The sequence below is a fragment of the Podarcis gaigeae genome, assembly GCF_964106915.1.
Source record: "Podarcis gaigeae genome assembly, chromosome: 2".
Classification (NCBI taxonomy): domain Eukaryota; kingdom Metazoa; phylum Chordata; class Lepidosauria; order Squamata; family Lacertidae; genus Podarcis; species Podarcis gaigeae.
This window is the reverse complement of record NC_139679.1, coordinates 53,675,949-53,820,127: the sequence shown is the minus strand read 5'-3', so window position 1 is coordinate 53,820,127 and position 144,179 is coordinate 53,675,949. Positions and strand designations below refer to the sequence as shown.

General features: G+C 42.2%; 2 long non-coding RNA genes across 3 annotated transcripts; one reads left to right on the top strand and one right to left on the bottom strand.

Moving 5' to 3' along the window:
• Positions 1–71,792: 71,792 nt before the first annotated feature.
• On the bottom strand, positions 71,793–78,833 carry LOC310839633. Its single transcript, XR_014561561.1, has 2 exons — positions 77,929–78,833; positions 71,793–73,360 (listed from the first exon to the last, which is right to left on the bottom strand). It is a non-coding gene; the product is annotated as an uncharacterized lncRNA (long non-coding RNA).
• Positions 78,834–78,883: 50 nt separating this feature from the next.
• LOC310839640 lies at positions 78,884–134,055 on the top strand. 2 transcript variants are annotated; one of them, XR_014561574.1, is made up of 3 exons: positions 78,884–79,194; positions 79,302–79,366; positions 133,539–134,055. It is a non-coding gene; the product is annotated as an uncharacterized lncRNA (long non-coding RNA). The 2 variants fall into 2 exon arrangements; XR_014561575.1 differs by lacking the exon at positions 133,539–134,055 and adding an exon at positions 109,632–109,872.
• The last annotated feature ends 10,124 nt before the right edge of the window (positions 134,056–144,179 follow it).

The window sequence follows — 144,179 nt, the reverse complement described above, 5'->3', positions numbered from 1 at the left end:
GGTATGCAGGTTTGTATTATTGAAACCTAGATGGATGAAAAGGGAATATCTCCCCTAGTTGTATCCTTCTGTGTTCTCCACGCAGTGCAAATAGGAAGCTTGAGGGATGGGGAAGGGTTTTAACTGTAGGCATAGGGATCTTGTCTACCTCTTAAGGAACCTTGTCTAGTCAAGATTGAGTTTCAGGTGTTTGTACCTGGTGTTGAACACTAGGAACGGGATAGTGATTTTGTTGGTGTGTCAACCAGACTACAGTGTCCCAGCCTGAGCTCACATAGGAGTTGGGCATCTCCAGACTTGTGGTCCTGGAAAATCACAACATTCATATGAAGGACACTTTGTTTGGCAAGCTTCAGGATTTCATTTGCATCATGGCAACCATGGGACTGTCCCAACATCAGTACATAGCAGGTCACCACTTCGACTTTGCATTCTGAAAGGGGTGGATGCATGGTGGCCGGAGGTGGTGAGTTTTATCAGCTCCCTTGTCAAGGTCATAGAATTATAGAACTGGAAGGATCCTCTGCCAAGCTGAACTCAGTACCCAGGCCTACAAAAATCTAGTGTTGGGTATGAACACTGGTTGACTATATTGAAAACTTGTCTGCTTTGTATTGCCTGTTCCCTTCCTTTGGTTGGTTGCTTCCCTCATTTTCTGGGCATAGGTATAGTGATCCAAGGATTCCCAAATAACAGCTGAAGATGAATCAGTAGATCTTACCAAGTGAAAGGCGCTTCCTTTAATGTGAACTAGATTTGAGTAAGATGTTGGACATAACATTATGATGGCTGACTGGGAACAGTTATGGACCACAGGTGTGAAGTTTACGGCATGTAATGCCTTAAGAGAGAATATAATGAAAATGATCTACAGGTGGTACATGACACCAGTCAAGCTTGCAAAAAATTATCATTTGCCCAATAATAAATGTTGGAAATGTAATGAGACTGAAGGTACATGCTTTCACATTTGGTGGACATGCCCAAGGATTAAGACTTTCTGGGAGATGATCTATAATGAAATGAAAAAGGTATTTAAATATACCTTTCTGAAGTAACCAGAGGCCTTTCTCCTGGGCATAGTTGGCCAATTGGTGCCAAAGAAGGATAGAACTTTCTTTATGTATGCTACAACAGCAGCAAGAATGCTTATTGCAAAGTACTGGAAGACACAAGATCTACCCACCCGGGAAGAATGGCAGATGAAGTTGATGGACTACATGGAATTGGCGGAATGACTGGCAGAATCCAAGACCAGGGAGAAGAGTCGGTGGAGGAAGATTGGAAGAAATTTAAAGATTATTTACAGAAACATTGTAAAATTAATGAATGTTAGAAGGATGTTGGAATGAAGTTATATGGCTTTAGCAGAAATGTTATAAAGGATTAAGTAAAAATAGATTGTTAATTAGCTAAAGGAGGAAAAGTAAAGTTAGATTATGTCAAGACAAACGATAGGGCAAAAACTGAGAAAGATGGAAAGGATTTGCTGAAAAAGCTAAGTGAACTAGAATACAAAAAAGGGAGGTGTGAGGAGGTCAATGAAACAAGCAAATGAAAGATAAGATGGGAATATTCGTTGTGTTTTTAATTGTTTCTGTTTCTGTTTTTGTTTTGTTAAGATAAGTAGTGTTTTCTGGTTTTTTTCTTTATTGTGATGTGTTGTTTTGTTTAATTTTGTGTTTTCTTTTTTTTCTTTCTGTAATCCTTAAATCTTTAATAAATATTACTTTTAAAAATAGATTTGAGTAAGTGAAGCAAGAGAGCATTATTGCTGTCGTTTCATTTTACCCTTTGTTATCAGCTTCCACTGGTGGAGGAGGGAAGCAAACCAGAGACAAAACCCATCTAAATTGTTGAAGCTAACTGGGCAAAACACTTATCTTTTTTCAACTGACTAGAGCTATGCATTGACAGGTCAGCACATCACTATGGAAAGCTACTGAGCAATCATCATACCATTGCACAGTACAAACTTGTAAATTGAAAAGATCATGTATCTTTGCAGTGTGTATTCTCTTGTCCTTTGCCACAGGCAAATAGTCTAGGACACAACTCAGCTTTGATACATGCTAGACAAGAAAAAAGAAAAAAACCTAACTGGGGGGAGGGGGAGAAGGAGCTTGAGCATAGTAATATTTGGGGGGGCACTTAAAGTCTTAGCAGGAGTTTCTGATTCCTTAATTTCATCTGATGAATAATATAGGGATTATAGTCAAAACAAAACAAAAATTCCTTCCAGTATTTTGCATGCACACGAAAGCTCATACCAAGAACTGACTTAGTTGGTCTTTAAGGTGCTACTGGAAGGAATTTTTTTTTTGTTTTGACTATGGCAGACCAACACGGCTACCTATCTGTAATAGGGATTATATATAGGGCGCGTGCGCGCGCACACACACACGGTAAAATCAGGTAAGATTCTCGATCCAGCTTATGATAAGTAATGATGTCGCCAAACACCATAATGTCCCAGTTTGGAATATGAACATGGGGTAAAGCTGACCAGTATTAAAAATAAAAAAATTCCTTCCAGTAGCACCTTAAAGACCAACTAAGTCAGTTCTTGGTATGAGCTTTCGTGTGCATGCACACTTCTTCAGATATCTTCAGGTATCTGAAGAAGTGTGCATGCACACGAAAGCTCATACCAAGAACTGACTTAGTTGGTCTTTAAGGTGCTACTGGAAGGAATTTTTTTGTTTTGACTATGGCAGACCAACACGGCTACCTATCTGTAACCAGTATTAAAAAGCAAGCCATCCCTAAAATAAAACTTCTACAGCTCAGATTGTGATCCAAAAGCTGAAGAAGATTCTTTACACATATCCACCTCATTTACTTGACTGTGGTGGCTCCTCCAGAGCAGGAGAAAACACATAAAAGAGGGCACAGGTTTGCAGAAAATCTGCATATGTTAATTTATACACATAGATGCAAGCTTAGAAATAATTACTATACTTTAAATAGAAATACAAGGCTTCTCAGCATGTTGGGGAAGACTGTGACCATGTGTGTGTCTGCTGTTCAGGTGCTAACTACCAGTGGGGGTAATTTCAAAGTCTCTGCTTTCCCTTCTTCTGGGTCTTTGTCATTATACCAAATTTGAACTGGACAAGCCCAAATCCTCTAACATTTCTCCGGTGAAAATAGGGACATCCATGATAATTTTACTATTTATACCCCACACATCTTATTGTGTTGCCCCAGCCACTCTGGGCATATATAAAAACGTAATTAAACATTTTTTTAAAAAAGATTCCCTATACAGGATTACCACTGTGGGTTAAACCATAGAGCCTAGGACTTGCCGATCAGAAGGTTGGCAGTTTGAATCCCAGCAACGGGGTGAGCGCCCATTGCTCAGTCCCTGCTCCTGCCCACCTAGCAGTTCAAAAGCACGTCAAAGTGCAAGTCGATAAATAGGTACTGCTCCGGTGGGAAGGTAAATGGTGTTTCCGTGCGCTGCTCTGGTTTGCCAGAAGTGGCTTAATCATGACCCGGAAACTGTACGCTGGCTGCCTCAGCCAATAAAGTGAGATGAGTGATGCAACCCCAGAGTCGGCCACGACTGGACCTAATGGTCAGGGGTCCCTTTACCCTTAAGGAAAAGTGGGACATTCCAGGATCAAATCAGAAACCAGGACAGCTTCTCTAAATCAGGGACGTCCCTGGAAAATAGGGGCACTTGGAGGGTCTGCAAGCATTCAGAGAGAGTAGTACTTTCCTCAGTAGAGGACTGTCCTTTGCAAAATAGGAAATGCGGCTGCACTAACAGAGTCATGGCAGGCTGGAACTGCCTCTCTCAGGATGCCAAGAGACTGAGGCATGCTTGGGGGCCTTTAGGCTCTGACTCCATGCTGGTGTCTGAATTAATTGCTAATCTGACTGGTAATTAATTTTAAATGAATTAATTATGAAATGGAACCAGCAGGTTCCGCCCACCGCTGAAAGGTCCAAACAATGCTTAGTAAAACAATATTATTCCTTTCTGAGTCATTTGCCCTCTGCAGCACAGCAGCGCACCGTGGCTGCTGTATCTATATCAGCATTAATAAGCGAGACAGCCTATGAGGAAATTGTAGGAATTTATGTAATGACAGGAATATAGGAAGCTGGTTTCTGCCAAGACTATCACTCCATCTAGCTCAGTGTTATGCGTGGGCAGTGGCTGTCCAAGGTTTCAGGCAGGGAAACTTTCCCACCCTGACCTGAGGACGCTGGAGATGGAAAGGAAGAGCAATGCATGTGTTCTTCCACTGATACGCAGCCTCTCCCTTCGTTAATGGCATGAGGATTCCCAGCTGCAGTGGGATTTGTGAAGAAAGGTAACAGGAGGGATCCAAACGTGTGTATAAAAAGGAATCGGTTGAGGCAGTAGAGCTTTAGGGTTGCAAACAGTTCATATGGTCAATGGCACTAGTTCCTGAGGTATTTGGGGAAAAGCTCTTGCTCTGTATTTCCGTTGGGGAATGTAAGGACCACAGTCGACACCTTCCCTTGTAGCCATGCTGAAATTCCATAAATGAAAGAGACAATAATATTTTAAAAGCTGAGTTAGGCTTACAGTGTCCCATGGCATGTTCCCGATTGTATATTCCGGTCAGCTCATTTGCGTGTAACACGCTGTCTAACAATTGGGATGAGTCACTTTATTGCTGTAGGACTGTTTACTCTGTTACCTTAAGTCTATTTGCCCCCACACCATTATATCATTTGTTTATCCTCCTGTGTTTAAGAGAGGCCCTGAAATCATTAATATGGCGGTCTATGATGCAATGATTGTGTAAACAGAGCAAAATCATCACTTAACTGACCTCAGCTAGGCTTGATGAGGTAGCCTATTCTGCTTATGGGGCTGGTTTTGGCTTTCATTTAAATGGAGAGCCTTCGACCTTGTTTTTAAATACATATATATATATTACTCGCTTGGCTTTAAATAGAATTCGGGATGGTTTCAAAATACTGCCCACAAATTCACAGCCATTTGATTGGGAGACTGGGTGTTTGATACAGTGTGGTTCTGTTTTTAGGTATTGCTATTTTGGAACCTTAGGAAAACAACATGAAAACAGAAAGCACTAATCCCGCTTCCTTCAGAAGCCTGGATGTCTGAAGAGTATCTCATTGTGTTCCATTTTGTTTGGACTTCCAATGTAACATTAGATGCCCACTTATGTTTTTGTTTTTTTTTATCATTGATGTTCTTTAATGTGTTTTTAATGCTGTACACCTTCCTGGGATCTTCTGATAAAGGGTAGTATATAAAATTAAATAATTGTTAGTATTATTATATTATATTATATTATATTATATTATATTATATTATATTATATTAACTATATTATAATTATATTAATAATTAATAACACATGAAATAAATGGGCAGTAGGAAATGCTGGTTTGAAACCTGACCCTGGAACCATGATTCAGCAAGGAATTTCCCCTTGATTCCTCCATTTGTTAGAATTCACTTATCAGTGATATTAGTCACTCACAGTGCAGACCACTGAAATGGCTCTAACTGTACCTTTTAGGGCCACACTACATGCTTCAAATAAATGCATGTAACTACACCAATGAAAATAAGCAAAATAAGCTGCCTTTTAAAATAAGCAAACGGGGGGGGGGGACCACTTTGGCATTGGGGAACTGGAAATTAAGAAGCAATAAAGGGGAGAGCATACCATTTCTCTGTTCAAAATCACCTCTTAGCACAGGGGTCAGCAAACTTTTTCAGCAGGGGCCAGTCCACTGTCCCTCAGACCTTGTGGGGGGCCGGACTTTATTTTGAAAATAAAAATAAAAATGAACAAAATCCTATGCCCCACAAATAACCCAGAGATGCATTTTAATAAAAGCACACATTCTACTCATGTAAAAACACTAGACAGCCCCCACCATTATCCAGAGATGCATTTTAAATAAAAGGACACATTCCACTCATGTAAAAACACGCTGATTCCTGGACCGTCCGTGGGCAGAATTGAGAAGGCGTTTGGGCCAGATCCGGCCCAAGGGCCTTAGGTTGCCTACCCATGTCTTAGCAGCTTTGCCTCCAGTGGCACTGCATAGCTGCTTTGGCTAATGGTACTTTGCAACATAGATGTTAAACTCCACGAACACTGCAGTGAGCATCGGTGAGCACCAAAATATATACAGTAGGGCATAAAGTATTTTGCCATACTTAACATTTGCTTGAGGCACTGAACATAACACACATTAAGCAAAAGGAAAGCAACAATTGCTGCATGTGTACATTCATGCTCAAATAATATGAAAAGCTAGCTCTTCAACTCCATTAATGTTCAGTGTTAATAACTGTTGAGAGGAAGACTGCTGATTGTGTAACCCAGAGTGGTTTGTTTTGGTTTGCCTGCAATCCTAGAAAGACAGCTTTGCACACATCCAAATTATATTATGCTCACTACCAGCATCATTAACTCCCAGTATCCAAAAAAACATTAGGGCATAATATCAGATAGATGAGATTAGCTTGACAGTAATAATACTTTTAGAATGTATATTTTGGCTACATTTCTTTACCTTCTAGGCACTTCAAATCCCATTGATGTCAATTGGGACCACTCAGGCTACAATTCTAAACACATTTACTTGGCAGTAAGTGGAACCGTGCTTTGGAATACTTTGGAACACTTTTGTTTAGGCTTGCTTCACCAAAGCTCTGCTTGAATTGGTGTCAGTGAAATCAGTTGGACTTAAAATCCTTAACTTTGGCAAGACAGTATACCTGCAAGTAGCTAAAACTGTGTGAGCAGAATTCTGCTCTTCCTTCTCCCTGCAGCACCCTCCCCCCTTTTTTTGAGCTACTCTCTGGAGCAGATCCAGGGAGCTACAAAGGGCTACAGGGCAGTGGAGCCTTGTTGCATAAATGGAAGATGGGTGCAAATAGATCTTACCCCTTGTGTCTAAAATAACAATGTTTTTTGAGTGCTCCCATCAGTTTAATACTGATAAAAGGCCATTAATAATTTCCTGTGTCCTTCCGGTCCTATTCTGAACATATGAACTATGTGTCTTATATTAAATCTATTATATATTATATTAAATGCAGCCATTTACTCACAATCCCCCGCTCCAGTATGAAATTCTCACATGACTATGCTGATTCCTCACATGGAGGGTTTTTCAGGAATGCTATAAGCCACATGGCCCCCTTTTCCCAGCTTGACTTTATTCCCTATCTCTTTCCTTGGCAGTTGCAAAGAACTGTGGTCTAAATATGGCCTACCAAAAACTGGAGAAGGAGGTTTAGGAATGGGAAACATATTGTCATATTGACCCTTTCCACATCTCTCATACAGCTTTCCATGTTGAGTTGCACACACTATAGCATGCTCCAGGAAAATAGGAAGATTTGCATACAGATATGCCTCTTGAAATCCTTATTTGCTACACTTCTGTGCTACCCAACAATGAGGAGCTGTCACATTGTGGTTATGACTCTACAGTATAGAGAATACATTCATGAGAAGCAGGCAAAATACCCCTCCTACTCATAGTTCCACATCCACAATTATAGAATGCCAAGAGGCTGTTGCACCAATTCAGAATCCTCAGATGCCTAATTGTAGTGTCTCAAGTCAATGATGGGCTGGATGAAGTTCAACAAGGTGCTACTGGTTAGGAGGCTTATTGGTCCAGGGTTGAAATGTCAGCCTGTACATAAAAATGTGTGTTTTAGGATGAAATACACTTAGAAATATTGAGATGAAATACATATAAGAAGAAGTACTTTTCAAATACGTGTTTTCATATGGATAACCATGGGAAGCCTGCAAGTATGTTCTGAGTACAGCAACTCTCTGCAGTTTCCAGCAACTGGTATTTAGAAGCATACTGTTTCTGACAGTGGAGACAGAACATATCCATCTGGGTTAGTAGCCCCTGATAGTTTTTCCCCTCCATGCATTTCTCTCATCTTTTAAATCCATCCAAGCTGGTGCCCACCACAGTCTCTTGCAGGAGAAATGTCCATAGTTTAACTATATATTATGTGAAGAAGTATACAGTGGTACCTCGGGTTACAGACGCCTCAGGTTACAGATGCTTCAGGTTACAAACTCCACTAACCCAGAAATAGTACCTCAGGTTAAGAACTTTGCTTCAGGATGAGAACAGAAATCGTGTGGCGGTGGCATGACGGCAGCAGGAGGCCCCATTAGCTAAAGTGGTGCTTCAGGTTAAGAGCAGTTTCAAGTTAAGCACGGACCTCCGGAATGAATTAAGTTCTTAACCAGAGGTACCACTGTATTTTGTAGTTTCCCGTCGCTGATCTGTTATCACATTTCCCCATACTGTAAGCTGCTGTTTATGCAGCATGATGACCATATGAAACAGCCATTTTCTTCTTTCTGTTCCCATTCCCTTTTGGGTGCCATCCTTGAGCTCTACAGGTGTCAAGATTAGTTTCTGCTGCTGCCATCTGATCATTAGGACTATATGTTGTTGCCTTGGGCTGTAACATCAGCAGCAAAGAGAAAGAAGGAAGACTTAAGAGAGGGGAAAAAACCCTCATCAGACGAATAATCTTTTCCCTTTCCCTGACAGCTGATCTTGTTTCACAAATTCCAACCACAGTAATTTCAAGCAGGAGTGGGGGAGCAAGCTGGTCCTGGGCACATGTGGATTTGTATTCATTCTGCTGTCTGGACTCCCAGGGTATTGGGATGGCGAGGGCAAATATCTGAAGGTAGGTTCACAGACGTTGTGTCTAGACCTTTAATTAACTGGAGGAGATCAACTGTATAACACGTGAATCAACAAAGACATACATCAGCATTAGGTATCTGACACAAACAAGAACATTTGCAATTAGGAGGCACAGAGAAAATTATGTCGGAAAACAAGAAGCGGCAAATATTCATTGTGGGGTTAATCAGAGCAGGCATTTCTCCTCCACTGGTCACCACATAAGCAAACATTCTGGTTTTTGAAAGAAATAGAAATTGAGCATATCTTGGTGCTGTGTTTACTCACCGGGTCACAGCAGAGGTTAAGCAAAAATTTGTTTTAAGAAACCAAAAGAACACACACCATATGATTCAGTAAGCCACACACCACATGTTGTTAAAAGTAGGAGAGAGAAAGCTCCTGGTGTTTCCATGCCTGTGTCATTTTTTTCGTTTGAAGTGGGACAGGGTGCAAATTTGACAGCTTTTGTGATGGCTATGGGCTTCTGGAATCGTTTTATTGCCCAGTGCTGATCTTTTGGCAAGGTTATTGTTTATATTTGGGCATGCCATTTTTAGTACATGTCCCAGGCTCTCAGTGGTGATCAATGCAACCTCTTTGGAATAGGCCTGATTTCCTTTCTTTTAGCTTCTGAACATTCCACTCAAAATGTTTATTTAGCGAAAATTACTATGTACAGTACTCTGCTGGAGACTGTATTTGGTTTTAGTGGACCACAGGATAAGAAAATTGTGGCTTGATTGGGGAGGAAGCCCAAGAGAGGAGCAAACATGATCATGGTTTCAGAATGCAAGACATATGTCAAGAGGCTGAAAGGATGAGTATGTTTATTCCAGTGAAAAGGAGATTAATGGGGTTATATAACTACTAGCAGCTTCATACGAGGCATTGCTTGGGAATTCTCAGAAATCTCCAAATCAGTGGAGTTTTGAAATCAGAGGTTAGATTCAGTGCAGTTTTGAAAGTTTCTGTCTACCCTCTTGATTCAAAATAGTGTCCAATTGTGTCCAAATGTAGATGAAAACTTGCTCTTGGGAACCATCAATCAAAATCTTTTAACCAAACTTTGAATGATGGTTCCCAAGAGAAAATTTTCATCTATGTTTGGACACAATGGGACACTATTTTGAATCAAGAGGGTGGACTGAAACTTTCAAAACTCCACTGATTTGGAGATTTCTGAGAATTTCCAGGATGAGGAGAGGTAGGGTAGGTGCAAGATGAGGCAAGTGCCACTTTGTGTTTCTAGATGAGGCAAGTGGCTCAGAACATCAGCACAGCAGGAAGGGCTTCAAAGGGCCTGGAGTCTCTTGATTGGGCTGCAAGGTCAGCTGACCACATTCAATTGGTGGTGTCTGCCGACAGAACTCAGGCTGGTACTGCAGCCTAGGGGATGCCCTTGTCCTACGGAGCCTGGTCTAGCTGACTCGTTGAATTCCCACATGGTACAGGAAGTGACATAGCAAAGTCTGGCCACTGGAGGCCCCAGCTCAAGACTGACATATAGGTTGACATATAGAAGGTGGAAAATAACTCTCCCATGCCATATAGAGGAAGGGACAAGAAACAAGACGTTAAAGGCAAATTACTAGGAACTGAGCAGTGAAATGAACTATTTTAGGATGGTTGAGGAGTTTGATATCACACTCCCTGGAAACAAAAAAGGATGTACAAGGTTCTTCAGACCTGAGAGAGATTAAGGCAGGGGTAGGGAATCTATTTTTGATGGGGGGCCACATTCCTATCTGGCCAATCTTCCAGTGGGCACATGCTAATGGTGGGTAGAGCCAAAGGCAAAAATGGGTGGAGCAACAAATGTAAATTTAGCCTTTGCACAGTAGGATAGTTTCTGTACATACATACCCCTCTCTATCCTCCACCCAGGTAAGTAAGAGTCATCAGCATTAAAGAAAACATTCCAGCCCTGCAAAAATACTCAAGGAGGAAGCAAAGTATGGTTGGCGAGGGAGTAGCTGAGGAGGAAATGCAGCCTAGGGAGAGTCCTGAAAGCTGGGTAGAGAGGTCTTGCGGGAGGTTCCCTATCCCTGAATAAGGAAGGCTACTGTTCAGGCAGCAGAAAGAATGATAGGTTGAAGAATGACATCTAGACAGAGGCACTGCCTTGGGCCCAACATTGAGGGGGCTCAGTGCCATGTAACAACTATGACATCACAAGCTGCACACCACAGGTGCATATCAAAACGGGAGGAGGCCAAGCTCCTAGCCCAGCCAATCAAACCTGGTGGCAGACCAGGCAAGATTCTTGCCAGCCAGGTTGTGGCCTGGCTGAGGCTGGCACAACTGGAGTGGGAGCCACTGCTTCGTCAGCCACAGCAGCAACGGTCAGTGGCAGTGGCGGGAGAAACGGCAGTGGCAACGCAGGGCTCTAGCAGGGCTCCCTGGCTGTAGGAGGGCTGGCTGCTTATGGAAGTGCCCAAGTTGTCAGCACCGCAGCCGCTTCTGCCAAGAGCCCTGCAGCAGTGGTGGGAAGAGGAAGAAGTGGAGGCAGTGGCATGGGCAGCAGGGGAGTGTGGGGAGTGCTAAGCTTAGCACTTGGCCTTCTTTGCACCTTCAATACGGGGTGTGTGTGAGGCCCCTGTTAAACAATTTAGAGGAGACTGAAGATATCTCAGGCCATAGGAGTTGATGCCCATGCATCTAGAGAAAAGTGGGTAGAAATTTGATAAGAGAATTCTATAAATAGCAGCGTGGAGGAAAACTTGTGTCTGTGGACATTTTAGAGTTAACCTCTCAATGCTTTTTCTTGGGCACTCAGACAGGATTGATTGCATTTTAAATGTCACTGTGGCAAAAGAAAGAAAGGAAAAAGTTAACTATACACAAGGTGCAGTACAATAGTATATTAGGATCCACAAATGATCCCAGATGTAAAAAAAAAACCCCAGTCAAGTGTACCCTGACTGTTGCCTATGGATATATTGTACAATTTATAAAGATTTTAATGTATGAGAAGTTTACCACAAAGTTCAGGAGGACATGGATCACTCCCATTTCTCTCTCCTCCCCCCCCCCATGTTACAGGAAGTGATTCTTCTCCTCTGTTTTTTAGAGACCTGGCATCAATCTCTCTTAACTCCACCCAGTTTCATTCCTTGTCAAACCTTGCAGCTCAAACATCCATTGCAGCTTAAACATTCTGTTAATTGACGATAATAACTGCATGGGTGATGTAACAACATAGCAAAAAGCGTGAGGCAATTTTCTTATCTGCGCTTGGCTTCTCACTCTTCACTGGGTGCAATGGTATGGGCTAATTAAGCAGGTACAAGAAGTACAATATGGAGCAGGCTCAGATCCCCAGGAGAGATAATTGGGCCTCTTATTTGTCTGCTTTTGTTCTTATGTGTAGGTAGATTAAGATGGCAGAGTGTGTCTTAACCTTTTCCAGGTAAAAGAAACATTAGAGAGCTGTTCTTTGTTAACAAGCTTGGTAAGGAACATCTAGAGAGCTTACTACTTACCTCTTTGCTTTCCAGCTCAATAACAAGAGATGCATAACGCCCCCCCCCCTCATAAAAAAATCCCTGAAGCAGATTTGATTTAATGTGATAAGTCAGGCAACACAAATAAGAAGCATGGATGTCTAGGGGAAACTAAGGTACTTGCGGACACCCGTTTATAAAGTTTGCCTGAGATATGGGTAAGCCTTCACTGGCCATAGTTCCACAGCAAGGCTTGGATTTTATTTAACAACATGCCATGCAGTTCTTTTAAGGATTTGGCTGCTAAACAGAAAATATGTCTTGTAACAATTTGACTTCATGGCAGTTGCCACAATTATGGATTTCATCTTAATTAGATCTGTTACTAGAAAGTGCATCTCATTCAGGATTCATCTCAGAACACAATCCACAAGCATTTATTAATTCATCAGGATTAGCATTTGGACCTCTGCCACTCCAAAATCTAAAGGGTGTTGTCAGATTTGTGAACCAGGCTTACTCATAATTTTTATTTCATCCTTTATTTGTTGGAAGCAGAGCTCTTTGAATCGCAATGGTGTGTTTTATTTATTTGATGTCAGTACAAATGACATAAAGTGCGCCAATTAGCTCTTGGGACAACTGGGAGAGAAAGGAATATAATTAGTTCAATTAGCAGATGTTTATACCGTGTTCTAAAGTGTGAACAAAAATGTATGTAAAGAACAGAATGAATATACCAACTATAACAACTTCCTCTTTTTGTACTCTCACAGTCTAGTCCATGTCACACATTACACAGAAGCAAACTTAGGTTTGCAACCATATATAAACTCAGCAGGGGTTACCTAAAAATGTAATGTGTAAAATGCCCCCAAAATTGGATAGTGAAATGGAAACTTAAGTGAGAGTATTTTTGGTTGAGTGCTTATGCTCCTTTGTTTCCTCAAACACATGCATAGGAAAAAGCTGTCCTACCAAAAATGAACTTTCTTTTTTTATTATAATATTTATTAAGTTTTCCATTTTAATAATCCAATAAGAACCACATTAAAACATTCCAAACTACAATACAATCAAAAAAAGCCAAATATAAATTCCAAATTATATATCTTTGGATGGCTTCCCATGCTCTGAATTTCGCGGAGTGCTCATCTAATACCACATTGCATTTCTTAATTAGTCAACAAACCATTCCGATGTTAATCCTTCACTTAATTTTCATTTATATTAAAAACCACTGGTGTGTTCAAACTTTGGTCTTCATAGTTCTGTGAGAAATATTTCCCCCTGTTATCCACCAAAAATGAACTTTCTAGGCTTGCTAGTTGCAGTGGCACGGTTAAAGCAGGAGCTCAACTCTGTGTCTCCCACTTACATCAATGGGATTTCTAAGTGCATTTGGTTAGACTGAGCCTTTACGTGGTAGCAGTGCTAGATACAGATTTGTCACTCATTTTGGTTGCTGTGCTCAGCAAACTCAGTCAATTTTTCTTAAAAAAAAAAACATGAAGTCCTCTAGACATATCTATTAACCACAGACTGAAAAAGACAAATGATGGTTGTTTTCAAGGCTCGAGAAATAGAAGTGTGAGGGGCGGGGGTAAGTCACATAGGAAGTGGGTGGGTTGCCAGCATTTCTGGCTTGTTGACTCTCTCAGCAGAGTGTTGCTACCAAGGCGATTTTATTCATGGGAGGTCTGTCGCTGGCAACGCTGCCTGCTTAGCTTCACAGGCACCACAAGTACTTCATTATTTCATCAAAGTCCATTATGATGTGGAGGGTGCACCCAATAAAACATTATTACTGGTGTCTCCAGTGAGTACTTAAAGCCAGCACCCTCAGTTTAATTTTGGCCACATCCACACTTGTGGTTTTATGCAAAGAGATATTTGCTGTTTCTCTAGATGGATAGCTATCTGATATAGCCTTACGGTAATTTTTGGCTTCCTGGGCTACATTTTTGAACTAAGAAAGCAATGCCATTTACTTCACAGAACGTTTTTTGATATGGGAGACTTTTTGATGGTGAGTGTTTGATGATCACTGCCTAATGATAGATGCTCAGATTTGGGTCGATCATGATAAACTGGCAGTGTAGATCAGCCACCAATAGCATGTGTCACTAGCACTAGCTAAATGAACCTATGTCGATTTTCTCAAGCAAATCATGTTGTGTACATTGGAGATTTGTTGGCATAAGGGCCAGTTCACCAATTCATCAGGTTGCCATGCACATACTCAGTTTATCCTGGCAGAAGGGGGGAACCCAGGTTTGAAATAGGTCCCAAAAGCAGTAGAGTAAATGGTCTCCATGCTTGAAAATATAAATATATATATTAAAATTCAGATTCTTACATCTGTGGGAGCCAAACTTCTGTCTCAGTCTTGATAAGTGGGGCCACTAATGGTTTGGCCAGACATCTTTGTCTGACTGAGGGAGAAGAACTTGCCTCGGGAAGGTTTTGAACTGCATCAGAAATAAACTAAGCTTCCTGGCTCAATCTGGTGAAGAGTTGGATCTAAACGAGGAAGAAATGCTGCCATAGACTCGTTGTTTGCTTTTCCAGTAAGGATGTAATCCACTAGCCATTAGAAACTGAGCCAAACCTTTCCCCTCTGAATTATACCATGACTTACAGTGCTCAACACCAACTCACAGTTTTGTCATTTTCCTTCCTCATACCTTTCTCGCTCATTCTTAACAAATTCTGAGGGGGCCTGAGGCTAAAGCTGAAACCTGGTTCTCATGTACCCCTGTATTCTAAGTTGCTTTTGAAGACATGAACTCTGGGAAGTGTTGGGTTTTGTCATTCCTCCTTACATATTAACCAGGAGGATTTTTGTCTATTAGAAGGCAATCCTACAGTTCCCAAAGTTAAAGTGAAAACTGCTCCTTCTCAGCTTCCTCCAAGTTATAGACATTTCCTGTTTTGTTTTGTTTTTAATATAAAATATTAAGTAAATCAACATTTAAAGGTGCATGGGACAAAAAAATACAACTTAGCCTATTTGCCTTATTTTTTGGCCAGCTATATACACTTCAGAGGGACTACTATGCCTGCAAATTTCACCTACTTTTGTCAAGATGGAAAAGTTATAGCTTTAAAACAAAACAAAACAAATCCAAATGCTGAATACGGATGGGTAGAAAGAGAACTGTTTTTTTCTGAAGTAGATTTGGTCTTGGACCCTGAGCTAACTTGGGCTGCCTCCAGAGCACTTTGGACTGAAGTTGGTCTAGGTGAAAATGTGGACCTTGATATGTGTACAATGGAGGTACCAGATACAGGACTGCTCCTGACAGACAATACAACACAATGGGCTTATCCCACTTCAGGCTGTAGCTATGGTGGCACAATTCTTACTCTGCATCTTCACAGATATTCTTACATAGAAAAGTATCAAGTGGTTAGCCTTCCTTGGCTGCCTAAGCAAGGAGACTTCAGGTCACACAAACCAGTAGAACTTCCTTCTATGGACCAACTTTTTAGTATAATAAGATGATGGCCTAGCTTTGTATTATTCTTTTCTATTGACCAACTTCTTAGTATAATAAGATGATGACCTAGCTTTGTATTATTCTTTATTAAGTTATTTCAAAACATACACACAAGCAAGGCAAGCAATATTTACTTTGCTTTCAACATAGACACACATATCAAAATACAATTCTGCCCAATTTAGCCAAAGTGAGAGCTCCATTTTCTATAATCTTTCTTGGCATTATAGCTCTGCTCATTATTATATTATCACTTTACTCAACTCAGATTATGTGAAACTATATGTTGCCAGACTATAATTATTACAGCCCAGCTTCTCCTTTTTCATTTTGATCCTTTGAAAACCTAGTCATTATCCTGCATCAGACTGGCTTCCCGAAATGTCAAGATTAAAATGGGCCATGAAAGCTTATGCAAGGGGTGAGTCACTGGAGCAATTTGAACCAATAAATATCAAAGCAGTTTCTAAGAAGCAAGCAATTCATTTGATACCACATCTTTCAACAAGTCTTTAGAGGATTTTCCTCTGTAGGGTTACGCCCTGATATTTACATCCTGATCTCTCCCACTGTGCTGAAGTAGTCGTTTACCTCATTAATATGATGCTTTGTCAAGCAGGCATTTCTTCCTGTACAACATGCCAAATTGCCTTCTCCTCCTAGTCCTCAGCAAATGATCTGAAATATCATCCACTATCAAAATATATATTCTAAAAGCTTTGACTTGTAAGCACTGCCTCAGCAATTAGTGATATTTTTATTAGCTGATGTGGGCTCTTGGCCAAAGAAAGGAAGCGAGGAACTTTTTTTCTTCTTCTTCTGTCATTTTAGGCAAGTGAATTATCAAAACAAAAGATTTAAGGCTATCAGTATGAATTACTTCTGGCCAGGCAGGTCAAATGTACAATAAACAGCAAGCACTTTGTTATTGGAATACACTGCTCTTTGAGATGTCTCATCATATGCTTGAGATGTCACCAGTATCTTAAACCATGTTGCCCTCTGGCTTCACCAGATTGTTTTGTCTTTTTATGCTATTTTGGTTCTGGATTGCATTTGTATTTGCTTGGGCTCTTTGTGGTGAATGATAAATGAAAAATAAGCTACTTAAGTTCCAAGCTAATGAAGATCTCCTTTAAACATTCCAAAAAGTTTTTTTTATGAATTTTACTCCATGGAACTCCTGTAACATTTAAAGGCCTAGAACTACAGGCCTGGTGATGCTAATTATGTGGCTTTCCCCCACCAAAATGGCACCCTAAGGTCCTGTTTGTAAGCTGCTTGGGGCATTGATATATCTCCTTTGTTTGTTTCATTTCATTTATAAATCACTTCCCATGAAACATGCCAAAGTGATTTAACCATAAAAATCATTAACAACAAACACATTTGAATACAATGTCTACACCAATACAGATAAAAGACTGGGACAAAGATCTCCACACAAAGGTGTGTTTAAAAAGAAAAGTATGCGGGGAGGGGCCTCTAGGGGTGCATTGGAAGATGGCCGACAATACCATCTCTCCAGCTCACACGAGGTAACTAAGAGGCTGATATGGGAGTATGCTGCCTCCCTTGTTACCCCAGGGAATGGGGAAACACTGCCTTCGCCTGCGGTTGCTGATAAATCACCCCCGAGTTTGAAAGATGCAGGGGGTGAGGGCACTAGGCGCACAGCCCTTGTGTGGGTTTTTGGCTCTCCCGGACACTGTCTCTGATAGCGCGCCTGGTTGCAGCAGCTCAAAATAAACAATTAGAGAGCAGCAAATGCACATGTTTCGAGTGAAGAACGGGAGTTTAGACTGCTAAGTGAAGTGACCTCTGTGAAGTTGAGTGACAGGCTGGATTCAACAGGAAAATATATCAAGAAGAAGACACATCAAAGGTGGTATGTCGGAACGGGACGGAAAGGGGGGGACTTTTCTTTTTTTCCCCTTATGTGATTACCTAACAATCCCCCCCCCCAAGAAGAACCGTTGCAACAATTGATTATAAGCGGGATCATTAAGAACTGTGTGGAAATGAATTACTAACCAAAGACATGGTTTGTGGAATATCTGGAAAGGAATGAAAGGCTTTTGGAATGATGCAGTTATAAAAAGAGACTCGCCGGCAGGCTTTGTTGCAGGATTTACGATCGAGGGGGAGGAGGCCATGGCTTTGTTATCATATTGGACTCTGAGTTTGACCTGGCAGAACCTCCTGAGAAGATCTTTTTTTTAAAAAAAAAAATAATATTTATTAAATTTTCCAATAAGAACATACAAATACAAAACAACTACAATAAAAACAAACACAAACAAAAAACATCTAGTATAATTTCAAAACTTATTTTCTCAACCTTATTTCCCCGACTTCCTCATACCTCACCGTTTTGTATTCTAGTTTCATTATCCTATCAGCAACTCCATTCCCTTATTTCCCAAAAGTTTCTTACTAATTCCATTCCTTTTCTTACTCTAATGTCTCTGAAAACCAATATTTTTAAGTCCATGTCAATCTAGCATTCTTTAATCTTATAATAATTGTTAAGATAGTCCTTAAATTTCTTCCAATCTTCTTCCACTGTCTCTTTCTCCTGGTCTCGGATTCTGCCCGTCATCTCTGCAAGTCCCATGTAGTCTGTCATCTTCATCTGCCATTCTTCCAGAGTGGGTAGATCTGATGTCTTCCAATACTTTGTGATAAGGATCCTTGCTGCTGTTGTGGCATACAAAAACAAAGTTCTATCCTTCTTTAGCACCACATGGCTGACCATACCCAGGAGAAAGGCCTCTGGTTTCTTCAGGAAAGTGTATTTAAACATCTTTTTCATTTCATTATATATCATTTCCCAGAAAGCCTCCTGAGAAGATCGAGGAGGGAGTGACAGGCCTGCGAGGATTAATGGGCAGACGTTAAGATTGTATTGTACAGAAGTGTTGAAATGGCATCTGTCTGTCTGAATATGGCTCTTGGAGGAATGAAAAATCCACACAGGACTATAATACGCTTGTTTTCAACTCGCTTGTGGAGACTATCAGAGGTCACAAAGAAAGGAAAAATATAGAATAACAACAAGAAGATGAGGAAAACAATAAAGAGAAGAATGGATAGAACTGTGAATATTATATGGACAGAACTGTGAACATCAAAGCAGCAGCAATAGAGATGATTAGATCCCTTTCTGAGCTCGAAGCATGGGTACCCCCAACAAAAAATTAAAAATTTGACTCTGTAATTTGGAATTAATGTAATTTGATTGGTTTGTTAATAAAAATTATATTAAAAAAGAAAGAAAGAAAGAAAGAAAGAAAAGTATGCAACAAGAACCAAAAAGAAAATAAAGATGACACCTGCTAGATATGTAATGAAAGGGAGTCCCATAGGTAGTGGGTTATTTCAGTTTCAACTGAGTGTTCACAGTCAATTACAGATTGATTTCCTTGTGTAGGCACACCAAAAGGCCAATTTCTACATTGTACAGAACAGATTTCCTTGTGATGAGATGGTATCTGAAGATGGTATATGACCTCTCCTGCAGAGAGCATGGATCAATTGGGTATATCTGGGTTGAGATTCTATTTTAGCTCCCTGGTCCCAAACTGTATATATAGCATTCTCTAAAGGCCCCACCAAGTGTCAAACCAAGTGTCTTTGCATGCTTTTTGTTGTCACACCAAGAAAATTAGGTGACAAATAGAGAAAACTGTGTTTCTCTATTTGTGTTGGCAGCCTGGAAATTAAGAGCCAACTTTGTGGCTCGGCTCTGAATGAATTTGTTATGATTTATGACCAAACATAAAAAATGCTGCTGCTACTACATCATATACAAAAACTATTTCAAATTCAATACAGATTCCAACTGAAATAACAATCTTCACTTTGAAGCCTTGTTGGAAAATGAAGATCTTCAATATTTGCCAAAAAGACAGTAGACATGGAACCAGTCTGATATGTAACAAGAGTTCCTAAGGTTAGATGCTGCCATGCTTAAAACCCTATTCTTAAATTGTACAGAACAGGCCTCCTGATGAGGTGGTGCAATGATCAAGGCCAGCCCCACATCAAGTGCATTACAGCGATCTAACCTTGAGATTAATAGCACATGGACGGCAATGGCCATGAGCATGGAACTTCCTCTGCCCTCTAACCGCTGCAAACCACTTTCTACCAAAGCAAGATTTCTAAGTACAAAATTCACATTGCTTCTACCCTCTGGGGATAGCTCCCATGTTTTTAAACCAGTCTTTCCCCAAGTAGCTATTTCCATGTATTTAGCTGAGAAAATTGGTGTTCTCTCTCTCTCTCTCTCTCTCTCTCTCTCTCTCTCTCTCTCTCTGTGTGTGTGTGTGTGTGTGTGTACACTATTCAACTAATGTAAGTCAGCACTATTTTGTGTTCAAAGATCTGTGTCTGAGAAAAGATGATGATGATGATGATGATGATGATGATGATGATGATGATGATTTCTCAGGGCGGTTTACAGAATAGATGGCATTAGGGTATGTGGGAAGCAGTCTTGAGGGGTTATTCCATTTTTACCGTTAGCTGCTTTGTTCAATCTTGGAAGTCTTCTTCTCATGTAAGCAATATACTTTTGAGCCAAAGATTAGTGAAACATAGCTGCAGCAGCTTTTGTGATGTCAAAAGTGACTTTGAAAAATAAAGCCAGCTGGAAGACCTTGGGTTTTGCATTAACACAGTACAATGTTTGTGTAAGCAGACATCGTCTATAATTGAAGGATTAAAAGAAAAAATAATAATTAATTGATCCTAAGTTGGTATAGAATTAGGAAGAGAGGTTGAGTTTTTGGATTGGCAACAAGATCCATAGCATCCCTCCTACCCTATCACCATGCAGGACTATACAGTGGTACCTCAGGTTAAGAACTGGAGGTCCGTTCTTAACCTGAAACTGTTCTTAACCTGAAGTACCACTTTAGCTAATGGGGCCCGCCGCTGCTGTGTGATTTCTGTTCTCATCCTGAAGCAAAGTTCTTAATCCGAGGTACTATTTCTGGGTTAGCGGAGTCTGTAACCTGAAGCGTATGTAACCTGAAGCGTCTGTAACCCGAGGTACCACTGTAAAAAGTAGTAAAAGTGTAACCTATCCTGATTTTTTAGCCAAAGTTCAACTTGTAGCTTCAGTAATTAATGTCTATGGTGAAAAGTGGGCCCCCAATAAAATATTCAAGAGGAGATTGAAATGTGATCACTGTTTCAGTGCAAAATGATATACTATAACTGCAGCATGTGTTTTACTTCATTGACAAATTATGTTTTGAGAATGCTATCATTGTACATATACAGTCATAGGGGGAAGAGAATGAGCACAAATAATTATAGAAAACTGAACATATATATGGTGAAGCTTAACAAACTTTGTGAAGACTAGTGACGGTTGACAGTTATATACTAAGCTGATAGAAAATGAGTTTTTGTGCAGCCATTTGCCTCACCCTGGCTACAGGGCTGAGTGTTCCCACTGAGAATTCTTTTCTTCAAAAGGCGGATTCCTCTCTAGCTTTAGGCAACTGATCACTACTTCTTTTTAGAACTTAAAAAGTTATTTGAGGTGTGTGTGGTGGCTGCATTTTATTGTAGCTGTTTCTCTCTAAGTAATGATGCATGCTATATTAGGGTGTTTTGTTTAAGATACCGTGATTCATTTTAATTTTGTTTCATGAGCTGTCTTGAAGGCCCCACTGAGATTACAAAGTAAGATATAAATGCTGAAAAAAATGAATTCATAAATAGGTTATTGTTCATTGACATGGCAACTGAAAGCAATGAACTGCTAATCACTCCCACTGTGCAAACTTCAAATTCTGGATGTGAAACTTTCTTTGAATCCAGTTTCTAGTTTTACATCAGCTCAGGTCTCATGAACCTCTCAGAAGGTCACAGGTACATTTTGCCTAGATTTTGCTTAGTTTTAAAATAATGGCCTGTGGCAGTCCTCCAGCAGAATCAGAATCAAATGTTTGGGAACCACTCCAAGATGGAGTTCCCGGGAGCGTGCCTTCAATTCATTTCTCATAACATCAGCCCTATTCTGAACGTAAAGATGATCAAAGTGCAGAAGGCCCAATCAATATTGTAAAATCATTTTAGACAAATATATTTAACAATTTTTAAAAAAATCACTGCCTTGTAATAATTTTAGGTTGCTTTCTGAAGTATGTTACATACCATGCATGCTGGATTGTGCTACTGCCAAAGGCTGACTCTGCTCTCAGAGTCTGGAGTAACAAAATCTGGTTCAAGGTCATGCAATTATGATGGTCTAGGGATATGTGCTTTCTCCCTGTGCAGTACCAAATATAGTTGTGGCAACTCACCAAATAATAATCATCTTCACCGTCCTCAAGACCGCTGATGTTTTGCCATGTCACTATGTAATCCTTTGAGAAAAACCTCAAGTAAGACCTGTTGTATCAGGCATGCAATTCCTGAGAAGATCAGTTGCACAATCCAAGGATTTCTGTTTAAGCACATAAGTAGGGAAATTATCATTACCTGGAATTGTTAAAAAAGAGTCATGACGTGGAAGAAATTAGGCATGCTGCTCAATAGTAACAGAAGCCTGCATGAGTTCCTATTTTAGACAAACTTTATGTCATTGTGGTCCAGGAATGCGTAATGCAATCCAGGGAATCTTAAATTTCCATATAAAGTTGGAACAATGCACATATCCCACGGAAGTCAGTGGTTCTGATACATCTGAGAAGGTATGTGTAGCATTGCACTGTAAGAAAACAAAAGTAGCCTTCTTGCCCTCATGGTCATAGAGGTAGTTTGAAAAAGTGTAAATCCAGAAGGGTGAGAAACAAACAAACAAAATCTCATTTTCAACTGTTGGCTCATTGAGACTGCAACCCTATACTTCAGGGGTGGGGAACCAACAGCCCAGGGTGTAGATGAGACCCTCCAGTCCTCTCTATCTGACCACTAGGACTCTCCTGAGATCACACAACTTCACCAGCCTTGGCTCACATCCTCTGTATTTTTGCATGGCTGGAATGTTCCATTGAAATCTGATCATGTCTCTTGGTTGCCTGAATGGAGGATACAGAGGGCTGTGTAGGAACTGTAGAAAGATAAATGTTATATTCATGGCTCCACCCACTTTGGCCTCTGGATCCACTTGTCACACGGCTGCCCAGAAGCTATGGCTGAAAAAGGTTCTCTATCCCAGCTGTACCCAATGCGTTCAAAGGAAATTGCATGTTTCTGTCGCCAAGGATGCAATCCTATGCATGTTGGGAGCAATGGCAGACCTACATTTTGGGGCCCTGAAGCTTGAACTGTCATGGGGCCCCCTTCCACATTCAGCAACAAGGTCTGGGTAACCACTGTTACCTTTTTCAGTTGGGGTGTTCCACTACCGATCGCCACACCTTTACAACATCTGTGCTACTGACTCTCAAACTTTGGGGTTGTTGAAAGATATACAGGGTAAGTCTTTTAAAAGAGGCCCCATGGAACATGTGTATTCTGTGTCCGTGGGGCCTCTTTTAAAGGACTCACCCTGTACAACAACAAACGATCAATTTGACTCAAATCAATGTGACTCAAATTGGGTCTACTAGACTAGACCCAATTGTTTTAAGCAATGTGGACTAAAGTTGCTTTTGGGGTCCCTCTGGGATTAGGGGCCTTGAAGTTTAAGCTTCATTAGTTTCATAGTAGATGAGTCCCTGGTTGGGAGTGAGCTCCATGGAGCACAATAAGGCTTACTTCTAATAAGCAGGTATAAGATTACTAAGGCACTCACCAATTGCTTGCTCAAGCATAAGCCTTATTGCATTCAGATGACTTACTCTTAAGTAAATGTGCATAGGATTGGACTACACAGTCAGAATAAACAAGATTAGAAGCAGCCTGTTAGTCTTGTAGAATGAAGAGGTGGCAAAAGCACAGCATGCAGGACAGATTGATAAAGAACCTAGCTGCCAAATTTCTCAGTGGTCTCAAATATGAGTGTTCTTAATCTCTCTGTCTCTCCCTTCTCCCCTCTCCCCTGTTTTTCCTGGAGTAAATACCCAATTACACATCTACTCAATAAGTGATGTTGTTTATCTGGAAATTTCCATTCAGGTTTCTTGAGTACAGTGAACCAGCTCTCCACATCTAGGAATCCTGTTGTCCACTTCCTCTGGAATAAACTTTTTGGCTGAATTCAATTTGTACATTGTGGAATTTCCTTTGAGGAAATGTCTGAATGTGTTGGGAGATTTCAGATTTAGCTTCTTAATAAACATTGTTTGCATTTGTTACCTTGACTGCCATTTCATTCTGTTGTGCAGTACATAGTATGACGGGGGAGAAATTTGATTCAGTTCCCATGTAAAACCAGCTGTACCAAATTTGCACTTGTTGAAATAATATGACAACCAAAACACAGCTGTCCTTTGAAAGTCACACTTTTCTGAATTTTGCAACACAGTTCTCCAATTAATGAATATTTCAAAAAAAATGAATAAATTAGGTAAAGGTGTGCATAAAAATGAATTTATTAGTGAAAAATACATTCAAAGTACATTGTATTAGGAGAATTGCAAAGATGTGTACATTAGTTAAAGCTGCATACAAAAATGGGTTCATTAGGAGAAATTTGCACTAAAATACTGAATAATTCCCATGGCAATCTGCAAGTTGCTGCAGAAATGCAAACCTTTTTGAGGATTTTTTTTTTTTACAATCAAGTAGTACATAAATTTTATGAAATAAAAAAATTGTGAAAAACTGTATTTAAGATTCAAAAAATGATAAAATGGACAGCAGCTGTTTCACATGCAGGAAATGATCAAAGAGTGTGCATGCAAGCATGTCTGAATGCACAAGAACATACAGAGAAACCATTTTGACTTAGCTGTATTTGCACAACACTTGTACTCCCAAGAACTGGGGAGAGTAGAATGTTTCATAAGAAAAGTTTTGATAGATTCACCTTAGGCAGAAAATGTGCACATGATATTATTAATCCAAAATTTCAAGTCAGATGCACACCCAGTTCATAGGCTTGGCAAAAAAAAAAATCCCCGTATTTGTTGATCCGAATATTGGCTTCCGCAGATCATAAGCTGCAGTTATGATGATAATTTTTTCCCTCCAAAATGAGGGCTAAAAACACTTAACTGAATGAAATCTGAGTTTCCCATTATTATATCAAGATTCCTTATTAACTCATTTCCTTCTGTTTCATATTCCTGCTTGCCTGCAGGTTTTAAATATGAGAGACTTGCCATCTAAGGAATTTCCCAGTCTAAGAACCTATAGGCCCAAAGGAGAAGGCTTCTCTCTTCTCATTGATGCAGCTGCCATTACGTAATTTATAATCCACTAATTAGTTTGGAATAAAGATTATGTGGGAGGTCTTTTTTCATAGCTTGTCAACACTATAAAACAGCTATCGTCCCCTTTATTTAATAGTGCCTAAATTTATCCCCCCCCCCCCGGATTTTGAGACATCACTACATAATTCCAATAGTCCAAAGTAGGGGCTACCAATATCACACAGACAGGCACCAATGTATCCACCAGTATCTGCTATGCCACCCACAAAATGTGTCAGTAAATATCCCCTCAAAGTCCACAGTGCATGCAAGACTGGTCTTCCTGTGTTTGCACTGGCTCAGCTAGTCTCACGCTGAAATGTGCCCTCGTTTCCTTGCATGCCAGGATCAAACATCCATTCTTCCTCCTGTTCTGAGCAAAAAGAACTTCTCTCTGTAAGTGAGCAGGATGGTGGCTGATACAAGGGCCTTTCCCCCATTGGTTGCAGGAGGGAGTGATGTGGGGCCTGCACCATTTTATGGCCATGTCTCCTTTTCTCCTTTAGATGCGGAAGGCAGTTTGCACCAAGCCATGCCCCAACGGCAGTACTTTCTCACAATTGCCAAAGTGCCCACTGACCCAATGTCATCCCTGGTTGAAAGTGTCTTAGAAAATATCCACCATTTTCCCGCTTAGAAGGTTGATTAGAAAGTTTGTTTAACCAGCAGCGAGGGAGAAAGACATAAGGTAAGTATAGGGAGTAGGTAGGTTATTACAATTTTACATCTCTTTCATTGTGTTGTTAAACTACAGCTCTCCCTTTTCTTTGCTGATAATAATTATGCCATTTCAAACACCAATTTGCAAAGGGGTAGTTACAGGTAGGTAGCCGTGTTGGTCTGCCGTAGTCGAAACAAAATTTAAAAATTCCTTCCAGTAGCACCTTAGAGACCAACTATTGGTATGAGCTTTCATGTGCATGATACGAAGAAGATATCTGAAGAAGTGTGCATGCACACGAAAGCTCATACCAATAACAAACTTAGTTGGTCTCTAAGGTGCTACTGGAATGATTTTTTTTATTTTGCAAAGGGGTAGTGATGTTAGTCTGTTGCAGCAAAGCAACAAGACTTGAGGCACCTTAAAAGACTTAGCAAACTTGATTAAAGACTGACACCAAACTAGAATTCATCCTATATGCAATTTTGTGCTTTGCTCTCTTCTCACAATGGAATTTCAGCTACTATAAATGTTTGGCCCTCTGCAGGCATTACCAAATAGGGAAGTTAGTTCCACCTGGGAGTGGCATTGTGGGGCAGCAGAGACTGAAGTGACTCCTGCAATGTGCTTCAGACCACTTATTCAGCACGAATACTTGCATGCTTAGCTATCATGAAGTATTACACAAGTAACCACAACAATGCTCTTAAAACGGACTCGGCTTTAAATGGATTTCTTTCTTTAAAGCAGATTAATGCAGAGATGGAAGGGGTTTATGAATAGACGTGCAAAATGCACATGGACTGAAAATTCACTGATTCATGCATCCCTACTTGGAAGGAGGGGGAAGCTCTTGTAGGCACCTGCTTACACTGAATCAGGGCCTGAAAGCCAGGAAGGGGCGGAGCGTCCAGCTCTCCACCTGAGCTACAGCTCTGTTGGGGCTCTCTGCTAAGCATCTGTGGAGCTTATTTGCTGTCAGGTTTGTATGTGCTGAACCTCTCCAGAAGTGGCTGGCAATCAAACAGCTGGCAATCAAATACCAAGTAAAAACGGGCTCATTCTGGCATGCACAGAGCATAGGCAATTATTGAATATTTGGTTTGTCTGGAAACTGTTTGCATTTATTTTTAATTGTCCTGTTCTTAAATTTGGTTGTTTATGGCCTTGGGCATCCTATTAGTGGATGGAATGGTGGCGGGGAGAGAGGAAGAATTTTAACATAACAAAAAAAGGACTGTTTCTTTTCCAAATTAATAATCATGCATATGTCTAGGAGCAAACCTTCTCACCCTACAATTCATTTCCTCCCTGAAACATCTTTGCTACATCCTCTACTGAAACCTAAAATCGTGTTTCTGCCCTTACTGTTCAGACTGTTTTAAAGTGACTGGTTACAATATTTTAAAGTAAATGAGATCTTTAGAGAAGACAAAAAATAAATTAATAGAATTTAGCTATACAATATCTAGATTTCAAAGAGAAATTGCAGAGGACAATACCAAACTATTGAAGAAAAAATATAGTTTTTTGCTAGAATGGGAAACAAAAGATGAAGAAGTCAAATATGTAATGATTAAGCGGGCAAGAGATCTGGGACATAATATTCAAATAAGTGACTGGGAAAAACTTTGGAAGATGGATTTGAAATTTACTGCATGTACAACACTGAAAGAGAACTATATGGAAATGGCGTGCCGTTGGTGCATAACACCAGTAAAACTGGCAAAAATGTATAGAACAAGTTCTAATAAGTGTTGGAAATGTAAAGAAAAAGAAGGTACTCTTTATCATATGTGGTGGGAGTGTAAAAATTCATGGGACATATATAGTGAACTGAAGAAAATTTTTAAAATGACCTTCATTAAAAAAAACCTTGAAACATTTCTACTAGGAACAACAGGAAGCCAAATCCCGAAGGAAAAGAAGAAACTGTTTATGTATGCAATAGCAGCAGCCTGGACCCTACTAGCTCAAAGGTGGAAGGAAGACAATATACCAACAACAGAAGAAGGGCAACTGAAAATGACGGATTATGCAGAAATGGCGAAACTTACGGAAAAGCTCAGAAACAATGACATTGATAAATTTAAAAAAGAATGGGAGGCATTTATTGAATATGTACAAAAATATTGTAAACAAGTAGAAACACTAGCAGGCTTTGACTAAACATTTGCAAGTAGTTAAACTGAGATAAAATTTATGGAAGGAAATTGGAATTGGAATAGCAAAATCTGATGGCATGCAATTAGGATAAAACAATAAAGATAAGAAAAAGAGGTTTAAGTAAATTATGCAGAAAAGGTATATATTCAATGAACCAGGAAAGGAAATGGAGGGAAGTCAGGAGCTTAAAGAGAACCTCTAAAAATATCTTTCTTTCTCTCTCTCTCTCTCTCTCTCTCTCTCTCTCTTTCTTTCTTCTCTTCTTTCTCTTTCTTTGGTCTCTTTACTTTTATTTCACTTTTTATTTTTTATGTTGGCTATTTTGTATCTTACTTGATGGGAAATAATTGTTGACGTTGAAATTGTAAAACCAATAAAATTTATTTTCAAAAAAATAAAGTGACCTTACGTTTCCCAATCTCAGTCATCATATTTCCTTATGGCATGGCATGTAGGCATAAGAATACACATACACAGTATAACTATATTGTACTGAAATGAGTACCCATGTCCAGAATCATAAGAAAGCAGGACTGCAGTAACATCTGGTACCAGAGGAAAGACTATTAGCAATAGTAGTAATGTTGCTTAATTAATTTGTATACCACTTACTTACCAAAATGGTCTCTAAGTGTTTTACAAGTATAAAACTGATTATAAAGCTTATAGCTGCACATAATTAAAATACACAATAAAACAATTCCATCAACATACTAAATGTCAGGGGCTGGAAGGTTGCTGAGGAGTGTGCCCTTGGGAGAAGGGGAACTGGAATTTGACTTGGGAGAGAGGGGCAGTGATTTGTGGGGATGTGCACCAACCAAGTGGCAAGAGTCAGAGGCAAGGGAAACTTCGGAGCTAAAGGGTGGAGCACAGGATGAGTCGGAAGAAGAGGAGGAAGAGGCAGGTCAGGCAAGCAAGTAAAGGGTTGGGTGTTTCTCCACCCTCTCCTCCGTCTACCAGAACCAGGAGAGAATTGAAATGATAAGAGCAGAACCCTCAGGTGCAGTGGATGACAGAATCTGGTCGCTAGCCTTGAAGTTCAATTCAACTGCCATTTCACTGGGCTGCCATACATGAAATTGGGAAAGTGCCATGACATCCTTCACCTCAGGATTGATCCAACCCTGGCAGCGGAAGCTGCATAATACTGTCACAAATGAGATTTCTCTCATCTCAGCTAAGAGCTCCAGACGTGACCACATTGGAAGTTCTGTAAGAGGATTGTTGCTGTGCATGCATGTGCTTTTAAGAAGGATTTTGTATTGTACCCAGAGAGATTTTCATCTGAGCTCAGAAAGAAGTTAAATTAATATAAACTTGCAAAGACAGCAAAGAAACCAGGCGCTTGTGGTTGAAAAGGTCAAGTGAAATGTATGGCAGAGATCCCAGTACACATAAATTGTAATGTGTGTGTGTGTGTGTGTGTGTGTGTGTGTGTGTCTATACAAATGTAATTAGGGCAAAGCTCCTTTTCAAGTTGAGTCTGAACCACTTGTGAATAGTATGACCTCAGTCTATGTCAGAACATTAGTATAAAATTATTCATTAATAAATCACTCAGCAAATAAATCTGCTGCCTCCCTGGTACCCTGATCCTTAATAGCGTTGCTGCCTTTTATATTCTTGTGGCAACTGAATGCTAAGCTGATTGCTTGACAAGTTACCTAGCAAAGAGCAGAACCACCCAGGGAATGAGACTGCGAGGAATGGAAAGTCCCAGAGAAACAAGAAAACAAGAAGAGGATGGAGAATGTAGGTGAAGGAGGATGACTTGAAGAGCACTGGGAGGATTGAAGTAGGCCTGCTCAGTCAAAATGGACCAAAGAACAGACTTGAAAATGCTGTGATCCCTGCCTATGCATTTTGTGATTCAAGCACCCGCCACCCGCTTGGGGATAAGAAAGACACATGGACACAGTATATTAAGTTAATGGGCTAAAAAAGGCCACAACTTTATTGATTACAGCATGTGAGAGGTATTGGCTTAGGCACTGGATAAAACAACAGAGTGTGACTCCACCCCCTCAGGAAGGGGTGAGTCTAACAAGGGTTAACCACCAGTGCAAAATACAACTGAAAGCTCTCCCTGATGTCACCAGGAGTCGTGCCCTGGCCCTAGCCACCAGCAAGGGCGTCAGACAGGATCCACGACTGCCAGATTCCTTTACCGGAATACCCATAAAGTGGAGGGGTTAGTGATGGCCACATCCTGCCCTCCAATACACAAACATATTTCAATGCCTAACCACCAATACCTAAAAGTTGTGACGATTTGCTACGAGGTAGGCAAAAAACCAAGTGGCCGGTGCCAATTTGCCAGTTGGATAAAAATTCCTACCAGGCCCTTTGGACAACCAAGGCAACCAACCACAAGTCCATAGCAATGTCAAGAACCAAGCAGTGAACTAAAGGGAGGGTGGGTGGGTGATCCGACGAAAACCAGCAGTGGAATGAAAGGGAAGTGCTGCCGCAGCCACGTTTGAGCGGCAAAACCCCGCCCCCAAGCCTCCACCTGGTTGGTTGGCTACCTGGGGGCGTGGTGCAGCAGCCAGGCCAGCTGGGCAGGGGGGTGGAATGCCCCCTGCCAATGCAGGAAACGGCTCCTGCTCACAACTCCTCCCCTCTGTAAGGAGGAGAGGCTTTCTAAAATGTGGGAGAAAATGTAGGTGGAAAGTGGGCAAATGAAGGTGTAGGCTCAAACAGTGGTCGCTTCCACACCATAAAGCACACAACTTGCCCTGAAGAATCTTGGGAACTATTGTTAACCCCTCATAGAGCTACAGTTCCCAGCCCCCTTAACCAGCTACAGTTCCCAAGATATTTTGGCACAAACCATGTGCTTTAAATGTGCCATGATTGGGTGGTGCAAATGTGACCTATGGAGATCTTTGTCATTTCTGTTTCAGCTATTAAGCTGAAGTAGAAAAGCAGGTGGAGAGAGGAAGGTTCAAGCCTCCCAGCATTTTCCAGCTCTGAATGCTGCTTCAGCAATAAACAAACAGGAAAACAAAAACAGAAATAGATGCTGGCCTGCAGGGTGCAGAACACCAAAAGAGCAAATTGCTTTCACTTTGCAAAACCAAAATGGCCCAGGCCAAAAAGACACCTTTGATCCCTTGTATAGAATCAAAATTCAACAGTGCCTGAAGTCATGCTTGAAGACTCTAATCTAGTTTTCATACAAAGTGATATATCAAACCTGGGCTTTTGAAAAGTTAAATGTTTGCATTTCTGCAGTTGTGGACTGCTAGGTCAACAACAGCAAGAAATGGAGCCTAATTCATCACTGGTGACATTCTACTGGCCAACAAATTCATGTAACAAAGGACACAACTTGCCTTTGTGGCCCTTCAAGTTTGCTTCACTCACCTCACTCCACACACAGGGAGAAGGCAGACAACACCAAAACACATGTATTATCACAATAGAGACCCAAGTGTCTCTGAAGATATGTCTTTGCCCTGAGTCAAGGGAATAGACAGACACACACACTTTGATTAGACAACAGCTGCTCAGAACCTGTTATTGGCATTTTGGTTCCCATATCAGTAGTTTTGAAACCTTCCACCTTGAGGGAACACTTTCCACATGGACTTATCTGCACGTCTACATGGAATCCCTGCATATTGAGCATGATTCTGGAGCATCTATACTAGGAGGAACACTCAGTTCACAAGGAGTACTGTGGCCTGTTAGGTCTCAACATTACCATACTGGGACCACATTCCCCCAAACACTCTACTGCAGCTTCACATTGTGGAGAACATCCAGTAGTGGAGGACAAATTTTCATTAAAATTAAGGCAGGGATGGAGAACCTGTGGACCCCAGCTCCTGGCGGCTTCTGGCAGTATGGCCAATGGTTAGGAATAACACGAGTTGTAGCCCAGCAACCTCTGGAAGGCAGCAGGTTCTCCGGCCCTAATTTAAGGCTTAAAGGACATTTCTTTACTATTAGATATCTTATTGATGAACCCATGATAAGTTTCTGAGGAACTCTAAGTTTTGAAAAGTCTGTACCTAAGAAAAACAGTGAAATATTTCTGTCACTCAAGTGATTATTGGCTTATGTACTTTGCCGGCCTATCTCGCCTACTAGGAATGGCCAGTGTGGTGCAGCGATCTCATAATGTCACTGCCATTTACCAGAATGGTTTGACGGAGGGACAGGGTGGTGGTGAGGTTGGGACTGGGGCAAGTGGTAGAAGCACCACTGTCAGGAGGGCAGCTCTAATGTACCAGCTGCTCATGTCCCCCACTGCACTTGATTCTATTTGGCTGGGCAATTTTTGATGGGATCTCGTTAAAGTCTGGTGCAGATTTTCCATCCCACCCACAAACATTCGGTGAATACATGAAGGAGAAGGGAGATCATACCTGCTAAACATGCCCCTGATACTGATGTGCATGCTGGCTGTGTCACTGACACATGCAGGAAGCCTGGACTATCAGGGTTTCTGAGAATGTGAAAGAGCCTTTTGTGCATAATGCTGTGCATATGCCCCACTCACACTGAAGCTGAATGTGCAGGAGAGGGGAATACATTGTTGCTAGGGGGGGTGCATCTAGTAGATATGATTCTATTCCCTACTTACCACACTTTTCCGTGTACAAGACTAGGTTTTTTTCTTTAAAAATTATGCTAAAAAGTGGGGGTTGTCTTATACATGGATAGTGCATAGGGTGGATGTTTGGTTGTGGCCTTGGCTGTCAGTGGCTATTTGGCGTGTTATTGGTTGCTGTGTCAAGGGTTGGTGTGGGTGATTTTCAGCAATCTCCCCCTCAAAAAAGCTCAACAACTCTGAGCCATCTCCCCCCATTTTCTTAAATTTGAGTCCTCCAAAATCTTATACATGGGGGTGTCTTACACAAGGAAAAGTACACTATGTGTTTATTGAATGCATGGTGGGTTTAAACTACATAATCTCTAAGAAGGCAAGAACCTGCATGATCAGAAGCTATAGATGTCCATGCCAACAAGTGGCAAACTTCTAAACAACTAGCGGGTGCAGGGCCAGATTTAGACGAAGAGAGGCCCTAGGCTACTCCACTTGTGAGCCCCTCCCCATCCACCACCCTCACAACTAGAAGAAAATGGAAGAGTGGTATAAACAAAAGTGAGTGAAGCCAAGGGTATTTAAAATTCTGCAATTCACAATTTCTCCTCTAAAGGACATAAGATATTATTGTTAAATACCATAGTGATTTTTAAAAATGCAGAAAATTAACACTCAAAAACTTTTGCAATAACTGAACTTTGTAAACCTTTTATGGAATAAGCATTATTTTTTTAGGAAAATGAAGTTGTAATGTTATTCTTTTAAAAAAAATTGTGAAAGGTGGCCTGGCCAGGGCGGTCTCCCTCTTATATACCTACTGGGATTGACAAAGCATCTGACCCTCACTTGAATCTCATAACTCTCCTGACAGGTGATTTGGTCTGCAGCCACAGTGTGGAAATAAAGGAGGAGATTGCCCACCAGATACCAGGCACTCTACTATTCAAATTAGGCCTCAGTGCTTTTCTTACAATCCCCTTCTCAATTAAGTAATCAATTTTAATCTAGAATTTAAATTCTCAAAACTTTCTTATTTGTTAATTGGAGCATGTAAACTACTGCTCCCACTTCATTACAAACAGTATTTCTACCTGCAACACACTTTAACAAACCTGCTCCTCTTCCTTTCACTGATATTTTGTTGCCATTTGCAACTGCAGCTGCCTCTGATTAGCTATCATTTAACTCTTTGGGGAAATAATTAGCATCATGTCATGTACATGGAAGTTGCCGAACCAATTAACCAACTAGAAGGATTACTGTTAATAGCACCAGTTTTCCTATAACTTGATATCGCTGGATAGTTTTGATGAACTGCAAAAGCATTTTTAGTTTGCCTTCTGTTGCCACCCTGGAACTTTTCCTTACAAACTTTACAAACAAGATTGTACAAAAACAAGATTGGGTGCACGGCTGGCCAGGACATAGGCATTCTGACTGTGACAAAGGTGAGCCATGTGCTTGCTTGCTTGCTTGCTTGATTAACAGCTGTTAGGAACTTCAAGGTCCCTGCTCTCCCTTCTTATGGTCTTTGTACTGGATCTGGAGACTCCAATAGAGAGCATTCCATGTCTAGAAGGAGGGCAAGTGGGCACCCTATCAAATGACAGAGCAGGAGCTACACGGAGCAGGGCCTTTTCACTGGTGGTGCCCATTGTATGCCTCGCTCTTCCCAGACCTGTTCTCTTTTGGCCTCTGTTTTGGAGCTTTATAATTTAGGAAGACTTTGGAAGAACTGGTTGACAAGTCTTATCAGTCGCTGACATATGAGTGGATTTTATTTGCTGCTATTCTGGGCTTCTGGTGCACCAGAGTTTACACCAGTGTAATAGAGTTGGCCAGGATGCCAGAAGGGATACAATTTATGAGCTTTCTCCATTATCTGCACAATAGGGGGTGTTCAGTCAGCAGTGCAAAGGCTGAGCTGAAACATTCCCTGCTGGTTACCTGCTTTCAGCAATTGGGGTCGCTGTTTGGTAGTACCCAATTGGTTAGCTGTCAGATTCTAGAGCTCCCTATTGATGGCTCTTAGGTAACTCACAAAATACAGAGTCCATTCATAAAACACATTGTTTATTCATAAAGCAGTAACATAAATCTACATTGCTACATATTGGGTATGTATTTCAGCACTTGAACGTACAGATTTATGGCCATGTTGTAGTGTAGTGTAGTGCTTATGCGACTGTGAATAAAAGGTGGCAGGGCTCATTGTCCTGGGGTTGGGGGGGGAGGTGACAAAACTGATTTCCAATAAGTGCCCCCCCTTATTTCCATTACAAGTCCTTGAGTCTGTACTCTGAAAAGTGACACCAGGGACCTTGAAGGTGCAGGGCTTGTCAGTCCAACCCCTGCACAGACTCATCAGGGCTGACCTTAAGGCAATTGAAGCAATTTGGCCAAATTGGTCCCCGCGGGCCGCTCCTAAGGGGGGCCCCGCACCAGGGCAATCTAGATGGATTTTATTTATATCTATAAGATTTTGCATATTTTGACTGTGAACTGGGGCCCTACAAAAAAAAAAATCACTGCTTCAAATTGGGCCTCACTAGCTAGCCCTGAGTCTCATAGTTGCTGGGCCTGAGTTGCCCTGCCCTTGCATGAAGTCTTGCGTTTGCAATTTTGGGAGAGGGGAGACTGCCTGCTGGAGAGAACAGAAATCGTGCTCCGGCGGCGCGGCGGCAGCAGGAGGCCCCATTAGCTAAAGTGGTGCTTCAGGTTAAGAACAGTTTCAGGTTAAGAACGGACCTTCATAACGAATTAAATACTTAACCCGAGGTACCACTGTACTTAGTTTGTGCTAAGCCCAGTCTTGGACCAATGAACCTCATCAAAAACATGAGGGGGGGGGGGAGAAAATGATGAAAATAGATGATCCCAGGACACATTTGCCTCTTTCAAAAATCTCTAGGCTATCTTCTACATTCCCTTCAGTTCCTTGGCACCTTTTTACATTGCTTTAACTTGGCAAAGCCATAAGATAGCTCTGTCATGTGAACTAGGCTGTGAGCCAGCAGGTCAGAGCTTACACAATTTGTGGCGCCTACTTAAAGTGTCTGAAAGTCTTACCAATCAGTCTGGCCCAAGGCAAAATGTAATTCTCTCTCTCCTATAAAATAGAGGAGGGAGAGTGAGAGAGAATGTACCTAACACACACACACACACACACACACACACACACAGCCACACTATGCACTGGTATGCTAATTCTTGTGTTTCTTTATGGGAGTAATGACAAGAATCGGAAAGATTTATGCCTAATTTTAAACACAATTTAATGCCTGCTCCACAATAGTGGCACAAACCAGTGTTGACAAAGAGATCTAAAAAGTACAGGTGGAAAAAAGCCAAATCTGGAACTCTCAAACTACAGTATATGGGATCAAACAAACCTTAGATGTGTTACACAATTCCTTATCCAGGCAGGAGTGGGATTTTACACCCCAGGGGCTTTGGATTTGAAGGCGATGGTATATGGAAACCATCTCGATTTGAGGATTGGAAGAACAGAAAAATTCACACAGGATTTTTATTGGTGTTTATCGGCTTAAGGAGACTCAGAAGAGATCATAAAGAAAAAAGAGAAAATATATGAACAAGAGGTGATGTGCAAACAGCAAGATAAGACTGGATAGAATTATGAACTTTGTTTGGACTGATTTGGACATTAACGCAGTAGCAAGAAGATGATCAGAACCCCCCTTTGGATCTTGAAATATGGGTCCCCTCAACAAAATTTAAAATTCGGCTTTGTAATTCGGAATTTATGTGATGTGATGTGATTTGATTTGATTGGCCGGTTAATAAAAATTATTTTTTTAAAAAAAGAGATAAGTGCCCTAGGAATGCCCTCATAAACCTCTGCTCCTCATCCAAGGAGCTCATTGGTTCACTCGCTAATCAGGAGAAAGACCCCTCTCCATCTGCCTTTGTTGGTTGAAACACCTATCACACATTTGGACAAGGGGTGGGCTGCCATCATCAACGTGATCTCTATTCCTATTGGTTGAACAAGGGGTCGGCTACATCAAAATGACTAGATCACTAGATCATTTCACTGCAACTATGGCATGCCTTGTTTTATCTACATGATCATCTTTTTGCCCCCAATCTGAAGGAGCAGTTTTTGAGCACCACAGCATACACACATACATTTTCTCAGAATGACTCTGCAAAGCTAATACAAGTAGTTTATCTTAATCTTTTCTCTGAGCTAAGTACACCCATGTGCTTTGCACCATCTCACTGGTTTTGCCATCCAGAATCAATTGTGGAGGCCAAATGGAGGCAGGCTACAGATGGGGTCTTTGTGGTGCTCAGCAGAGTGGCACCATTGCTTTCAGAGTCATGGAAACCACACTCCACATCAGGTAGTCTAAAATAAATGATGTTTGTTATGTGTGGTACATCCAGCATCACACTGTTGTCTTATGTTCAATTTGCAAATCAGTTTAACTTCCAGATCTTTCTCAAAAAGCATTGTTGCCTTTGGGCTATCGTATCACACTTGCAATCTCCATGTGAAAAGAAAAACATGATTGTGTGACATCATCCTTGGAATGTTTTGGGGAGTGGAACAGGATGAAGACATTTGCTACTGCCTGGACCTGTCAATTCTCTTTTGTCTGTAGGTAAGCCTGATCTGTTTCTCGATTATTTCCCCCTCAAACTCTGCTGTGTGCTGCTTAGTTTCACATCATTTAAAATGTTTCCACCAAAGTGGTATCCTCACTGAGGTTTCCTGCTTAAAACAAGGTTAGCAGGATCTACAGAGATTATCCAGATGATCTCAGTTAGTTGCCCCCACATCACAGAGGCCTGACTAGCCTCAACTAGAAGTTGGGCATTTAGTGTCACCGGTCCCTTTCTGTGGGACAAAGATTTGGCAGGCACCTTCGCTTTTGACTTTCAGGTGTCTCTTGAAGACCTTTTATGGTGACAGGCTCTATCAAACATTCTGGATGAGCCAGTAACTTTAATTATTGTTTTGTACTGTTCTTAATGGTGTTTCATGTTTTATCATTGCACACCACCCTCATGTTTTACGATATGGCAGTATATAAACACTTTCATAAATAAATAAATAAATAAGAAAGGATTTCCTTGTACTGGGATGCGCCATAGCATACCAAACAGCTCGTCTTGCCTGGTCAAAGCCTGTGGGACAAGGTGGGGCTCTTATGGGCTGAGTGAAGCTGCAGAGAGGCAAGCTGCAGCTCAAACGCAGTGATGAACCAAGAACAGTGCTGAGGAGGGATCTAGCAGGCAGGGGCGAAGGAAGGCGGGCGTCGCTACGTAGGGCGCATGTGTGGCATCTCTACGTATGATGCATGCGCTGTACGTAGCTATGCCACACATGCGCTGTATAGCGGTTTGCTGGTGCCACTACTTCAGCGCTGTACGAACAGTGCCGGGATCCCTCCATTGCCGCTACAGCCGCAAGCAGAGGATCCTCCAATCGTGGCTGCAGCCACAGGCAGAGGATCCCGGCACCGTCCATACAGCACTGGAGCAAACCGCTATACAGTGCATGTGCGGTGTCACTACATACAGCATATGCGTGCAACACCGCACATGCGCTGTACATAGTGGTTTGCTGCCAGCGCTGGGATCCTGTGCTTGTGGCCACAGCCATGAACACAGGATCCTCCACATGCAGCTGTGGCAGCGCGATGGCTGCTTGCACTGCCACGAGCCCCTGGCGTGACTTCTTGTCACCCCCGCAGACATGGAACCCGGGGTGCACTGCTCCCCCACCCCCCGTTGTGGTTCCACTGCTAGCAGGCAATGCTAGAGGTTGGGGGCAGCTTGCCCAGGGCAGTGTGGAAAGGATGAAGCAGATGGCTACAAACACGGAGCAAGAATCCTAACAATCTACACCTTGTAAACATTTTTAGAAAGGGATCGCTGTCTGAAAAGAGATTGTGCTAAACCAGAGGTGGTGAAGCTGTGGCCCTCCAGCTGTTGCAGGGCATTAAAGTCCCTTCATCCCTTGACTGGGTGTCCAACAACACCTGATTTTTTGCCTTCAAATGTGGTGATATACAGTGGTACCACTAGTTACAAACTTAATTCATTCCGGAGGTCCATTCTTAACCTGAAACTGTTCTTAACTAGAGGCGTGCTTTCGCTAATGGGGTCTTTTGTTGCCACTGTGCCGTCGGCACACGAGTTCCATTCTCATCCTGGGGCAAAGTTCTCAACTCGAGGTAACTCTTACAGGTTAGCGGAGTTTGTAACCTGAAGCGTTTGTAACCTGAGGCGTTTGTAACTCAATGTACCACTGTAAAGCTCTCCAATGTCTTCGCTTGCAACACATTTAGAAATGTGATCTGGATAAGTGTAAAAAATATTAAAATACTAAGGCTGCTTTTATTAATGATGTTTCTAGCATGGTCCAGGCAGTGGGAACAGCAAAGTCTTTATTCAAAGAATGGCAGGCTCACCCATACACTGCCCAGTCCTAATAACTTCACCTACGTATCTAATGAACTTATGGGATCCTCATTGCCATGAGATGTGCTGATGGTCATCTGATGGGTAACTGGCTTTAGGTGAAAATTCTTCAATTTTTTGGAGGCTGGGTCTATCAGTAGCTATTAATCATGAAAGCTAAATGGAATCTGAATTTCCAGAAGCAAGTGTACCTCTGAAATGCTGGGATGGGGTGGGGACCAACAGCATTGAATGTTGGACTAAATGGACTGATGTAGCCTGATCATTCACATGTGCTGTATTACTACATCATACTTATTCCTGATACTCCCCCCCTGAAAGAAACCTCCAGTTTTATTCAATGGAAAAACGGGGGGGGGGGGTATAAGTCTTCAAAACCATATGAGCCAGATCAAGGCACAAATAGAGTTCACATGGACAGAGGTTGATGATGATAGTGTATTTCATCTGGTTTGTCAGTTTAATAAATGACTACAACCAGAGCATCACTACTGACAGAAGCTGTGATGCCTCTTTCCCCTTTGAACCAGGAACTGGTTGGATTGACATCCTTTGACCTTTAGTGAGCTATATATTCAAAATCTGATTTGCTAGAGTGCTCCTAGAGCAAAATGTCTATATCAGATTATAATTAAAAACAGAAGCAGTAAGAGGGCTGAGAATTGGCCTGAAAACCTAATTGAAAAATAAGACTTTAAAGCAAAGTTTAAACACCAGAAATCTGATTATGACGAGTCTCTAGAGGTGATGTCTAAAGGAGAGAGGAACATTTCTCTGATATACCATATTTTTTGCTCTATAAGACTCACCTTTTCCCTCCTAAAAAGTAAGGGGAAATGTGTGTGCGTCTTACGGAGCAAATGCAGGCTGCACAGCTATCGCAGAAGCCAGAACAGCAAGAGGGATTGCTGCTTTCACTGCGCAGCGATCCCTCTTGCTGTTCTGGCTTCTGAGATTCAGAATATTTTTTTTCTTGTTTTCCTCCTCCAAAACCTAGGTGCGTCTTGTGGTCTGCTGCATCTTATAGAGCGAAAATTACAGTATATAATGATGGGCAGGGTGGGTTTTTTTGTCAAAGTGCATAGGAAGCTGCCTTTATATCATTGGTCCAGGACTGACAGTAGCTCTCCAGGTTTTCAGGCAGGGGACATTCCCAGCCCTACCTGGAGATGTCAAGACTTGAGCTTGATTCTTTCTGCACACAAAACGTATGTTCTACCACTGAGCTGTGCCCATTCCCTCTTAGAGGAGTGTTTATTGACTACAGAAGCTCACATCAACAAAATCGTAATACTGTCAAGATAGATGGTGAAATTTCTGGGTTGTGTTCAACATTCATCATACTCAGCCAATTAAAATTTATGGGTGTGAATAACTTAGGTCTCTTCATTTCAGTGGGTCTACTCTGAGTAGAATTTATTTTGATACAACTGTCTGACCCGAGTGGATTTCATAATGCATTGTTTTCACCGCTCCCTTTGGCAGGGTGTTCGCTGGGTGATTGACGAAAGATAGAAAACAATTAAAACAATAAAACGACACTATTGTGAAAACAATGACCTAATCAAAACAAGAAAAGCAAAAACATCCATCCAGGAAGAGAATACAATCCAGTTTTGTGGAGTGCTTTTTCTTGTTTTAAGGCCTGGGAAATTAACAGCACAATCCTATGCATGACTCAGAGGTCCCATCGAACTCATTGGTGCTTACTCGCAGGTAAGGGCATGTGATTGCAGCCTGAGCAGAGCTTTTTCTGGTGCCCCAAAGACAAGACAAGGGTGCATCCCTGGGAGGGTGTTTCAGAGAGAGAAAACTTCCTCTCCCAGCCTGCCTCTGCCTCAGAAAGTGTGGACACCTAGAGAAAGGCCTGTCATAAAGACTGCAGTGCATAAGTAAGCACATGTGGGGAAAGACAATCTCTTTAGGGCTGCAGACACCAGCACTTCAAAGCGAAGTGGCAGCCAGCAATGCTGTTTCAGCACTGGAGCAACGCATTCCCAGAAGCCTGTCTCACTCAGCAGCCTGGACTGCGATTTCCTCAAACTCGACCCTCCAGATGTTTGGAGACTACAATTCCCATCATCCCTGACCACTGGTCCTTCTAGCTAGGGATCATGGGAGTTGTGAGCCAAAAACATCTGGAGGGCCGAGTTTGAGGAAGCCAGATCTAATGCATTGCAATAATGTAGTCCGGTTCATTCAGATGATTAGAGCCAGCAATGCAATATTTCTAGGAACTATATAAAGAAGCGCTGGGGGCAAATGATGCAAGTGATTTACATATGTCAATGGATTCATTAACAATTAATTATCGTAGATGACTAAAATTGAATCCGTGCCTGCAGCGCCAAGCAGGGTGGTGGAGGAATTCACGAGCTAAACCTCAGCAGAGTGCTGTGCCGAAAAGTCTAACACCACCAGCCCCGCTCTGCATCAATTCACAAGGCAAGAAACTGCGTTCGAAAGGTGTGAAAGGAAAGGAAAATTCAGATAAGTTCTCATGAGTGGGTGCAGGGGATAAGACTGTTTGTAAGAGGGCCCATCCTTTCATTCTGCAGTCTTCCAGGATGCCAACTCTTCAACTGAAGCCCAGAGTAAGACATCACCTTCCCCCAAGTTATAGAGATTCATGTGTTTCAGAAAGGCAGACATTTAGCATTGCCAGTCTCATGTGGTAGAGCACTCTTTCAGCAAAGATTCATCAGGCAACCCCGCTTTTGACTTCCATGCATCTCTTGATATATTTTTTCTTCTTCTTTTTGCACTGACAGGTGTACGTGGTGGTTTAATTTTTTCTTCAGTAGCCGGTCATTTTAATGATTGTTCTGTACTGCTTTTAATTTTTTAAAGAAATATTTTATGAGAGGGTGTTATATAAATACTTTTATTTGTAAATAAATAAATAAAATACTGAAACAAACTCCTCCAACAGGTTTGTTTATTTTCTGATGAGGAAGCATGAGTAGTCAGGGAGTCTACAAAATTCAGGAGAAACATTTACTGGAAGGAAACAGAAGGTAGGTAAGCCCCAAACATAAGCCCTGCCACCTGGTGAACATTTGGATTACACCCTTAGTATGGCAATCCTAACAAACTAGCTAGGGCCCCTTCTGCTCTATACATTTAAAGGGGTATCTCCTATGTCTACACCCACTGAAATGAGAACTGAGAAAGTGTTAAAGGCTGCATTCAAATGGAGGGTTTATTGCATTAATTTTGCTGGTTATGATGCTAGTGCTTCTGTACTGATTTCAACTGTTCCTTTTACACTGCAGTGCCTGTTGCCTTATGGAACTGTGGCTTTTTGACTGATACTGCACTAAATTTTAAACAGCAGGAAAGAACTGTTTGCCAGGATACTGCCCCACATGTGTCAGATGAGCAGTGGTGGCATGATCATGAAGACAGGGGAAATTGCTATACAAAAGTTATTGGGGTTGAAAATAACTAAAAATAACTAAGTAAAATAAAATAAAAATTGCACCGAAACAAATGCTAAATTTCTGCTAGATTCCACTAAATTTCCAGAAGTGGCATCTGCATCACGTGGAAGATGACATCAAGCACAACAATTAAGAGGTAAGGAAATGTTGAGAAGACAGAATAAAGTGTTGTCAGAGAATGCAGCCTGAGTTTTCCAAAGGATTATGCAGATGAAATTCCTGATGGATCCTGCCAAGAGAGATCCTGCCTTTCCCATGAAATTGATTTATCATAGCAATAAATCTTCATTCCTGACAGAACAGGGGCAATTTTAATATTTAATTAAAATGCATTTCATAAAATCAATATGTATCTTGAACCTAGCCTTTTGATCACATTCGCATTAGTAAATAAACTCTCAATCTCTAAGATAATCACCAGCAAAGCCCCATCAAGAGCAATCCTATTTGTTTTGACAATCTCTATCATACTAAAGATCCTAAGTGATCAAGCCACCTGCTTCTCTTTATGCATTTTCTTCCAAATGTTTAAACAATTGAAGTAGATAAATAATACAGTCTGTTTCCCATTATAGCATTAACGCAAAGCCAGGTAGCCTTACATTTACCAGGCAAATAATTAGTCACCAAACACAGGAAAAAAGGATTCCTATCATCACCTTAAGTCACCTGTCAAACACATAGCCATTTGTATCTTTTAAGGCACTGCTGTTTGCTGTGTGGGCCAAGATTTGGTTGTGTTTTCAACATTCTCATTCCAACCTGGACAAAAAAGAAAAGGTGGGAACAATCGTAGTCCCTGTTGTTGCTTTGACTTGAAAGTCCATTTTAAAGAAAGCATTAGAAAATGCTTTCTTGTGGTTGACAGATCAGATTACCACAATTAAAGTCAAAGGTGTGGTGCTATTTAGCCTGCATGTTATGGCACATGAAAGAAAATGATTCAGGGAAGAAAAATAATTACACATTAATTTGTGTTTGGCAGCTGTCTTTGGCCCACAAAGGGGAGATAAAAGGTATTCTTGTTCAGCAGACTCTTTCTGTTCTTAATAGACCGTGTTGTAAGATGCTTTCAGAAGGGTGTTGAATGCTTGCCATCCATACAGTGTTTTATCAGGGTCCCCACCCCCAACCCCTTTATCTAAAATTAGGTTCTGCCAGAGATAAATCTTAAATTGCGGGGATTTTTCCTGGATTACAACTATTCCAAGCCGGAAAGTTTATGGGAGTTTGATAGAAGACTCAAAAGATGCCCGTGCCACATAACCAATCAGAGAAAGCAGAGCATCCTTACATTGCCTTTCTGCTGGATGTGTCAGAGATTTAATATTCATTAAACCTCACCAATCTAAGGCATTGTCCAAAGGTGACTGATGTCTGCAGGGGGCAAAATTGTTCACAAAAAGCAAGACCCATTTTGGCTTCAACCAGAAGATACTCGCCAGGTGGGGCAAAGCTGCTATGCTAGCTTTCTGGCAGGTGGATCACTGTTTCTTACTGGAAGGGTGGAGGCATTGGGGAGGTCAGAACGGTGCAGACGCACCAGCAGAAAGGATCCTCAGTCACTGGGAGGAATTCAAAGTCACACAGAGGCAATCTTTCTGTCAGTGCAAGCATTTCAGCTGTTACGATCCCTTCTCTCCTCCCCCTTGCATCCTCTTCTAGGGAGTTTCCTCACCCACCCACTTGGAGCCAGTTTTGGAGTACCGTGAGGGTGCATGGAGGGAGGAGAGGGGGAAGCTCCGTTTTAAAAATGGAAGTCCTTCCACAAGGCTTCCATTGACAGGACTCACTAGGTGAATCCTGCCCAGTGCAATTGCACATCGACCAGCGTTGATGAGCCAGCGTGGTGTAGTGGTTAAGAGCGGTGGACTCGTAATCGGGTGAACCAGGTTTGCATCTCTGCTCTTCCACATGCAGCTGCTGGTTGACCTTGGGCCAGTCACACTTCTCTGCAGTCTCTCAGCCCCACTCACCTGACAGTGTTTGTTGTGGGCGAGGAAGGGAAAGGAGAATGTTAGCCACTTTGAGACTCCTTCGGGTAGTGATAAAGCAGGATATCAAATCCAAACTACTCTTCTTCTTCTTCTTCTTCTTCTTCTTCTTCTTCTTCTTCTTCTTCTTCTTCTTCTTCTTCTTCTTCTCCTTCCTTGCCCCAGTAGACTACAGTCATGCACCTTCTGGGAGCATAGTTTAGTGCATGGGTAGGCAAACTAAGGCCTGGGGGCCGGATCCAGCACAATCACCTTCTAAATCTGGCCCACGGATGGTCTGGGAATCAGCATGTTTTTGCATGAGTAGAATGTGTCCTTTTATTTAAAATGCATCTCCGGGTTATTTGTGGGGCCTGCTGGTGTTTTTACATGCATAGACTGTCCTTTTATTTAAAATGCTTCTCTGGGTTATTTGTGGGGCATAGGAATTCATTCATTTCCCCCCAAAAAATACAGTCCCCCCCCAAGGTCTGAGGGAAAAAGTTTGCTGACCCCTGTTTTAGTGGCTCCACCCGACCCAGCAAACTGCTTTTGGCTCCACCTTTATGGTGCTTTTCTATACCTTTTAATATGAAAGCTGCCATTCCATAAGTCTGTGGAAGTGACTGCTAAGCTGAAGCCACCTCAACTTTAATTTATTACACCTGAGGGGTCTGGTGAGGTAGAACAGGAGAGAACACTTGCTACAAGTGCCAGCTACCACTGAGAAGGAAAAGGAAGAGCCATTCCCTGATGCTTTAAGGGTAGAAACATCTCTGCCTGTCCAAAACCTGCCGGAACGTAAGAAACAGAAAGCTTGGCAAGACTTTAGTCAAGCTGAGATCATGTACCAGGGTGAAGAAGATACAAGACTTGTTAGCGGCTCCGAGTGACCTTCATGAGACTCCCTGTGCCCTGATAAGATTTGGAATCACGTCACTCCCTAAGACAATGGAAAACCTGTTCCTGTGGGTGTTCATGCTGTGACCTGTCATTGACCAGTAAAGAAGAAGATTTAGTTGTGAGCAAGGGCAAAATGAAAAGACCCCATCAGTGAAAAGGAAAAGGAGGTGCCTTTTGGAATATTGGAAAACAAACACTTCAGTTTTACTGCTTGGGACTCCACCTTAGCATTAGTTGTGTCCATGCTTCCATTTACTCTGTGTCCAGCACATTCCCACCCCTGGTTTGGAAGTCGTGTACTCCTGCCACTAGTCAGACGAAGAGGAAGAAGCACAGTTATGCTCTGTTTTTCCATCTTTTGAGGCATGTGATAGTAGCAGATGACCACCCCTTTGCCTCACTGCTGCTTGCAGTGGTGGAGGGATAAAGTGGTCGGTCAGCACAGTGCAAACACGCTGACAGAACCAATCTAGTACTCCTGGGGTGTATTTGCACCATGCCCATCTCTCCACTGCCTCTACATCCCTATAAGCAGAAGCAGCAGCAGTGTGGCTGGCCAAAGGTTCCTGTTCCTCATTCTGTTACTCTTTCCCCCCCTGGAAAGATGTTTTAAATCATACCCATCACCCTCTCCTAGGTGGTGCATGGTTCTCATTGCAGTGCTTCCAGGAAACGGGCCAAAGCCACGAGGAGGTTCATAAACGGAGTGAAAGGTTTTCTAAATCCCGACAATAATTTTCATCAAGGAAATAAATTTAGTCTATCCATTGTAGTCCTGAAAATAAATACTGAGTAGGATTAAAAAGAAGAAGAAAAGAAATGGAAACACATGAAACGAATTGAAAGTTGAAAGCTAGTGAAAGTAAATGAAAGTCTTTTTTCCATTTTACTGAATGCTTTACATTGTTATTTTGGCCTAAAAGCATGAAAACAGATGAGGATGATTTTTACTATAATTTGTTCATCAATTTGAGGCTTGTAAATGTGAGGAAATCATAAAAGCATTGGCCAATCAGGCACGAAGTAAAGAGCCATGCTGGGTATTTTTTGGCTGCAGTCCTACTATCTGAGAGTAAGTAAATGGGAATGCCTTCTCAGAATGGATAGAGGGAGAAAACGTTCAGTTTTAATGCAAGTTCCTAATTCACACTGCCCAAAATAATAATCTCCAGCCCATGTATAAAAATGTATATTTTAATGAAAACAATCTATTTTAAAATGTGTTTTATTAGGGGATATATTAATATAATTTGATGATTTTCCATGAGGATTTTTTTATTTTAAAAAAACTGATTCAGAAATGTGGCGAACCGAAATTCCGATGGGGAAAATGAGAAACTGATAGAAACTGAAATGTACAGAGGCTTCCATCCCTATGTCTGAGTAGAGGTACATAGAATTACATTGTCTGGGTGGGAGATCACACTCTGAGTTCTTAAAGGACAGAAAGGGTTATGCTTAATGAATAAATGATTTTTTAAAGGTTACCTTGCCCACAAATAAAAGTCTATACTTAATCAATATCCCACTTCGGAGCTTACAACACCCCATTTTAAAGCCATTTGTTGTCACAGCCCAGCCTAACTTGCCAAATATGTTCACTGCCTATCTCAGGCATCCTAGGAAGCCAACAGCAGCTCATTAATTATTATTTTAATAATTAATTAACTGATTGATTAAATTTGTTAGTCACTCCAATACTTTGGCCACCTCATGAGAAGAGAAGACTCCCTGGAAAAGACCCTGATGCTGGGAAAGATGGAGGGCACAAGGAGAAGGGGACGAAAGAGGACGAGATGGTTGGATAGTGTCTTCGAAGCTACCAGCATGAGTTTGACCAAACTGCGGAAAGCAGTGGAAGACAGAAGTGCCTGGCGTGCTCTGGTCCATGGGGTCACGAAGAGTCGGACACGACTAAATGACTAAACAACAACATTATCTTGCCAAGGCAGCCCAAAGCAACTTACAACCATGTTTCTGCCCTGCCTGGTGCTTGGCAGCCCCCTTATTTAAATAGTTCCAGGTTGACAGAAAAAGCAGGAGATTTATTATATCCCTGTGGGTTCCTATGGACCACATGTAATGCTAATTCGTGAATTAGCACCACATGCACAAGATGGAGTGAGCCCAAGGAAAGGTTTTCCGGTTTTCCCCTATTCCCCCCCACACACACTTAGAAAAGGACTTTGGCAGAGTTCAGATCTGGCTTCCAGTTTTGCATATGAACCAGAATGTGTCATTTAAAACAAATTCTGGTTAGTTTAGATAAGCCAGCTTCACAACTTATGGTTTGAAGATGGCCTGTTTAGAAATTAACCATTACTGTATGTCTCTGGTTGGTATGGAATAACCAGCCAGGTTTAGAAAGCAAAACTTAATTCTGCTGAAGTATCGTTGGCTATAGAGAAGGAGAAGAGAAGAGGGGAAGGGAGTGCCTGAGTCCAAAGTTTGTGGCAGCTCCCTCCTGCTCATGCACATAGTGCTAAACCATGGTTTACAGTGCAAATGCAGCCATTAAGGTAAAGGTAAATGACCCCTGAACCATTCAGTCCAGTCAAAGGCAACTATGGGGTTGTAGCCAAGGGAGCGAGCATTTGTCCACAGACAGCTTTCTGGGTCATGTGGCCAGCATGACTAAACCACTTCTGGTGCAATGGGGCACCATGATGAGTGCCAGAGCACATGAAAATGTGGTTTACCTTCCTGCTGTAGCAGTACCTATTTATCTACTTGCACTGGTGTGCTTTCAAGATAGGTTGGCAGGAGCAGGGACCGAGCAAGGAGAGCTCATCCCGCCACACGGATTCGAATGAATGACCTTCCAATCAGCAAGCCCACAATGCCACCCACATCTCCTTTACCTTACATGCCTAGTGAGTGAGGGTGGGGGGGCTGCTCAGTTTGATGGGTCACAAGTTGAGCAAACCTGCCCCACAAATCTGAGGCCCAGATATCCTCTCTGCTACTAATCTTTCACCTTTCTGTTCTGTGTTGTCCTGGTTTTTGGATACGTCCACACGACAGCTTCATGTGCTGTCATCCGAAGACTTTGCATACTTTATCAGATGTGTTGTTAGTGAGATAAAGCAGGCAGAAGGAAGGAAGGAAAACAAAAATGGCCTCGATCCTGTATATCTGAGTGACTTCACCCCCATCCTTCTGCCCAGACACTGAGATCCAGCACCGAGGGCCTTCTGGCGGTTCCCTCACTGAGAGAAGTGAGGTTACAGGGAACCAGGCAGAGGGTCTTCTCGGTAGTGGCGCCTGCCCTATGGAATGCATTCCCATCAGATGTCAAGGAAGGAACTTTTAAAAGACATCTGAAGGCAGCCCTGTTTAAGGAAGTTTTTAATTTTTAATGCTGTATTGTGTTTTTAATATTTGATTGGGAGCCTCCTAGAGTGGCTGGGGAAACCCAGCCAGATGGGTGAGGTATAAATAAATTATTATTATTATTATTATTATTATTATTATTATTATTATTATGCCTGATTTGCAAGTGTGCATCTTGCATGGTCTGTGATGATTGTGTAGTTTCTACAACAGCAAAAGATTACAAGGGTCCACTAACCCACTGAACACATGTCTGATCCGTTTATAACCACTATGCAGAGATTATCTCAAGCATGCTCTGTGTAGGCCAAAAAGTTGTCATTCAGACTATTCAGCATTTTTTAAAATGACCACGTTCCAAATCCAAGACAACTTTTCGTTCTTTAAAGTTATCTTTAATCTCAGGTTCTTTAATCTTCTCATAGTTCTTAAAAGCTGAAAAACCTGTATCATTTTGTGGCTTTCCTTGGCTAGTGTCATTCCTAGAATGTGCAACAAGTTTCTGCCACACTTTCTGGAGCAATTACTACACCCCATCTTCAGTACAAAGCTTTTTGCTATGGTTTTGTCAGAGCAAGGCTGTGCTGATGTGACCCTTCGGTACTGATGCTCACCCTCTGATCTGCCATTTCCAGTTTTAAAAACCTCGCAGTCAAATTACTCAGCCTTTGTGAAGACTGCCAACATTCCATTTCAGAAACAAGGGGCAATGAAGATATATTTGTGTTTTATGAAGTTCTGTGGAGTGGCACAGGGAGCAGGAATGAAAGAGATGTGCCATCCATTTAGCTGTGGTATGCTGATGCAGGAAATATTTGCTGAAAACAGGGAACATCTCTGTTAAATTCAGAGACAGACCGAGACGTTTGGGTGCCCAAACGTGAAATGGCATTCCCCATGGTGACATAAAATCAAATATAATGATGCTCCAAATAATTGGCAACTTACTGCCTTTTAATGGTACTGGGAATGTAGAGGAATCATAGGATAATTTAATTGTAGTGTTGGAAGGGACCATGAGGGTCATCTAGTCCAACCCCCTGCAATCTGCTGCCTGAGATAGTCTGACAAATGGTAGAACCAGCACTGGCTAGAAAAAGAGACAATGGGGACATTATTCCTAACTGCCAGTTTACACAGGATTGACCAGTGTGTCGTGGTAGTGCCGGATTTATGTATAAGCTGAACAAGCTATAGCTTTGGGCCCCACTCTCTTGAGCCCCCCCCCCAAAAAGAAACTAAAGGGGAAAAAAACCCCTGGATGTACATTTCCAAAATAGAAGATAAAAAACAGATAAAATAAAATAAAATAAAACCTACATACAGCAACAGTGTTTTGTGTTGTGCAGGCTCCTTTGATGCAAGTAATGGGCCCCGCATATAGCATATATTCAGCACAAAAAAGAGTGACAATTTGTTGTTGACAAAGGACAGCTGGACGTACAAAGGGCCCTGTTACCTTCAGTAGCTTAGGGCCTCATCAAACTTAAATTCAGCCCTGTTGATGGGCATTTTAAAAAAACCCGAACCAAACTTGATGTGGATATTCATCCAAGATGCAAAGCTTTGACCAAGGTGATAAGAGACACTGAAATCATGTACAGGAACCAAATTGACCAAAATGAGGCTCCAAAACACAATAATCTTAGCTTTGATTTGAAAGGGCAAAAGATGCCCGCGATCTTGCGTGGGTCACATGACTTGTGCGGAAGCATGGCCTAAGAAGATGATCCCATATGGGAGAATTTGGAAATAGGCACCATGTCTCAGTGCAGTTCTGTGACACTGTATTTTCTGCTTTATGTTTCTATCATACTTGCATTGCTTTTGCTCAATTTTCTTATGTTTAGATTTATGGAGCGGCAAACCAAAGACATGGCAAGGTGATTTACAACTGCAGATATGTATTTACTCTCAAATAGCAGATGAGTTTCTGATCTAATAATAGTAGCGAAGGGGACATTCATTTCCTCCTACATTTCTCATGTAGGCTGAGCTGGCAAATTGATGGGTCCAATTAAAGGAAGAGTTATAGAAATGCAGTGTCAAGAGCTAGGTATGTACTTATTTCTCAAGGCCAAACTAAAGTGGAAACTGGTGCCAAATGTTCTAATTTGCACCCAGTTCAACATGTTCAGTTTTTTGAATCTCTCATCCACATGGCAAGTTTCCTATGCTCCCAATTCCTGCTTTAGTAAATTATTTGAACAAAGTTGGGCTAAAAGAAGGAAACCTCTGTGTTCTTGTGGCTTAATTAGCAATCTCCTTCATACACATCTCTATACTGGTGACAAACTAGAAGTACAGGAAGTAGTCATTAAAGAAAGAAGATGTGAAATTGTCATGCATGGGCTCTGTGTGTATCCTACAGATGTCAGGAACTCATCCTACACTTAAGTAGGACCCTGACAGAGACACATGTCCGACTGACATGTTCTTTCCATCCTGGTCTATCGTTCGGGAGCTTCAAAACTTTTCTTCTGCCTGAACATCACAGCGACCGATGCCAACAGACATTGGCATACTTAAGGATCCGCAGAGTCTTCTCAGCTTGCGTAACAGACCTCAGCAACTCAGCATTTTGGCTAATCTACTTTATTTACATATAAACACACATAGAGCACTGCAGCATGGCTCTCTCTCTCTCTAGCATCAGACAGAGAAAAAGAACAAAGGACAATAGTCATACTTCACAGAACACAGTACCACAAACATCCTGTCTCCGTCACTTCTCACTCTGTGGAGTCAAAACATATACCATCATGTGATAGACAAAAATCCCATGATGGCAATCATGGAACAGGAATTCTAACACTACACACTTGAGAACCTTACCCAACAAGTACTAGGAAATGGCTGACCAGTATCCAGTTTGGTGGCAACTAGTGGGGACATCCTTAGTAGTGCTTTGTGGACTTCCCTCATTTGGAATGAGACGGGCAATTGAAAAAGAAAGTAAAGGAGGCTGGGGACGTGTTCTAAATTCACCCACACTTGCTGCCCTCCTATGATCCCCACCCCCCATACTGGACACTGCTGACAGTGGTGGAAGAGGGATCTCTCTACCCTTCTTTCTCCATGCATCTGCCATCTGCTGAGGCCACTGTGTGTCAGGGACTGGACTGAACAGGAGGAATAGGAAATGTGCCCTCAGTCTGATCAGCTCCTCTAAGAAGAGAGGGGGCATGAGAAGTCCCCCCTCCCCCATCTTCAGCAGTTTCAGGAGGAGAGGGAGACAGGGATGATGTACTGCTGAATGAGGAAATGCCTAGTTATGAGGTAATGGAGGAGGAGGAGGAGGGAGAAGTTAGAGAGCAGACAGCAGAGACCTCCCTGGAGAGTCTAGGAGACCCTCCTAGTCCAAGGGTTCGTTGGTCCCTCTGCATTCAAGAACAGAGTATGCAGAGGGGATGTGACTCCTGTGACTTCCTGTAGGTTTCCAGGATGTTGTGGGCAACAGAAGAGGAGGGACTCAGAGTAGCCAATGTCTCCTATGCGTGGAGACATGGAATTTTTTGTCTTGCAACCAGATGACTGAATAAAAAGCCTTACAATACAAATTGTTCATTCTTCTTGCCTCTGAGGCTACTGGGGAAGGAGATGATACTCCACACTTGACACTGGGATATCATGGCTTCTCTTTCTCTTGTTTGAATTACTGTTATTGTAACATCCCAGAATCCAGGAGTTCCAGCAAATGTATTCTTCTCTTGCCTTGGATGTCCACACCAATGTCAGGAACCATAAGCTACTGGAACCCAGAATGCTACCATCATAATATTCCAGGTGCTGTTGGGAATCTGAGATAAGAAAAAGAAGGAAAAAGTGGGGAGAGGAAGACCTCTGTCTTTCCTTGAAACCATAGGGTTTCATTAAAATTTAAGCTGGAGAAGAGCTCAGGGGTTGTTCACAGTTAAGGCACGCCTCACAACTCCCAAAGGACCATGCCCTTAGTCATGTCATGAACTTCAGCAAAGGTACTGGGATATGGTAAATGTAATATATCCCACATTCAGATACAGGGAGTTGAACTAAAAGATCCACTGGGATCCTGTGCTTCTAAAGTTCTCTGATGTGAAGCAGGGCTTCTTAATGACAGCATTGCCCTCTGTTTTGTGTGTGGTCTGTGGCACCTGCCTGGGATTCACAACGTTTGCTCTGCAGGTAGGTGTGGTAGTAGGGAATGTGCTTGAACACCATGTGGCCTGCAGGACTCTAGGAACATGATGTAAACTTTAAAAATATTTTAAAATGTGTGGGTCTATGAGTGTGTACATATACACACACATGTAAACATGCCAGCGCGCACACACTCCAGTTGAACCTGGATGGGCACAATTCCTTTCAACCTGGGGAATTATATAACATGGTTTTGCAAGGAGTGTACCAGCAGCATTTTAAAGGCTGTGAGCCAAGAAGCTGTACAGACAGCAAGGCGTCTCTGTTGCCACTACAAAGTGGATGTTAATTACCTAAAACAATACATGTAATAAGCAAACAGAAAAAAGCCTCTCTTATTGCAGTACCGTACCCACTCATCTAGTATATCTTTAACTGCACAGTTATTTAGCCTGCAGGGATCATAATTAGCTGCTGCACAAATTAATAAGGGACAAGGGGGGGGGGGGAACCAGAGTAGAAGAATGGTGGGAAACTATGTATCTGGCATTTTTCGAGGAATCTAGTTAGCTTGCACAAATACTTCCTTGTATTTCTAGGAAGAATGCAGGCATCATGCATTATATCTCAGAGTGCGAGCATGTATTATATTGTTGCATGCCACCCCAATCTCTGAGCAGTGAAGGATTCCAGGGTTTCCAGGCGCTTGCCTAGGGTTTGTGTTCCCTTTGGAATGAGGGACAGTGGAGACTGTGGCGCTTTATGGTTTATTTACACATATATACAACCTGAACCTTCGATGGAGGGGCTTGCAGCATTAACACCCCAAGAGAGTTTTGCTTCCCCCATAACAGCAGCCTTAGAGATAAACAGAAATAAGGCATGGCTCTCTCTTTGGCTTCCCAGCCTGCAGCTTTGCTTCCAGCTTCCAGCTATCTCAACTCTCACTTTTGTCTTTTTAACTACCAGACAAATGAGGGAGGGACCCCTTTGTCTTCTGGCACAAAGCTACTTCCTTTCTTTCCTTAACGATCCAGTATCTCACCAGGAAGATCGCCTGGCTATTTCAATAATTAGAAGGGTCTCAGCATACAGCCTACCCGCTCCCCACGAACTCATAACAATATATGATTAAGAGTATAAGATGAATTGTGCACTTATATGCACTCCATTTACACATTGGTCATTGAAGGGATCAGTTGATTCTAGCGTGTCTTCTACAGATAATTAGTTAAACAGATGAAATACTGTACAAACGCCATGTGTTGTTGTATTTCTGGCTCCAGCGAGATAGTGCAATGCTAGGCGTGACTTAATTATCATTATAAATACTTTGCTATTGCCGTGTATTAAATCATACCTTGAGTCTCTCATAAAAATGATTGGTGGGAGGAAGAAGGGGGGGCAGAAGCTTACATCTCCATTTCACAGACTGGATAGACTGAGGTACAAAATGAGAGAGTCTCTTATCAAAGATCACATAAGAATTAGTGACACAATTGCAAACGGAAGCTAGCAATTGCTGTGAACTCTACAATCTGAAACTTACGCACTTACGGTAGATGCTTTTAAAATGGGGAGATAGGCAGAAGGAAAACATTGTTAAAGAAAAAATATGAATAAACAAGCATCTTCACATCACTACTAAGACCTTACATGGAATCTCTAATAATAATGAATCAAAAGATACTCAAGCCAGATCAAGCATCTTCTTTTCAGTTCTGCATTACTTCTTTCACCATGTTTCCCAAGCTACAAACTGAATACTATGGCTAGGGATGTTCCACCCCATATCCAATGCATGCAGTGATAATGTCATTTCCACTGCAGTTACAGATAGGTAGCCGTGTTGGTCTGCCATAGTCAAAACAAAAAAAAATCCTTCCAGTAGCACCTTAAAGACCAACTAAGTCAGTTCTTGGTATGAGCTTTCGTGTGCATGCACACTTCTTCAGATACACAGTGTATCTGAAGAAGTGTGCATGCACACGAAAGCTCATACCAAGAACTGACTTAGTTGGTCTTTAAGGTGCTACTGGAAGGAATTTTTTTTATTTCCACTGCAGTTCAGCTTCCAAGAAAAACTACATTAGTTGTCTCAATTGTCTGCTCTGTGGAATTATTGTTTTGTTTATTTTTAAGTTATTTATTTTGTGTTTTTATACAGTAATCTGCTCTGTGATAAAGGGAGGTATAACATTTAAGTAAGTAAGTAAGTAAGTAAGTAAGTAAGTAAGTAAGTAAGTAAATCAAATCATTATGTTATTCCACACCATTCATTTCAATGCAAAGGAAACACAATGTGAATTGTGGCAGAGAGGAGGAAGTAATCTACTATGTATCATTACATATAGTTTGCATATTGAAAACAACAACAGCAAATACCTCACAACAGTTCAGAGAAAAATGTTGCCAAGCATTTTCAAGCATAGCATTCCTTTCTGGAGTATTTTTCTAAGTACTAATATTTTCTTGTTTCTGGGCTGCCATTTCTGTTTCTAAAGTCTTTCATTGCAGATGTCATGGAGACTCATCTTTCATAGCTTGGATAAACATATTTTGGGCACTTGTAGTGTTGCCCTCAAATACACAGTGAGCATTATGACCGCTTCCAATTCTTAGATTTTAACACAGAACAGAGATATGTTTAAATCTTCCATTGTCTCAACCTCCAGTCACCCTCCAAAACCAAACCTTCTTTCCTTCTCTCATTCCCACCCACATCCTTGGCTTCTGTTCTTGATCTGGAAGAAGTGAGATGGGAAGGATGTTTCCTCCCTCAGTGTAGAGGCAGACTTTGGCCTTTCGAAGCTCAGCGACACCTTGTGTGAGGCCAAAATTTGGTGCCCCCGCCTCTCACTTTCTGCTCTGTTCAATTCACTGCTTCATAGTTGATATGCCCTGCTGTGCCTCCTAGGCTCGGCACCCAGTGCAGTGGAACTAGTCATAATGCCCCAAATCAACCTCTGCTCAGTATCTGGCATTAGTCCCTCAGTGACACAGCACTGCAGATGGAATAGGAACCTGAAACTAAAGGGAAGAATTTTGGCTGCTCCGTATTTCCCACTCAACTTTGTTTACTTCCAGTAAAAATGACTAAGGGAGTAATATTTGCAAAGAATCCATAGGTTCGTCATCTTTCTTCCACCCATTGATTCTTTCTTGCAAATGCTTTCCCTACCTCCACACTTGTCGTATGAGGAAAATACATAGTTGGAAATGCTAATCTCTTCTTCTGCCCTTAGTTCTAATTAAGGATGCCATCTAATTCCACTTAAAGCAATATTAGTAGGAGATTTGGGACTCCAACCATAGAGGAATAAAACCAGACTAAACCCCGGACTTACTGAAACACCAGACTCCACTTAACGTATGAAAGGCTTCTCTGACATTATAGGCTACATCACACATGCAGTATTCTTCTATTTCATCCTGTCATCCTGTCCTTTGGGGGCAAATCCATAGGTCAATGGTAGAGCATTTGCTTTGCTACAGAAGGTCCCAGGCTCAGTCTCCATCATATCCAGAAGTCTGGCTAGGAATTTCCCCTGTCTGAAATTCTGATGAACTGCTGCCAGTCATGGCAAACAATTTTGAGCTAGGTGGACCAATGGTCTGGTTATGCTCCTAAGCCATTTTGGTGCAGGAGATGTCTATCCATATGTGGCATATAACATTAATGATCCCCCCAGAAGCTGTGGAGGCCCACAGTGATGACCTCCTGCAAGGTATCCTCCAAGGCATGGGGTCCCCAGAAAAGGGGAGGTTCAATGGTAGAGCACACATTTGTATGTAGGAGCTCTCAAGTTCAATCCCTGACATCTTCAGTTAACGGGATCAGGTAGCAAATGTTATGAGAGATGTCTTCCTGGGACTCCAAAGAGCCAAGACCAGTCAAACAGACAATACTAGATAGACAAATAGCCTGGACTGGTATAAGGCACATTCTTGTGATTCCAGAAAGGGGATGGGCATATGTCTGCAGACAGCCAAATGGAAAAAGGAGTCGTCCTCCAAACTTTTCCAAGAGCAGAAACAGGGTATCATGTTTCTTGTTTTCCCTTCCGTGTGGAGACTGTGTTGCCCACAGTGATCCCGTGATTTCTCATAGCTGCTCTGTAGCCTGCTGGGGGATGGAAGCAGTTATTGCATAGCTGCTAAAATCATATGTGTAGAGTCAGCCCACCAGACTCCTTTCTTCAATGTTCTAGTCATAGCTGTCATAAAGTGCTACAAGACTCTTAGCAAGAACCCCTTTGCCCCCCTTGAGTTCCCTCCCCCTTCATATTATGGTTGCTGACTTCATACTCATCATGGGAAAAAAGTATTCTCTCCCCCTGACTTTTTTTTAACAGCAAGTATGAAGTTTGAGATTAAACATTTTCAAGATAACAAATCGCATGGATAAATAAATTCTCAGCTGTGTAACCACAATGATCTAGAAACCATAAAACCAAGGGGGAGGGATGTAAACATCTCATTTACTTTTACCACATATACGGTATTTGTTTACCCCTTGGAATTTTAGAATGCAATTTTCCAAATGAGATGTCCTGGCCTAACAGAGTCATTAACGTTCCTGTGGCACTTTTCACATTGTTGGCGATAACCTCAGAGTCTTGAATACGGAAGATCTGCTAGAGGATTTCAGAATCCATAGAAGCTTAAAGTTGCTGTTGCCTCAAGTGGTTTGCAACCATTGGCCAGGGTGCCCATTAGCATACAAATGTCATCTTTTCCTCAGTAATGGGAATTAGGCGTCCACATAATAGCACTGAAGATGCTCAGAAGTGATTGAAGCTTCATGTATTAAAATGTTCTGCGTTTGGCTGAGAGGACTGACACAATCATATGCCCATGCGCTTGTCTTAAATCTCTCCCATGGTGGCTCCCTATGCATACCAGGGATGGGGATCCTGTGGCCCTCCAAACGTCACACTGCAGCTCCCATAATCTCTGACCATTGGCTATGCTGGCTGAGGCCAATGGGTGTTGGGAGTCCAAAGCAATCTGGAGAGCCACAGATCCCCCATCCCTGCTTTGCACATTATAAGAACAGTCTGCAAGCTTCTTTTATGTGGGTTCATTTCACATTATTTTTGTACCATTTCAATGCTCACAGCCATGAGGACAAGCACATGGGCATATGAGTCCTTGCCAGCTGGTAAAGGTAAAGGGACCCCTGACCATTAGGTCCAGTCGTGACTGAATCTGGGGTTTGCTGCACTCATCCCGCTTTACTGGCCGAGGCAGCCGGCGTACAGCTTCCGGGTCATGTTGCCAGCATGACTAAGCTGCTTCTGGTGAACCAGAGCAGCACACGGAAATGCCGTTTACCTTCCCGCCAGAGTGGTACCTATTTATCTACTTGCACTTTGACGTGCTTTCAAACTGCTAGGTTGGCAGGAGCAGGGACCGAGCAATGGGAGCTTACCCCATCGCGGGGATTCGAACTGCCAACCTTCTGATTGGCAAGTCCTAGGCTCTGTGGTTTAACCCACAGTGCCACCCACGTCCCTGTCAGCTGGTACTTGCTCCCAATCTAGCTGTGACTTTCAAGGGCTGGACTCCTTGGTTTGGTTGTGAGTCATTATGAAATATCAGTTGATGTACATACACGTGTTCTAAGTAGTGCTTGGAAAGTTCTTTTTTAAAAAAGTAGTTCATTTGGTTCACACCCTCCAGAATTGGAATTGGTTCTAGTTCCAGATTTCTGCCACCCAAAATGAACTAATTCCATTTCAGTTCAATTCACAGTTCAATTCAGAATTCTTTTGTATGGTCCGCAGCATTTTTCCCCAGCCTTCAGAATTGTACAAGCTGCTCTGCTGAAGTATAAAATAGACTTATTAAGAAAACAGCAACAACCCCCACCCATAGTGCAATGCAAACATTTTTTTTAATCTCCCCCAACAATTATTATCTTTAAGCTTAAACAGCAGCATCACTTTTCAGAAAGGTGTCCAACCAAACCATGGAGTCCAGTTCTTTTCAGAAAGGTGTTTTTGTTTTTAAAGGTAAAGTGCTTTACCTTGTTTTGAACACCTCTCCCTCACCTACGCCTTGCTCCTTTGTGCTACAGTAAATCTTGCAAACTCAGCAGGAGCCAGCTCTGATGCAAATGTAGATTGTGGGTCAGCTTGCCCTCACTCTGAAGCACTTTCAGCATTCTCACTGTGGGGTGGCGATTCACAAGGTCTCCTCGTGATGACATGGCCAGGTGAATGACTCATTGCTAATTCAACACACATTGTGGGCACAGTACATTTTGTTATGTCAGAAAGGATTGTGTGAACAGAGCTCACCAGCATGGGTGTATCACATGGGCACATTGTGAAAAACCTGCATGTGAGGCCATGAGGTGTGACGGCCTACACAGCTTAAAAATGAACAGGTGAAGAAAGGAAATAAGGGCAAAATGCCCATAGGCTTCAATTGCATTGACTAGGATTCAGTGGAGCTGTCTCACTACCACAACCCCCAAAATCAGGAAATATTTTGGTCTAATCAATTGATTCAGGACTGTGATGATTCATTTGTGGATATGGCAGTGTCTAATTCCTATTCTTCAGATTTCCTCATCAGTTTGCATTTTTTAAAGTCCTCATGAAAATTCACCAGCATTTGTGTGAATTTTTCCTAAATGAGGCAGCCATTCCCTTCCCTTCCCAAACAAAAGTTTTGATGCTATGTGATGACTTAGCACAAGGATGGGAAATCTGTGGTGCTCCAGATATTGTTGAAATGCAGTCTCCATCATTCCTGACTGTCAGCCAAGCTGGTTGGAACTGATGGGAGTTGAAGTCCAACTACATCTGGCTGGCCACAGGTTCCCCACCATTGGTGTTGTATCATTCATAAGGGGGCTGCCACTTCCCTGCTGAAATCCTTCTCAACAAAGTGAAACATCTTCACCATCACATAATACTGTTCCTAAGGTACTTTTCTGTAGCAAATATCATGCCCACCCCTTGAATTCCAAACCTCTCTGAAAAAGTGCCCCAAATGTCCCCCCTCCCATGTTGCCACCCTTCAAACAAAATAAAATAAGGATTGGAATCTATCCAGTGGATTGAACCTCATGTCATGATGGCTGCATGAAACCTTCAGATTCAGAGGCAGCTTGTATGTGAATACGATTTGCTGGAGAGCGACTAGAACCAATGGCTAGAGACTTTGTGCCCCGATTGCAGGCATCTCAGTGGCATCTGCTTGGTCACTGTGGGAAACAGGACCCTGCACGGATGAACCTTTGTTTTTTTAAAGTCATTTTTATTGATTTTCCAATGAAGACAGCCAATCAACATGTCCACATCATAATCTAATTAAAAACAAAAAACAAAATTAAAAAGACCAAATTGTAATTATTAATTTTTCCGGGCTCACCATAGTCTGGACCTCTCCAAATCCTCAGTCCTGCACGGGTGAACCTTTGGTCTGATCCAGCACGGCTTTTCTTTTACTCATACATAGTGAATGTCAGGGGAAATGCTGAATTGCAGCTTAGCTATAATTGATTGTTTGTCAAACATAAACATACAGTTAAGCAAGCAACTACTGCTAAGGCGCCTTCCTTGATATGAGCAATGTGGTGTGGGGAGATCTGCTATGATGTGCTGCTCTTTCTGGGGGTGGGGGTGGGATGGGCACCACAGATTTAGGGAACACCTGCCTGTACTTCTTGCTCAGTGTCCTCAACTTCTACTGTTATGATCAGCAGGAGAATATGGCCATAATCTGTTCATCCCCTCTCAATTCATAATATCCATTTTTGCTACTTAAAGCAGGGGGGTGTCACAGTAATTGCCAGGATGTTGTGAATGTGCTGAATCACAGGAGATTGCAAAAGCATTAGTCACTTCTTGTTTGCCAGAGAAGCAAGCGAGTTGAGGCTTCCAAGCCAACAGCACAGCCAGGTGGATTGCATTGCAATAAGATCGCGCAACGTTGCCAGCAACAGCCAAGAAGAAACTTCATTCGAATGTTTCTTACATAGAAAGGTTGCTGTTGTGATCAGGCTGCTCTCGACGTTTTTCTACGTCTCCCTGCATCTCCAGTGCATGAAGCATGCCTTTATTTATTGTGTCATTTCTGGAAATTAGATCATTTGTGCCTCAAGGCAAAGACTGTGGCTGCAATCTAATGAAAGTTAGCCATGCTGAAATTCTGTTGAAATCAACGGCACGAAAGCATTTTAACTATGCAGTTTAATTCCAGTTATTTCAATGAGACTTAAGCACACCTAATTTTCTCTGGATTAAACCCCACGGTTTATGTTATTATACTGCACACTATACTATAAATGCAGAAATATAATGCCCAATAACTATATATTGCTACTGAGCAGTACTACATGTATTTTAATGGCCCTAAGTAGCCAAAATACTGTGATTATGATTTTGGAATGATCTATGATATTATGTGTGCAACAGGCAAAACAGGCACATGTTCAGAAAGCAATCAACAAGATATAAATTATATTAGTTGAACTTGATGCACAACCATCAATGAGGCAAGGTAAACCATATCAGAACCTTACCTACACAAATGTACGGTAAACATTAAACAATGTACACATCTAGCAGAACATGGGAGATAAATGATACATAATGTAGAAGCCAAATCTACCAAAAAAAATTAAAATATGTAATTAAGATGCACCAGGATTTTCAGTGTTTAGATCATTATCAATGGTTTGACAGTGATAAACAACTAGCTGGCCTTCATCAAGAGTGTGAAAATGTCTTCTGTAAAATGTCTTTTGTAAAATAACAACAACTTCTTTATGGGGAGCTCCCAATCATAGTTAACATTCCACTGTATAATAGCAATTATAATTTATAAATTTCAAAGATGTTCTGGTTAATGGAACTGTTTGGTCTCTGTGTTAATATGCACAAATATTTATGAAATGTTTATATGTAAACTGTCATAAAAGCTAAGGGTATTGCAAGAATTGGAGTATGGTTGCAAGAGCAGCAATTGTTTCATGTATTGCACTTTAACAACCCTCAGCATCAGACCACTCATCCTTTGACAGTTTGGGAACAATTAATCCCAAATTTTGAATGCAACCATGGGAATATGGTGTATGGGAATATGCATGGGAATATGCAATGTATACGGCAAGCTAATCAATGTTTTGTGGGGACACTGGATGTTTTTTAATGCAGTGGGGCATCGTTTTAGGTGAACATAAGTGGGGTGAAATCTGGGATTCCATGCCACAGAAGTCAACTTCAGCATACCTCTGGAAAAAACTATACATTAGTAGTTCAGAATCACAGTACAGCTGTCTCACATGGTTGCAGGAAGATTCCAGAACTGCTGGCTAAATTGTGAGAGTAAGGGGACACAGGTCTAAAGTGACAAGGGAAATGTCAACAATTTTGACATGTTGGGTGGACTGTACTCCTCAACTGTTCCTGTTTGAATGTAATAGTGTAAGCGTTAAATCTAAAGGCCTGCAGGTATACTTGATCACTGCAGCACAGCTGGCCATTGTGCAAAAGTGGAAGACTTCAGACCTGGATGTGTGGTATGGCAATGTATGGAAGATAATGATGGCTGAATGAGTGACACATCACGTGAGAGTCTCAAGGAGCAAGGAAGCTCCAGACAATTTTTACACCATTTCATCACCATTTGTTTGTATCATCATTTACCGTATTTTTATGCTGCCTTTCCACCACATTCAAGGTGGCTTGCGACATGAAAAGATGACAAAAATGCAACAAAATTTAAGTGATCATAAGCAATAAAAATAAGAAAGCATCTCTTTTAAATAAATATATATATATTCTGGAATTTAGAAAAAGGAAAACAGACATTATTATCAAATACCTTTTTTTGGTCAAAACTAAAAGGTCAATCTAGATAAAAGCACAAACCACAAAAGAAAAGGGAAAAAGGACAATAGAGCAAAGAGGAGAAAGGCAGAGAAAAAGAGAAAGAGGAAGAAAAAGAGAAGGAATAATGGGAGAAAGAGAAGAAAGCAAAATAAAGAACTTCTGCTTCCTTGTCTATCAGCTATTTGTAAATGTTTTCAAGGAAAATATTTCAACAATCCCCATATTAAGGTCTAACTCCAAAGCAGAATGCTTGCTTAGATAACTGAAGGGCCTCTGAATGAGAGTTTTAAAGGCAAATTTCAGGAGCAGGCAGCATGGTGCCCTCCAATTGCTGCTAGAAGTCTACAACTTCTATCATCCTTGACCACTGGCTATGGTGGCTGATGGGAATTATAGTGGAAGGTGCCATGTGGGCCACCTCTGTTCAATTTAAACACAGTCTGCTATTCAGTTGTATAGAAGCAATAGTCACATACCGTATATACTCATGTATAAGCCGACTTTTTCAGCACATTTTTAATGCTGAAAAAGCCCCCCTTGGCTTATACTTGAGTGAGGGTCCCTTTCAGGCTGCTCCTTCCTCCTCCACCGCCATTGCCACTGTCAGTGGTGGTGTTGGGGGAACGAGCAGTGTTATTCCAAGTGGCTCAAAGATGAAATTGCATTCCAGCACCTAAAATGCAAAGTAAACATGCATTAGATTAAACAAAAAAAATTCCTTCCAGTAGCACCTTAAAGACCAACTAAGTCAGTTCTTGGTATGAGCTTTCGTGTGCATGCACACTTCTTCAGATACACACGAAAGCTCATGCACACGAAAGCTCATACCAAGAACTGACTTAGTTGGTCTTTAAGGTGCTACTGGAAGGAATTTTTTTTGTTTTGACTATGGCAGACCAACACGGCTACCTATCTGTAACATGCATTAGATTGTTCTCTAAGTTACCAGAGTCATCTGATTTCTTGCACAATCATCATCCATCCTACATACATTGTAGCAAAGCACTGAACCCCAAACTGCTGCTGTATCCGAGGACTGGATCCTGCAGATTAATTATCCTCCCAAACATTGTTCAGGATTGAAAGGGAGCAGAAATCATGTATTGAACAGCTAGCTACTAATTACACTTTCATGTTAAGCCACCAAATCAAATTGGTACTCTGAACTTGTCTTCTTTGTATAAACATCAGTAATTTCTGAGTTCAGTGCTAAATGCTCTAGGTAATAATTATCATCATATGTGGTTAAAATTAGTCAGACCTCATCACTGGCAAGTTCAAAGCAAGTTATTTTTCATAATTGTTTTCTGGCTGGGCTACTTCTGCTACTAAGGTTCAGAAGGAAGAATCAGGAAACAGAGTGAAGCTCCAGGACAGCTTTAACATTTGATATGAGGCTGTAATGGATCAACATCAAAAGGTTCTTTCCCCCCATTTGAAATGCTTTACCAAACATTTATCAGGCTGAGAACAGACTCTTTTGTGGAATAGTCAACAATTTCCTTGTTCCATCTATGGTTGGAAACATCACAAGAAGATCTTGACATTTAATAGGATGGCTTTTCTGCCTATGGTTTCAGCCAAAATCAAGATGGGAAGAATTAGGTGGATTTTTCCGAGCCTCAAAACGTTTCTTCATTCATATGATACAGTGACATGTTTCATACTTGTGTGCCAATAGCCCAGAATGAGATGCACAACTCATTCTATTATAATGTGTACAAGACCATAATGACAGTCTGTGGTGTTGCATAAGAGTAGCACAGGACAACCACTCTGGCCAACAGAACCCTACTTATAGTCTGGATTCCTCCAACAAAGAGAAAGGTTGAGAGGAAGCCATAACTCAGTGGTAGACCACATGCTCTGGATTGCAGAAGATGGCATGTTCCATCCCTTGCCTCTCCAGTTAAAGCATTAGGTAGCAGGTGATATGAAAGACCACTGCAGGAGATCCCTCATTAAAATTTATTGTAACATGTACAGTGCACACATTTTACACAGTGTCAAAAGACTGTGTAGAAGTTTTTATGCAGTTGGACACATTGGATATAAGAAGGAGTTAGGTAGTTCCTTATTATTATTATTATTATTATTATTATTATTATTATTATTATTATTTATATCCCGCCCTCCCCAGCTGAAGCCGGGCTCAGGGCGGCTAACAACAATCAAATAATCAAACAATCAAATAATCCAACAAAAAGAACGAGAAATGCATGAGGAAAGATCAAAATAAATAGAAACTGAAGCTGAGTACTGGTTCCTTTCAAATATTCATAACACATACTAATAGTACATTATGAGACTACCTGACTAGTCAAAGGTCTTTATTGACTCATATTGAACTCCAATTAAACAGTTTGTGTAGGTATGCAGCCATTACACGCCACTACAAAACAAACAAAAGATTACACAGCTGTGCCATAGTCCTCTCACAGTATGCTGAACATGTTGATATTTGTTTTGAGGTTAGAAGGGCTTTGTGGGGAAAGGGAGTCTTCAGTACCCCACTATAGGTGAAGGAAGAAAGATAATTTAGTCCCCCAAATAATTGGGGGCATCCCCCTAGTCCTCCTTTGTTCCCCCAAGTTGCCTCTTTTTTCTTGTTCTTTCATTGTCCTGACTTCCCCCCTTTCTGTTGTTTCCTGCCTTCCTTCCCTTTTCTTTTTCTGTTAAATCTTATTTTCTTTCCCCTCTTTTATCTGGCCATGCCACAACTAGGAAATGGACACCAATAACTACTCCACAGTTGTTCTCTTTCATGTTCTCTTTCCCCAGTAGGTGGATCAGGTGTTCTTGATAAGCCAGTAAAGTTCTCCTTGAAGGACAACATAAGCTATATCTAAGATTGTATGATCCTGTTCACCCTACTTGTTTCCATACAATATAGGGTTTTGATTGACCAACCAGTACAGCATCTAGGTCCAAGCCAATGCCTGTCTATTCATATCCTTGAGGGTAGCTCCATTGATTCCGCAGAATGCCAAGTAGGTTGCAATCTATGGAGCGTAGTATTAAAAACATGAGAACATAAGAAGAACCCTGCTGAAAGGCACCAAAGGTCTATCTGGGTCATCATTCTTCTTCCCACAGTGGTTAACCAGATACCTTCAGGAAACCCACAAACAGGACATGAGCCCAATAGCCCTGTTCTCCAGCAACTTGTGCTCAGAAGTAGGATGCCTGGGAGTGCTTCTGACCCTATAGCCATCCTCACTAGCAGCCAATGATAGCTGTATCCTCCATAAAGGTATTATTATTATTATTATTATTATTATTATTATTATTATTATTATTCCAAAATGTATGTTGAAACCACTACAACTGCTGCAATAAAAGCAAGAGTTGGTGCTAAAGTTATTGACGTGAGGCATACTTTCAGAGCAGTTATGGGGCTACTGGTCTTGAAACTAGCAATTTGAAGTTGTACATTGTAATTATATAAGTGAGAAAAGTGTTAGCCTTGAATGCCAAAAGTAATAATTTGATATTCAGGGCTGCACTGATTGCTACAGACTGTATCCCAGGGAATATAGTAGCAATTCCTGTTTAATCAAATTCAGAAGGGATTTTTTTATATAATATATAAAAAATCAACCAATCATCTGTAATTAAGGTTTTTAATATGCAAGTCCTTTGATGTTGTGTCATCTTGGAAACATAAAACAAACATTTGTCTCCTTTTTATAGAATCTGATGAATGAATCTGAAGGGAGGGTAGATCTCCAGAGAGATACGTTTAAAAGCATCTGGTGTTTTGACTTTTTTAAAAAGCAACAGTACTGGCAAGAAATCTTAAAACGGGTGCTTGTAGAAGTGAATTAATATGTCAGCAGCTCACATGTTGATGGGAAAGCTTTGACACATTTGGAAGATCCCTTTATTTTTTCCCCAGTTCCAGCTTTCATGCTTGTAAGAATTTCCCCAGGACATTTTAATTAATTCTGATTAGCAACACCCCCTTAGGAGCTAGTATGTGTCATTAAATCAGTCTCACAAGGACATAGAACAACAACTATTGTTCTTCTGCTGAGAAGCCTCTCCTAGTAGGGGTTTGGTATCTGGGGTTCTCCAACTCCATGTAGCGAGGAAGTCCCAGAAGTTTTTATTCCTGTACCGTTCGCCCCCACCTCCAAAATTATTTTTATCGCTTCAGACCCTTTATGATCCAACAGCGGCAGGGGAGTCTTGCCATTGGGGCCCTTTTTGAGGTTGGGGCCCGCAACAAAGGCCCCATCCTGCTGACTCTTGATGATAGCACTGCATGCATTGTCTCCCTTGTCTTGGCAGAAGATTCTGTCTCGTTCTCTCTTTGTTCCCCTCCTTTCTCTTTCCACAAGCATCTTTGTTTTCTGTTCCACTACATACAGTGTTTTCTGTTCTACATGTTCAGCAAAATCATGTCAAAGACTCCTTCTGGGATTTGACCGTTTCAATCTGAAGTTGAGAAAGGTCATTTTTAAAATGTTTCCCCACATTACAAAACACTTTCTCAACATAGAAAACTGGGGGGGGGGGGGACACATCTCCAATGTCTGTCTGTCTATCGATCGATCTATTGATCTATCATCTATTAAAAATAAGGAGCTGTGGCTGGGTTAAAAGAAAAGATTAAAAGGAAGAAGAAACCTGCAACAGTGATTGTACAAAATAGATCGAAACAATTAAGATTTGTTTTAAAAAATAGTCAGTACAAAAAAGTAAGATAGGCTTGATTACAGCATTGACAAAAAAAAATCATACATTTGCAAGGAAACGATCTCTCAGAAGGTAATCAAAGGTGTCCAGTACCTTCAAAACATATTCCATTTTTTCTCTTCCTCCCATCTTTTCATATATGTTTTACCGATTTTGCTATGAGTGTGCCATGATTCCACATTTTTTCCTAGTCATTCCCTTCCAGGTGGTATTATGGAAGCCTCCAGTATTTTACATGAAGAACCCTAGCATTTGTGACCATACAGGATGTTATAACAAAAAAGAAAGGGAAAAACCTTTGCCAGGAGACATGGGAAATAAAAATATTTCATCAGTCCTAATTTAAATATATATAGATTAATTTATGCAGACTATATATCCAAATAGGTCTCTATTTGAGATTGACTACTATAAACAGAAATGACAATGAGATCTTCAAACCAGAGTAGTAGTTGGTGGGTGTTTGTCCTTCTAACCTTGTAATAGAAGTCTCTTACCCATCACAAGAGCTTGCAAAGACCATTTTTGCTGTCCATCAATTAGTCCCCACACCACAGGAATATAATTTAAGAGTGCATGAACACCAGCGCATATCAAGGATTTGTCTAAACCAAGTTAATATGAACAATAATTTATTGCCTGAAAGATGACACCACGGAACATGCCAGCATCGTGTGCCTCAAAAAGGTGCTTTTACGACACCAGTATTGATCTGAACCAGTCAATTGCTTCCTATAAAGACATTTTATTGGCTTTTATCATTTATATGTCAGAAAGAAGAATAGTAGCTGTAGTGGAATGAATATAAGACCTCAAGATCTTCACTAATACTCTTCTAATTTCTCCCCCAAAACGTGGACAATCCCACAATATATGAGAAGGGGAAAATGTAGTATAACAATCATATTCAAAGAAAACTTGTGTACATTGGGTTGTAGCCAATGCTAGTCCTACTCAGATTAGACCTATTGACCTTAATAAACATTATTAATTAAGGCTTATTCATTCCAGTGGGTCTACTTTGAGTAAAACAAAGTTGGATGCAATCCATTGTCGCACAAACTCTCCCAGCTGGCATGGGAATGTTATCTACTATGCCTTGAGCCCATCAAACCCTTTTACAGTTTACTTGCTCCATTTTGGAGCCATGTTCTAAAAGCAATGTGTAGGTTTTAGAAAGAATATGTTTATTATTATTTAACAATATTTTCCTCAGAACTATTCTCTCAACTGAACATTAAATTTTACCCAAGGCAGTCAGGTGTGTCAAGTGCATTCTAATCTGAAAATATTTGGGTTAAACCCAACCCAAAGTTGGTTGGGTTTAATTCATTTCATTTATTTTTCAGTACTATTATATCATGCAACCTTTTTTCCTTGTATCAGCTGGGATTATTTCAATGTACTAATTTTATATATCAAGGGAACGGTTGCTGTTTTTGTTTGTTTGTTTAATAACTCCCTTTATGGTTTGAAGTAACCAGTAACCTCTACTGCCTTTCTATGTCTACTCGAAGTTAATTCCCATTAAGTTCAATATGACTTGTTCCCATGTAAGTGTGCGCAGGGTTGGTGTGTTAATGATCTTTATCAGTAGCTGCATTTTTCAAAATGTGTCTGTTGACAACACAACTTTTCTTGACATCAGCCCAGATCTACTTATCTACCATTTCCGCGTAGAAATCCCCCGCTTACAATATTTATGAAATCATGCTGGCATTCAAACATGTCGGGTGGGGGTGGAAATGACTGTACAATAAGGGACTTTTTATCATTTGAAAAATACAACTCTATTCCCTGGAAGCAAGCCAGGCTTAATGTGCAATGTTCTTCTGTCATGTTATAATTAGAACTTACACATACACTGAAGTTTAATTTCCAGAGTTTTATTGGAGTGGTGGAAGGAACAGTGGGTGGGTGGGAATCAAACAAATTCTGTAGTTTTTCATGTTCAAAGCATTTCATGGGAGGTGGTTGTAGAAGAGACAGAAAACCCATTAGTCGTTAATAAGACTCGAGAGCAGATTTATTAGGTATTACTTATGCATTTTCCCCTTGCTCATGACTCAAATGCACAGACATTCTGAGGGCTTCTTCTCTTCTCTTCTCTTCTCTTCTCTTCTCTTCTCTTCTCTTCTCTTCTCTTCTCTTCTCTTCTCTTCCACATTCACTATTACATTGTTTGGGGTAAGCTTGGTCTGAGGATATATGACACGATTCAGCCACCCTGCTGAAGCTAAGCAGGTCTGGGCCTAGTTGGTGCTAGATGGAAGACAGCCTCAGAAACCCCATGGATGTTGCCCTGGGCTCCATGATGGAAGAACAACAGGGTATAATAAGTGGGCAAGTGCTTATTGGGTTTTTAGAAGGTGCCTTCCTCACCTGCGCACCCAATGCAGCCAAACTGGTGGCGCTACTCTAAACCTGCCTCAGACACAAGATTCCTCCACTAATATTTTAGAATACAGTGGTACCTCGGGTTAAGTACTTAATTCGTTCCGGAGGTCCGTACTTAACCTGAAACTGTTCTTAACCTGAAGCACCACTTTAGCTAATGGGGCCTCCTGCTGCTGCCATGCCGCTGGAGTACGATTTCTGTTCTCATCCTGAAGCAAAGTTCTTAACCTGAAGCACTATTTCTGGGTTAGCGGAGTCTGTAACCTGAAGCGTATGTAACCCGAGGTACCACTATATATGAATCAGTTTGATAACACGTCAGGTAATTAGAGTATCTATTCTAGCCCAATATTGACTTTCTTTGCTATAGAAACAGAGGTCCTGTTTTAATAAAAAATGGTCATGATCGAGACTCTTCTTTGTGTCTCACTATCACATTTAGTAAGTACTTAAGTAAGGTCCTGCTCAGTGACTGACCTAGGTCTCTGGAACTCTTTTCTGAGAGAGCTCTGGCTTTCCATATTTCCAATGATCTTCTACCAGAAAGCAAATTTATTTTTTATTTAGACAGAACTTTTGTCTTCTTATAGCTATTGTTAACTATGTTGCTGTTGCTTAAATGGTTGTTGCATTTGTTGGTTTTATTCATTGTTTTTTCTGCCTTGTTTTTAAGCTTTGGTTCTTATTTTGCAGTGGACCTTGGACAACATTTGATGAATATGTGGGGTACAAATTTAACACATACACATAAATTTTACGAAATTGTTCAAAGTCTGGATTCCAATTTTGCCTCTTTAAAACCATCTATCCTTCTCATCCTTTTCTTCTCTTGTTTTTTGGCAATAAGACATTTAATTTATTTGACTGATTTGCAGTGCAACCCTGTGTTTGCTTACTCATAAGGAAATCCCATTGAATTCAATGGCACTTATTCTCAAGAAAGTGCACAAAACTTCAACTGGCTATGCAGCTCAGCTGTCTGACCTCATGCTTCCTATCGACTGTTTCAGAATGAAACAGCCGTAACCACACTGTTGGTGCTGTTATATTATTATTATTATTATTATTATTATTATTATTATTATTATTATTATGTTTGTGTGTGCGTGCACACACTTATAGTTCTCTTTCAAGGAAGCCAAGGCAATGTACATGTGGTTCATTCATTGCGTTTCACCAGGATTTCTGCTCAGCAAACAAGGAAATACAGCTGATACAAAATTAACAATTAAAATTACTGCCTCTTCTATTTAGAGATGATGTTGAAGCCAAAAAGGCTGTTAAAGTGTGATACTTCATTATAAAAGTAAAAATGCATAATTATCTGATTTTTCTCTGATCTTGTCTTGATACTTTATTCTTTCTGGATATAAATATAATTAGAGAGATAATTTGCCTGTGGTTTTCTTCCCTTCTTCCCTCCCTCTTCAACAACTCAGGACTCCAGAAGCATTTTCAAAGTTTAAATGTGCTTTGTTTTGCTTGCCGTATCCTTTCTGCTGTAGCTTGAAAGCTCTTGATCTAAACAGCTAATGTTCCAAAGTTTCTTTCTGCACAAGTGACAACTAGTTGGGAGAGATCCATGTGATGGGCCTCATTCACAGCATTTCTGTGTTCAGATGATGTTGTCAAGTGCAGGGCCGGATTTAGGTTTGATGAGGCCCTAAGCTACTGAAGGTAATGAGGCCCTTTATACGTCCAGCTGTCCTTTTTCAACAACAAATTGTCGCTGTTTTTCATGTTGAATTTTTGCTATATGGTAATTTATGGACCTAATAGGTATCTAAAGCCATTTGCACATAACAAAATATGTATTTTATCCAAGTAATTTGTGTTTTATCTTATATTTTGGAAATGTACATTCAGGTTTTTTTCCTTTAATTTTTTTGGGCCCCCCAAGAGAGTGGGGCCCTAAGCTATAGCTTTTTTTAGCTTATACATAAATTTGGCACTGGTCAAGTGTAAATGGGCAAGGTCTGTAATAAACTGGGGTAGCAATATTGGCAATGTATACCCTCCTGTTCAGATTCAGCAAGTGGATGTGATGGTTTACAAAGTCAACTCCAAAACTAGTATGAATTGTTTCTCACAATCACTTTCAACTTCCAGTGGAGTTGCTATCACTTTTGATTTAACCAAGGAAGAAGCCAGACCTGAAATAAAGCACATCTGGTTGGTGTACATGAAAACTTGGAGATGTGGGGCAAACTAACATCCATTTAAAGAGCACTCTTCTAGCATGCAGTATTTCAGAGAAAAAACATTTCTTAATTTTTGAAATCCACACACATATTTACATGGCATTTCAGAATGGAGAACAACTAAAAATGTGCAGATCAATTCATTATTTCAACAGTTATCTGTTAGAAAACGTTACAGGTAGCTTCAAGATCCATACCAAAAATCATCTCTGACCTGTGAATCCCCAAGTCAACATCTTGAAACCAAATGTCTGCCTCAGCAGAGACCGCCAAAAGACAAGAACTTCCTCCTCCAGCTTCATTTAGCTATTCCTCACCATAGTCTTTGATGCTTGGGAATGGTAGATGACCTTAAAATGTATGGCTTCATGTGCCAATTCTGACCCGATTCCAATGGCTAGATGGGAAATAGAATAAAATTTCTCAGGAGCTAAAATGCAGTTAACAATGTAGGTGTCAAAACCCATTTCCTATATAAGACAAATTCCAACAGGATCTCTTGGATATTACTTCAAAGCACTGAATCAACCATCATAGATAAGTGGAGGGTGATTGCGCCCCACAAGAAGTTCATTAAACATTTGACAAACACACCTCAAAGTCATCAAACAAGTGAGATCCCAGACAAAAGGAAGGTTAGTAATTAAAGTAAACCTCTGCCTCTCAAGGATCTGTCATTGAACAGAGAATTCTTAAAAAAAGGGGGGGCTGTTGTTCAAAGCAAATAAGAGTAGGGTTATGTTGCCCCCCCAAAAAAAGAATAGTGCTCCCTTTGGTGAGGAGAGTCCAACACCTTTCACTGTGAGATTGCAATCTGTTCCCCCTGCCGCCTCTGGCTGCCAGCACATATTGCCACAGTGCTTGTTAAGGGAGGGGTCATGTTGTGCATCAAATTGTGAATGCCCCCTTCAAAGCAGCTTGCTACAGTGCAATACACCCCTTCTCTTGACAACCTTCAAAAGATGGGGAGCTTTCCAATCTGCATGTTGCTGCAGAGTGCCTCCTCAAACTGGCTGCTGGCAAAAGCGGCGGTGGGAGAAATGTGCCACGCATATTGGGGCCGATTGTCTCCTCCCAAGTGGCGCCAACCATTTGAAAGGAGGTGAACATTATTAATTTTTGGCCCTTCTTCACATGCAGCCCAAATAGGGATTGAAACAAAGTCCTCCTAAAGAAGACTAACCTTTTGTTCTTCTAGCTAAGTCTTCTCCTGTAGAGAACAATCACTCGTCTTAAGTTAAACGCAGCCAAGGAGTGAGATAGGAGGGTTCTTAATTGTGCAGCGCAAGGCTATTCTCTATTTATTTATTTCTTTGATGTCAGTTTTCACATCCCCCACACATGTAAATTCAAAGATTTACAATTAATTATATCATGCTTAAAATATAGACAATTAATCATACCAGGATTAGTTCATCCATAGTTACAGCTTCATTTATGTTTATGTTGATTCCATTGCAAATGGAATGGCATTCATCTCTCCACATCGAAAAATCTCTTGTTGGTTGTATCCTTGTCTCACCAAACTGTTTGTAACTTGTGGTTTCATTTGCTCTTATTATGTCCCATCTTATTTTCTTCTAGATATCTGGTACAGAACAGAATATGTGGCACCTGCCACAAAATGTTGCAGCTTCAAGTGTTGTTCAGGATTCCAATCACTCTCAGCCCTACAGTCAGCATTCCATGGGCACCAAGTGTGGTTAGAACCCTTTGGGATGTTTTGGAGGTCCCCCCCGCCATTGAGGGGGTTATAAATTATTATTTCTGCAGCAAATCCAGAGCCTTCCCTCACCGCAGCCCTGCCTACCCCATCCTGGTCTGAGCAAGTAGCAGCACCACCACAGCTGGAGGAGTGGTGCCTCAGCAGTACCCCACCTCATGTGTCATGTCTGGGCAAAAATTAGGTTTTCCCCAAGCCTGCTGATATTTCTTAAGGTGCCGTTTTGACTACATTATTGTGCCATGATGGCTACATCATGGCACCATTTTGATTACATTAGCGCTAACAGCCTGAGCAATAAGAATAGAGCAAATGACGATGGATAGGACAGGATACCTTTGAGAACTAGTTCACACATGCATGTACACCCTTGATTGTTCTATACTTTACTCCTGATGGTAGCAGAACGTGTGATTTGGCTCCACTGAAAATCTTTGCACCTGCCATGGCATGAAAGTTCTGTCTGCTGTGTTAAATCTCTGATGGACCCTTCATATATATACAGCTTATATACATGCATTGATGCTGCCATCATGCACAAAGATCTATTTTTACCACCAACCTCCTCTCACCACCTACAACCCTTTTGTGCGCAAATAGCTACAATCACAAGAGTGGCATATACAGGGGAGGGACTGGACTGGGCACACAATGTTCTTCTGTGTACAATCACATTGTTCCATAGAGTAAAAAAACAAACCACAACAGTGCAAGTTTTGAGTCTTGCCGATTGCATTCTTCATGCTTCAGCCGTTGCTTCCTAGCTTGGGGTAAGGGTGGGGGGTGGGGGGTGGGGAGAGAAACAGATGTGTCTCACTAAAAAGAAAGGGGTGGGGTGGGGTGGAAAACCTTCCCAACTTTCAGTGCACATGGACCTTTCATTTTATGAAAACAGTCAAGCTGCAACCACAAGATTTCACAGATAAGAGAAAAAATGTGGATTGTACTTAATTCAATATTATAAAGAAATACTCTTATGGGGAGACGGCAAGCTGAGCCAAAGCCAGACCAAGACTGCTGACTGATCTGAAAAATGTGAATATTTTTCACACTGGGACACCACATCTCATAATGCTCCATGTGTGCTATAGTATATAATTATGAAATGTTTGCATTAAGTAACTTGGGTGCCTAAATACAGATGTTCCTTATTGACATTAATTGGACATGACATATCTTTGGCCTGCTTTATAGCAGTCATCAAAGCATGCATTTCCATTTTGCCATATATATTCTAAAGGAGCTCTGTTCCATATCGACCTTATTAACAGTGAAAAACATTAGTGCTGCAGCTATCTGTCATATATTTCAGTTAAAAATGCAATTGGTTCACTTTGAAGAGGGCATTTGTTGGGAATTGACCGCAAACATTAATATTTGTTTCTTTCCCCCCAGAAACTTTTCTTCTCTCTCTCTCTCTCTCTCTCTCTCTCTCTCTCTTTTACTAGGTATCTTGATGCTTATTATTGCTTAATTATTTTTACCGTTCACAATAAAAAAAAACATGAAAGCATCATGTCTCCCTAACTGCAGAGACTTCAATGGCATTTTGTTAAACATTTCAGTAGTAATAGCTACCTTTAGGGTGATCTGGGCCTGGTTCATAAGTTGATCCTCTGGTCAGAAAAGGAGGGGGTATGATTTTTTCCCAACTCCCCACACCATTCCCAAGGATTGCCCAACCCCCAGGACCAGGTTTTTGATGGTTGCAATGGGCTGCTAGGGGAAAGGGGAGGCAGAAGCCCCCATGCTACTTCCTTGAAATTGATTCCATTTGCAGAAGGAAAGTTAGGACCTAAGGCTATGAGTTGGATCTACTTGCATCTAGTTCTCATTGAAATCCATGGGGCTTAAGTGATGGCTGACTTTTCCCACTGATGTCAATGGGATTCATGAGCAACTGACGTAGAGCACAGAATAAGTTGCATTGACTTCAGTGAGGTGTCTATTTCCCCAGGTATAGGATTGCAGTCTTAGGGCAGGAGTCTCTCTAGTGGACTTCTGCACATGGACTTCTGCTAGTGCAAAAGGGTTTTCCTCACCTCCTTTGCTTGTGGGATCTGAAATTTCCTTGGGGAGGGGGGCATGAGAGAACCCCCAGAACAGTGTGCTGGAGGGGGGAGGGAGAGCTCCATCTGGCAAGTGGAAAAAACTTGCCATAGTGCTATGCTGAATTCCACCTAGTCTGTATCCAATCCAATTCAATCCAACTCTGCATTTTCATTTTAGAATTACATTGGCATAATACAGAATGCAATTTTTGGCAAAGTCACGCAGAACTGTTATGATATGTTAGCTTCTATGGCAGTCTAGTCAGCCCAGCTCCAAACCTGGTCAATCAGTTCATTTAACATTAAACTGAGGCAGCAGCTTTGGATGAATCCAGTTCAAAAGCACGAGTGAAACTGAGATCTGGAAATAAAGTGCAGTGGTTCAGAAGGCAGGGATTTCTCAGTGGTGGCACCATGTTTATGCAACTCCCAGTACAGATCTGGATGTACTCCATATTATATTTCTTTGGCATCTGCTTAATACTATTTATTTTCACAGGGCTCTAGGGTCTAGCAGGAGTGGCCCTATTTATCTAAGTGCATCACTGATTGCCATATGCTACTGTTATTTTATTGCAAAAAAATGTTTTTAATTTCGCTTTGTGGAATGCAACGACCCTATTTTCATTAGAGAAATGTTGGAGGGTATGGAATATCACAGCAACCAAAATGGCTTCCATGCTCTCATGGGAAAAAATGGGATGCCTCGTTTTAGGGGGGACATCCCAGGGTATGTTATTGTAAAGATTACAGTTAAATAATGCATGGGAAGCCCTTTGGACACTTGAAAGCACTATACACATGTTAAGTATTATTATTAACTTTACAAGTCACAGAGCTGCTTCGTAGACGGTGCCTACCTTGATGTGCTTTTTTATTAAACCAAATAACTTATATTTCATATACTTTTATACTGCATGCAGCAAAGCAAGGAAGCACCTATTCAATCAGCTAGGTAGGTGTTTTAATACATGCATTCCTTGCCTTCTGCCTAACTAAGCTCCTCAAAGCGACTTAGCAAAGTGTGCCTGTTGCTCTTACATTAATTAACCTGGTCTGCTTTGCTGCTCTTCAGCAGCCTCAGGGGGGCTGGTTGTTCATCAGGCAGTCAGCGATGACTCTGCCCTCCTGACGCCCCTAGAAAACTGCAAAAGCCAGGCAGCTACCTGCTGTCCCTTCATCAGCAGCTTTGAAACGGCAGGCCCTGGGGATCAATGAGCAGCTTTCCAGCGCCTGCTGCGAATGAGGCAAACTTGAAGTAATTGAGAAGGGTTGCAATCCAGACACATTCTTTGAGCAGATCCAAAGGGCTGCACATACCAAACACGACGTCTGCTCTTTTCTATTTTATTTTATTCAGATAAATGTAACCCTCTTTGCAGTACAGAGGGCTCCAAATGTCTAATAAAAATAACCCTTAAGTTGCATTTGACCTCCGCTATTCCATATTTCATACTGCTTTTTTTTTAAAAAAACAACACCACTCCTAATATTTTTCAAAGGGCTTTGCTATCCACGGGGCTGTGGGGTGGGGGCTTGGGGGAGCTAGCTGCTGCTGTTCAAATGAAAAAAGGTCAAAACACCCAGCTGGGTGTGTGTGTGAAACGGAGTCACCCGCTTCCCTGAAATGTGGCAACAATTTATATATCTAAAAAGTTTATTTTTACAATGTTCTTGGTGGAGGAGAATCATCTGGAGGACGTTTTTAAAACAAATCCTAATTTTGAAAGCGTAAGAATCTTTGGGGATGAAATATGGATGTGCTCATTTGTTCCAAAACTGTTTCTCCCTCCCGCATGTTTAATAAATGGCAAGATATTGTGGCTTGGTGTTTTCAGACTCATGCTTGCGTGATGTGCCCTTGAGGGCATCGGCTCAAATCCTTCTGCTGTGATAAGGGGGAGCTGATGGTTGGGAGTAAGGGGAGGGGCTATAGCTCAGTGGAGGAACAAATGTGTTGCATGCAGAAGTTCCTGGGTTTAATTTTAATTTTCAGTTTAAAAGAGTCTCGGGTAGTAAGACTAGCAGCTATGACTTCCTGATGCCTTGTCAGTCAGAGCACCTATATACTAAGACCAACAGACCAGTGGACTGACTCAAAGTGGCCAATTTCTGCTGGACATAGAATAAGAGCCTGTTCAGTGTAGTGCTTAGAGTGTTGGACTAGGACCTGGGAGACCAGGGTTCTAATCTCCACTCAGCTATGACACTCAGTGGGTGACCTTCAGCCAGAACTTTCCCCTCAGCCTAGCAAACCTCACTGAATTGTGAGGATAAAATCAGGAGACAGAAAACCATGTATGGTATGTTGAGCTCCTTGGAGGAAAGGTAGGATAGAGCTGTAATAGTAATAATAACAACAACAATAACAACAACATTTGGCATTAAAGTGGAAATGAACAGGTTACCTGCAAAGGAGGAAGAAAAATCTCCACACGCTTCCTTATTTTCTCCTCAGAAAGATATCCAGGAATTGCTTACAGCTCCTTCTTCCTAAACTTGCCTGGATAGGAAAACTGGCTCCAAGTATTCAGTCTCAGGCTTTGTAGATGTTTCTTCGTCAATTCATCTTCACAGCGAACATTTCCACAGCCGCCTCCAATGCTCTGAGGTACCAAAGGAAGGTTATTCAGCAAGGTTATTTGATAATCTCCCAGGCGATATTTGCAACAATTCCCCTGGATGCATTCTTTCCCCTCCTCAATAGATCTCCTGGGAGAAAAGAGTGTCTCCAGATAAGCTTGATGGTAATGGAGTCGAACAATGTCCCTGAGGTCATGATAATAACAATAATAATAAAAGCTGTGGCTTTGGAGTCCAAAATCTGCTTCTTTGAATAAATAAGCTGCCTTTGCCCATCTGAGAATGAATTTTGCCAGGGAAATTTCTACAGTTTAAGCATATCTACCTTCTCTTCTGAGCACAGTATTTGGCTTAGCTCTGCTTTAACATCCTATTTCGCCTCGAAACAAACACTACTGTGTTGGCTCAGGCCTTCCCTCCCCGTCCAACAGTGAAGGCGGCAGGATGGGAACGGCTTTTGTTTTGGAAAGTCATGCTTTCACAGTACGTTGGGAAAGCAGCCCGAGAGCAAGCGATCCATTGGATCCTACAAAAACGACGGCCGTGTAATTCAATTCCATAATGCCGCGAGTTGTCTCTGTATCCCCTTAACAGACTTGGCAGAATGAGGACAATACCACAAGGGCCTCCAGGTCACTATCTGTGTGAATCATAAAGGATTATGCCAAAACCTTGTCTAAAGAATAAGTCTTGGAAAAAATTACTCAAGAGTTCCAGATGTTAAAATATCTGGGTGTGTTTGCTTTGTGTGTCAGTTCTCTGAGGTTTTTTAAGGTGAAATGCATTTAAATAATGGGAAGATAGGAAGCTGGCCTCATTTAACGAATTCTCCTGTTTGTTGATACTTTATTTGAGTGAATACAGCCTTAGCATATTTCTGGAGTATGATGTTGTAACTTGTAACTAAGAGCAGCAGCGTCTTCAAATGTACTTGTTGGCTTTCAGAGAAAGTGAGAAGCGCAGTGACATAATACCACAGACTGAAATACAAACTAAGCCCACATGTGCAAATGTACAGTGGCTGCGAATACATCTCCCAAGGGTGAAGCAGGATTTTTCCTCCTGGCACTTGTAAGAAACACATCTGAAAGGTGAGGGAAGAGGAATAAGGAGAGATGAGATCGTCCTTGTTCCTGGTTGCTTAGAGATGGGTGGATCTGTCAGTTTCAGTTTCTCATTGTTTCTATCTTCATTTTAGTTGTCCACATTTTCACAGAAGTTTGCTGATTTTTGAAGAAGTCCTTGTGAAAATTCACCAGCACTGTAGGTGTAAATTTGTTCTAATATGTATGCATTTTCACTAATATATGCATTTGTTTGGTTTTTGTTTGGTTTTTTTGTTTTTTGCGCACATTACATGGCTAGAGAATTACAAAATTCAGATAAGTGTGGATTTTGAAAGATAGCTTTGTTTTGGTTCTTGTGATGTTTTGGAAAGTGCAAAATACTTTACCTTTACATGGGAAATAAATACACCCCCCACCCTATTTCTACTCTTGTTGAGGTATATAAACTATCACCACTGGTATTCCCAGATGGGTTAATTATTTTGAGAGGGAAGCGGGCAGAGGTAGGTGCTTTGTTAAGATCATATGGGCTTAGAAAACAATTATTTGCAGTTTGGGGGGGGGGGAACAACTCAGATCCCTTCCAAGTCAAAAGGCGACAAGCTCACCCACCCAGAATTCAAAGCTGCCATTCTTGATGAGGCATAGGTAGCCGTGTTGGTCTGCCATAGTCTAAACAAAAAAAATTCCTTCCAGTAGCACCTTAAAGACCAACTAAGTTAGTTCTTGGTATGAGCTTTCGTGTGCATGCACACTTGGTATCTGAAGAAGTGTGCATGCACACGAAAGCTCATACCAAGAACTAACTTAGTTGGTCTTTAAGGTGCTACTGGAAGGAATTTTTTTTGTTTTGATGAGGCATGTGCAACTAACTGAGAGAACAAAATAATCTTAAATTTAACAATGGTAATCCAAGTGGGCCATTCCAAGAAATGAGAATGAAAATAGACTGATGTGATATGCATGGCCATGCTATGATCAATCTTTCCTACTTTTTTAATTGCTTTTAGTAAAAATATTTTTTTTATTTGTTAACAAAAAAGTTGCAAACAAAACAAAAAGAAAGAAAACAAAAAATCAAAAATCTAAGCCATAAAGTGTTACAGGACAAAAGTACAAAGATGTGGCATTCCACTTTCCTTCTGTTGTTTGGTTTTAGAAAAAAAGTAAAAACTGTTTTAATACAGAAATGCACATAATATTGTATATTTTCAAGCACATCTATAGAGAGAACACTGAAATTTGCAGAACATTATAGAACACATTTAAGTGTGAATAACCAGTATGAATGGTGTCCCACCAAGTTGACTTGCAATGTAAACAAAGGGATAAGTCAGAAATCAACTGATGTTACTTTTTAGGATTTTGAAATAATCACATTGATATACTATGAATGCTTCTTAATAATGAAAACTCCAGGTGAAAAGTAATGTGTGTTACTAAAACTGACAAAATGTGGCACTTTTTTAGCTCCAGTTCAAACCCAGATTATTGATTCAAAAATTTTAAAATGCCGTATGGTGGCACTCATCTGTCTTGAGAGACAATGGAAGAATTTGCCACTGGGGGTGAAGTCAAGCCATTGGAGAGTTACAGTGTCTGCTGCAGCTGTAGAGACCAATATGGGAGAGACGTGTTTTATTACAGGTGGGGCAGGTGAAGGCATCTGGTTTTGCTGCTACAGGTGCACCATCAGGACATTTTTCAAGCTGGAATTCGCTGGAACTCAGTTCTGGCACCTCTCAGACAGGTGCTATTTCTATTGCAGACATCTTATTGATAAGTAGGAAATGTATATTCCGTGATGCAATAGGCAAATCCATATGACTTCCAGCTTTTCTGTTTATGACCTTGTTGCGTTCTTTTTGCATCCCTGCTCCAGAGGGACATGGTGCTATCACAGCACTACACAAATACAGTGCCTTCCCTGTACTCACACATTTGTCAGAAGGCCCAGTGGAGCCTCTGAACCAGGACTGCATTATTTACCCACCCACAAGAGCAAATCCTCTCCAACTGGAACCCCAGAATTTGGTAGATATTCTGTTTGGGGAGATGTCTGAAGGCATTCCCAGTCACACAGACCCCTTCAATTAATATGCTATGCCTTCTGCTTCAAGGAAGTATCATGCCCTGTTCACCTTGCTTGATTTTGCCCAAAAAGGAAATTTACCTAAGTATAGTCTAGATTGGAGGTGCCAAAGAACAGGAAAAACAATGTACATGAATTATGAGCAAGATAAACGAGACCTACTGCTTTGAGAATGAATCAATATTGTAATTAAAACATCAAAGGCAGTTCAAATAAGTCAGAGCTCTGTTTAGAAAGCAGATGCCAGGAACATCTTTTCCATTTTCGTGGTGTTCTCAGTTTGTTTTGTACACACCCATCACAGAGAGTCAATGCCCTGAAATTACCCAGCGTAAAGAGGGTACAGTGCATTTTGCTGCTGCTGCTACCACTGCCACTGCCACCGCCACCCAAAGCCAGCTATGTTTCAAGTGTCTCATAAAGCACAGAAGAAAAGAAACATGATAAATTAGGCATCCATCCCAAGTGGATGTTTTTCTATCCAAATTCAACCCCTAAAGGAATGTTACACATAGATAAACAAAGGAAGAGAAAGGGTGGGGATATGTTAGAATGTAACAGAACGCAAATTGCAAGCTATAAATGAAATCAAGTCACAACAACTTTGCCATTAACCATTTCCATATTTGGTGTGCTCTACAGTATCCAAATTTACCTTGTGGGTGAATCTACGGCTGTTGCAGCAGAATTTATCCAAGGTCTACCATTCACTTATTGTATCAAAAGTTGCAAACTCAAGATGAGGTTGATGTGAATAGCCAACACAAGGGTGGGATGAATGACCAGTAAAAAAAACCCTAAAAATTGCTGGATCATTAGGAAGCTCAAGAATGTCTTTTCTGATAAAAAGGGAAGTATGCTTTGTCATAAATAGCTGCAAAGTGCTCTGTGTCCAAATCACAACTTAGAAAGAAAACAGGAGCAAATTGTTTTATAGCCCTTCCCAAGGCAACCCACCAAGTGGCAGATGCCAGGAGGCGAGGACTGGCGGAAAGTTGTTGGACAGAGCTCTGTGTGCTCTGAGACCTGCCTTAGCATCAGCTCGTGTACTTTCCTTGGGTGCAATGTAGGATGCTGAAGTAAGAGTTACCTCACAGTCCTGTTGTGTCTTGTCTTGTGCACAGAATGCAAGCAGGCTCCATATTTCCAGGCAGCAAAAATATCATTGGCCAGCCCTGCAGGTGTCTATATGTTACTTTCCCACAAAAGTTGACAGTTAGCTGCCGAAGAGTTTGGCCCTAATTCACACAATCCACAACACAATTGAGCTCAAGCCATGTGTTTTTTTAAAATCACTGTATTCCCTCAAAGTCCACAGAACAAGGAAATAGAATTATCAGCAGCCATAATTACAACAACAACGTTATACTCCATATATTATTATGTAGTAGCATTAACAACAAGAAAAAGTGCTGCTTAGAATATTTGAAAAGAAAAACAAACCTTTGCTGAGGCTGAACATATCTGATTAGGTGTTTTGTTTTGTTTTTCATATTTCGGAGCCAACCCCTGCTCTTATATCGCTAGATGGACCCGGCAAATGAGTCCACGTTTCCTGGAGATGAATCAATGTAACTGCGCACATTTGTAAATGAGGTCATGGCAGTCACCCAGAGACAGCAACATGCTTGGAATCTGAAATGAAGGATTCAAATGCTCAGGAAGTAGAAGAGGCAGCCCCCAAAGGTGTCTGCAGACAAGCTCTCTTCACGATGCTAGCTTGTGCCTGACTTGATCAAATTATTTTTCGGGGGGTGGGGGGAGCTGTGAATGATTTGCTGTAAACTAGCAGGTTCCTAGAGGTCATGAACACAACGAGGAGTGAGGGTGGAGGATACACTGCTGCCATCAACCACGAGCAGCTGTTGCAGCAATGCCGGCTAAGCCAAAGAGACTTGTAATGAAGCTTTCGGGGAACGTCTGCAATGTCTTAGCTTGGCCCATGCAAATGGTGGTTGTCCATTAATGTTGCATAGAATTGCCAGTAATTGGAACATCCCTGGTAGGCCACCAACATCATTAATGCCTGTTATGATTGTTTTATAAGTCTGAGGAGACAAATGCATTCCTGCATGACTCTAATGCTGCTGGAAGTGCTGAGCTCATAGCTTGGGCTACAACAGCTATGAAGAAGATTGTCTATCTGAGGAAGATGTCTCTCTAGAGCCACATCTTCCCTTCTTGCCCTTTCACGGTTGCATTATCCCCCGGACCCAGCATCTTTTGAAATCAGCTCGCTAATATCTTATCTTTAATGGCCTTCTAAAAACAGACCAAAGGGGACTTTGCAAAGTCAAGACGGCAGTCATCACTTCACGTTTAACTGACCAGCTCACTTGGCCCTCCTTAAAGGACGCAGAGTGCACAGCTCACAAGTCTGTGCGCCTTCTCAGAAACCTATCGTGCAACATGTAAAAATAAGAAGGTGTCTGCAAAATGAGAAGTGCTTCTTTGCTCAGACGTTACTGAATGTCTCCCTGGCATCTATTTTCAGCTTGGGGAAGCAAGTTAACAACATCCAATATTTGTGCTTAGGTCACAAAGGCAGGGTCAGCCTGGTCATTGGGAAGAACAAGGCAGCCATCTCCAGACACAGATTCGGATGCCATGAAAGTGCAGCCAAGAGGAAGTTCCTTAATGTAGCATTAAAAGGTTCAATAAGCTGGAGTTAATTCTCACTGATTTCAAAGGGCAAGTGCTAATAGAAGTCCTTGACTTTGACAAGATTGTGGTTGGGTGTTTTGGCAAAAGGGGAAATTAATCAGGAATGTGTGAACCTGTCAATTTCAGATTCCCTCATTTTTCCATTGTTAGGTTCAGATCATCACATTTCCATTCCACATCAGCATGTTTTATTTACTTATTTTAAAGTCCTCATGAAAATTCTTCAGCATTTTAATGAAGAATTTAATGAAACTCCCCCCCTCCCCGATCCCTTGAAAATTGCTGACAGTCTTGGCAGACCACTTGATGATATATATTTTTTGCCCATTGTGGGAATTGTAAGCTGCTATATGGTTTTTAATTGTATTTTAATTGTTTCCTTTATTTCTTGTATTGTATTGTATTGTATTGTATTGTATTGTATTGTATTGTATTGTATTGTATTGTATTGCATTACAATTTGCATTCCATAAAATTCAAGTTATAATGCAATAAAATACAATAAAACAAAAGAAGCAATAAAAATACAATTTAAAAATTGGAAAAAATCAGGTTCTTTGACAGCATAGAGACACCCGATACTCGATTGTGAAAAGGAGTTTTTAAAAGAAAAATGAATATGTCATGTGCCAAACCCATGACATTTTTGTCATTTTGCTTTTATATGGCATAATAAATACAAAATTTACTGTTGCAAACCTCCCAAACATTGTTGTTTGGATGATTTATAAAATTGCCTGCTAATAAAACAGATTCAAGGGTGGCTATTTTCTTCTTCCAAGAATGAAGAAGAGAGCATAACTCTTTCTTATGTCCTTGCCTCTCCTTGGACAATAGTGTAAAAATAAAAAAATGCCCTAAACTCCAAAAGCAGGATAGTGTGTCTTTTTGTACTCTGTGAAGTATCATGGACATTGATGGTGCTATGTAAATAATAAGGACACTTTGTGTAAGTAGCAATTTGCCTCCTGCCAAAGACAAACAAGCCAGGCATAGAATCAATGGGATGCTTGGACCAACCAGTAGTTTAAGGACATTATGTGAGCTTTCAGGCTCCATAGACTGCTTCTTCAGACAAAAAACCCAATGTTCATAGTACAAAAGGTGGAGTGAAAGCACTTACATGCTCAGTTTGGTTTAGACAAAGAGCAGGAATAACTGCTTAATTAGGTTTCTCCATGGCCAAAAGTGTTGACGTCTTTCTGGTTCTCACACTGTAGAGCTGGAAGGATGCCCATGCAACACAATGGAGGAAAGGCATTAATCTGCTTGTAAAGCTGACTAGATTTTGGGCCAGCACAGCAAGCTTTGCAGCGGTAGGCGATAGGAAGAAGAAATGGCCAAATACATACCACCACAACAGCCCCCATTCCAGTCCTATTCTCTGTGGAATTTTCCATCATTTTATTTGAGTGAATCGCTTCTTCTTGCTTTATTTTAAGTATGAGCTACTTCTTTCTCTATTTTCAGAGGGAAGATAATATCATCTCATTGATTCTTCGTCTCTGCTTCTGTTGACCCTGCCAGAGAGATGCCAACAATTGGGATGGCTGGATGGTTAGTTATTTGCTATTACGCAGCTCAGCCACCAGATGTCTCTATTCTTTATTGTATCTAAAACTAGAGGACTAAGCTCTCCTGAGATACTTGGTAAGGGTAGGAAGGGAAAGGTGAGCTCTGCCAATTTCTTCTTCATCATCATCATCATGCTTGCAATACAAAGGGTCGAGCAAATGTTTACATTCTATGTTCGATGTAGGCAAAGAGCAGGAATGTGTAGTATTTAATCAAATTCAGTGTCATGGGAGTGTGTGTGTGTGTGTGTGTGTGTGTGGAGATGTTCCAAAATACATTAAGAAAACTTTTTATAGCATGGAAAGCCAATTTGGTGCCCTCCAGATGATTTTGGACTACAGCACTCCTCAGTGCCAGCTAGCATGGTCATAGGCCAGGGGTGATGGGCACTGTAGTCCAGTAACATAAGAACACAAAAAGAGCCTGCTGGATCAGGCCAGCAGCCCATCTGGTCCAGCATCCTCTTCTCACAGGAACCAAACAGATGCCTGTGGAAAACCCACAAGCAGGACCAGAGGCATACCAAAGCTCCCTTGCGCTCTTGGCAAGGAGATAGATCAGAGGCCCTGTCTCATCCTTTGCATGCCTGGCAAGGTATGTTGTTGTTTAGTAGTTCAGTCGTGTCCGACTCTTCGTGACCCCATGGACCAGAGCACGCCAGGCACTTCCGTCTTCCACTGTCTCCCGCAGTTTGGTCAAACTCATGCTGGTAGCTTCGAGAACACTGTCCAACCATCTCGTCCTCTGTCATCCCCTTCTCCTTGTGCCCTCAGTCTTTCCCAACATCAGGGTCTTTTCCAGGGAATCTTCTCTTGCGTGTCTATACCCGCCCCCTCCCACGGAATGGAGTAAATAAAGACACAGGACACGGAATTTTAGGTTAAATGGGCGAAAATGGCCACAACTTTATTGATTACAGGTAAGAGCGGTATTGGCTTTAGGCATTGGCCCTATCAGACTAACTGATAAACCGGGAAGGGTTAAGCACCAACAGGGGGAGCCCCCGAGATGCACATCCCTGGGCGCTCCCCGAGGGGTTACCGCTCGGGAGCGCGCTTTTGGCCCTAGCCTCCTTGGGTTTCGGACGAGGCAACGCCCCCCGGAGTCCTTTAACGAACTACCCTTCAGCACTCTGGGGGAGGTGATGGCGTTCCTCCCCCCCAACTCATTTGCATAACAATACCCCTGCCAATGCCTAACCGCCAAAACCAAGGAGTTGTGACGAATTTGCTACGAGGTAGGCGAAAAAACCAAGTGGCGTCCAAAACATAGCCAATTAGCCAAATGGAAAAACTCCTACCAGGCCCGTTGCGGCGACCAGCCAAGGCCCATAGCAAAAGTCCGGGTTTGCACCCACAGGGAGGGAGGGAGGGAAACCGCAGCTCCTAGCAGGAAAAGAAAGGGGCGAGTATGGGCTTCCCCGACCTTAAATGCCCCTTACTCGCCCCGCCCCCGCCGCCAGCCAATTGGCTGGCGGGATGGGTCATGAATAATAATGCTCCCGGGATTCCCTTGTTCCCGCGGGGCTGCAGCCAGCCCTGCGAGAGTGTGCATGGGGCGTGAGACCGCAAAACCCCCTCCTCCTGATGTCGGAAGTGGCATTCTCATGAGGTGGCCAAAGTATTGGAGCCTCAGCTTCACAATCTGTCCTTCTAGTGAGCACTCAGGGCTGATTTCCTTCAGAATGGAGAGGTTTGATCTTATTGCAGTCCATGGGACTCTCAAGAGTCTCCTCCAGCACCATAATTCAAAAGCATCAATTCTTCGGTGATCAGCCTTCTTTATGGTCCAGCTCTCACTTCCATACATCACTACTGGGAAAACCATAGCTTTAACTATACAGACCTTTGTTGGCAAGGTGATGTCTCTGCTTTTTAAGATGCTGTCTAGGTTTGTCATTGCTTTTCTCCCAAGAAGCAGGTGCCTGCTGTCACCATCTGCAGTGATCATGGAGCCCAAGAAAGTAAAATCTCTCACTGCCTCCATTAAGCACCACCAAAGCTGGAAGAGTCCATGGACCAGAATCTCAAAAAGTTTGCTTTTTGTCGCCTTTCTCACTTCACCAATGACTTCCTCTGTGCCTATGGGGCCGGGACTGCTCTGCTCCATCTCTCCTCATTCTCCTCCTTCATCTGTCTGCCTGCCTGCCTTTCTGCCTGCCTCCCTCCCTCCACTCACTGCTTTCTTCTGCCAAGGAACCCAGAAGAGCCTGCACACCCTGCCTACCCTTCCAGAACAATGGAGGAGCAGCCCAGGGAGCGTGCAGAGGAGCAGACGGGCTCTTAGCCTGGGAGTGCCATATGTCCGGACATTATTGGGATTTCAATTCAATTGGCCCTTAAAAACAAAAGCTCAACAATTTTGGTGGTTTCCTTTTAAAAAAAGCTGAAAGCTGAACAATATTGGGGTCTTCTTAAAGAAAGCTCAACAACTTTCAGGGTGTCCTGGTATTTACTTTTTGAAATATGGCAACCATATCTTAGCCAACCCCTAGGTATGCCCCTGAGCAGGACTTAAGCAGAAGACCACTCTCCCCATCTGCCGTTTCCAGCAACCGGTACTCAAAAACATTTCTGCTGCTGATCATGGAAGCAGAGTGTAGCCATCATGGCCAGTTGCCATGAAATGGAAGTACTATATTGGCTGTCCTCCGTTGTATAGAATCAATGAACAAGGATAGTCCTAAAGGCCAACTATCTATTGGACCCCATTGATTAATTTACAGATCTACCATTAAGCTCTTTTGATATCTCATCCTACTATTCTCACGTAAGAGGGATTCATTTAAAATAGAAGCCACAGCTTGAGATAATAGGCATCTGTCCACCTCCTCAAGTTCTTATAATTTAAGAACTGTGTTTTATACTCTTGTGTTGATCTCCCAGAGTTGATCGTAACATTATCTTGTTTTCATGCAAAGCAGCTAAGTGGAACTATAAATCATACATGCCAATTAGATACTATGAGACTAACAGCACAATTCTAACTATGTCTACTCAGAAGTAAGCCCTATTGAATTTGATGGGATTACTCACAGGTAAGTGGGAGATTAGGATTGCAGTCCTACAGTGCTGCTAATATAATAGAATTACTGAAAATAAAGTATCAGATTTTCAAAGAAATGTAGAACATGTATCCAATTTAGGCATGAACTCACATTAAGAGTTAAAGTAACTGGAAACAGAATATTTCTTTTGTTTCAGTATTACCACCATAAAGCAACAGCAGTCTAGTATGGGCTAGACGTATTTGAAGAAATGGCATTTTGTTATTTGGACGCCCCTTTAATGTACTTTGTAAACAACTGTATTTCCAGACTGATTATGGTTGAAATGCTGCAAGTTCATTTGACCTCCAGAGTTAAGTACATCCTTGGGCTACCACTTAACACAACACTTTGGGAATGTAAAGTCTTAGGGTGCCTTTGGCCTTTCTACCAGTTTCTTAATCTGCTTACAAGATCTCCTTGCACTTTGACCCTTTGGAAAAACGTTTGCTCCATGTAAATGGTGAGACTCTTAAACTATTGTGTGGGAGCAATTATCAAGGCCTTAGAGATCTTGCAGGCAGGCTGTCTATATACCAGAGTTAAAGGCATGGTGTGGTGGAGATGAGAGGAGAGAGAGAAACGTTTTTACTCAGATAACATTTTTTTTTACATACAGTATAAGCATTGTGCATGCTCAGCTTCACAAGCTACAGCATGGACCCTTGCCCCCAGGAGATTACAAACCACATTTTGACAGTGGGAGAGGCAGCAGGGGAAAGACTAGAGCAGGTGAGGCAAGGGAAGCAAAGAAGAAAGCAAAAAGGAGTTGGTGAAAAAGAGTTGCTTCAGACAGCATGGAAAGGTTACTGATAGAGGGGCCACTTATGCATTGCCCCCCACCCCCAAAAGGGAATGCATTACCAAAAAAGAGCACTAAAGGTGGTGTAGATTTGCATAACCTTAGCATGTGCTAATTTTTATGCATCAATTCAAATGTATAATTACTATAATTTAAACAATTATCATAATAAATCTTTATTAACCATCTCCTACTGGTTGCATAAGGGACGAGGGTGGTGCTGTGGTCTAAACCACTGAGCCTAGGGCTCGCCGATCGGAAGATCAGCAGTTCGAATCCCTGCGACGGGGTGAGCTCCCGTTGTTCATTCCCAACTCCTGCCAACCTAGCAATTCGAAAGCACCTCAAAGTGCAAGCAGATAAATAGGTACTGCTCTGGCAGGAAGGTAAACGGTGTTTCCATGTGCTGCTCTGGTTCATCAGAAGTGGCTTAGTCATGCTGGCAACATGGGTTCTATGGGTTGTTAGGGGAGGGGCAGTACCTCTGGTGGGGACACATTGTGCTCCTTCTGGGGTGGTTTGGCCCCCACCCTGCACTCAGCTCTCACCTGTGGCTCCTAGAAGCTGTCAGCATGTGACAGGGGACCCACCCTGGGAAATGGCTTCGACTGATTGGCTAAACCAGGTGAGGGTAGCTCATGGGTCTCAAACCCTCAGTAAGTTTTGGACTTCCTCTGCATGCGAAGATAGGCTCCAGGAGATTGAGCAGGCGAGACTAATAATGGGTCCAATGGTCAAGAAGGCAATTTCTGCACGTGCTGTAGAGGGAAGTGATGGGCAGATGGGACTTGTCAGTCTGGGAAGATAGCCCACCCAGGAGAAGGTAAACTCCTCTAAAGCAGATTTGGAGGTGGAGTGGTGTTGCACAGGGGGAGGAAGGTGGGGGAAAGTCCCATTGCAGAAGTGTAAAGCCTTGGGCTGATGGGATGCTTACATAGTGTTGCATTGGATAAAAGCCTAAGCTCCTATAACAGAAGAATAGCAGTGATTTATTGTGTGAGTGAGGAGTAAGAGGAAGAGCTTTCTATGACGTTTGATTCCTTCTAAGGCTGCTTTTAGACAGGTGTTTATTGTTGAATTCAGTAACAGTCAGCAGAGTGGAGCGGTGGGGCTTATATGACCTCCCATCACCAGTGTCACTGCACCTTATGGGAGGAGCAAGATGCAAATCCACAGACGGAATCATCTGGTATTCTTGCTTGGGCTTTTGCCCCATGCAGTCTCCTCACCACCTCCCACCTACTCGGAAGGGACACCAAAGATGGGAGGTGAGGTAAGCACTCATGGGACCAGTCCTCCTCATGCACGCAAGATTTTTTATTTTTTTATTTTTTTGCAGAATCCACACAGTGTCATTGGCATCGCAACCCCGACCCTTTAATCCAGAATTTCCTTTTCTGGGGGTAATCAAATACATTAAAAAGATGGTTGCTTATGACCCATGCAATTTCTGTGAAACGCACCTGAAAATTAAGCCCGCCCAATTTGTCAGAAGGGACGCGGGTGGTGCTGTGGGTAAAACCTCAGCACCTAGGACTTGCCGATCGTATGGTCGGCGGTTCGAATCCCCGCGGCGGGGTGAGCTCCCGTTGTTCGGTCCCAGCTCCTGCCCACCTAGCAGTTCGAAAGCACCCCTAAGTGCAAGTAGATAAATAGGTACCGCTTTATAGCATTTCCGTGTGCTGCACTGGTGCTGGCTCGCCAGAGCAGTTTCGTCGCGCTGGCCACGTGACCCGGAAGTGTCCTCGGACAGCGCTGGCCCCCGGCCTCTTAAGCGAGATGGGCGCGCAACCCCAGAGTCAGACACGACTGGCCCGTACGGGCAGGGGTACCTTTACCTTTTTTAATTTGTCAGAACCTTAAATTCAGTGTGATAATGCAGGATAATCTTCACAGACAGCCCACTGATGGAATGTGGCCACACTGGTAGACAAATTCATGGAGGAGAAGGCTATTGATGGCTACTAGTCATGACTGGCTGTGCTCTGCCTCTACAGTTGGAGGCAGCGATGCTTCTGAATGCAAGCTGCTGGAAACCACAAAAGGGGAGCGTATTCTTGTGCTCAAATCTTGCTTGTGGGTTTCTCACAGGCATCTAGTTGGCCACTGTGAGACCAGGAGGCTGGGTTAGATGGGCCTGATATAGCAGGCTCTTCTTGTGTTCTGATAGTCTTACGAAAACATTTGATGTTATTAGTTGTCCCCCAACTTCTTCTTTTTTTAAAAAAAGATTTTTATTACATTTTTCAAAAATTATATAAGAACAAAACAAAACAATAATAAAAAACAGACAAAAATAAAAAAACAAGTATAGTTTCAATCCCTTTTTTTTCTTATAACTTGCTTTCCCGACTTCCTCGTACCTCCCCTCTCTGTATTCCAATTTCTATTTTATTATTTCAGCAAATCCTTTCCCTTAATTTTCATTTAATTTTTGGCCTTTCTTTTCTTTTTACTTATCCATTACGGCTGGAAACCACATAATTTCTAAACCAACGTCATTCTAACATTCATAAATTTTGCAGTATTTCTTAAGATAGTCCTTAAATTTCTTCCAATCTTCTTCCGCTGTCTCTCTCCCCGGTCTCGGATTCTGCCAGTCATTTCTGCCAGTCCCATGTAGTCTATCAAGTTGTCCCCCAACTTACAGGTTCATGGCTCTACAATCATACCTTGGGTTACAGATGCTTCAGGTTGCATGTTTTTGGGTTACAGACTCGCCGAAACCCGGAAGTACCGGAACGGGCTACTTCTGGGTTTCAGCGCTTGCGCATGCACAGAAGCACTAAATCGCGCTTTGCACATGTGCAGAAGCACCAGATCGCGACCCGCACATACGCAGATGCAGTGCTGCAGGTTGCAAACACTGCGGGTTGCAAACGTGCCTCCCGCACGGATCACGTTCGCAACCCGAGCATCCACTATATGTTGATCTACAACAGACATATTTTTAATATACAGTTGTATCTCAGAAGTCGAACGGAATCCGTTCCGGAAATCTGTTTGACTTCCAAAACATTTGGAAACCAAGGCACAGATTCCAATTGGCTGCAGGAAGCTCCTGCAGCCAATCGGAAGCCACGGAAGCTGTTCCGCATGTTTGGGTTCCAAAGAACATTCGCAAACTGGAACACTCACTTCTGGGTTTGTGGCATTCGGGAGCCAAAACGTTTAAGTCGCAAGGCATTCAGGATCCAAGGTACTTCTGTATATGCTGCAATGTATTTTGCTGATTGTTTCACATCTTTATATTGATAGGCAAGCATAGGTTTAAACAAGTTAACTGTCTCTGTTAGGATTTTATCAAGAAGTACATAGCATAGCTAAAAAAAACCCCAACACTTTAAAGCACAGAAATAACCCTGTTGCAGATGTAGCATTCATCTCAAATGTGTTAAACCGACATGGAATATTGAATGTGTTTTGCTTGGAGAAATGAAGAGAGTGGTGTTTGTTAGTGACAACAGAGGATGTGACTGCCTCTTTTGAGAGTACAATTTCTTTGTATCTTCAAACAGACTTACTTTAGTTTCTGCATCTACGGATATATTAGAGCCACACCTAGAAACCTGCTACCAGAAGGATGCAGACAAATTAGAACAAGAGCTGGAGAAATTATTAAACTGTTCAAAGGATGGTTTATGAGGAACTATGAAAAGAACAAAAAGCCCCCAAAACATTTAATTTGACTCATCTGGGTGAGCAAAAGATGTATAGGACTAATCCTACCATAAATCTCTATGGGTTGGGGAAGGGAATTCTGGCTGATTTTAGGGTACGTGAGCTCTTTATTGCCCAACTCTATTGAATAGCCTGGGAGAAGGCAGCTTTTTCTGCCCACATACACTCTCTTTAAATTCCCTTTTAAAAAATCTGGCTTCTCATTTTTTACATCATTTTCTAGTGCTCCTGATTATGGAGGCAAAGTTGAAAGCATGATGGCATTCTAATCTAAAAGACTCAAAAGCAAGAGGGCGAAAATTAAAAACCACAGATTTACTACCGCTTTCAAAGTTCAGCTCATAATGCTAAGAAGTTGTCTCTGTATTTTAAATATTTGTGGTTCATAGATACAGACTAGACTCTTGCTTGCTTCAGCTCCCTGGGAAAAACTGGGGACCTATCACACTAATCAGCATCCTTTGAATTATTTCTGGGAAATGCAGTGCGGATGCTAAAGGTGATGCAGAATGAGATACACATAGAAAGGCATCACCAAAGTATCTCCCTCTCTCCACAGTAGTGACCAGAGGGGGAATGACCACTGGGAGGAGTGCAGAAATAAGGAACGCAATGGTACATTTCTTGAGTTGCTCCTACCAATCAGAGCCTTGGACAATACATAGTTAGATGGACCACTGTTCTGATTCAGGGTAAGTTAGCTTCCTTTTAAAATGATAAATAAAATAAAACACAATTGCTTTCCCCACACTCTTGCCCATGAAGTGCAGTTGGGACCTAGTTGTCTTTTCCAGTTCTTTTGAATGTTAATTATCAAACAAGAACAAACAGCCAGATATAAATGGGGGGGGGGGTAACATCCACAACAGCAAAGATTTACTGCAAACAAATTCAGAAAGTGCATATACTCTTAAGGCTGTCAATCATTATAATCAGAAAAGTGGTCCACAAATTTCAGTCTGCAAACACTGACACCTGTTTTTCTAGCCTGCTAGACTCTGCCTGGATTCAAAGTACCCGATTCTGATCGGCCCTCAACTATTAATTACAAGCAGAGGTTGCCAGAGCCCTGGCGATAAGCTATACTTATCCAGCTCCTCCTCATCTAACACCTGTTAGTTCTTGCTCATAGTGAAGAGTTTAGGGCAGATTCATAGGAAGGCATTACAACAGTAGTCTGCCCTGGGATGGAAAAAATAACTTGAAAAATATTTCAAGTTGTGCTTGAAATATTTTATTAAACTTGGCTGTATGTGATTTTCAGGATAAGAAAACAAAGATCACACGCTTCTCCAAGGGGGGCCTCATTTGAAATCTTTTTCACCTCCTTACCCTTTTAAATATGGGCTTGTGGCACTTTGCTGCATATGAATGGGAGGCCCTAATGAATAGTAACCTGAAATTGAGGGATTTTCGTTATTGAAGGAAATTAACCTTGTTTAAAGGAAATGAGCATTCAGAGACTGAGTGGAAAGCTATAATTTAAATGATATCTGAAGCCAGTTTCTTTATTCAATGTGTCATTAAAACAGTGGGGGAAGTTTCACAGAACAGCCTCAGGGAACACTCAGAACCAATACCATGCCTTCCCGTGCAAGGCTCTAATATATTAATAAATTATGCTAATAAGAAACAAAGGAGCAGAGGAGACAAAGTCAAAGCATAGGACCCCTTTCAGCCTCAATTTGTAGCCAACCATGTGTAGGCTCCTGGGAGCCAAGTAACTACAGTCTTGTCTCCTTTAAAAGAAATAGCATCCCCACTTTCTTTTTGTTTCCAAAAAGGTAACAACATCACCACAGAAAGAGAGAGAGGAAGAGAAAGAGTAGGGGGCTTTCTATAGTCAATATGTAGACAGGGCAGGGGAAATCAAATGGGACAATGTTTTCCAAGCTTTGCCGTTGAGCAACTCTCCAGCATATATTGAACAACAATGTAAGAATCATGAGCAGTACACTTTCACACCGTTCCCATTAGCCCCAGCTAGCATGATCATTGGGATTATAGGATCTTGTGTCCAACAATGTAGGAGGGGCAACATTTTGGCTACCCATGGTCTAAACCAGCACAACAGAAAATCTACTTTCATAGATATATTTTGCAATGCTTGCATTATTCCCCCCGCCACATTTTTTTCTACAAACGACCTATTGATTTCTTCAGCATGGGTTATTCAGGTGTACACTGGACATCTTTAAAAATCTAGATGCTCACAATGGACATTTAGGAACAGGGATTCTACCATGTTGATTTGTTTTCCTTTTACCAAACAAATGGAGTAAGAGGAAAACTATAAACAGCTCAGGAGCTTTTGTATGAAAAATAGGAAATGAAATAAAATATGTACCCCATTAGAACCCAGTTGTATGATACAGTGCAGGTATTTTGGGGTTCTTAGAGTTCTTAGAGACGGTGGTTGGCATCCATGGTCACTGCTGTGGACACAAGTCCTGGCTGCCTGTCTCCAGGCACTGCGGTCGTCTGCAAGGGATTCCCACATGTCACTTCTGCAGACATCTTTGTGACACAGAGTTGGCCTTCCAATGAGCCTGGTGCCTGCAGCCAGCTCCCTGTAGAGCATGTTGTGAGATTATTATGAGAAGGAATTTCCGGGGTTCTTTTTTTGACCCCTACCTTGGAAAAGAGGACAATCTTTGCCATGATTTTGTTGCAGTTGCCTCCACCACGCCACCAAATGATGCTAGGTTTGGATCATGGCAGACCATGCAAAATGGTGCTTGCTGGTGCACTTGCTGCTGTTTGCAACAGTGGCCGGGGGGAGGGGAGACTTTGGAGAGAGGAGAAGGAAGATATCACGAGGCTGGTGGGAAGTGCCACTGCCAATAAACTGTAAGATAAATTTTCCTGCCCTGCCACAGAGGATATTGAGAGAGATGGTGTCCCCATCTCCCATTTCCTATCACCATTCCTCTGCATCCAATCAGTCCATGACAACCCATGAAGGCAAGGAAGATGCCTTCAAGGACACCTATCAACCAGGCAAACATGTTCGCAGGCACAGATCAGGGCTGGTGAGGATCATAGTTTAAGGAGCATCATTAGGCTCACATAGAGAGTCTCAGAGGTCAACATCCAGCCCACAAGACTGAGATTCCCTGGCTATGCAAAAATGACAAAGTAGATGCCAGGTGAGCATCTCTTCAGAGGACGTTCTTCAGACTAGCTGCCACAACAACAAAAAAGTCCTTGTCATGGTTATCACTCTCCTGCCTTCCAGTGTAAAGGAGTAAGTAGTTCCTACAGTTCATACCCTGTTCTGTAGCTCTCACAACTCCCTTTGAAAATGAGGTTCTCCAACAAAGACACGAGAAGGCTAAATGACAACTCCTTAAGGCCTGTTCCCTAGGCCCCACATCTTTAAGCATGTGTCTATTTCTCCCGAATATGTGAATGCCTAGAAGGAATCACTAAGCATTCCTTTCTGTAGAAAAAGAAAACTGAAGAGGTGGGGCAGGGAATCATGATATGTTGTTTTGCAAAGATTTAAGACAGCAAAACAGGAGCAGTGGTCCATCTAGTCACTCAATATGAAGCGGTATCACCGTCATTTTTCACAGGAGGGCTCAGATACTGTCGATGGGGAGGGGGCAGTGAGGGAAAGTCAGGCTGGACAGCTTCAGATCAGTAAAGAGGTGGGGAAAATTTCATCTCCTCCAGGAAATAAGTTCAAGTGTGAAAAGTCCAATCCAATAGCTTGGAAATCTTGCACAGCAGGACTTAATGGAAATAGACGTCTAGGTAGCCTAGTGCAGCAGCCCAAATTCTCTTATTAGAAAATCTCGAAGGCGCAAGAAAGCCCACTCCGCATAGGTTTAATATCTCTAATAAGTGGCCACCTTTTAGCCCCAGGAAAGGGATAGGTATTCATCTTCTTAAATTACTTTTAAAACCAATTTTTCTTCCTCCCCCCTCCCTTCCCCATCCCCCCTTTTTAAGCAAAAGGGGAGGGGGAAGGGTGGTGAAAGAAAACAGAGGCAACCCAGATGCCTTTCAGTGCTTTGATCAGTTTCTATGCAGACAGCCAGGCTGCCTCCTAGCACCTCTTTAACTACAGCTTGCCAGTAAGAAAATGAGCTGTTTTAACTCTGCAATTATAGTGCCTGCTGAATGCCTGTCATCACAGCAATAGGAACCTGATCTGAACTGTATATCCACTGGAGAGAGAATTACAGCAACCAGGGCAGAAAGTTAAATACCCCCTATGGCTGTGAGACTCACATAAACGAAAGAACCCACAGCCCCCCCACCCCATCCCCCAATCCTCTCCCACCCTTCCCTACGCATCAGAGCAGCAGATATATAAAGCACAGGAAGATGATGATGGGGGCCCTTTTGAGCTAGCCAGGGGAATAAACACTCTGGAGATGTCCCCCTTTTGAGGGAGGGTTTCTCAGGCACATCTATTTCAAGTCCAAGAGCATTGCTGGGGTGTCAGTGAAAAAGGTGTTTTTAACTGTGCAATCCCATGCACGTCTGTTCAGAAGTAAGCTCCACTTAGTTCAATGGGACTTGCTCCCAGGTGAGTGGATAGAATTGCAGTCTAAAAAGAAAAGAAGAAACCCCGAAGAGGTTTACGTTGGTGTGCTTTGTAGGGAGGAAGGCAATTAAGACAATGCTCTTGCTTCTCAGTAGGAGCTCCTGAGGCTGATTTGAGGAGCTTTCATGTCGCCACACATGGAAGTGCTGGTGGTAGCATCCCCTCCCTTCTCCTCAGATGCTTTATTTTGAGACCCACCTTTTAAAGAGATTTCTTCCTCTCTGAAATGTGAAGGCCCCCCCTCCCCGCTTTGACTATTATCTACATGTGGGGAACTGGGCCAAATGAAATATTGCCCTACCCCATTTAGAGACGGGAAAAGCAACCAGTAGGGAGGATTCGCAGTCCCTGTAGAACATTAGAGAAAGCCCCAGAATAATTAACCTTTCTGGTGCCTGTAAATTCGAAAGGGTTCCAACTTGGAAAGTTTTTTTCTTCTTGAGCTCCCTTAGGATTTGACTTAAAATAAATAAATAAATAAATAAAACCCTCCTCGAAAAAATTGCCCTGAATGATATCAGCTCCCTGCATAGTCCAGCACTCATTATCTCCTTCCCCAGTTCCTGAGTAGATTTTCTTTTTTCAGCAGCCATAACAACAAACACCTGAGTCCAGCTGGCTGAGAAATCGAGGCTAGGGAAGGAGAATTTGCTTGATTCTTGAGTCACTGGGGGGAAACCATGGCTTAGTGGTAGATCACCTGCTTTGCAGACAGAAGGTCCCAAGTTCAACTCTTGGCATCTCTAGTTAAAGCTGGGAAAGAAAGACTCCAGCCAGTGTAGATTATACAGTGCTAGATAGATCCAAGGTCTGACTTGGTATAAGGCATGTGGCTGTGTTCATTTACATACTTTCCAGTTGCCCTGTGGACTGCCAGGTAGGGGTTAAAGGGTGAGGGATCTGATAAGAAGATGCTGGTGTACCACAGTGGTTAAGAGCACGAGCTGTGAGGCAGGAAGTTCCTCATTCAAACATTGCTACCAATCTCAGCTTTAAATAGAAAAGTGTTGTACTAAGTATATGGAAACTATACCTGACTCCTCTGTTCTCCAACCAGATTTGTGAAGTGGATCTTGATCACAAAGTTAGATACAGTGCTTTGTATGCTACAAGACCACAGGCCAGTTCAAAGCACAAACCCACAAAGGCACACAAACTCAGGACATCCTAAATAAATAATAAAACCACCTTTTCTGTAGCAGTTAGCTGATGAGCTGCAATTTTAAATGTTTATGTGGTTTTTATTGCAGATCTATCTATCTATAAATATATATCTGTTGTAAACTGCTTTTATATTTTCTTATGAAATTGTGGCATACATCTATTTTTCTTAAAATAACATAAATGTTGCTGCTGGTGTTGGGATCATGTTAGAAGGAAAGAGAGATTAATCAACATTTAAACATTAATTCTGCAATGCCAGTTTGCTATTTTAGCCCTAGGGTGGAAACATATTTCACATACTTACAATCTGTATATATGCACCATTGAATGTTAAATTGTGAATGTTAACATATTCAAAACAAACAATCTCTCCCAGTTTACCATATATACTATATTAATTTTCAGGTTTCTTCTTCAAAGCCCTTTCCTTAGACAGAAGCCTCTCTAGTGCTTCTTTCCTCCCACACCTCTCCACAAGATTACCTGTTTCTATGAGAAATGGGGAATTGTAAAAAGTCTCCTGCCCAAGTGATTTTCATAGTCACATCTGACATTAGTCATCTATCTTGCAGCCCCCAGTCCACTGAAGTATGCTGCACTGAAGTAGGGATTTCTCTCTATGTAAGACACACTTGCAATCACAATGCCCCAACCAAATGATGAGCCATCTCATCCTTAGTCCACCCCATCCCTGAAAATGACAGATTGATCCATGAATGGACACACACCCATGGGTTATTTTGCAGGTCGGGATTTATTTAACATACCTCAGGTTGGCAGTTGTTGCCATATCAACAGTGTTCACCTTGGATTAGAACTTGATCCATAAATTTTGATGCAGAAGATAACCTCCTTTTGCACCTGAAAAATATGTAACTTCCAAGCACAGCACTAGGATAATTCTTAACTCAGTGCATAGGCTTTATGCTATAACTGGAGGGATTGCCTCAGATGGGCATCTAAAGCAAAGATTTCTATAATGTGAGATATATAAACAAACTTACAAGTGTTTGATTCTACTAAATATGGGAATTGTTAGTAATTATGGCACTCATTTCGTTTAACTCATTGGAATGTCCTCCATATTTGCCTGAGAAACAGACTTTGAGGTTGCTTCCAGATAACCTGTTTATTGAGCTATCATCCTGATTTGTTTGCATAATGTCTGCAGGGAAGTTAGATGATGTTACTTCAAGCAATTGTTTCCCCACACTTTCCAGTGCATCTTTCTGTCACTCATATCACTACAAAAGGTCCCATTCTGGGAGGGGAAGAGGGCTTGTTGCTCAAGAGCACCATAATATCTTGAATTTGGCTACCCGCCTTTTCCAGTATGTGACTGAAACCCGCTTGAAACAGTGACAGTCTGGTAGCACCCTTGAAAGATCCAAATTGTTTCAAGAAAGACCTTTGAAAGATTACCTGTTTGTGCCTGTTTGTTGGTGTTTGTGATGGGGATGGGTTGGGCATTGGGGAGGGGGAAGGAAAGTCAGACATTACTTTCTGGCTTGCATTTTAATCTGAGTTGAATAACTTGGGGGCTTGTAAAACTCTCCTTTGAGGTGAGCTTTGTAAATCCTCGAAGCTCATATTCAATCCTGAGCTTGGCATGTTTGCTCGCCTCCCCCAAATTGCCAAAGAGGGGATCACTTTCCTCACAGAGAGAGAAAAATGGCCAAAAGCACTCCTCTCCAACATAGATGCACATACCTGTTTTGGGTTAGCCCGAACATTTTACAAGGCTTAGAACAGAACCTAATCATGTTTACTCAGAGGTAAGACTCTAGTGAATTAAAGGGGTTAATAAAGAAAACCATATTGAAATGTTGCTTTGACATTTTAGGGTGGAGGCTTGGGAACACAACACTTTACAAGGTACATGAGTAATTGGCCTGATGTTCTTTAGTACTGAGCATGCATCAGTTCCTTTGATCTGAGTGGAAACCACAAATATAGATGTGAAAATGTGTGGGCAGGGAGAAAGTGAACTATAATTTGACAGTAAATGAAACAGAGTTGCTCGTCCAAGTTTTAAAACTCCCAAAGAACATTAGATTCTCAATAACATGGGAACATAAATATGCAGGCAATTAAGAAATAACTTTGTGTAATAGTTAACTGATCTTTGAGTTTAAATTTTTACATAGCATTCATTTTATGTGTGTATGTGTGTGTGTGTTTTGTAAACCACTTTGATTTCTTTTCTAATTAGCAATATACAGATGTAATTATAAATGAAACAAACTTTGAACCCATGACATTCAATGTACATTATGTTCCTGCGTTGCAAAGCCAGCACAATACTGGTGCAACTTGGAGACACCCAAGGGTAAGTTTCATGGTTTGTGATGTCAGGGAACATAAGAGATGGAAACAGATACTGTAATGAGTTTATGGTTATCATTCTCTTCCCAAAGCCAGGGAAAGTTACTTACCACCTACTCAATAACCACCTTGCCTTGAGATTACAGATTTTACTCCATCATCACACTGCTTTGTTTCAGGGTTGCCCAAGACATCTTAATTACTTCTTCCCATCTATATGTTCACAACACATCTGTGCTGTATACAGCTGTGAGCCATGCCATCTAGGAATGGCACAAATGTTGCTGAACTACAACTCCCATCACCCCTGCCCATTAACCATGTGTGCTATGGCTGATGGGAGTTGTAGTTCAACATCTGGCAGGCCAAAGGTTCCTCGCACCTGCTTTATGAGAATCTCATCTGACTTCTCAAGACTGCTTCACACTTGCAATTATAATTAACACACCGCTTCATTTCTTATCACCTGTTTACTTGCAGTCCACAGCTGAATGTGGGAACACACTCCACAGAAAAGAACTGGAATGTGCTGTGATGTTTTATATGAGCAGGGAAGTCATAATTTCATGTTGCAATTGATTTCAAACATGAAATGCTGCAACCATCATTTGATTATCATGCTTCTGTGAAGTCGTTCCTGCTAAGCAAGATCATACTGTCGGCAAGAACAAACAGTGCTGACTGGTAATAAGTGTTTGCTTAGCCAAAAAGAGTTGGTTGGAAAAAGTGTTGAAGCACTATCCTTTTAGTTTAGAAAGAGAACAGCTTCACAAATGTTCACAAAACAAACTCTCTCAGGTGTGAGTTTGATCAGGGCCTGAAACTATAACTACCTTGGATTGCATGATGCATTTATGTTGCATATAAATAGAATAGAATAGAATAGAATAGAATAGAATAGAATAGAATAGAATAGAATAGAATAGTTAATGGTCAATTATTTTATTTGTTTCTTTCCCAGCTTTGTATCCCAGAACCAGGACTCAAGGCAGCTCGCATAAGTGGAAACAAACATGGATGTAACACAGAAAGCTAAAAACATATACAGTGTCATAGTTTAAAACAATATAAAAACAAATCTATAAAATCTAGCAAACAATTTTTTATAAAAAGAGCACACCACTATTAAAAGCTGCCCCCCCAAAAAAGTTCCCAAAAGCCCACTGAAATAAAACGGTCTTCTCCTACCTGTGGAAGAACAAGAAGGGAGCCAGTCTAGCCTCTGTAGGGAGGGAGTTCCCCTTGAGACTTCTGGGGAAGGGGGTTAATAAATTCATAACAAAAATAAACAAGAGGCAGTATGTAAAATGCCTAAACAAGCTAAAAACCAGATTAAAACACATGTTGACAGGTAGAATGTTGGCAGTTGTTTTAAGCTGATTTTAGCTTATTGTTGATTTTAATTATTTTAATGTTTTAAAAAGTTGTTTTAAACTGTTTTTACTGATAATTTTCTTGTTTCATCCTTTTTGTAAACCACCGAAGTATGGTTTATTTCTTGTGAAATAAATAAAGATGCCAACTTGCAAGGCTGCAAACTCACTTTGGCTCTGGCCCCGCTGATTTATGGATCTCTCTTTGCTTGCTATTTTTCCAGTTCCACATTCCATGACAACTGAATATGTATTGTTTTGTGGTTTATTTCCCTACTGGATTATTTTATTTTACTTCTACAGCCCTCAGTCTTCTCTCCTCCTGGTTCCACCAAGCATGGTAATATACCTCTCTCCTGTTGGTTCCCCACTTTGGTTCCAGTCCTGTCACACTCAGTCCCTGACTTCATTATTAGAGGGAGGAAGACTGCCTTAATCCTTTTCTCTATGTTTCCAAATGGATATTGCTGACAATTCCCCCCCCCCCCATACATGCCCTGAATCCAGCTTTTGAGATCATCAAAAGAAATTGGAAGGTTTTCGTTCTTATTCTGAATGCTTCACATGCTCTTATTGTATACACAGAGCTCCCTAAGTATCACCATTTCTTCCCCTGCTGAGATACTAATATCTGAAGCAATGAAACCTGATCCGAAATGTTTGAATTTGAAATGATGACAGACAGTGCCAGGGCAGACATAACAGTCGACATCTATGAAGTTCTTTGCTGCAGACTGAGACGCCCTCTACTGAGGAAAGTGGTTTTTTTAAAAAAAACAGCCCAAAAGGAAATTATGAATTTTGTAGTGTTTCTTGATTCAGGGTTTTTCTTCTCATGCAGTTTTGGAATTTTAATACTGTATTATTATCCAGGCTCATACAGTATCTATAGACCACCCTGTATATTTGAAGGGCAGTATAAACATCATATAACATCATATAATACCATGGAAAGCTCTCTCTCTCTCTCTCTCTCTCTCTCTCTCTCTCTCTCTCTCTCTCTCCACAGAAAGATCTGAATAATGTGGAACCAGGGATTACCTTATCTTGTATAACTTTATCTACCTGATCACTTTGATCCATGGGAGAGAAGCTTTTATTAATTGTCTTCTCTCAAGGATTGGCTTATGTCCACTAAGAACAGGGCCATTAGTGGAGATGTGTTTGAAATGCATTTCCAATTAACATCAGGTACATACAATACTGGGGTGTGGGTGGCTATGTGGGTTAAACCACAGAGCCTAGGACTTGCCGATCAGAAGGTTGGCAGTTCGAATCCCCGCGACGGGGTGAGCTGCTGTTGCTCGGTCCCTGCTCCTGCAAACATAGCAGTTCAAAAGCACGCCAAAGTGCAAGTAGATAAATAGGTACTGCTCCGGTGGGAAGGTAAACGGCATTTCCGTGTGCTGCTCTGGTTCTCCAGAAGCGGCTTAGTCATGCTGGCCACATGACCCGGAAGCTGTACGCCGGCTCCCTCGGCCAATAAAGTGAGATGAGCGCCACAACCCCAGAGTCGGTCACGACTGGACCTAATGCTCAGGGGTCCCTTTACCTTTACTTACAATACTGGCTTTTAGATCCGTGCTTAAAAACTTATCTATCACTCAAGCTTTTCCTATGAGGTAATTAAAAATATTGATGCATTAAGCATTTTGTACTTGTTATGAACATACTGTATTTTTCGCCCTATAGGATGCAGTTTTCCCCCTCCAAAAATGAAGGGGAAATGTGTGTGCGTCCTATGGGGTGAATGCAGGCTTTCACTGAAGCCTGGAGAGAGAAAGGCGTCGGTGCGCACCTACCCCTCTCACTCTCCAGGCTTCAGGAAGCTATCCGCAAGCCTCGTGCGCCCGGCGGGAGGTCCCGCCGGGCGCGCAAGGCTTGGGGCGGCAGCCTGTTCTGGGGGCTGGGGTCGGGGGAAGCTCAGGCTTCCCCCGCGCCAGCCCCCACGCCTGTGGGGGGGGAAATAATTTTTTTTCCTTTATTCCCCCCCCCAAAAAACTAGGTGTGTCCTATGGGGCGGTGCGTCCTATGGGGCGAAAAATACGGTAGCTAGTCAAGCTATTCTAACAAGGAATCATAGAACTGTATTGTTCTATGACCGGAGGGTCACCTAGTGCAACCTTCTGCAATGCAGGAATCTCAACTAAAGCATCCATGACAGAGGGCCACTCTGAAAGAAGAGTGGCAGATGAAAATGGTGGACTTTGCAGAATTGGCAAAGCTGACGGGAAAAATCCGAAACCAGCGAGATCATGTATTCCAAAAGTACTAGAGTAAATTTGTACAATATTTGAAAGAGCATTGTAAGCATTTAACAACACTAGCAGGGTTACCCGAAGACTTGTAATGAGAATTTTTTTACCTTTCTATATTTATTTAAATTTTGAGGTATTTTGTAATATTAGAATTGGAAAATATATATAATGCTGTGATATAACGGTTACTTTTGAAAGCCAAGAGATGGGAGGGAAGGAAGTTGATATGCTGTAAAGAGCCAAAAGAAGTCATGTGGATAATAACAATGTGATTATATATTTTTAAATGGAAAATTTATTTTGAAAACCATTTTTAAAAAAGACAGAGGAACACTCAACCTCTGCTTATAAACCTCCAGTGAAGGAGAGTCCATAACCTCCCAAGGGAACTGCTGCTATTGTCAGAAAGTCCATTCTGACGTTCCTGTAACCAGCTCCGGTCACCAATCTGGCTGTAGCATCTTGGACCTGCTGAAGTTTCTGAACACTTTCCAAAGACAGAACAGGTAACAGTAATCCAAGCAGGATGCAACTGAGGCATGTATTAATGTGGCCAGGTCAGGCATCTCCAGGAATGGGCACAGCTGATGCACTGGGCATCTAGGCTGAAACCTGGGCATCTAGGGTGAGGGCTGAATCCAGGAGTACACCAAAGCTGCAATCCTGAGGTTTCAGGTTCCCATAGCTTTTGTTTGGGAAGTATCACTTAGCCCTCCAGTGATCTGGAAGTTATACACTTAAGCTGTATTCCCCCATTATTCGCTGCTGGCATGCAGAATGCTCTTTGTAAACCGCAGAAAGGTTCTGCCCAGCCTGTTTGGAATCGCTACTGTATGACATTGTTCAAGCCTGAAAATTCAAATGGTGACATATCTCACATGACCCCAAAAGATTAACGAGGAAAGTGTGTTCCTCTCTTCTACTCCCTAACATCAGTTGTTTGACTATTTATGATATTTGGCTTGTGGGTTTCTTTGGAAGAATTAGAGCTCCAAAAAAAAGAGGTCTACTTGAAAACAGATGTTTTGTACTTCCATTTTCACTACATGGCTCTTTGATGAATAATGGATTATAAGATAGGAAATGCCATATCTTTTTAACATTCTTCAAGTAGCGCCACATAGTTCATGAGGTACAAGAAATTCTCCCAAACCTGGATGCATTTTCTGCAATTGCTGTGCTTGTGAAATGATGGACACTTTCATATTTTGGTCTTTGATGTTGAAACTGATCACCTATAAAAGGAGTAAAAGTGGGAAGATTTCCAGTCTTCTGTTTATAGTCATGAATGACTTGGCAAATCCATAGTATACCAAACGTTTGAGCATCTTCCCTTTCGCTAACTGAAAATGGAGTTCAGTAGATAATAGAAGAATTTGCAGTTGAGAAGCTAGATTTCAGGACACAATATATGAATTGCTTTTGGCTTTCTTTCTTGCTGACATTCAGGTACATGAAAATTTGTCCCTGGGAATTTTTAAAAAGGATTTTAGCTATAAGTTATTTTACGTAGATGTAGAAGAACTTACTTTAGCGTTCACTTTATCCAAAATCGATGTTTCCTTCTTCCTGTCTGGCCCCAAAGATTTGTGATATAAACAGCAAGAAGATTTTGATTAACCTGCAAGGGTCATTTGTTCATCCACCTTACCTTAGCATTTGAAATTTGATTCAGTTCATATTTAAGGGCAAGCCTACCTAATTCACACTTTCTGATGCAAAATGTGAACTAAAATGCACCCATCCTTTGAAATTCGCATATTTCTGAATTTTGTAATTCTCCAGCCAAGTAATGTGCATAAAACTGGATATATAAAGTGTGCATAAATATTAGTGAGGGGCATGCAAAAATGCAGAAATGTATACTGGTGAAATTACATATAAAAATGTGTATATTGGGAGAAGTTCACACTCAATACTGATGAATTTTATGAGGACTTTTTTTAAAAAAAAACCTCTCTACATGTTGATGTGAAAATGCATTATTTTCAATATGTGTGTGTCACCCTCTTCTCAACCCCTCTCCTTCTAGCTGATCACCACTGCAGACCTATTGCCTTCTTTCACAAGTGTACCCAAACAGATGTGTTATGATGCTTCTCTTGGTGTCCATCCCTCCGTAAATTTCTCTGTCAGAAAGGTCTAACATTATACTAAGACTGGAAGAGCAGGGTGGGGGGAGGAAGGAATGTGGTGTATATCAGAGACAAAATGCTGAGAACTGAGCCCTGTGTAAAACAGCTGGCTCCCTTGGCCACTAAAGTCCACCTTGAAACTTTGCCTTGATGGCTGCTTCAGCAGCCTAATATCTAGGATCCCATGCCCATATGATGATAGCTGCCATTGCATCCTCTCACCTGTTGCCTCCTTATAAACCTATTAACATCCTTACAATCCCCAGGAATGTCAAGCAGATGCTAGCATTCCATGCTGCTGATCAAAAGGTTGCCTAGCAACTGCCTGCCTCTCAACTCAGAAGCAGAAATTCAGCTGTGCTTGGACCAAGCACCCAGGGAACTGTGGGTCCTTTCCCTCTAACACCTCAGTGAAGTAGACTCTGGTCACTGATGTCGCAATCAGTTTATTAACCTTTGAGGCACTACGAAACTCTTTGTTATGCAGATGAGGCTACAGCAGGAGATTTATCAGCTATGGCAAGACACCTATGGCAAGATACTACAGCAGGATGATTGCAAATGAAACCTGCTGAGGAGTCAGAGAGGGGGAAAGGAAACTTAAACCAGGTCTTGGATTGATCCAGAGCAAAAGGCAATGGTGGCCATGAATAAATTCAGGGCTGAAAAATGCTGCTCTGGCAATCTCAGCAGAGATGCGGAACCTGTGGCCCTCCAGATGTGGTTAGCATTCCAAGGCCACATCTTCACTACATGTTTAAAGCATCATCATGCTACTTTAAACCCAGAGTTTAACAGTCAAGCTATCTTTCCAGGGAACTCTGTAGCTCTGTGAGGGGAATGAGGGTCTCCTAAAAACTCTCAGCACCTTTAATGAACTATCATTCCCATGCATGATGATGTTTTATATAGTGCAGATGGGGCTTAACTCCCATCATCCTTGATAATGGGCTCTGCTATCTAGGGCTGATGAAAGTCCAACATCTGAAGAGCCACAGGTAATCTATTCCTGCCTTACAGGACTATTGCAAGATAATTAATATGACTATTTTATGCACGTAAGGAATTATTGGCATGATTTAAACAGATTTTAAATATATAGTTTTCATTCTATCAATGTTCCATTGCTTTTTAGTTATTGCTTTTTCTATGTTTTTAGCGATTCTTGTTTTTATCTGTAAGCCGCCTACCAGGGGAAAAGGTGGGGTATGATATAAATAAATGGCTCAATAGATACTAAATATTAGTGACAGTAGCTCTATCTTAGCTGGTGTCAGCTCTGAAGTAATTTTAGATAGTAGATATAGATAGATGATAGATGATAGATAGATGATAGATGATTGATGATGATGATAGATAGATGATAGATGATTGAGGATGATGATAGATAGATGATAGATGATAGATTAGATAGATAGATAGATAGATAGATAGATAGATAGATAGATAGATAGATGATAGATGATAGATAGATAGATAGATAGATAGATAGATAGATAGATAGATGATAGATAGATAGATAGATAGATAGATAGATAGATATAGATAGATAGATGATAGATAGATAGATGATAGATAGATAGATAGATAGATAGATAGATAGATAGATAGAGATAGATAGATAGATAGATAGATAGATAGATAGATAGATAGATGATAGATAGATATAGATAGATGATAGACAGATAGATAGATAGATAGATAGATAGATAGATAGATAGATAGATAGAATCACCTGCCTCCCCAGCTTTTCTTTGGACTGTTCCATTGTGTGAAAGCAACAATGAGTGAATGAGCAGGAGGGGTGAGGGATGGGGGCCACGTGAGATACCTACACAAGCAGATGGAGCTGTCAGTTCCAAATAGCATTTGCAGTGGTCAGTGCTACATGTCTAGAAATTAAATTCTGGCCTGTCCTTGAATCCTAACAGGTACCTATTTGGTGCGCTAATAATTTCCATCCTTGGCAGGGACTCAGCTGTCTGGGAGAGGGGCCAAAGTCATATGCTACAGAACTTATTAGAAGTTGCTGGTCCAATCTGAACGAGGTGCCCGTCCAATCTCTTGTTTGGCACTTGCAAAGTGGGTGGCTGCAAGACCGCAGCTTGGGTGGAATCAATGACATACTTGTAACGACGTCAAATTTGGTGACATTTCATTTTGTCCTGTGGTCAGTTCTGATCAATCTTTTTAAAAACATTAAGAAACAGATCATTATGTGAGCTGGATGTGGGTGGAGGTAATTAAATGTATAATCTCATCCTTCTTCCCAAAGACACTTGAGCTGGCAAACACATCAGTAGTAAATTGATACAATTTAAAATAATATAAAAAACATACTAAAACCATCTAAAAACAACCACATATCCTCGCAGTTAATGATTAGCACGTGAAGCTGTCTTATACTGAATCAGACCATTGGTTTATCTAATCTAGCTCTTGGCTGCTCAAGGGCAGCCAGCATGGTGCTCTCCAGATGCTGTGGACTACAAGATATTAGTTAGGGGTCTCTGCTACTCCTCCTACCAGAGATCCTTGTAACTGGAGAAGCCACAGATTGAAGATGGGTTTCCCTGCATCTAAATCATACGCTGTACAATTGTCCTACATTGTAGCGACAGTAAGATGATTTCCCTTACGTGGAGATATGAGAGTGCAGCCAGAGGCCTTTTCTCCCTGTGCATGTCCTTGAGTTGCGATCTTTTGTTGCCACAAATGAGCTGGTGCAGGACCTGAACAATATATCCTGATGGGAAATGATGGCATTTACTGGTGCAATCGTTCACAGGTCTGCGCGCAGATGTATGAACCACACACCCATGTTGGCACTGGTGTGCTGAGACCAGGGGAGCATTTCACACGGCTCCCATCAAGCAGAGAGACAGCCCTGGGAGGTAAAAACATGACAGTGGCCTGCACAAGTACATTGTTGTGAGTAAGCTCTGTCTTGTTGAAATGCCGTCAAGGCCAACAGCATGGCTCCCAAACTGTCACTGCAGGCAAAATTAGGAATTCCAATGAAATCCAGCCTTTTGAGTGAAGCTAGGCTTCCAGGGACACAGGTGGCGCTGTGGGTTAAAGCCTCAGCGCCTAGGACTTGCTGATCGAAAGGTCGGCGGTTCGAATCCCTGCGGCGGGGTGCGCTCCCGCTGCTCGGTCCCAGCGCCTGCCAACCTAGCAGTTCGAAAGCACTTCCGGGTGCAAGTAGATAAATAGGGACCGCTTACCAGCGGGAAGGTAAACGGCGTTTCCGTGTGCGGCTCTGGCTCGCCAGATGCAGCTTTGTCACACTGGCCACGTGACCCGGAAGTGTCTCCGGACAGCGCTGGCCCCTGGCCTCTTAAGTGAGATGGGCGCACAACCCCAGAGTCTGTCAAGACTGGCCCGTACGGGCAGGGGTACCTTTACCTTTACCTAGGCTTCCAGGGCTCAGGAGCAAGAGTGAATGCTGAAATGTAGATAAAATCAGTGGAGGCATCTTTTCATTTTTCTCTGACAGGATTTGTTTACCTATTACACAACTTGTTGGAGGCTATGGTTGGTTTGTCCAATTTGATAGGGGGACACTTAGTTGGTGAGATCATCATAATAAGAGAGGGCAACCAGCAACCAGCCTCAATGTGGTTCTTTGTACTTTGGTCAGATTAGACAAAACAATTTGGGCCCATTTGAGCTGTTGGTTGTTGACTGATGCAACATTGGTCCTGTATGCAAAGATACAATTATTATACAGAATTTCCTTGTTCAGTGATACACATTCATTAACTATGAACCAATATAAAGGCTGCATTGCCCCTGGAGCAGAAAACTCAAACCAAAGCTACATCACCGCTACAAAGGGCCACGCCTTCATGAGAGAGAAGTAGATTGCAAAACCATTAGTATGAAGGAAGGGGGCATATTATTCCTTTTTGAGTCAGTACCACTTTTGAGGTCACCTGCCCCCCTCTTTTACATGGGGCAGGTATGTTTTTTTAGTACAATTCCCTCTCAGTGATGCAATGTCGTCAAGACCCGCCCACCCCAGGGGGACTTGCTGTGCTGTATTCAGGAGCCCTCGCCACTCCTAGCTTTGAGTGGCTGGATGACCTTTTTTGGAGCTCCTTACAAGGTGGGGGCAGGGAGTGGGCAGAATGCTACCAGACAGAGTCAGTTCTACAGCCCTCAGACACCTTAAAAAGAGTTCTGCAGGACTGTGGATTCTGAGGTGAACCATGAACTGATCATGGTCCCGATCTGCTCAGACTCACTCAAGTGAGTCCACTTCAGAATCCTCCAATCCTTACCTACTCCTCTTCAGTTAAATTCAGACAGCTTTCATGAAGAAAAACATGGGATGATTATGACAGATCAGGCGACTCATTTTAACTCCACCAGAGGACGCTGTTGTTAAATTTATGTGGGGATCGTCAGGAAGCCCATGCAATGGGAAGAGCATTCTATTATCTCCCTCAGAAGAAGAAAAAACAAACCCTGCATTGTAATCCCCAGAGTTCATCCTTTTCTCTGACATCCTGTGCCTAAAAGAAAAGATATCCTATCTGCGAAATGAGCAAGCGCCTCTCTGTTTTATCACAAAGAAGAAGCAGATGCCAAGTATTTGGGGGTCACCCTCATTGAATGTGCACCAGTATTGTTGGTCCTTTGAAAACCCAGAGGAGAAAAAGCATTATATCCCAAAAAAAGAAAAAGAAAAGAAAAGCTCTTTCATCAGGGAAGGGGAGAATATAAAATATGCAAATGTAATTTCAATAAAGATTGAACTGTGCCTTTGGGGAAAAGATATGCCTACCATGTTAAAATAATTACATTGGCAGATTCTGATTCACCTTTTCACTGATATCTAGTGCTTTTCAGGACTTAGCCTTGGGACAGAATTTTCAGAGCTAGGAAAGATTCAGATGTGAAATACGTGATATTTAAAAAGAAAAAAAGGGGTGATGTGGGAAGGGGCCGTAGCACTGTAGAAGGCCATGTGCTCTGTAATGAGGAAGTCCCAGATCTAATTCCTGATGTTGCCAATTCAAAGGATCCCAGGGATCAGGGCTTAGAAATATCTCTGCCTGAGACTCAGGGAATCAGCTACCAGGGTACACAATACCGACTCTCAGCATTTAACCTTCTATATGCAGCTGCCGGCTTGCCAATGCTCAACACTGATCAAAATCCATCTAGCCTACCCATAGCCGAAGAATCCATTGAATTCAAAGAGGGCTGTCTCATATATATAAAACACCTAACACAGCGATTTTCTGACCCTGGCCCTATTAGTCTCCAAGTGAGACTACTGGGGTGTTTGTGTCCTTAGACACCTCCCCGGTCCTGTCTACTGTGAATTGTGGTGATAGCCCAGCCTACCCCAATGTTTTCATGTTTATTTCTCTCCCCCTGACCATTAGCCATTGCTGGACTTTCTGAGAGACATAGGCTGTGCACATAGAGGACAATCGAAATTGCCAGATATTTTGGCTCAGATCATGCTAACCACATATGAGCATCTTGCTTTATTTGTCACCAGCAGACATTGGAGGAGGGCAACCAAGTGGGGTGGGGCAAGGGATGGAAGATCACAGGGAAAGTGAACTGGTCATCCTGACTGTAGATCCACAGGTGGCTATTTTCATGAAATCCTTTCAATTTGGCATACACGATGAGCTTTCAAACTGAATACCATGTGTTCCCATTATGAGGCTGCTATTTATAAGATATTCCACAAGGGGGCAATGGAGACATATTTGATATTTAGCTCTCTTTCTCTGATTCCTATTCTCTTTTCGAAAGATGTTTTCCTGCTCCTCAAGGATATAAATTTTAGTTCTAGGAGGGAAAGAGGGAGGTGGAGGAGGGAGAATCCAACAGTCTTTCAGTGCTAACAACGTGATTCTTGTCCTGAAAGGAATTAATTATGCCTTTCTATCCCTTCGGTAGCCCCACTGAGCAGGGCTTACTTGCCGAGTAGGCAAGGAAGCCCTTCCTTCTCATGATTTCTCTGGAGGATGCACACAACAGTAGCATGTCCTCCCATCGTGACAAAGTAGAATTATTCCACCTCTCATTTCTGTGCTTCTTCGCCTTAGGTGCACGTCCTCTTAGTACTGTATTGCAGAACTGGGAATTCAGGAAGCATTTGCATAGGCTACACTTTCAATCTCTCAAAGACCTTTGCACAGGCATAGCTCAGCACTGCACAGTGGCAATTTTGGCCTGCCTCTTGCTTTATTAATGGTTGATCTCGAATTATTTGGGAGCTCATATTCAATGGAATGGGTTTTAGAAGTCTCTTAACAGTTTTGCATTTTAGGTGCAACCCTCCCTGGCGGAAGCTTGTGTGACAAGCTCAGGTGGGCGGGGGGGGGGGAGGTACTGACATCAGATGTAAAGTCTTAAATGCACACACATCCAAATATAGCCAACTTCTTTATAATAAATTTTCATTAATTTTCAATACAATTTTATCCAAATTTTAACTAATTTTGACAAAGTACAAATTTTGGTCTTCCTTCAGCTTCTCCGGTAATCATCCATTTTAACCCTTACATTACACATTCCTTTATTTGCATTGCCATTTGTCTTCCCTCCCTTTTCTAGTTTCATTCGACAATACCTCTTAAAGTTTTACAGTGCTTCTTGGAACCCCACTAGCATTGTTTGCACCTCACATATATTTTTCAGATAATCTACAAATTTTCCCCAATCCTCGATGAACCTTTGGTTTCGGACATATCTTATTTTCCCAGTCAATTTGTCCAACTTCTTGGCTAAACTTGGCAACTTACCATTTTGCCTCAAGTGCCAAGAAGATGTCAGGGTTTTAACTTTTCTCTGCTTTACAGAAAACCCCAAGTAATTACAAATCTGTGCCTACAACTGCGTAGCAAACAGGCTGGCTCAAATCTCTCGCCACACATGCCAGTTTCCATAGAGTCATTCACTAACAGGGATTCAGATGAAAGGTGGGATCATCACAAACAACTGCCTGACCTTCCATCTGAACTGTTCATAGTCCTGTGGCCATGTAATAACCTCATGGACATCTATGTGCAATAGTTTCCCCCATTCCCAGTTCAGCACTGCAGCACTGGAGACAAAAGAAGGATCTTTGGATCCTTTCTCTGTTCCCAGTTGTTTGCTGCAGGACCCAAGCAGTCCATTTCAGATGACAAGTGAACATGTGGAAGAGAGATTGAGATCCCAGCTCCCAGCTCTCTTCAATGCCTTCACTGACTGCCTTAAAAGGGCGAGCCTCTTCCAGTTCTATGAATTCTTCTGCTATGGGTGGGCTAGATAGATTTTGATCAGCGTTGAGCATTTGTAAGCCAGAAGCTGCATGGAGAAGGTTGAATGCTGAGAGACAGTATTGTGTACTCTGGCAGCTGATTCCCTGGCGTCTCAGGCAGAGATCTTTCTAAACCCCGATCCCTGGGATCCTTTTAATTGGCAACATCAGGAATTAGATCTGGGACTTCCTACAGAGCACATACCATTCACCCAGGATACAACAGAAAGATACCCATGTACAAATTGCAGCCCATTGTTCCTTTTGTGTATTTTTAATGTTTTGATGATTGTTTAGGGCTACATTTTTATGTTGTAGTCATGTGTTTTTTCACGTTGTAATTATGTATTCTTTTCAAGTTGTAAGCTGTCTTGAGCATGGTTTGAACTGTGGAAAAGTGACATAAAAAGAAGAAAAAAGTATGTATGTATGTATGTATGTATGTATGTGACACTGTATGTTCAGCCTAGAGACAGAGGGAAAGACTACAGTTTCTAATAGGGAAAATGCCTCCAAAGACATTCATTTTGAAGCCTTGCAAGTGCTGGTATTTTTCTTTCTGAGAGCTGATAAGGCTGTAAGTATGTGACTGTATTTCCTAGCGATTGATTAGTTTGTTGCCTGTTTGAACCTGCTTCCCCGTGTCCTATAAATCATTGCTTCATCATCAACTGCACTTTTTTTTTTTTGCTCAGGGTGCTTAACTGCTGGGCGATTTACGAGGTTTGCCAATGGTTCCGGACAAAGAATATTTAATGAAAGAAAAGAAAGAGAAAATCCTCAGGAGATTGCACTTCTCTGTGAACCATGAACCCTTGAAGCAAACTCATTCTAGGTTATGTGTAAGTGAGTGTATAAATAATATAGAGTTACATACACCTAGCTGGACAGGAGGTCATAATTCCTGAGAGGCTCTATAGCCTTCCTAGAGCGCATGAGCTAAGGTCTCTATAGGTAGACGGTTTTTCTACAGCACAGAGCTCCTCAGATCCCTGAGATGCCAAGTGTTGCTGTCTGTACAGCAAGCAATTACAGATAGCACACAAAAGAGTCAAAGAAAACCAGGCATTAGCTCTCGACAAACATGCTACCAGCTTCCCCCACATCTTCCACTCGTCACCTCTCTCTCTTGTTCAAGGTGCTAGGGATTTCCAGAGAGACACAGTTCAACCCACACATATACAGAGCAGCTAATCTGGCGTGGCACAAGAGGAGAACATCTGGAGGCACTCCTTGATTAGCCAGCACAATTCATTGACTAATGGCTTGATCACACAATCCAGTTGCTTACATGCTATTGTGGAGTCAAGGGGCAAGTTATGTCAACCTAACAGGCAGGCTGGCCATTAAAGATTGTCAAAGGAGAAGAAAGGAATCACCTTCTTTTTTAAGTGGTTTGCATAAGCTCCGCATCGGCTCATTTAAATGTATAGGTGCAAATCAAGAAATAATAAATGAACATCAATGGAAATTAAACCACATCTCACCGTAGAGGGGAAGACTATGACCAGGTGAACTTTGCATCTGCTCCGTCTACTGTCCAGGAGCAAAATTTTGATGACCAATCCCAGGCTTTCCCTTCAGATGGTTGTTTATCTGTAACCCAGCCTTGGACTCGACAGGGCATGAGACTCTTAATCTCAGGATCACATTGGGCAAAAAGATTCCTGCATTGCAGGGGGTTGGACTAGACAACCCTCGTGTTCCCTTCCAACTCTACAATTCTACAAACCCTTCAAATGGAGCACTGTGCTCTGATAGCCTTTCAAATAGAGGACACCTTCAAATAAGAGGGCAGTCCTGTGCAATGTGCGGGACATATTGCCACCCTATCAACACAACAAGCTCCAAAAGGGCATAAGAAAAGCTCTGCTGGGTCAGGCCAATAGTGAACAAATATGGAAAACAGCAACATGCTGCATAGCGTAGCAGGTGGCAGGGCTGTATTGCTGACTTGGCTTCCCAACGCAGTGCCTTGCAGCTGCTTACTACAATACAGAGAGGGAGTGTTCGGAGCAATGAGGAGGTTGGCCTAGTGTGGGTGCAGTAGCGTGACTTGGCAGGTTGGTGCTGGGGGTCAGGTCATCAACAAGCCCCATCCTTGATGCTCCACTGGCTGCTACTGGCTACACAGTACAATGGTACCTCGGGTTAAGAACTTAATTTGTTCCAGAGGTCTGTTCTTAACCTGAAACTGTTCTTAACCTAAAGTACCACTTTAGCCAATGGGGTCTCTCACTGCTGCTGCTGCTGCTGCTGCTGCTGCTGCTGCGCCACCGCCATACAATTTCTCTTCTCACCCTGAAGCAAAGTTCTTAACCCAAGGTACTATTTCTGGGTTAGCGGAGTCTGTAACCTGAAGCGTCTGTAACCTGAAGCATCTGTAACCCGAGGTACCACTGTAAGTGGAATGTGTATTTGGCCCAGAACACTTGCTTAGCATGCAGGAAAATCTCATAACAATTAAAAGGCTCTCAGGGAGTAGGAGTAAAAACAAAAAAACAAAATTCCTTCCAGTAGCACCTTAAAGACCAACTAAGTCAGTTCTTGGTATGAGCTTTCGTGTGCATGCACACTTCTTCAGATGCTGTGTATCTGAAGAAGTGTGCATGCACACGAAAGCTCATACCAAGAACTGACTTAGTTGGTCTTTAAGGTGCTACTGGAAGGAATTTTTTTTTGTTTTGACTATGGCAGACCAACACGGCTACCTATCTGTAACAGGGAGTAGGAGTGTCAAATAAAGTCTGATACAGGAGTGCTGCTGCCTATCAGGCCTAAGTGGACGACGTCAGAGTTCCTATTAGTTTGACTCAATATCAGGCACCTCTTCAAAGCTCAATCAAGCTCAGTTTTCCATTGTACACTGCCCAACCCCCTAGCTGGTCAGATTTGAGGTTGAGGATTCAAATGAACCACAGTCACGTTGCTGATGAGTCAAACGACCATCCATTCCCCATCCTCTCTGTGGCCCACTGATCAGGCCAATCTGATCTGGGCTGCCTTGAGGACCACCTGCCTGAGATTTGTCCTCAAAACAATTTGAGGGCAAGGCTAAAGGAGAGATGGGGGGGGGAGGCAACCACCCATGTCCATGAAGACTCAGCAGCTGGGTAGGCCCTGTTTGCAGTTCTCCTAGCACACCGCCTGACAGTCTCGGATCACTCTGGGCCAGCAGCCCACCCTGATCTGGGGCTACTTCAACCTCACCCAACTCACAGCCATATTCCCCCAAGTCAGCTTAATGCAGTTCAGGCCTAGGGCCTCAGCCGAATCTGGTGCACAGCTCTAAAGATTACACTTCAAAGTTATAAACAGAGTTACCACAATTAACAGAGAAGAAGAGGGGAGAGGAAAAGGGAGGGAGCATAGGTGCCAATTCCCTGGAGCCCTGGGTGCCTGAGCACCCACAAAATTGCCCATGAAGGGGCCAGGCACCCACAAAATTCGGTGCCAGGGCCATGTATGCTGCATAGCACCCACAGCCCCAGGCACCGACAGCTGGCACTCCTAGGAGGGATAATGATTCGGGAGAAAGGTAGGGTGATATTTTTGTTGGAGTAAAGCTGCCCTTTAACCGGAGGATGTCAGAACATGTCTTGTAATCTGCTTCTTGCTCATGAGCAAGACTTTATGGGTGTATGAACTGAAAAATACTTCATTTTGCCTTTTCTGAAAAAGTTGTGGCCTCTACGTTCTTCTGTGTAACCAATTTCAGGCCCCTTTTCTGATATATGTCAGCTCAAGTAAGCCGATGCATATTTTCCAGCTGTATCATTTGGCTTTAGTGGGCAGGGGGCAGGGATTGTCTTCCTTTTCCATTTTCCCAGGACTGTTTTAAATGTCACATTGAAAGGGGACTGCCCGTCTGTACTTCAAACAACCAAAGGAGCTAAATATAAAAGATGCATCATGTGCTTTTTGCAGAGCGGTGCCAGATTTAAAAAACTACATGTTTTTCTGCCCTTTGTTCTGCAACACCAGAGATAGCTAAATATAACTATAGGGCATTGGATAATTTGGCCTGGCGATGGAGCACGATAGAGGGTTTTTATTATCTCAGGGCTTTGAAAGGCAAGTGTCACAAGCACACACACAATTTAAACAGCCACTGTGAGAGAAGGTGGGAAAGGATTTTTTGACATGCACTCATGGCAAAAAAAAAACCCCAAATCATTTATGCTGCACTTAGCAGTAACAGTGTTGGCTCATCCATTCTTCTCCCCGCCAGCACTGCTTTTTAAATCAATTAAATCTCTCTAATTCATTCCCAACAATGCAGGAGCATTATTAAGTGCCTTCACACAGAAACCGTATGAGAGGGGCATGGAGGAGAATGGTGGCATGGTTATTTTTTACAATATAGTCAATATAAACATTTTCAGGAAAACTGTTAAAAATAAATAATTTGCAGAGCCTATTTAGATCCTGGTCACCTCTAGAGTGGATACTGCAGCACATCCTACATTCTGCTTCCATATTCTCAGTATTCTACAAGAGGGATTCATGTGCATACAGGAAATTTAGGTTAAAATGGATTGAAGGCCTAGTGCAACAATTCCACTTTTGTTTTTAAAACTGGGATTTTTGCAGTTAGGAAAGTGATGGTGAATTGCATTGAAAATTGTGGAATGAACAAATGATTAATGGGAGCATGTATAAGCACCGCATAACCAAATTAGGATGTACCCTATGTTCTTTGTCATATAACCTCCCTGCAAACAAGTCAGAATGAATTTCACTAAATACCAATATAAGGCACAAGAGGACACTTGGGCAAAGTGGTAAAGATGCACCCAGGAGTATCCTTTCGGGAGAGAACAGGTAACATGCAAATTTCCAACTGGTGCCAACGTTTTGTAGCATTTTGTAGTGAAAACCTCACAATTTGTAGCACCCCACAGAGCAATAGGCACTCAAAACCAAGGGTCACGGGGTCACCCAAAAACCCAACGCTGTCCAATCCCTTCAATTTTAAATCATTTTGTAGCATTTTGTAACAAAAACCCCATGATTTGTAGCCCCCCACAAACAGAGCAATAGACACTCAAACCTGAGAATCACAAGGTCACCTCAAAACCCAACATTGTCCAATCCCCTCAAAACCAGTGTCAAAGTTTTGTAATCGTTTTGTAGTGCTTTTTGTGAAAACCCCGCATTTTGTAGCACCCCACATACGTTTGAAATGTTTAAAGCTGATAAAAAATACAGTTTTATTGATCAAAATTCACATTTCGAGAAGGAATTTTTAAAGAATTGTTTTTAGCAAATAAAAATTGTCTATTGCTCCATTTGTGGGATGCTACAAGTTGCGGGGGGGGGGGGGTTGCTGCAAAACTCTATAAAACGATTACTGTACAAAACTTCCACACCTGTTTCAAGGGGATCAGACAATGTTGGGTTTTTGTTTGCTAACTAGGAACCCGAGTTTGATGCATCAATTAATCTGTGGGGTGCTAGAAAATGTGGGGGTTTGCTACAAAGTGCTTTGAAACAATTACAAAACTTTGGCACCTGTTCTGAGGGGATCCCAGATTTTGGGGTTCTTAGTTAATGGAGCTAGTTTCCAGAACAGGGGAACCACCCACTCAAAGAGCCCCTATCTTCCCAGCATTCAAGCACAGTTTACCTGGCCTCATCCAGTCCACCACTGTATTCAGACACTGGTCCAGAGTTTTCACACCCTCCGTTGATTCAGGTGTTATGGAGAAGCAAAGCTAAGAATTATGGAAAGTGTGTCTCAAAAATAAATAAATAAAATTCCTTCAAGTAGCACCTTAAAGACCAACTAAGTTAGTTCTTGGTATGAGCTTTCGTGTGCATGCACACTTCTTCTGTAACTCAAAAATAAATGTTTGGAATGCACTGATTTAATAAACAGAAAGGGCAGGACAGAATCAAAAGCAACAATGGGGAGAATCTCTAGGGTTCTTCTCACAAAGTTCAAGCCTTTAACGTTTCCAGGGAAGCCAAGCAGAAAAACTGAAAATTTCTGTTTCTGTTACCATACATAAAAAACCACAATCCACATCCCAAGCCCTCTAAAATGAGATTTGTTGTTCAGAAGCTCAGAGCAAATATAGCATTATTCTTTCTGAGGCAGCATTAACAATGAACTTAAACTTTCAAGCACAGCCATTTCTTTTATTACACAGCATTTTTCAGAGCTCTCAGAGTATAATTCTGTCTTCATCCATCTGGCTTATAACAAAGCACCTCAGTGACGTGAAATAAATCAAATAGGTAGAAACAAGATAACTATTCCAACACTGTTGGTGAGATTCTGAGATTTCTTTCTGAACATGTCTACAAATTTAGCCATTAAAGGCCAATCCCTGGAGTTGTTTTCCAACCAGCTTTTGGAAAGTCTTTGCACGCATATCCAACAGATGTCCTGAAAATGAATGTGGCCTGGTTTAGGATTCTTAATGGAATGAAAGCTTATGTTTCTGAGTTGGAGAACTTAAAAAGAGCTCTGCTAGATCAAGCCAACGACCTGTCTATTATTTACTACAGTTATTCTTATTATTACAATTTATTACCCATTCTTCACCCTAAGGGTGGGTTACAACAATCAAGGCACATTAATACAGGTCACTCTCAACTTTAATAAAATAATAATAATAATAATAATAATAATAATAATAATAATAATAATAATAATTTATTTGTACCCCGCCCATCTGGCTGGGTTTCCCCAGCCACTCTGGGCGGCTTCCACAGAAATCAAAAATACACTAAAATATCACACATTAAAAACTTCCCTGAACAGGGCTGCCTTAAGATGTTTTCGGAATGTCAGGTAGTTGTTTATCGCTTTGACATCTGATGGGAGGGCGTTCCACAGGGCGGGCGCCACTACCGAGAAGGCCCTCTGCCTGGTTCCCTGTAGCTTTGCTTCTCGCAATGAGGGAACCGCCAGAAGGCCCTCGGTGCTGGACCTCAGCATCCGGGCAGAACGATGGGGGTGGAGACACTTCTTCAGATATACTGGACCGAGGCCATTTAGGGCTTTAAAGGTCAACACCAGCACTTTGAATTGTGCTTGGAAACGTACTGGGAGCCAATGTAGGTCTTTCAAGACCGGTGTTATGTGGTCTCGGCAGCCGCCGCCAGTCACCAGTCTAGCTGCCGCATTCTGGATTAGTTGTAGTTTCCGGGTCACCTTCAAAGGTAGCCCCACGTAGAGCGCATTGCAGTAGTCCAAGCGGGAGATAACTAGAGCATTCACCACTCTGGCGAGACAGTCCACGGGTAGGTAGGGTCTCAGCCTGTGTACCAGGTGGAGTTGGTAGACAGCTGTCCTGGATACAGAATTGACCTCCGCCTCCATGGACAGCTGTGAGTCCAAAATGACTCCCAGGCTGCGCACCTGGTCCTTCAGGGGCACAGTTACCCCATTCAGGACCAGGGAGTCCTCCACACCAGCCCGCCTCCTGTCCCCCAAAAACAGTACTCTGTCTTGTCAGGATTCAACCTCAATCTATTAGCCACCATGTATCCTCCAACCGCCTCCAGGCACTCACATAGGACCTTCACCGTCTTCAATGGTTCTGATTTGAAAGAGAGTTAGAGCTGGGTATCATCTGCATATTGATGGACACCCAGTCCAAACCCCCTGATGATCTCTCCCAGCAGCTTCATATAGATGTTAAAAAGCATGGGGGAGAGGACGGAACCCTGAGGCACCCCACAAGTGAGGGCCCAGGGGTCTGAACACTCATCCCCCACCACCACTTTCTGAACACGGCCCAGGAGGAAGGAGCGAACCCACTGTATGACAGTGCCCCCAGCTCCTAGTCCCTCAAGACGGTCCAGAAGGATGTTATGGTCGATGGTATCAAACGCTGCTGAGAGATCCAGCAGAACTAGGAAACAGCTCTCACCTTTGTCCCTAGCCCGCCGGAGATCATCAACCAGCGCGACCAAGGCAGTTTCAGTCCCATGATGAGGCCTGAATCCCGATGTGAGGGTTACGTTCCGGGGATAGTGTGTAAAGCCAAAAGCATGAATAGTCAAAACACATTGGGTGAAATGATGGGTGGGCTTGCCCAAGCTCCCCCCCCCCAGACTCCCCCCCTTTTTAATTTTAATACATCTTTTTGCCAAGTGCGTAAAGCTGAATGCACACAAGTTGAACGCGTGCAAATTGTAACTAACTTGTATTGAAACACAATGTTAAAAACAGTTTAAAGCTACTTACAAAAAAAAATAAGGCAGGCACTAAAAATATACACTTCAAGTGTCAAAAGCCAGGGTGAACAGGTGCATTTTCAGCATTCATGGAAAGCTGTATAAAAAAGATGCCACATGCAACTCTGAAAGATGCTCTGCCTTCCCAGTACTTTGACAGACCTGCCAGGTGCTGGTGTAGTTTATTTTCATCCCATGGCTTATAGTAGGTCCATTCTGTCCTGCTGGGGAGAGTCCAGTAGTGCACTGAATGAGACAGTTAGGCTTGCAACCTTACAGATGCATATTTTGAGTCAAATATAGTTGTACCTAGGAAGCCAAACGCCATGGGAGTCAAACGGTTTGGCTCCCAAACGCCGCAAAGCATGTTCTCCCTAAATGAGAGCACGTGGTGCGGTGGGGTCCGCTGAGTCACCCCTCTGTTGCCAGGTAGGGTGATAAAATATAACCCTGGCATTTAATTGGTTGGCTGTGTTGCTGGGGGAATTTACTTGTTGCTAATTTGGTGGGAGGGACCAAACTGTTTAAATTCTGAGCACACAGCTTGGTGCTTTCTCTTTCGCTGCATGAGCCGGATCACCCACCCACCCACCCGCCCTCAGTTCAGAGGTTTTGCTTGACCTTGTTATGCCTGTCATGGGGTCATCTGCCATTTGGGCAGGGGCCTGGTAGGAATTTTGTCCATCTGGCTGATTGGCTGGGCCATTTGGTTTTTGCCTAAAGGTAAAGGTAAAGGTACCCCTGCCCGTACGGGCCAGTCTTGACAGACTCTGGGGTTGTGCGCCCATCTCACTTAAGAGGCCAGGGGCCAGCGCTGTCCGGAGACACTTCCGGGTCACGTGGCCAGCGTGACATCGCTGCTCTGGCGAGCCAGAGCCGCACACGGAAACGCCGTTTACCTTCCCGCTGGTAAGCGGTCCCTATTTATCTACTTGCACCCGGAGGTGCTTTCGAACTGCTAGGTTGGCAGGCGCTGGGACCGAGCAGCGGGAGCGCACCCCGCCGCAGGGATTCGAACCGCCGACCTTTCGATCGGCAAGTCCTAGGCGCTGAGGCTTTAACCCACAGCGCCACCTGCGACCCTGGTTTTTGCCTACTGCGTAGCAAATCGTCACAACTTATAAGGTTGGTAGTTAGGCATTGGTTATCAACTGGTTGGAGGATGGGTAACGATTGGCTGTGCCTGCCCCTCCAATGCTGTTGCAGAAGGGAATTCCGTTAAAGGAATCCAGGGCTTGCCACGATTTCATCTGAATCCCTGGAGAGGGGCTAGGGCCGGCAAGCCCCAGGAAGCATGCGGGTGAGTGCTGAGGGCCTGTGACTCAGCTCCTTTGCTCCCCAATATTGTTTTCCGTTACTGGCATCTGACGGAGTTTGGTTGTCAGTTTTGTCCCCAGGCGGGGGGGGGGGGGCAGATAGTCTTAACCAATGCCTAAGCAACCACTCAGAGATATGTATTTTAATAAAGTTGTGGCCAAAATTATGCCAAAAACCTTAAACAAAAATTATGTGTGAGTTGTGAGTTATTTGAGGGGTGGCTTGGGGACCTCAACACGCAAACCCAGAAGTGAGTGTTCTGGTTTGAGAATGTTCTTTGGAGCCCAAACATCTGACGCGGCCTCCACGGCTTCTGATTGGCTGCAGGAGCTTCCTGCAGCCAATCAGAAGCTGCGCCTTGGTTTCCAAACATTTTGGAAGTCGAACAAACTTCTGGAACGGATTCCGTTCGACTTCTGACTTCTTGATCTTTTAAATTGTAAATTTGTTAAAGAAAATACAAAAGAAACACAGACACATAAAGAAGAGGGAGCACAACCGAACAAAAACAATATTGTCAGCTCCTGTTCACAGTGCAATAAACATCAACACATCCATCCCAGTTTACAAACACGGATCGATATACGCCATTCAAATGTCTGAATAGGTATCCAAACAATAGCTAGCTCATTCTTCTAAGTATGTTTCTATAAAGTACATTCAAACATAGCAAGGACATTAAGGCCTTCAAGCCATTGTATAATAGAAGGTGAGTATTTAGCTTTGCAGGCTCGAAGTAGAAGTCTCTTAGCGACCATAAGGGCTCATTAAATCCATTTTTGTTGTCCTGCTGTTAGCCCTCATACTACAGGGAAAAAATTTAAAAATACACAAATAATAAGCAGATATAAAGTAACACAAGCTAACACAAGCTGAATACAGACAGTAACTTCAGACCAAAAATTACATACCTAACTACATATTTAAATTTGCATTTTCATACAGGTTTTGTTTTGTTTTTTAAAAAAAGAAATGCAGATTACTGCAGAAAAGGGTTATAATTTACTTGTGAATCTGGAGACAGTGACACAGATTAGAAGTAGACTCGTTCTTCTTTCCCTAAATGTTGCAGGTGTGGTGGTGGACCTGACGAAAAGCCAGGAAAGGCCCCCCCCGCCCCGGGTCAGAACCTCTGCTAGGAATCCTAGAGTCTCTGAAAGATAACTGCTCGCTGCACAAGTAAATAAGAACTCTGTTTGGTTCTAACCATAGGAGCCAACTCCTAGAGGCTGCGGTCCCTTTGCCCACCCCCATAAAATATTTGAGGGCCCCCCAAAGTTGATGGGCATTGTCATTCAAATGGCATTTGTGTGCCGCATCTTGTGATCGAATATGTGGGGCAGGGCTTACGTGGCCCCCAAATATTTTGTTCAAGTTGGCATGCCCGGCTCTAACTACCCCTGCATCAAATTGTCAATCTCAGAGCAGCCTGAGGTCCTGCAGCTCATATTCAAGTAATCCAATTCGTTTCTCCTCTGACTAACCAACTGATCTGCTACCTACTCTGGCCAGTGGACTGCCTGCCCCCTGAGAACTGGACTTGCCCTGTGGGCCAAGCTAAGATATCAAATTTATCCTAACACTTTTAAAATGTAACTACCTCTGGCTCATAGATTATCCAGATTACTTTTATTCCTTTAGAAACAAAAAACATTTGTGTCTCTCTCTATTGGCCTAACTCTGAGGACCTCGGCTGCTTAATGAATGATTCAGTGGCATAAAAGTCTATAATATCCACTTCTGGAGCTCAGTCAATCTTCCAAGGGAAGGAAGGCCTGCAGCTGGAAAGCTGTGCCCTTGTACATACTTTTGTCACAGATGGCACCACCAAGAGGCTGCTTCTAGGCAAACGGAAATTTCAGTGAAATGGATATCTGTACATACAATCTCATTCTGAAGTCTCTTGGGTTCTCAGTGTTCAGTGACTTGAAATAATTTCTTTTGATTTACTATACTCCAGCCTTCCCTTGAACTGATGCCCTCCAGATGTTTTGGAGTCCCATCAGCCCCAGCCAGGGTGACCAGTTGGCAAGGATCATGAAAGTTGTAGCCCAGTAAGACATCTAGAGGGCATGAGGTTGGGGAAGGCTGCTATAACCTATCCTTTTAAATCCAATCTGTATTTTCCATATTTGAAGTTATCAGATAGCACACAGCTGCTGATCATCCTACACACATTACTTTTCAGTGTGAATGCTTCATTTCAGCCGATGCTTCATTTCATTTTTGTCCATGTGTCTCATATTCTACTTTTATGATCCCAGTTCTCTGTTTTTGTATAAGAAGCAAAGTTTCTTAACACTACATAAAGAGACCTGTGGCCTTCCAGATGTTGCTAGTCTCCAGCTCCCATTTGCCTCAGGCAGCTTGGTGAATGGCCTGGAGTGAGAGAAGTAATAGTACCACTCTATTCTGCCGTAGAACATACCTGGAATACTGTGTCCACTTCTGGGCATCAAAATTTAAGAAAAATAGGTAAAGGTAAAGGGGCCCCTGACCATTAGGTCCAGTCGTGGCCGACTCTTGCTTTATTGGCCGAGGGAGCCGGCGTATAGCTTCCAGGTCATGTGGCCAGCATGATTAAGTCTCTTCTGGCAAACCAGAGCAGCGCACGGAAACACCGTTTACCTTCCCACCAGAGCAGTACCTATTTATCTACTTGCACTTTGAGGTGCTTTCGAACTGCTAGGTTGGCAGGAGCAGGGACTGAGCAACAGGAGCTCACCCCGTCGCAGGGATTCAAACCACCGACCTTCTGATCAGCAAGTCCTAGGCTCTGTGATTTAACCCACAGCGCCACCCGTGTCCCCCTTAAGAAAGATAAAGTAAAGGCAAAGGTACCCCTGCCCGTTCAGGCCAGTCTTGCTAGACTCTAGGGTTGTGCGTTCATCTCACTCTATAGGCCGGGAGCCAGTGCTGTCTGCAGACACTTCCGGGTCACGATAGACAAGCTGAAATGTGTGCAGAGTGGGTTACCAAGATGATCAAGGATCTGGAAACAAAGCCTTATGAGGAGTGGTTGAGGGAGCTGGGAATGCTTAGTCTTGAAAGGAGAAGACTGAGAGGAGATATGAGAGCCATCTTCAAATATCTCAAGGGCTGTCACATGGAAGAGGGAGCAAGCTTGTCTTCTCCTGCTCTGGAGGGTAAGACTCAAATCTACTTTATTTTATTCCTAGGATTATCATACCATAGCGTTCACGTTCCATATTCATACTTTTTAGATATCTTATCTCATATTTTGTCACTTTGCTTTGCAACAGAGTATAGCATGCTTGTCCTTGACATTACTAGAGCTATAGTTAGAATGAAAACATCAGTCCATTATTAAATGTGCAAAAAACACAGGTCACACAAATCTTCTGCAGGTTTGCAGCACAGCTTTGTCAAGCTTTAAATTCACCAAATCTGTTTGGACTGCTTGAATGAATGCATCTCAGAGAATGCCTTCTCCTGTATTATCACTCATGTGTGATAAGATTATCTGATACGACCTTGTTCCATGTCTTTCACCATGTTCCATGTCTTTCACCATCAAAGGCTGCATTAGAATTACAGAATTGTAGAGTCGGAAGGGATCTCAAGGGACGACTATTCCAATCTCCCTCATGTGGGATAGCCAGTTCTATATAATCTACATGCTTAAGTTTGATTGATGCATGAAGGGGTTAATACCATAGAGTAAGCTGTCCTGCCAGACATAGCTATGTCACTTCACTTACCTTGGGAGGTAATAGATAATCAACCCTATTGCTCCCTCCCAGCCTACCTGTAAATCTCAGTATGTGACAAGGTTTGAGCTGGTTGCTCCCACTCAGTAGCATGGCTCTCACCAGCCACTCTTGAGTTTCTATACCAATAACCTAGGAACTTTTACCACTTTGTAACTAAACTAAGTTTTACTGCCTGTGCAACTTTTCTGACTGATGTATGTAAAAGCACTTACCAAATGTGTGCATTTTTTTAAATGCTAAGGGAAATGGAAAATTTTAAAGTTCACTCGGAAGTGCATATTTTAGAGGTCTAACAGCTTATATTTCCATGCTTTACTTTGCTGTGTATTTTGTGACTTTAAATCTCTGCTGGAGTTCTCTCACCAAAGTGTACTTGTCCCCAGACTTGGATCTTGGCATCCAGGAATTCTCTCTCATTCTCTCTCTCTCTCACTCACTTTTGTGTGTGTGTTTGTGCGCGCGCACGCACGCACACACACAGTGCTTTTTTCTAAAAAAAATATGTTTAGGGGTACTCTCATTTTGACTCAAGAAAACCACCATTTTATAGTTTAAATTGGAAAAAATAAATGCAGTAAATGGACAAAAGTAGAAAGATTCACAAAATGTTTAAAGGGTAAAGGTTTAGGGGTATGCATACCCCTTCATCCCCCCAGAAAAAGCATACACGCATACACACACACACAATTGCAGTGTTTGAGTCGGTTCATATGGCAAAAGGTGGTCCCTGAGGTATCTAAAGCTTTATAGGCCAAAACCAGCACTTTGAATTGGGCCTGGAAACTAATTTACAAGCAGTGCAGGTGGGCCAGGATTGGCATAATATGCTCAAACCGTCTTGCCCCAGTCTTGCTGGAGAGCCAGTGTGGTGTAGTGGTTAAGAGCGGTAGTCTCGTAATCCTGGGTAACCGGGTTCGCGTCTCCGCTCCTCCACATGCAGCTGCTGGGTGACCTTGGGCCAGTCACACTTCCTTGAAGTCTCTCAGCCCCACTCACCTCACAGAGTGTTTGTTGTGGGGGAGGAAGGGAAAGGAGAATGTTAGCCGCTTTGAGACTCCTTAAATAGGGAGTGAAAGGCGGGATATCAAATCCAAACTCTTCTTCTTCTTCTTCTTGCCTGGCTGCTGAATTGTACACCAGCTGACATTTCTGAACCATTTCAGAGGCAGCCCCACATATAACTAACCACCACTGCACATCAGCCTTTTTGATGACTAGTGGTCCAGCTGCCTCAAAATATAATGATGCTGGGCTAGTTAGACTAATATAATGAATAGATTATCCCAGATTATACACATTTGAGTTGGAAGTGAGTCACCCAGAATGCACCAGTGGCCTAGTCCTTTCTGAATGCTGACTTCTACGGCCCATTGTTCTCTTTCCTACCCCCTTGAGTGAAATGAAGTGCTTTACTTAACACATTGTTCCTTTGCAACCCCCCCTTTTCTGAGGGGAGGTCCGCCCTATCAGTGACTGAGATCTATGAAGCCAATTACACCGACAATTTAGAGTCCAAGTGGAAATTAGAAATGCACTACTGTCCTTGACGTTACTGGCGCTGCAGCTGGAATCAAAACATTAATTCAGATTAAAGCTGAATCAGACAACAATTCATTAATTTTCCAATGAAGCATTTGCATTTCATCTCTACACATGATTTGACTGGTTAATGAAATGCTACCACCTATGGTGCCTAAAACTGAACTTGTCAGCACTCCATATACCACAAGGTTGCATGTGGGAAGGATGCAGGATCTAGTGAATGCAGCAGAGCATGAGAGAAAGAAATGTGAGGCTAATTGTTATGCCATTGATTTAACTATGCAAGCGGATTAACCTCCCATATTACCAGTTCTGTTTAGGTAGGTTGTTGTTTCTTTATTAATGTTATTTTCTATGCTGTTGTTAATTGGACAATAGGAGTATGGCGTTTGGTACAATGGGAGAACTGGAGCATCACAAAGGGGAGAAGCCAGGAATTGAACCTACATAGACCCTTCAGCATGCAAAGCACATGCTCTCCCATGGAATTACAGGCTGTAATAATTCCACCAACAGCCAGTGGAACAGGGCTAAAAACCTTATTAGAGGCCAGAAAGGCTGCTTCTGGTGCCTGACTGGGTGTAACTAACAAATCTGAAGACAGGAAAGGAAAGTTAAACCAAACTAAAGGAACTGCTTTGCCCCTAAGGGGCAGTGTCAAAATTACAAAAGAGTATACAGTGGTAGCTCAGGTTAAGTACTTAATTCGTTCCAGAGGTCCGTACTTAACCTGAAACTGTTCTTAACCTGAAGCACCACTTTAGCCAATGGGGCCACCTGCTGCCGCCGCGCTGCTGGAGCACAATTTCTGTTCTCATCCTGAAGCAAATACTTAACCCGAGGTAATATTTCTGGGTTAGCGGAGTCTGTAACCTGAAGCGTATGTAACCTGAAGCATATGTAACCTGAGGTACCACTGTAGTTAGGGAACAACCCCAAATGTCAACAACAGATCTCATGATAGGACACTGGTTCCCCTGCCATTCTACAACTTGCTTCCTACTGGTTCCAAGCATCTGCATGAAAATCAGTGTTCATTTCTTCTCTTCCTGCTGGGGCGGCAAAAGTTTTGCTTGCTCAAGAACAAGGAGGCTCTTTGGTGTAATTCCAAAGGACTTTAAAAGCCCTCCCGCATAGCAGCCACGTGTAGAGCGTTTGGTAGTCAAACATGACCCTGAGATTCAGCTGGCCTTTTCCAGGGGGACTGAGCCTCTAGTCTGACAAGCCCTGGCCTGTGGAACTCCTTGCCAAATGTTGGGTGTGCAAATGTCGGGTGAAAAATGTCGGGTGTGCAAATGATTAACGGGAACACTTCTAAACACCCTGTAAGAAAATCAAGATGAAGGTTGCTTGCCATATAACTTACTTGTGAACAAAAACAGAGCAAATTATGCATAACGACCATACATAGTCTAATCTCAGCATAAACTCTATGCAAGAAAATGAGGGTGGATGTTCAAAAAACAGGTCATTTGGAGAACCCCGGTTTTAAATAGCTTTATAATTTCCAACAACAAAAATAGTCTCTTTTGGCAAAGCGCTTTCTGTTAGTCGTGCATACTTATATAAGATTCTTAAGTATGCATGACTAGCAGAAAGTGCCTTACAAACAAATAATATTTGATTTTATAAAAATTACACAGCTTTTTAAAACCAACTAGGCAAAATCAGTCTTCGTTGTTGTTTTTGGCTTTGGAGCGACTGTATCACTCCAAACAGTAAAATAAACAAACAGAATTTCTTTCCTACCCCCACCTCAAGAAAGGAAACTGAGCGACAATGTGCAGCATAATGAGAGTTCAGCATTTTGACTAATTAGTTTGAAACAAGCTCCAGCTCCATTTAGCTGTTCTGGAGTCCTCTAACTCTGCAGTGCAAACGACTCCTCAATGACAGCAGGTGGCTTGTTCTTACACATTTTAATAGGATGCTGCTAAAATATTTATTCTTTTGTTGGATTAGTTGATATCACAGCCGGCTGGGAGCTTGCAATAACTTTTCTGACTGTCGCCCCTTTCCCAAGAGCCCTGGGAGAGAAATAAATAAGTATAGAGCATTTTACTACTTTGTTTCAATATTTGGGCAATGCAATGGGACATCTACCTGTATCTATTTTCATTTTTGTTAGTTCAGACACATTCAATTATATGGCAATTTAGTGCTAATTATCAGCAATTCGATATGATAGAGGTAACTTAGAAATAATTGATAACCAATGGATAACCATTAATTACTAGAAACTGATGATCAGCAGAAGTTGGTATAGTTTCATTCCTCCATCCTTCAGTCTTTTCAGGTTCCAGGGTAAGGAATATAAGCACACAAACACACATTCCCAAAGGGGCTTCTTTCATCACTCAAGTTGCTGGCAAAAGTTTAGTTTTGCGGATGATAATTAATTGCACACTGAGCTTTTATTTTTAGGAGGAAGTGCCGTTGCATAGGCAGAAACCCTGGTGCTAATGGGATGACTTTGGTAAATACAACCCATTCTTCATCACAGAGATGAGGAATCCATGGCGCTCCAGATTTTGTTGGACTAAAACTGCCATTGTCTTTGGCCTGTTGGCTGCCGTCACTGGGAATTAGAATCGTACAACTGTGCTGGCTCCCACTCTCAGTCTCTGAACTCAAACTCTCCACATGATTACCGTATTTTTTGCTCTATAAGACACACCTGACCATAAGATGCACCCAGTTTTTAGTCTCATTTCCGAGACTATTTGCTGAGTCCAGCGAGGTGGTGAGGTTGCGCTTACTGCAAGGCGGCAGGCGGTGGTGCTGCGGTGCGGTCTTGGGCCTCTGGCAGCCGGCAGAAGCTCATTGATCCCACCTTCGTCACCAATGTTAAATGTTCGGAAAAAGTCAGAAGCCCAAGGCAGTATAAGTTCCTGAACTACCGTATTTTTCTCTCCATAAGACACACCTGACCATAAGACACACCTAGTTTTTAGAGGAGGAAAACAAGAAAAAAAATATTCTGAACAAAACAGTGGATGTATGATTTTTGTGGTTCATGCTGTGGCCACAGACATGTGATTTGACGGTGAGTTTGGAGTAGCCCAATGCAAAAATCCTGAGAATCCATGTGGAACCCTGCTTTGTAACCATGTTTTTGCGCCATTGCGGCCCCACACAACAGTGGATGCGTGTTTTTTGTGTGCGCAGGCTGTAGCCATGGACATGCTATGTTATCTGATGGTGAATTTGGGGTGACCTAATGCAAAAATCCTGAAGATCCATGGGTTTTTACCTCCCCCCTCCCAGGCAGCCTCCTTTATCACTAGCGTCCCTTATCTCCCTCCCCAATTGCTTACCGATCAGCTGCTTCCTTTCAACACTCCCTTCCCTCTTGTTTGCCTTAGTGTCTTTTCCTTAACCTTGATCTGGCCTCAACCAGAGCCAGAGCTTTTTCGGCCGTGGCCCAAATCTGGTGGAACACTCTGTCACAAGAGACTAGGGCCCTACGGGACTTGACATCTTTCCGCAGGGCCTGCAAGACAGAGCTGTTCCACCAGGCCTTTGGCCAAGGCACAGTATGACCCCTTCCTTTGGCAATCCTCACAGAACTCTAGCCCAATGGTTGCCATGAATTTGATTTTGAATTGATTTTAAAACGAATTGCTTTTAGAATGTTGTGTTACTTTTATTGTTGTTAGCTGCTCTGAGCCCAGCTTCAGCTGGGGAGGGCGGGATATAAATAAAATTATATTATTATTATTATTATTATTATTATTATTATTATTATTATTATTATTATTATATTATTATTATTATTATTATTATTATTATTATTATTATTATTATTATCTGGAGCAGTTTTTTGCTCCTCCTTTTCTTCTAATTTCTCTCCTCATTGCTTTAGTCTTCCTGTCTCCTCTTCTTGCATGTTCGCTCTTAACCTCCCCGCTACCAGGCAGCCTCCTTTATTACTAGCGTCCCTTATCTCCCTCCGACCACTTGCCAATCAGCAGCTTTGTTTCAACACCCACTTCCCTCTTTCAAAAAAAAAAAAAAGCATGATCTGCTTTTCGCCCCTGGGCAATTTGGCTCCAGGGACCATTCATTTGCTCCATAAGGCGCACAGACATTTCCCCTTACTTTTTAGGAAGAAAAAAGTGTGTCTTATGGAGCGAAAAATACCAAAAGCTTTATTCAAGAAGTCAGTACATGATCTATGTATGAGCTCAGACTATAGATTATAAAGTTCTCAGATATACAAACAGAGTTCTAGAATACATGACTAGGCCCAAGCTAAGACATTGTCCCAACAGCTGGTATGCCCTTCCTACTTTGCTTTCAAACAGCCAAGCATCACTCAGGTGGTTCATGTCTTCTGTGTAAAGATAGCAACTAAGCAGCCCTCCAAAGGACATCAAACTGTTTATATCTGATGATACATACTTGGAGATGGAAGCTTGTCTGGTGCTGCTACCTCACTCTCAGTCCCAGTCTCTGTCAACCCTGCTGAACCCGTTGATTGGCGAGCTGACTTCTCAGTCACCATGACAATGTCCTGCAATGAGGGTGAGGCCTGAGGCAGCTTGAGTGGCTCTCCTTCCACCTAGGGAGCACAACTCGAACCCTTCCCATCCCCGTCCACCGACTACTTCTCCTTTCTCCCTTCTGACAGATTTTGCCAACCTTCTTCCCTCCCAGATGTTCCCCCAAGATTCACGGCATACAACAGCAGGAAGCCTGCAGGCTTCCCATCCCTGCGGTACAGTTTATAATTTTGGTGAATTTACTACTGCAATGTGTCAGAGGATAGCCAGAAAAAAGATGGCCAACATAAGCTGGAAAGAGACAATCTATGAGCATCCAGTACTTTTCTTCCATGTCCAAGAGCATCATGCTTGCCTGTGCTTTCAAGGAAAATTTAGGTTGATTGTTGTAGCATGAAGATAAACCCGACTACCATATTGAAGAATCATGATCTCATACTCCATCACAGCATCTGTATAGTCCTCGGTCCAGTTCTTTTGGAAAGAGAATCGCACCTGTCAAAGCGGCAGATTTCCCTGGGAGCGTTCCCATCAAATATCATTGAGCTCATATGCTGCCTAACTCGTGAAACCCATGGAGAATTTGGCCAGAGGTTAAATGCAAATAACATTGTTATGCACAATAAAGCTGCCTTATCCTCTCAAGGTCAGAGGCCGAGTATGTTACATGAGGTCCCAGTGACCCTTTTTGCTCCAAAACGGGTGTCAGCAGATGGGCATATAGAAAGCAGAAGAAAAGTGCTTCTTAGAATGGCTCTCTTTACACATTTAAACATTGTGCACTGAAGCCCAGCATTATTACCAGCCAGTGGTATTTAAAGCCATTATCCAGCTTGACAGCTCCAGACCTCCAGGCAGCCCTTCCAAATGCCACTGTTGATTTGCTGCAAATGTTAAGCAAGCAGACACTGCAATTATTTGTCAGCAATATAACTTTCCCCTCTTGCCCTGTGGTCATCAGACACATATGGTGATGTGTGAGCTTCATTTGAAAGGATGCAGTCTTGAACCAGGAAACAGAGAGCTCCAATAGCCCAAGACTGAGCAATTAGATAGCAAACAAGCATTAGCAAGAGGTGGTTGCACATAAAGGAAGCTCTCCATCTGGTGGTGCATGCAGTTGCACTTTCCAAGCTTTGTCTTAACAACAGGTCTTGGTATTTGCCCTCAGTCAAGTCTGCTTCTGCTTTGGCTGTAAATCGGTGGTTTCCCCCAGAGAGCTGGATGACCTTCTGGGTAGATGGGGCTTTCATTTAAGGAAATGGGCAGAGAGGTGGGTGTATGGAAAGCTAAGAAACTTGCTCTAGAGAAAAACAGTGAGGCTTGGAATGACAGCGCACCTCCCAGTCCATGGACAGATGTCAATAGGATAGGGAGCTGAATATTAATTTAACATTATATATATGATGAGCCAGCGTGGTGAGCCAGCGTGGTGTAGTGGTTAAGAGCGGTAGTCTTGTAATCTGGGGTAACCGGGTTCGAGTCTCCGCTCCTCCACATGCAGCTGCTGGGTGACCTTGGGCCAGTCACACTTCTTTGAAGTCTCTCAGCCCCACTCACCTCACAGAGTGTTTGTTGTGGGGGAGGAAGGGAAAGGAGAATGTTAGCCGCTTTGAGACTCCTTAAAAGAGTGAAAGGCGGGATATCAAATCCAAACTCTTCTTCTTCTTCTTCTTCTATACACCCACCCACACACACACACACACACACACACACACCCATATGCAAATGCATTTGACAGGTGTCTCAATTAAGCCGCTAACAAAGCAATCCTGGATATTGAGAGTGGGGTAAAATGGAGAATGGCTCTACAGCATTTCATACACCCATAGCCCTACCAGTTAAGGGAGTCTTTTGTGATGTGTTGGGGAGCTGCGGATCCAAGCTCATCCCAGGCACAACCTCAGCATGTCCCCAGAACAACCTGTTTGGGCCCTTCTGACAGCAGTGCCTCTAGACTTGCAGGCATTCCTGCAGGAATGGGGGGAGGGGACCTTGAGGGCAATAGTGCTGATTCACAGGCAAACCTTGGTCTCCAGTGGCAACAGCATCCCCCCTCCCTACTTCCTGTGTGTTTCCCACAATTTCCCTCATGGGGGGGGGGACTTCATATTGGTCCCTTGAACTCATATGAACAATTGATTACAATTTCTTTAATTGGATTGCACTTGAAAAACAAACAGAGCAGAACTCCAGGAAAAACCCACACAACCTGAAAGTTCTCCTAACTACGGGGGGGAGGTGCATTCCTAGACATAAAAAAAATGTCTTCCCACTTCTACATGACCCCTGTAGAAATAACAATTAAACCTGTTTGCCTTTGCCTATCACAAAAGGTCACACAAAAACGCCCTCAGAAGGTGTCGAGTGCGTTTTGTGTGAGAAAAGGCTGTGAGCGGTGGCATTTTCATGTTTCTCTCCTCACAATGGTACTCTGAGAACAAAAAGTATTTTAATCTAAAGCAGGGCTAAATAAGCAATTAGTCACTCGTACATTGGAGAACTGAGAAGCAAAAATGACGGTTAACCCACTCAGGCAGATTCGGGTTCTATGGTTCTTCCCTTTGTTTGATGATTGGAATCTTTTCCATTTTGATTGTATTTGCCAATTAATCTGAAGAGCCACAATAATGATGGCTAATAACTACTTTGCTGAAGATAATAAGAAAAATAACAATTCTTTTGTTGGACAGATTTGTACTGCTGTTTTTTCTGGAATATGTGGGAAAGATAGATGTCACAGTGAGTATGCTTCATGCTAAGTTTTCTTGCCCATCTATCACAAATGTTTAAGGACAACAAGGTCTTCAAAATATATAAAGTAGCCCCAGGCTGCATTCAGACAGTATTTTACTCTGTTTCCCTGACATTTCCTTACCTAATAATTTCTTTCATATGATGTAAAAGCCACTCCTGGAAATCTAGCAGAAGTTTGATGCTCATTTCTATGCTAAATGTTTTCAGAAATGATCAGACAGCCACCCAGTTAACCCGGATTATTGTGGGAGTTTTGTGCTGCGATTTCCCCATCCCTTTGCATGGATAGTGGCTTGTGACAAAACCTGGTGCTGTATTCCGACATACAGTACAGCTCTTTCCCACCATTTTCATGGGTCATGCGCATAAAGGGTCATGCCATGTCCAATGACATAGAACCATAGAATTGTAGAGTTGGAAGGAACCCAAATGCAGGATTCCTAGGTTGTGTCACATCACACCCACAGGTGTGAATGAAATTTAGTGCAATATGGTGGCAGAATGATAAAAAGCCACAGTTCCATAATGCAACAAGGGGCATTAGAAACAGGTAAAGGTACCCCTGCCCGTTCGGGCCAGTCTTGCCAGACTCTAGGGTTGGCGCTCATCTCACTTTATAGGCCGGGAGCCAGCGCTGTCCGCAGACACTTCCGGGTCACGTGGCCAGCGTGACGAAGCTGCATATGGCGAGCCAGCGCAGCACACGGAACACTGTTTACCTTCCCGCTGGTAAGCGGTCCCTATTTATCTACTTGCACCTGGAGGTGCTTTCGAACTGCTAGGTTGGCAGGCGCTAGGACCAAACAGCGGGAGCTCACCCCGTTGCGGGGATCCGAACCGCCGACAATGCGATCGGCAAGTCCTAGGTTTTACCCACAGCGCCACCCGCTACAGAAGTGTTAATGTTATAACCAGGAAAACTAATACAATGAACCCCACATCTGACTACATCCCTAGGCAAAGCAACCCTCCACTCACCTTCAGTTGCAGCCAGTTGACCCTCCACTGCTGCTTCTCATCATTGTACTACTGAAAAGCATAGATCCAAAACAAGGTGAATCTTGGGAGTGGTCACTCCTCTAGCATTGCTGTTGTTTATGATGATGAGGATTAGTATTCATATGCTGTAACTAAGAGCCTTTAAGTTGTAATTCTAAACACATGTACTAATTTGTAAGTCCAATTATAGGACACACTTACTTATTTCTGAGTAAACATACATTGAAAGCATACATAGGACTATAAAGTTAAATATTGACATTAGACTTAGTAAGTATACACATTGGCAAGAATTAAACTCTTGAAAGCTCCCAATTTTTGCTGTTTCTTGTTTGTACAGTGGTACCTCGGTTTACAAACTTAATCTGTCCTGGAAGTCTGTTCTTAAACCAAAACAATTCTTAAACTGAGGCGCGCTTTCCCTAATGAGGCCTCCCGCCACTGGTGCCCTTCCACTGTTCGGCTTCCATTCGTAGACCGAGGTAAAGTTTGCAAACCAGAACACTGCTTCCGGTTTTGCGGAGTTCATAAACCGAATAGTTCGTAAACAGGGCTGTTCATAAACTGAGGTACCACTGTACTTTTAAGCACATTGCAGGAGAAAAGACAAGTAAATAAAGCCATAGCAGCTTGATTTTTAAAAATCCAGCCTATCTTTAACTTACTAGAGTGGATATAAGAGGATTGTTCTATGCAGATAGTTTCCTGTTTCCTTTGCAGTTTACATAGGTGCTTTATTTTTAATTAATCAACCCCCAAATACATTTGGTCTTAATCCGATAAGCAAATTTCCTTTTGGCAACAAATCTGACTCAAGTCCTCAGGTAACATTGTACTTCTATTTGAAGATGAGATCTGAGTCGTTTATCGTACCTTTTTAATTATAGAACACAATTTAGGTATAATTACTCTGCTTATGAGCAGGTGGCTTTGTAATTTGCTCTGCCAACACTGCCATGTAGGCCAAGGCTCAATTCATTGGTGTTAGATAGAGCAAGATTATTTTATTTTATTTTTTAAATGCTTGCTTCGTGTCTCAAAAGAAAGATTTTGCCATGTAAAACCCCTCTGCGGCTGTGGAAACAACTTACTTACGTTTTTACAGAAGGAATGAAGCAATTGTTTGGCATGACATGCCATATTCTTGGCCAAGTGGCCATCATTCAGCTGCAAAATTTAATTGGTGTAATTAAGATGTGCATGATTTGATGTGCTGGGAATTCTAAAAATCCCCATTAACCACTTCTCCAGCTTGCACTAACTGGTACATTGCACAGGCAATGCATCCCCTGTCCTTCATGCTTATGCCCCACCTCTGCTTTTCAGTAGCAAAGTTCACGACTATCACTTGATGCCCAAGCTTGTCTTGAAACTGTAGGAGCAAGGTCTCAACTAAGGTTTTCTTTCTTTCTTCCCTCCCTCCCTCCCTCCCTCCCTCCCTCCCTCCCTCCTTCCTCTGACCCATAGCCTGTGACCCCAGGTCTTATTAATCAGAGCTTCTCACTGGTTGGTATACAAGTCTCTCAAGTCATATTTATGAACATATGGTCCCAAGGTATGGTCTGAAGGTACACATGGCTGAAGCTAAGCTGGTCTGGTCAAAGCCTGGATGAGTTACTGCCTGGGAACTCTGTGTTGGAACAAAGGTTGAGATATAAATGCATGAAGATAAATAAATAAACATACCAAATACCTGAAGGACCTACAGGTCCCTTAACATTGATTTTACTATCATATAAACCCATCACTAGGGATGCGGGTGGCGCTGTGGGTAAAACCTCAGTGCCTAGGACTTGCCGATCGCATGGTCAGCGGTCCGAATCGCCACGGCGGGGTGAGCTCCCGTCGTTCGGTCCAAGCTCATGCCAACCTAGCAGTTTGAAAGCACCCCTAAGTGCAAGTAGATAAATAGGTACCGCTTTATAGCGGGAAGGTAAATGGCGTTTCCGTGTGCTGCGCTGGTGCTGGCTTGCCAGCTTCGTCACGCTGGCCACGTGACCCGGAAGTGTCTCCGGACAGCGCTGGCCCCTGGCCTCTTAAGTGAGATGAGCGCACAACCCTAGAGTCAGACACGACTGGCCCGTACGGGCAGGGGTACCTTTACCTTTACCTTTAATCCCATCACTAGGTACACACCTCGGTTTGAAAATAAACCAAGGTGATGGTAAGTATCCTGGCATGCTGGAAAAAGAGCAATGTAACAAACATTTGTTTGTCCCATTATATATCTGATGTCTATTTTAAAAGAATCATGAAACTGCTAGGATCCTGGAGCCTTGTTGGCTCATCTAGAATGTAGAGACAGCAATAGGGTTGAATGAAATTCAGGCTGGGTTAAGGGCAGCATGTCCCATTTCACCACGCCCTGCTGTGTACCACCACTACCGCCCAAGCATCCCTTTGCTAGTTTGCATAGTGGTGGCATGAATCAGTGGTGGCAGCAGGTTCCAGTAGATCTCAACGAACTCTTGTGAGTTCTTGTGCAGTCTCATTGAAAATTGATGCCAATAATAATGATGATGGTGGTGATAATGATGATGATAATAAATTTATTATACCCTGTCCATCTAGCTGGGTTTTCCCAGCCACTCCTGGTGGCTCCCAATAGAATATTAAAAACATAATAAAACATTAAACATTAAAAACTTCCCTAAACAGGGCTACCTTCAGATGTCTTCTAAAAGTCAGACAGTGGTTTATTTCCTTGACACCTGATGGGAGGGAGTTCCACAGGGTGGGTGCCACTACCAAGAAGGCACTCTGCCTGGTTCCCTGTAACCAATGCATGTGCTGCTTCTCCACCACCGTCAGAGGTGGTGGGGCATGCAGGATACCTATGAGGGAGCTGCCTCAGGGATTTCTGCAGACTGAGGCAGCTGCTTCACTCCACCTCAGGTATGGGCCAGCCCTGGGTTTAGTACATAGATGGGTATAAACCTGCATGGATTTAAAAACAAACAAACAACCCTTATCACACCACCTTCTCTGCAGTGAAAATGGGGAGGGACTGTGGAGAGGGGCAAGACATGGGGGTGGGGTATTTGAAGGGGGCAGAGAATTCTGCTTCATAAATGTATTAGGTAAAAATATTCATTTAGCGTGGATAAATGGATTAATGCCAAATGAGGAACAAAGATAGCAAGGATGGAGGTGATGCTTTGGGATCTTGTGCTGTTCTGCATTTTTATTAATGTCTTAGAGGAGCACAGAGTATTCCTATCAAATACACAGATGACACCCAGTTCAGGAATATTGTAAACACTTTGGCAGGTGGAATTAGAATTCAAAGTTGTTTTGACAAACCAAAGACTCGCACTGTAGGGAGGATTCTGGAAAAGAGATATCTAGTTGGGTTGCCCATTGTACATGCAGAAGTGGAGAGGGAGGGGTAACTGGCTAAGCAGTAGCTGGGCTAAAAAAAGGGTTTTAAGCTAAGGTGATGCTAGTTTTAACAAGAGATTTCCCCCCACCCAACCACCCTCCTGTGTGAAATTATTCCTGAACTAACCTATGTCTTACTCTGATCCAAAAGTAATTCCTTCTGTTGTAATGGAATGGAGTAAATAGCCAATCTCAATGTTAAATTCAATCGGCTGCTTCAAAAACTGACGAGATTTATTGGGGCAGGGGAGGAATCAGAAGCATTGATTGAAACGGATTTTGACTCTGCTATTATGGCAGGCTCCTGAAGTGGAAAAACTAGGTTTTTTTACTTTAAAAAATCACTATAAAACCAAGACCTTTCTTGCTCTCTTTTAGTGTTGTCATTACTTGTCTTTCCAAACAAAGAAGCTTTTCTTCTTGGGCAGAAGGTGGCCACAGGAAGCTTAATCAACATAGCCGCTCCCCGCAGAAGGTATCATTATGCATTATTCCAAGGGGCTATTCAACCTACCCTTCTACCTGCATTTAAAAGCAATTTTCTCTCTTCCTTAAATAATCTACATGTGTTAATTACAAGGCAGCAATGAAGCTGAAATGGTGTGAAATTAGACAGAATGAATTATTCATGCCATTTGTCAGCTGCTGGGTTGGATATTTTTTTTCCTCCTACTGAGAGTTAAAAAAGAGAGAGAAGATTTACAAGAGAAAATGAGATATTCTTCTAAATTCAGGAGGAATGAAGTCTCTTTTCTTCTCCAGAGCATCCTAGTCATCTTTCCTGCATGCTTCACTTGCCATTACAGAAAAGAGAACATAGTCTGTTACTTTCAGGGATCAAGGATATTGTTTTGATGCTTCTGATCTCAGCCACCCACCCACATTTTGAAGCGTGTCTCTACCTATTTAAGCTCATTTCTGATGGTTGGTGGCACTAGAACATGCTCCTGAGCTCATCACAGAAGGGATGATCTAGTACTTCCTGAATGAGAAAGAATGGACCATAAGAGTTTTGGCCATGCCTTTCTAATCTCAGAACACTGCTATAGCTATGTTACTAAGCATTTCCCAGAGGCATCTGATTGGCCTCTGTGGGAACAGGATCCTAGACTTGGTTGGCCAGTGGCCCAATCTAGCAGGCACGTCTTATGTTCATCACATGACACAAACAAAGCTCAACAGATGAAGCTCCATGTGAAATAAAAACATCCATCCAATGTTTTTGCTGATTATTTAATACATTTCTACCAATAATTTTAAAGCAAAAAATGTAGGTTCCAATGTAAAAATTAACACCATCATACAATAGCAATCATAAAAACCGGCACATTGCCTACATCTCAAAGTAAACCAATGAATAAAAAAATACACAAATAAAATAGTGAACCATTTGTAATACCCCAAAGCTTTCTTATCTACATAAAGTTTACTCACTTATAACTGGAAGTAAAAGTAGTGAGGAATCAATAGAAGGGAGTACTGGGAGGTGAAGGGAGTGCAGAATGATACTGTAGAGAACTCGGTGATGAGCAGAGTCCCAGCCTACCTAACTGAAGAATCTCACTGGTTGGGCAGAGTTGATATACTAGCTTCCTGGCAGGTGATTTTTCTGTTGCTTACCAGCAGGGTGAGTAGAGGGGGATGGAGAGGTTGGTGCAGTGCAAACACACTGGCAGGAACACCAGATTGATTGCACCAGTGCGTTTGCACCACTTCAAACTCCTCGCCATCTCACCTTTCTCCCTCCTGATTAGCAACAGTGTCCCACCTGCCTGAAAACAAATGTAGGGCCTCCACACAAGTCATATCTGCTAATAGACAGTAGGTGTAAGGGACTTACCAAACCTCCTCTGCAGTATGAGGGAGGACTGGGGCTCTGAGGTTCTATATGTTCCTCCCTTTGGGCCAAAAGGATGGTCCTTACACATCCTTACAATGCAATTTTTAGTACAAAACCCCTGTTTCATGAAAGTCTAAAGATTACGCTTTGTTCATTGTTTCTAATCTATGCAGATTATATTTAGTATTCTTTCTCCATATTGCAGTGTTGAGAAGAACCATTGAAAACGACCAGGTGCGATGTTTTTAGTGATTCATTAATTCCCACCTCCTCTCATAACCGCTATTGAATAACTGGTTTCTATCATCCACGAGTCTTAGTTGAATAAAAACAAACAACAAAGGTGAAAGTTTGAATTCAGGGAAATTAATCTAGCAATTTGGGACTTCCTGTAGATTCATTAAAGTCAAATAAATATGATTTAAAGATAATTAGCAACACATAATTAAACTATCCCAATAGGAATCAACCTCAGAATCCCACCTGGAACACTCAAAGACTCTTGAAAAGACAGAAGAATTATTGTGAGATAATTTCAATGTCATTTCAGACAATTGGCAGCACAATTCCTTTCTGTCTTATACATATCTACATTTCCAAAAACTGTGTTTTTCTTTCCCTCATTGGCTCAAGCTCTCCCATTATCACTGTTCCTCCCTTAACCACTGATTTCCACCCCACCCCCAAACTCCAGCCTATACACTGGGAACAGATTCCTCCATTTATACAAGTTCCTGCACCATTTGCCTCTCTCCTATACAAAGAAGATTGACCTTGTTTGAGGAATGTACAAAAAGGACCATAGCCCAGTAGCAGAGCAATGCTTTATTCCCACTGTGGCCAACCAGGACATAAGTGCAACAGCACTCCGTCACTGTTGTTCCATAGCAACAGGCATCCTGCCTCTAGCGGCGTAGGAACTCACAACTACTAGTAGCCATTGATAGCTTATCCCCCATGAATTTGTCTAATCTTCTTTTAATGAAATCCAAGTTGGTTGAGTGGCTACATCTCGTGGTCCTGAATTCCATAGTTAACCATGTACTGTGTGAGAAAGAACTTTCCTTTGCCTGTCTTCAATCTTTCCACATTTAGCCCCAATTCTTATATTGTTCTTGGCTTTGGGAACAAAATCTAGCCTACTGGCTAAATAATATTACATAGCTAGGAATTTTCCAAGGTCTTCTCTTTCTTATTGGATGCCAGAAACAGAATCAGCCATCTCACAAAGTTTGAAATCTGAGGGTACAATGTGGCCATCCAGGTTCATCCTAATGTTTACTTGCTACTGGAAAGCTAAAACCAAAGGCATTACTACAACAAAAACCACAAATATATTATTGTTCTTCCAAAAATCAAATATAAACTGGCAAAAACTAGAACCATAGAATTAGAACTATGGCCACAAACCAAGACAGAGTTAAGCTGTAATCATATGGGGGGTAAACCTTTTTGAGCTCTGTTGGTGTTGCTCTGAGCAAACATGCACAGGATTGAATTATCTGGAATTCCAACCCTGTCAGGTTTTACAAGGGTGACACTGAAACAAAGGAGAAGGAAGCTGGGAGGCATTGCTAACCATCTGCACTGATTGTAAGTAAGAAATTAGGCAGATGGGGGCTGGCTGAGAGCAGATAGGTTGGTGGGGCAGTGCCCCATTCACCTTGGACCAGGCTCCCCTGGCTGGATTGTGGCCTGCATCTGCATTGGATCATGCATCTGGGCACAATATTATCAGGCATGTGTCCAATAATCATTTGATTACTTCCTACAGCAGTTCTAGTTTAAAGCT